The 109,685-nt window shown below is 46.7% G+C and overlaps 2 protein-coding genes and 1 long non-coding RNA gene across 8 annotated transcripts in view; all 3 read right to left on the bottom strand.

Moving 5' to 3' along the window:
* Window positions 1-1,033: 1,033 nt before the first annotated feature.
* On the bottom strand, window positions 1,034-77,156 carry CREG2 (cellular repressor of E1A stimulated genes 2). Of its 6 annotated transcripts, none has more exons than XM_067704132.1 (5): window positions 76,514-77,140; window positions 73,708-73,877; window positions 43,379-43,492; window positions 31,645-31,747; window positions 1,034-1,870 (listed from the first exon to the last, which is right to left on the bottom strand). In XM_067704132.1, the coding sequence occupies exons 1-5, from the start codon at window positions 76,919-76,921 to the stop codon at window positions 1,868-1,870; spliced, it is 798 nt and encodes a 265-aa protein (XP_067560233.1). In that variant the 5' UTR covers window positions 76,922-77,140; the 3' UTR covers window positions 1,034-1,867. The 6 variants fall into 6 exon arrangements, with proteins under 6 accessions (XP_067560233.1, XP_067560236.1, XP_067560234.1 ...); XM_067704135.1 differs by lacking the exon at window positions 1,034-1,870 and adding an exon at window positions 6,754-7,180 and having other exon boundaries at window positions 76,514-77,135; XM_067704133.1 differs by lacking the exons at window positions 1,034-1,870; window positions 31,645-31,747 and adding an exon at window positions 37,449-38,400 and having other exon boundaries at window positions 76,514-77,137.
* A 9,056-nt stretch (window positions 77,157-86,212) lies between these two features.
* Window positions 86,213-92,762, bottom strand: LOC137205859 (uncharacterized). The gene is made up of 3 exons (XR_010934330.1): window positions 92,590-92,762; window positions 89,215-89,309; window positions 86,213-86,332 (listed from the first exon to the last, which is right to left on the bottom strand). It is a non-coding gene; the product is annotated as an uncharacterized lncRNA (long non-coding RNA).
* A 1,876-nt stretch (window positions 92,763-94,638) lies between these two features.
* Window positions 94,639-109,685, bottom strand: part of RFX8 (regulatory factor X8) — a 50,436-nt gene continuing 35,389 nt past the window's right edge. The window contains 6 exon segments of the mRNA XM_067704125.1: window positions 94,639-95,766; window positions 98,986-101,465; window positions 101,736-101,737; window positions 102,072-102,137; window positions 102,140-102,182; window positions 106,194-106,257. Coding sequence (XP_067560226.1) covers window positions 101,379-101,465; window positions 101,736-101,737; window positions 102,072-102,137; window positions 102,140-102,182; window positions 106,194-106,257 — 262 coding nt within the window. The 3' untranslated portion in view covers window positions 94,639-95,766; window positions 98,986-101,378.

Genomic DNA, 109,685 nt, shown 5'->3' with positions numbered 1-109,685 from the left:
CTGAGGAAGCTGTTGCAAGAATTTCCTGGGTCTCACCCTCAAAGACCCTGATTCCAGAGACCAGGTGGGACCCATGGATTCACATTTCTAACAAGCACACAGCTCCTCAGGGACCACTCTTTGTGTAACACTGGTGAGGACGGCTTCAAAGGGTGGAAGAGCCTTAGAACAGCTTCTGTTGTCTGTTCTGCAAAGCTTTCTGAGACAAAGGAAAACCAAGCCCTGGACCTGCTTGAGCTGAGGAGGGTGTGGGGTGATGTGGGCATAGAGAGGAGAACAAACAAACTAGTATTTCAAAATAGATATTGCCAATTTGAAATTATGAAATTAGGCTCTGCGACTAAAGCATCACTTATAGGGGGGGTGGGATGTATTGGGAGATTGGAATTGACATATAGACACTATTGATACTAGGTATAAAATAGATAACTAATGAGAACCTGCTGTAGAGCACAGGGAACTCTACTCAATGCTCTGTGGTGACCTAAATGGGAAGGAAATCCAAAAAAGAGGGGATATATATATACGTATAACTGATTCCCTTTGCTGTACAGTAGACGCTAATACAACATTGTAAAGCAACTGTCCTCCAATAAAAATTAAAAAAAAAAGCATCACTTATCTGATTTCTGTGTGATTATATACATATCGGAATTCTGTTGAGATTCAAAAAAAAAGTTTCTAAAGAAGCTTAAAACCCCTTTTCCTAGACAAAGGGCCTTCTTGACGGCAGGGCTGTGGCTTTTGGATCTGTATACCCAGATAATCATGATGATGGATGAATGAATGAATAAACAATAGCTTGCTAAAAATTTAAAAGACATATTCACTTTGACACAGCCCAAGTATGTCTAAAAAAGGACTTGAATGGCAATCACATAATTGTTAACAGTAGTTGTTTTTGTGGTCGGTACTACTGTAAGTGAATTTTCTGAATTTAGATTGATTTCACTATGATTTTTAAAACTCTGTCCTCTATTTTAGACATTTTCTTTAATGCACTTGCTTGACTTTATTGGTAGTAAAATAAATATTACAAGCTTAAATGAAACCTGGGTTGCCAAGTCTGCAAAGTCTTCCTGGTTCGGTTTGGGGTGTGTAGGAGTGCATTGAGGGAGGAGCACAGGGCTTGACCCCTGGAGGAACAAAGGACAGAGCTTTGCTAGGCTCCCTGGGGCGTGTGTCAAAGGCTCTGCCCGACTGACCCCAGGTGGGTGGTAGAGGCCCTGGAGGCGCCTGCCCCAGGGCGAACTTCTATGGGATGCTACTCAAAGCAGAAAATCCCAGGTGGCTCCTGAGAAGAAGAGATCTCCCTAGGCTCCTCTGAGTCTAAATCTATAAGCCACAGTGGCTCCGGAATGGCTCTCATATGGGTCAGGGGTGCCTTGGGACCTTTCTCCACTTGTCAATCACTATTTGAAATAAGTGATTGAATGAAATGAAAAAGCCCATAAATATGGCACTGAAGCATCAAGGCAGGTAATCGGGCAAAGTTGGTCATTAGGCCACTGACTAGAACATTATCAAACATCCTTTCCAGGGACTGACTCAAATTATAATTGGATCCAGGCCTGGGCATCCTTTATACAGTAGCCTGGTTTGTTTGTTTGTGTTTGTTTTTTAACCTACTAACTACCTCTTCAGTCTTCTGAACGCTGCCAGCATTAAGAGATGATGCATAGGGCTTCCCTGGTGGCGCAGTGGTTGAAGAGTCCGCCTGCCGATGCAGGGGACGCGGGTTCGTGCCCCGGTCCGGGAGGATCCCACATGCCGCGGAGCGGCTGGGCCCGTGAGCCATGGCCGCTGAGCCTGCGCGTCAGGAGCCTGTGCTCCGCAACGGGAAAGGCCACAACAGTGAGAGGCCCGCTTACTGAAAAAAAAAAAAAAAAAAAGAGATGACGGATAAAACCTGACTCCATTCTCCAAAAGATTTCTGTGATGAATTTTCAGGAAGATTTCTGCAGGCATTTCTGGGGTTCTTGCTATCTGTGATGCTAATTTCAGCCTTCTCCCTTTGGAAATGTCAAATTGTCTGTAACACATTAGGTCTTCACTGTCCAGAAAAAAAATTCAGTGTGAGTCACGCATGTAAATTTGAATTTTTTTCGTAGCCACATTTAAAAAGTAGAAAGAAACAGGTGAAATTAATTTTAATAATATATTTTACGCAGCCTAATACACTCACAGTATTTCAACATATATTCAATATTAAAATAACTGAGATTGTTTACATCTTTCTGGTACTAAGTCTTTGGAATACAGTGTGTGTTTTATACTTCTACCCCATCTTAATTAGGACTAGCCACATTTCAAGTGCTCAGTAGCTAAATGTGGCTCGTGGCTATTTTATTGGGCTGTGTAGGACCAGGTAAATACAAATAGATTTCCTGAGACATTGCTATTGTGTCCAGCAAGAACATGGTATTTGGTGCTTGTTGATGGGCTCCAAACACAACTGTGTCTTAATGACTCACACGGGGTCTTAAAAGGTCTTTCCTGACATTTGCTCAATCAAGGTTCTTTCTCAAGTACCAAGGATCTTAGTTCTCAGGAATTTTATGTACCTAGTAGCTCCTGCTTTCAAACTATACTTCAATAAATTTTAAAAAAAGATTCTCTAATAAATATTCCTAAATGGATCAATAGAAACTTTGCCTTACTACCATCTGAAAATTTAGCACCAGTATATGAAACAGTTTACCAGATGATGAAAAATTATGAGGTTGGATATTTACCAAACAATTGTATAAACCTTTTTTATCCTACTGAAAAAAGCAGGCTACAGCATCCCACAAACTTAATAAATACACAGATTTGTAAATGGTTGCTAAAAGCTCATAAACAGGGGTGTGTGTAAGGCTTTGCCTGCTGGTGCAGGCCGTAATTTGTAAGTTCTTAAGTGCATACCTAGTACTGGGTCATCCAGTAATTGCAGCTTGTGTTAGCAGAGCCTGTTATACAATGTCATAGCTCATCATGGTGAGAAAGTCTTCCATTTCCTCAAGTTTGTGGGTTGCACTGCTCTTCTGGAAACAAATAATACATTTGTTCATTTATACTTATATAATGAGGGGTCCTTCTGAGGACATTTAAAAGAAGAGGCAAGGTTCTTCGACTCTCCTTCATTAATCCTATTTAGATAATCACTTGTACGTTTAGAGGGGAACCTAAGAACAAAATAAAGAAATAAAAGAAGGCATATGACAGACTCACTCACCAATATTCAAAATGTTCTATCTCCTTCCTTAATTTTCAGTTTGTCTTTGGAAATATGTATTTTTGGACAGGCAAATAAATATAGCACCATTTTGTTGATAACTGTTATATTTGTCTTTCTAAGAATTTTTCTGTTTCATTTAGCTATCTATGTTGACATATAATTGTTCATAATATTCTCTTATAATTCCTTTTATTTCTGTAAGGTCAGCAATAATGTCCCCTCTCATTCCTGATTTAGTAATTTGAGCTCTTTTGTCAGTCTAACTGAAGGTCTTTCAATTTTGTTTGTCTTTTCAAAAAGCCAATTTTTGGTTGCATTGATTTTCTCTATTATTTTTTCTATTCTCTATCTCATTTATTTCTGCTCTAAGGTCCATTACATACTACTTTCTGCTTGCTTTGGGTTTAGTTTGCTCATTTTTTCTAGTTTCTTAAGGTGAAAGTTTAGGTTATTGCTTTGAGATCATTCTTCTTTTTTAATAAAGGCACTTACAGCTATAAATTTCCCTCTAGGCACTGCTCTACCTGCATCCTGTAAGTTTGAGTATGTTTTATTTTTCATTTTCATTCATTTCAAAGTATTTTCTACTTTTGCCTTGTTTTTTTATTCTTTGACCCATAGGTTATTTAGAAGTGAGTTGCCTAATTTCCACATATTTGTAAATTTCCCAAATTTACTTCTTTTTTTTAAAATTCAAACAACACTTTTTTTAAAATTAATTAATTAATTAATTTTGGCTGTGTTGGGTCTTTGTTGCTGCGCATGGGCTTTCTCGGGTTGTGGCGAGTAGGGGTTACTCTTTGTTGCGGTGCGCGGGCTTCTCATTGTGGTGGCTTCTCTTGTTGTGGAGCATGGGCTCTAGGCACACAGGCTTCAGTAGTTGCAGCACGTGGGCTCAGTAGTTGTGGCTCGCAGGCTCTAGAGCGCAGGCTCAGTAGTTGTGGCACATGGGCTTAGTTGCTCCTCGGCATGTGGGATCTTCCCGGACCAGGGCTTGAACCCATGTACCCTGTGTTGGCAGGCGGATTCTTAACCACTGCGCCACCAGGGAAGCCCCCAAATTTACTTCTGTTACGATTTCTAATTTAATTCCACTGTGTGTGGGGAACATACTTTATATGATTTCAATTAAGTTTAAACTTAAACTTATTGAGAAGTTTAAAACAAAAGTGTTCTTTCATTTCAGTCTAAAGGACCCTCTTCAAATTTCTTGTAAAGCAGGTTTGCTGAAAAATGCATTCTCCTAATTTTTTGTTTGTTTATCTGGGAATGTCTTAATTGCTCCTACATTTTTTTTCCTGACGCGCAGGCTCAGCGGCCATGGCTCACGGGCCCAGCTGCTCCGCGGCATGTGGGATCTTCCCCGACGGGGGCACGAACCCGTGTCCCCTGCATCGGCAGGCGGATTCTCAACCACTGCGCCACCAGGGAAGCCCTGCTCCTACATTTTTCTGAAGTATAGTTTTTCTGAATATGGAATCCTTGGTCTGTTGATGACTGGTCTGAGATTCTCTTAAGTGCCTTGAACCATTAAGTCTCCTAGCTTTGCTAAAGGGCTCTGTGTGCACATCAGGGCATGTTTTCAATGTTCCAGAAGGCCGTTTACAATTCTGCCTTAATTTTCCCTTCTGGGTTGTACAGAGCCTCAAGGTCTCATACGTGAGAGATCAGGGCCTTCTCAGTCTTTCCTGAGCATGCACACGGTTCTGCACAGGCCTATGCCTTTAGATTCCCAAGACTATTTTGGAGGTTTTCAAAGTCCCTATGGACATTTCATTATTCAGCTTTTCAAGTTTCTTGGTCAGCTTCTCATTTGCCCCAGCTATTAGTACTACTTCAGGCAGCTGACAAATTTAAAAATGGCTGGTTATTTTCAATAAATGCCCCTGGGGAAAGGCTATTCTCACTGAACAAGCTCTGAATTAGGTCAAATAAAGATAAACTCTTGTGTTTCCAGGGAACTTCCAGACAGGTCAAATAATGCAGTTCTCTGGGAATGGGGCATTATTGGGGGCTCTGAGCCCATTATGATAGACTGGGTTGGTTGCCAGACTACTGGTTTTCATGGTTAACACAATTGCAAGGCTGTTGGTTTTAAAGGCTGCTGTGGAGCTGGAAAGAGGTGGGTGGAGGAAGGGCAGTTACAACACTGCAAAGCTTGCTGTTCTCACTGAGATTCAGCCATTTTTCTTGAATTAATGCTTCTTGGATTGTTGCAAGCCTTCGCTTAAATTCCAGAGGTCTGAAAAGTTGATTTTGACCATTTTCTGGCGGTGTTTTTATTGCTTTTGTGGAGATGTAGGCTTGCAGAGGTCCTTAATCTGCTAATCCAGAAGTTTTCTTTCTCTGTGTATTATATTTGATATACTTATCTTCATGTTAAGTTGCCAAGGTGAAAGACTCTATATCAAGAAGCAATGAAAAAAATTACAGGAAACTAATACAGATAGATAGGAACTAGCAGGTGACACTAAGGGAAAAGTATTTAGTGCGTCAATAAGATTACTGGTAATGACTTTTAATAGAGAAGAGTAAGACTGCCCAGTGACCAGAGTACTTATTCATTTAAAATATGTATTGGAAGGTACTGTGACCCAGGGCAGTACTACCAGAAGTGTGGTCTGTGGTCTGGTGCCAGTCAGTGAGCTGTTTGTTGATGGTCTGCCACAGGACAAGGGACTTCTTCCAGAGGGTAAATCAATCTACTGTTCCCTTTATCAAAAAAAAGTCTTGGGGGCTTCCCTGGTGGCGCAGTGGTTGAGAGTCCACCTGCCGATGCAGGGGACACGGGTTCGTGCCCCGGTCCGGGAAGATCCCACATGCCACGGAGCGGCTGGGCCCGTGAGCCATGGCCGCTGAGCCTGTGCTTCCGGAGCCTGTGCTCCACAACGGGAGAGGCCACAACAGTGAGAGGCCCGCGTACTGCAGCCAATGCAGGGCATGTGCTCCCACATGTTGCGGAGCAACTAAGCCCGTACACCACAGCTACTGAGCCTGTGTTCTAGATCCCACGAGCCACAACTACTGGATCTTCAAACCACAACTACTGAAGCCCAAGCACCCTAGAGCCCATGCTCAGCAACAAGAGAAGCCTCCGCGATGAGAAGTCCATGCACCACAACGAAGAGTAGCCCTCACTCGTCACGACTAGAGAAAGCTTGCGTGCAGCAATGAAGGTCAACGCAGTCAAAAAAAAAAAAAAAAGTCTTGATATAGAAAGAAAAAATTCAGCTGAACTGAGCAGTGTTCTTAGTGATGGGAACCATACTTTGTATGAGGCACCGTATGGGGAGATGCAAAGATAGGTCAAACATAAGCCTACTTACAATTGAGGAGCAGAGGTAAGCGCACATTTTTCTATGTCTTGTTACTAGGTAAATTGTAATAGGTTCCAGAGAAGCTCCAAACAAGAAGAAAGCTTCCTAATGGAAAAATCTGGCAATGCTTCAAGGAAGCAGTGAATATGAACTAAAATTTGAATGATGGTGAAAAAAATTTTTAGGGAGAAAAATAATTTTTCCAGCTTTATAAGTGACAAGTCAAAACTGATATGCATAAGGTATATAGCATGATGATCCAATATACATTGTGAAATAATTACCATGGTCAAGTCAGAACATCAGTCATCTCACATAAGTACCATTTTATTATTATTTTATGATTTTTAATATAAATTTATTTATTTTTATTTTTGGCTGCATTTGGGTCCTCATTGCTGCACGTGGGCTTTTCTCTAGTTGTGGCGAGCAAGAGCTACTCTTTGTTGTGGTGCACGGGCTTCTCATTGTTGTGGCTTCCCTTGCTGCGGAGCACAGGCTGAAGGTGCACGGGCTTCAGTAGCTGTGGCACGTGGGCTCAGTAGCTGCGGTGCACAGGCTTAGCTGCTCCACGGCACGTGGGATCTTCCCAGACCAGGGCTCGAACCCATGTCCCCAGCGTTGACAGGTGGATTCCTAACCACTGTGCCACCAGGGAAGCCCCAAGTGCCATTTTAAAAGCAATTTTCAAGAATACAATACAGTATTATTAACTATTTTCACCGTGTTGTACATTAGATCCCCAGAACTTATTTACCTTATAACTGAGAGTTTGTACTCTTTGACCAACATCTCCCTATTCCCCCACCCCTCAGCCCCTAGCAACCACCATACTCCTCTCTGCTTGCATGAGATCAACTTTTTTACATTTCAAGTTTAAGTGATACCATATAGTTTGTCTTTCAGTACCTGGTTTATTTTACTTATCATAATGTCCTCCAGCTTCATCTATGTTGTCACAAGTGGCAAGATTTTCTTCTTTTTTAATGGATGAACTACATATATTCTTTATCCATTCACCTATTGACAGACACTTAGGTTGTATCCATATCTTAGTTATTGTGAATAGTGTTGAATGCGATGAAGCTATCTCTTCAAGATATGGATTTCATTTCCTTTGGGTATATAACCAGAAAGGGGATTGCTAGATTGTATGATAGTTCTATTTTCAATTTTTTGAGGAACCTCCATAATATTTTCCATAGTGGCTGTACCAGTTTACATTCCCACCAACAGGGTTCTCTTTTCTCCACATCCTTCCCATCACTTATCTCTTGCCTTTTTTTTTTTTTTTTTTCTGCCTTGCCCTGTGGCACGCAGGATCTTAGTTTCCCCACCAGGGACTGAACGCGTGCCCCCTGCGGTGGAAGTGTGGAGTCCTAACCACTGGACCACCATGGAATTCCCTTGCCTTTTTTTAAAAAAAAAATTATTTTATTTCTTTATTTTTGGCTGTATTGGGTCTTTGTTGCTGCATGAAGGCTTTCTCTAGTTGTGGTGAGCAAGGGCTACTCTTTGTTGCAGTGCGCGGGCTTCTCATTGCTGTGGCTTCTCTTGTTGAGGAGCACAGGCTCTAGGCACATGGGCTTCAGTAGTTGTGGCTCGTGGGCTCTACAGCACAGGCTCAGTAGTTGTGGTGCACGGGCTTCGTTGCTCCACAGCATGTGGGATCTTTCTGGACCAGGGCTCGAACCCACATCCCCCGCATTGGCAGGCAGATTCTTAACCACTGCGCCACCAGGGAAGCCCCTCCCTTCTCTTTTTGATAATAGTAATTCTAACAGGTGTGAGGTAATATTTCACTGTGGTTTTGACTTGCATTTCCCTGATGATTAATCTTTTCACACACCTATTGACCATTTGTATGTCTTCTTGGAAAAATGTCTGTTTGGGTCCTCTGCCATTGTTTAATTGGGTTATGAATGATGATTAAGATTTTGATGGGCTTGATAGGGTAAAACGATAAGACATTTGAGGTAGGACACAGTATAAGCAAAGCTTTGGAGTCCAGTAAGTAGTCAGTTTTGAATGGAAAATAGGGTATAGAAGTTAGAATGAGGTAAGGTCAGAAAGTATTTGAAGCCATATTAGAAAGGACTTGGATTCCATACCATGGAGTTTATCCTTCACTTGGTGGACAATAGGGACCTACTGATATTTTTTGGACCAGGAAGTGACATGATTCTGCCTTGATTTAAAAGATTAACTTCATATCTTTGGAGGAACGGGCGTCTTAAAAGGAAGAGACTAGTCTGGAGCCTGTGCTCCGCAACAAGAGAGGCCATGATAGTGAGAGGCCCACGCACCGCGATGAAGAGTGGCTCCCGCTTGCCACAACTGGAGAAAGCCCTCGCACAGAAACGAAGACCCAACACAGCCAAAATAAATAAATAAATAATTTAAAAAAAAAAAAAAAAGGAAGAGACTAGAGTGAGGGAGACTAGCTAGGATGCTATTTAAATAATGAGACCACTATGATGGACTGAACAACGGTGTTGGCACTGGGATCTGAGAGGAATGACAGCGTATAACAAGTTATGATTGAGGCAGCATTTATAGGTCTTAAAAACTGCTCAAATATGAACACCAAGGGAAAGAAAGGGTGCTTGGAAGGACGACGGTGTCAAACCAAGGTAAAGAAAGCAGCAGGAAGAACTGGTTTGGTGGGACAAGGATGAATTGTCTTGGATTGAGTTGAAGGTGCTTGGCAAGCCATTCAAGTAGAAACGTGCACTGGCGATGTAGGTCAGCAGCTAGAGAGAGAGGTGAGGTCTACCGATCCTAATCTGAGAGGTGACAGCACAGAGATGATTAGGGAGCCATGAGGTTTGAGATGCCCAGCGAAGGAAACTATTTCAAGAGAGAAGGTAGAGAACCTCGGGGGAAGAAGGAGTAGTGGTTGGGAAGGGCAAGAGAATGAGAAACATTGAAAGGAGGAAGACCCCAAGGATACTACTGACTGAAATACTGGGGGCTTGTAAGTATATACCACTTTAAATCATTTGAGGAGAAGCAAGACTGGTAATGCTAAGGAGTAGTAGGATTGAGGGAAGCATTTTCTTTCTTGGGGTGGGGTAGATGGGAATGTTTGTAGACTGAGGAGAAGGAACCAGGGATAAGTATAGATTGAGGATGGAGGTTAGAAGGAGTGGTTGATGGATCAGGTCTGCAAAAAGTCACAAAAAGGATGGGATTGAAGTAGAGGAGGAACCTTAGAAGAAAGGAGGTATATGTCTCTCCTCAACACAGGGGAGAAGGATGAAATGGGAAGTGTGGATACGGAGACATTTTGATGCACACAGGCAGGAAGCTGAAGGCATTCTCAGTGGGCAGCTTACACTTCTCGAGAGAATAGAAAGTGAGGTCACCAGACACCAGGATGGGGCAGGTGTTGCGTTTTGAGAATAAGGGAAAGGATTGAAGTAGCTGCTGGGGAATGAGGTACAGAGTCCACTAGACATGGGTAAATAGATTTCTGAAGACCACTGGGAGCCCAACGGCATCTGAATCCAAGAATGTGTGGTAGAACCAGCTGGCATGATCATCCATGTGGGGGTCCCTGGAGGGCGAAGTAAAGAAAGCAGAGAGTGGGGTCTTCTAGAGATATAATCTAGCCCATTTTCTATGTATTTTACATTATCACTGCAGGTGAAGAGCAGGTTCATGCCTTACTCAGCACTGTAGTCCTAATACCCAGTGCAATTACCATGCTCATACTTCATAAATATTTATTGAACAAATAAGTGCAACAAGATAAAAATTCTTATTAAATGGCTACCACACAGCGGAAGGAGAGAAGCAGTGTTATTTCTAAGGCTGAGTCAGCGCCCTGTCAGCAGCTGTCCTATCTCCACTTGCCAGAGAGAAGACGACAGAACCTCGGCTTCCTTTCCTCTACAGAAACTTCCCACGCCTTCTTATGGCATCACAGAGATCCAGAAAATTCCCTCACCCTCCTTTCTTTTGTCCTCAGGCTTACCTTGCAGTATTGCTCTCTAATTTGGCTTCTCCAGATCTAATAGTTCTAATATCAAGACCACGATCATGGTTTACTACAAATATTTTATCTTCTTTTAACATTAATCAATTAGCATGATGGCTTACAAACCAGTCTTGTGTGAACGCAATGCATGGGAAACATATTAATTCATGGATGAGTTAATAAAACAAGTTCTAAAGCTGCAACGCTGTGCATCAACATCGGCATCAGAGGCAATTTATTGTAATTAAACTTCTTCCAGAAAAAACTTTTTATGCTGCTGAGACTGAAGTCAGGAAATATAGAATTTAGGAGGAGATTGGCTAAGAAGGCAGAGTAGAAAGACCCTGAGCTCACCTCCTCTCACGAGCACAACAAAATCACAACTATCTGCAAAATAACCATCGATGAAATCGACCAGAACCTACCAGAAAAGATCTTCTGCAACTAAAGACATAAAGAAGGAACCACAACCAGATGGGTAAGAGGAGCAGACTTGTGATATAATCAAGTCCCATACCCCCAGGTTGGTGGCCCATAAATGGAGAATAGTTATATTGCAGGGGTTCCCCCACAAGAGTGGGAGCCCTGAGCCCCAGGTCTGGCTCCCCAGCCCAGGGGTCCTGCAATGGGGAAGACGAGCCCCCGGAGCATTCAGCTTTGAAGGCCAGTGGGGCTTAATTTCAGGAGTCCAAAAGCACTGGGGGAAGACTTCACTCCTAAAGGGCGCACACAAAATCCTATACACACTGGGACCCAGGGGAAAAGCAGTAATTTGATAGAAGCCTGGGCCAGACCTACCTGCCGGTCTTGGAGAGTCTCCTGGAGAGGCAAGGAGTGGCTGTGACTCATTCTGGGGACATAGACACTGGTGGAAGCCATATTTGGGAGCTGGTGGCTACCATCTTGGGATCTTCACTCTAGCTCATTAGCCCAAGACCTGGCTCCCCCAACAGGCTACAGTTGCCAGTGCTGGGATACCTCAGGCCAAACAACTAACTGGGTGGGGACACAGCCCCACCCATCAGCAGACACACTGCCCTAAATCTTCCTTAGCCCACAGCCACCTCTAGACATGGCCCTGCCAACTAGAAGGCCAAGGCCCAGCTCCACCCACCAGTGGGCTGGCACCTGCCCTGCCCTCCAGGAAGCCTGCACAAGCCTCCAGGCTAGCCTCACCCACCAGGGGGCAGACACCAGATACAAGAAAACCACAATCCCAGCCTGCGGACCCAGCCAGCCTGCAGCAGGCCAGACCCTACCCTAGGACCAGCTGGGCCCCAGCCCAGTCGCCCAGTTCACTAGGAGGCCAACACAACCTTCAGGACACTCCAGACCCCATGCCCACCTGGGTCAGGAACCGGCCCCCTCACCAAAACTGATACGACACCAGCTCTGAGGTCCCTGAGTCCTGCAGCAAGACTCAGGACTTGGCTCTGCCTGCCAATGGTCCGGCAGTAACCTCAGGTGCCGACTCACCCACCAGGGGGAGGGCAACAGGCCTGGAGTCTTCTGGTCCCTGACTCCGCCCTCCAGGGAGCCAGCACTAGCCCTGGGCCCCAGCTGGGGCTCTGCAGTCATCTGCTTCGTGACCAAGCCCTGCTAAACAGCAGCCAGCAGTGTCTGCACAAGGCAGGGCCTGACAAGCAACTGGGCTAGGGGCAAACCAAGACTACAAGACCACCCACATAGCCAGCCCACCACAACAGAAGGACCCATGCATCCCTCTGAGGGGAGATCCCTAGAGCAAACAGCTTGGGTGATGAGAGGGGAGTGCGATGTTGGGACGCATAGGATGTCTCCTATAGGAGGCCACTTCTCCAAGGATGAGAAGCATTACTAACTCTACTACATACAGAAAAGTACAAATAGCAACTTAGACAAAATGAGGTGGCTGAGGAACATGTTCCAGATAAAGGAACAAGATAAAACCCCAGAAGAAGAACTAAGTGAAGTGGAGATAGGCAATCTACGCAAGAAAGAGTTCAGAGTAATGATTGTAAAGATGATCGAACTGCTTGAGAGAAGAATGGATGCCCAGTGTGAGAAGTTAGACGTTTTTTTTTTTTTTTTTTTTGGGACGTGGGCCTCTCACTGCTGTGGCCTCTCCCATTGCGGAGCACAGGCTCTGGACGCGCAGGCTCAGCGGCCATGGCTCATGGGCCCAGCTGCTCCGCGGCATGTGGGATCTTCCCGGACCGGGGCATGAACCTGTGTCTCCTGCATCGGCAGGTGGACTCTCAACCACTGCGCCACCAGGGAAGCCCAGAAGTTAGAAGTTTTAAACAAAAGCTTAGAAAATATAAAGAACAACCAAACAGAGATGTAGAATACAATAACTGAAATGAAAAATACACTAGAAGGAATAACAGTAGAATAAATGATACAGAACAGATCAGTGAGCTCAAGACAGAGTAGTGGAAATCACTGCTGATGAACAGAAAAAAGAAAAAAGAATGAAAAGAAAGGAGGACAGTTTAAGAAACCTCTGGGACAACGTCAAGCACACCAATATTCACATTTTAGGGGTCCCAGAAGGAGAAGAGGGAGAGAAAGGGGCTGAGAACACATTTTAAGACATAATAGCTGAAAACTTTCCTAACCTGGGAAAGGAAACAGTCACCCAAGTCCAGAAAGCACAGAGAATCCCATACAGGATTAACTCAAAGAGGAACACACAAAGACACATTGTAATTAAAATGACAAAAATTAAAGATAGAGAATATTAAAAGTAGCAGGGGAAAAACAACAAATAACATATAAGGGAACTCCCATAAGTCTGTCAGCTGATTTTTCAGCAGAAACTCTGCAGGCCAGAAGGGAGTGGCACACTATTTTTAAAGTGATGAAAGGGAAAAACCTACAATCAAGAATACTCTACCCAGCAAGGCTCTCCTTCAGATCTGATGGAGTGATGAAAAGCTTTAAAGTAAAGCAAAACTAAAAGAGTTCAGCACCATGAAACTAGCTTTACAACAAATGTTAAAGGAACTTCTCTACGTAAAAGAGAAAAGGCCAGAAATAGAAATAAGAAAATTATGAAATGAAAAAGCTCACCAGAAAAAGCAAACATACCATAAAGGGAGGAAATCATCCACACACAAAACTAATAGGGAGGTTAAAAGACAAAAGTAAAATCACCTATATCCACAATAAGCAGTTAAGGGATACACAAAACAATTAAATGTAAAATGTGATATCAAAAACAGTAATCGTGGGGCTTCCCTGGTAGCTCAGTGGTTGAGAGTCCGCCTGCCGATGCAGAGGACATGGGTTCGTGCCCTGGTCCGGGAAGATCCCACATGCCGCAGAGCGGCTGGGCCTGTGAGCCATGGCCGCTGAGCCTGCACGTCCGGAGCCTGTGCTCCACAACGGGAGAGGTCACAACAGTGAGAGGCCCGCGTAACGCAAAAAAAAAAAAAAAAAAAAGCTTTTGAGAATTGGGAGGCTGATGGTATAAATTGTGGTCTGAGTCCAAAGACCGTGAAAACCACAAACACCAATGTTCAGAAGCAGGGGAAGAGGAATGTCCCAGCTCAAGAAAAGATAGAAATTTCACCCCCTCCCCCTTTTTGTCCTATTCAGACCTCCAGTGGCTTGCAGGATGCCCACTTGCATCCACGAGGGCGCTCTTCTTTACTCAGTCTATGAATTCAAATGCTAATCTCTTCTGGAAACACTGTCACAAACACTCAGAAACAATGCTTACCTAGCTCTCTAGTCACCTTTTAACCCAATCAAGTTGACGCATTAAATTAACCATGACATGCAGGTTTCCTCTTCGTCATTTAACTGATGAGGAGACAAAGGGACTGTCTCAGCGAATTAAGATTTGATTGGGGGGGGCATATCCCTGACTAGGCCACTGAGCCAAGTGTAGTGGACATCTGTTGGGTATGCCTGCCCAGGGCCCATTTTCTGTTCTTCTGCCAGGAGCACCACGATTTTTTTGTGGAACTAGCCTTTTATTCTGGACACAGTCTTGATTGGAATGTCACTGGAGATGCTTCCCCCCTCTCACTCAAGGATTGGTAAGGAATTCAACTTAGTCCAAAAGGGGGCTCTCTTCCAGATCCTGAATTGGAAGAGCACAAAGCTGGAAAGGGTTGGAGAACATTTGTTCAGAGGCCAGGACTCTGAAGAGACCTTCCCTTGGCGCCTGCACCAGACTTCCAGCTGCTCTGTGTCGATCCTTCAGAAGCCAGCAACTTTGACTTCCTTCCAAGTCTGTGGCCACCCCTGAAGCTTACCAACTCTTTCCTTTGCTGAAGTTAAGCAGAAGTGGTTTCCACTGATTCCACTGTATTCTATCTTTCAGGAGATTCCCTTAAAGACAAAATCAGAAAGGGCGGCAAGGAAACACTGAAGTTTATCCCCACACAAGTGGAGCACACCGTTCTCTTTAAAAGCACAGTCGGCCTTCCCTGGTGGTTAAGAATCTGCCTGCCCATAGAGGGAACTTTCCTCAACATAATAAAGGCCATATATGACAAACCCACAGCCAACATCGTCCTCAATGGTGAAAAACTGAAAGCATTTCCACTAAGATCAGGAACAAGACAAGGTTGCCCACTCTCACCACTCTTATTCAACGTAGTTTTGGAAGTTTTAGCCACAGCAATCAGAGAAGAAAAAGAAATAAAAGGAATCCAAATCGGAAAAGAAGAAGTAAAGCTGTCAGTGTTTGCAGATGACATGATACTATACATAGAGAATCCTAAAGATGCTACCAGAAAACTACTAGAGCTAATCAATGAATTTGGTAAAGTAGCAGGATACAAAATTAATGCACAGAAATCTCTGACATTCCTATACACTAATGATGAAAAATCTGAAAGTGAAATCAAGAAAACACTCCCATTTACCACTGCAACAAAAAGAATAAAATATCTAGGAATAAACCTACATAAGGAGACAAAAGACCTGTATGCAGAAAATTATAAGACACTGATAAAAGAAATTAAAGATGATACAAATAGATGGAGAGATATACCATGTTCTTGGATTGGAAGAATCAACATTGAGAAAATGACTCTACTACCCAAAGCAATCTACAGGTTCAATGCAATCCCTATCAAACTACCACTGGCATTTTTCACAGAACTAGAACAAAAAATTTCACAATTTGTATGGAAACACAAAAGACCCCGAATAGCCAAAGCAATCTTGAGAACGAAAAATGGAGCTGGAGGAATTAGGCTTCCTGACCTCAGACTATACTACAAAGCTACAGTAATCAAGACAGTATGGTACTGGCACAAAAACAGAAATATAGATAAATGGAAGAGGATAGAAAGCCCAGAGATAAACCCACGCACATATGGTCACCTTATCTTTGATAAAGGAGGCAGGAATGTACAGTGGAGAAAGGACAGCCTCTTCAATAACTGGTTCTGGGAAAACTGGACAGGTACGTGTAAAAGTATGAGATTAGATCACTCCCTAGCACCATACACAAAAATAAGCTCAAAATGAATTAAAGACCTAAATATAAGGCCAGAAACTATCAAACTCTTAGAGGAAAACATAGGCAGAACACTCTATGACATAAATCACAGAAAGATCCTTTTTGACCCACCTCCCAGAGAAATGAAAATAAAAACAAAAAGAAACAGATGGGAGCTAATGAAACTTCAAAGCTTTTGCACAGCAAAGGAAACCATAAACAAGACGAAAAGACAACCCTCAGAATGGGAGAAAATATTTGCAAGTGAAGCAACTGACAAAGGATTCAGCTCCAAAATTTACAAGCAGCTCATGCAGCTCAATAACAAAAAAACAAACAACCCAATCCAAAAATGGGCAGAAGACCTAAATAGACATTTCTCCAAAGAAGATATACAGATTGCCAACAAACACATGAAAGAATGCTCAACATCATTAATCATTGGAGAAATGCAAATCAAAACTACAATGAGGTATCACCTCACACCAGTCAGAATGGCCATCATCAAAAAATCTAGAAACAATAAATGCTGGAGAGGGTGTGGAGAAAAGGGAACACTCTTGCACTGCTGGTGGGAATGTGAATTGGTACAGCCACTATGGAGAACAGTATGGAGGTTCCTTAAAAAACTACAGATGGAACTACCATATAACCCAGCAATCCCACTACTGGGCATATACCCTGAGAAAACCATAATTCAAAAAGAGTCATGTACCAAAATGTTCACTTCAGCTCTATTTACAATAGCCAGGAGATGGAAACAACCTAAGTGTCCACCATCGGATGAATGGATAAAGAAGATGTGGCACATATATACAATGGAATATTACTCAGCCATAAAAAGAAACGAAATTGAGCTATTTGTAATGAGGTGGATGGACCTAGAGTCTGTCATACAGAGTGAAGTAAGTCAGAAAGAGAAAGACAAATACCGTATGCTAACACATATATATGGAATTTAAGAAAAAAAAATGTCGTGAAGAACCTAGGGGTAAGACAGGAATAAAGACAGAGACCTACTAGAGAATGGACTTGAGGATATGGGGAGGGGGAAGGGTAAGCTGTGACAAAGTGAGAGTGGCGTGGACATATATACACTACCAAACGTAAAATAGATAGCTAGTGGGAAGCAGCTGCATAGCACAGGGAGATCAGCTCGGTGCTTTGTGACCACCTAGAGGGGTGGGATAGGGAGGGTGGGAGGGACGGAGACACAAGAGGGAAGAGATATGGCAACATATGTATATGTATAACTGATTCACTTTGTTATAAAGCAGAAACTAAAACACCATTGTAAAGCAATTATACTCCAATAAAGATGTAAAAAAAACAAAAAAAAAGAATCTGCCTGCCAATGCAGGGGACAAAGGTTCGAGCCCTAGTCCGGGAAGATCCCAAATGTCACGGAGCAACTAAACCCGTGCGCCACAACTACTGAGCCTGCGCTCTAGAGCCCATGAGCCACAACTACTGAGCCCGCGTGCCACAACTACTGAAGCCGGCGTACCTAGACCCTGTGCTCCGCAACAAGAGAAGCCACTGCAATGAGAAGCCCGTGCACCTCAACAAAGAGTAGCCGACGCTCGCTGCAACTAGAGAAAGCCCGCGCACAGCAGCAAAGACCCAACACAGACAAAAATAAAGAAATACATTAAAAAAGTAAAACTAAAACACTTGGCTTCCTTAAAAAAATAAATAAATAAAATAAAAGCACTGTCATTTGGTGTCTCAGTGGAACTTCTCAAGATCTTCCTCTTCTTCCTTATGGGTAAACAGAGTCTGCTCAGTGTTGTGTAATTAGGGAGTGATGGAGTTGGCACCTATATTCGGTTGTCTGACTCAGTAATGTTGTGTTGGGATCTCTCAAATCACTCCTAGGGGCGTTCATCCTGGTCTCAGGTTGTGATTTGGGTGCCACCACTTATACCCTGTGGGATCCGGGAGCGCCTCCTCTGTGCCTCTATTTTCCAAGTCTGTAACATGGAGATTGTTAGGCTGTATATATGTATATATGTTTGCCTAATTATCCACAATGGGAGAAAACTAATCAGACAAGCTCAGAGGCATGTCAATGGAGAAACATTTTAGAGGCTATACATTTTATCAGTTATACCAAATTGTTACACAAACATTGTACATGTGCTTTTAGAAGTAGACTTAAAGCAAGCATTGTTATACAGCAGTTATTCTCAGCGACAAGTTCACTAGAGAATTCTCTTTGTATCCTGAACATTGGGGGCAACAGCACAGTTAGAAGTAAAACAATAATTTTCAATATTGATAGCAAGAAACAGTTCAATTAAGTTAGTAGAATAGGTCTTACAGGTCTGGTCTGGGTTTTTGGGTCAGTTGCTTGCCACTGTTGTCATCTTTTTCTCATCCTGGATGTCATTTGGGGATATATTAAGTAAATATATATACTTAGTATGTATTAAGTCCTTTCTTAATATAAAAGGCAACAGCCAGCCCACAGCTGCAGCTACTACCTTATTGTCTAGCTTCTTTTTTCACTATAATGGCAGCCAACAGCTCCACAACACACTTAGGAGTGTTTATGAGTTCTCTGTACTCTCCTGGTGGCCTCCATGCATCAAGAACAGCCGCCATTGGGGCCCATATATTAATGGATGGCCACCCATGATTCCCCCCGCAACTTCCCATTCCCATCCCTTATTTCCCGATGTCTTGGTGCTCATGGGAGTTTCCTTGGTCTCCTAGCTGGCTTGCCAATTGTTGGGCTGCCCCCTACAGGCCTGCAAGCCCTGTAATTGCCCAGCCTCAAGACTGAAGAAAGGGGGCTTCCCTGGTGGTGCAGTGGTTAAGAATCTACCTGCCAATGTAGGGGACAAGGATTCAAGCCCTGGTCCGGGAAGATCCCACATGCCGCGGAGCAACTAAGCTTGTGTGCCACAACTAATGAGCCTGTGCTGTAGAGCCCGCGAGTCACAACTGCTGAAGCCCGTGCGCCTAGAGCCCATGCTCTGCAACAAGAGAAGCCACCGCAATGAGAAATCCTCGCACCGCAATGAAGAGTAGCCCCCGCTCGCCGCAACTAGAGAAAGCCTGCACGCAGCAACGAAGACCCAACGCAGCAAAAACAAACAAGTAAAATAAATAAATAAAATAAATTAATTTATTAAAAAAAAAGACTGAAGAAAGAGCCTGGAGAGCGACAGAGACAGCAACAGAGAGAGACATCAATGGTTCATTAGATAAGGGATCTTACAAGTCTGAAGCAAGGTCCTGGAGACACCCCGCCATGTACTGTAGACCACAGGCAGGAAACGCAGCAGTCTGCAGTCCCGGGGGGATGGGGGGGTACTGGAGGCTACCAGTTATAGGGGGAATTGACATCAGGTTGGCTCATCAGTTACCAGGGGAAGCAGCGGCTGGGGCAGGGGGCAAGCTTGTAGGCAGTTACTGATTAAGTCCTGTAATTAAGAGGATTGGATAGTCATGTGAGTCGGGTGTAGGCGAAGCAGGGACTCGTAGAGCAGGGGATGGGCGGAGAGCAAGGGAACAGCCATCTTGGGTTGCCTGACCGTACAAAGATGTTGGATTGCCTGACCCTAAGGCTCCTTCCCCACTCTCAAATTCTCTCTCTTTCTGTGTGAAATTGTGGGTAGAAAATAGAATGTAAGAATAACAAACATTTCCTCTGTGTTCACTATGTGCCAGGTCCTATGCTACACACTTCATTTGTATTAACTCATTTAATCCTCACAACAACCAGCCTCTATGACAGAGGCCCCGTTGGGGCACGGGCTTTATTTTATTCACTGTTGTATCCACTCTGGGCTTGGCATAAAGTATATGATCAATAAGTGTTAGAGCAGATGAACAAACAAGTGAAATAAAAAATCCATGAATGAATAGAAAGGGGAGAGAGACCAATTGCCTCCAAATCGAATTCTATGGTCTTCTGACCTTCTTGCAGTTCATTTGGGCTCTCATTACTTCTCAGGTAAGCTCTAGTGTTTTAAGGAAATTCTTGAATTAGTTCCTCTTTTTTTTCAGCTGCTGTGAAGATATGACTTCTGAATCTTTCTTCTTTCACTTTTTCTTCTTTCAAGTAGCACCAATAACTGAGCCCAATGGTGCAAGTACTTAGATGACAATCGGACATCATTTTTAACATTAATTAATTAATGTATTTATGGCTGAGTTGGGTCGTTGTTGCTGCATGCGGGCTTTCTCTAGTTGTGGTGAGCGGGGGCTACTCTTCGTTGCGGTGCGCGGGCTTCTCACTGCGGTGGCTTCTCTTGTTGCGCAGCACGGGCTCTAGGCGCGTGGGCTTCAGTAGTTGTGGCTCACGGGCTCTAGAGCACAGGCTCAGTAGATGTGGCGCACGGGCTTAGTTACTCCACGGCATGCGGGATCTTCCCGGACTAGGGCTCGAACCCGTGTCCCCTACCTTGGCAGGCGGATTCTTAACCACTGCACCACCAGGGAAGCCCGGACATCATTTTCTTGACCCGTACTTAGATAAGAAAGGCTCTAAGGGTTCCAAGATGGTATGTTACTGCCCACATCACTCAGGTTTAATGGGGAGTTTTCTATGACCAGTTCACTGAGGAAAAGCACAAACAAGCTTGGGCTTAGTTGATGGTATGCTGGCATCGCTGAAGGGGACAGCTGCAGCACCGTGGCTTCAACCAGGAGGGTGTCCGAAGGACAACGGGCGAGGAAACTCCTGGGCAGATCCACCTGGATGGAGCGATGGCCAAAGAGGTGGTCTACATTGGTTCATGGACAATAGTTAATGGTTTCCAGGAAAGAAGGTTTCATTCGCTCCTCTGGGAATGAACCTCACCTGAACTGCTAACTGAGATGAAAAGAAACACGAGATGGATAGAGGAAGAAGGAAGTTATGGATATCAACTGTGGCTTTGTGACCCGTGATATAACAGGAGCTACAGAAGTTATTATCTTTTCCTCCCTGCTTGCTGCTCATTTGTTCATCTGCATTAACCCCAAATTTCCCTCTTCCTTTCCTCTATTGTGTTATATGAGGAGTACTGGTGGCGATTAATGTTATAATTTGGTCTTTGGGTTACAGAACATCCAGGCAGGAATTAATATCACCCAGAGTGGGATACAGTGGCTGATGGGACTTTAAATCTCCTCTTTTCAGGGAGAGACTGTGAGTATCTTTATTTGTACAAAGTGGGCTTGCATCTTGTAAGGGCGACGCATGAGGTTTGTTGGTGGTGAATAGATGTTTAAATGTGTATTGAAGTGTGTAGATGTCGAGTAGTGGAAGGGGTGAACTAGGCCAATTATCGACCAATTGTTTCTTAAATCCACAATGTCTCTTTTCTACTTGGTTCTGTCATGTCGAGGCTGGGGATCTGCAAACTCTCTTGGAGTGTGGGATCTGGGGGTCCCGGGCTCTCTTGCTAGATGACTTCCTGTTATCTTCTGCCAGCAAGAGGCACTGATGGGAGATCCTAGGAGAGGAGAAGGAGAGAAACTCTGCTCCTTCAACAGGTGAGATTCCGTAAGTATTCAAGAGTGTTTACACTCAAGTTAATGGAAGAATAAGAAACCATATTGTCAGCTTTTCCAGATATTTGGATCTTATATTTGAAGTTGCTAACTGACTGAAGTATTGCAAGACCAAATTACATTGTATTAAAAAATACAAACATCAGTACGTAATCACTATCGCTAATGTCACTAATGTCACTAACAAATTTACCCTGGAAATTCTGACTGCTCTCTCTTGAAAAGCCTGTGGAACACTATCCTCCGCACAGGTCACTGGGCATTCCTGATTTATTAAAATGTGCAAAGAGAGCATGCATTTTTCTCAGTGGTAACATTAGGAACCCCTTTGATCTCTGTTGACTGTTTAGCTGAAGGGATTTGGATATCTTTGTTGTCATCAGAAAAGACAAAGAGTTGTCACTGTTAATAGCTCTTTGCTCTTTAGCTAAAATGATGGAATCTTTATAGGAATCATGTATGAATACTTGGTGAGTAATTCTGTGTCTTAAAGATATGTGAAAATAAATTAAAAAGTAATTTTTTGGTTGCACAATATTGAGAATGTACTAAATGCCACTGAATTGCACACTTTCAAATGGTTAATTCTGTGATATGTGGATTTTACTTCAATTTTATTTCTCTTAAAGTATCTGTTTTTTGCAGTGAAACACTTCTTTGGCTAAAGTTTTCACCTAGATTCAAGGATGTTTAAAAGATTTCGCATTGCCTGCTTCAGTTTAAACTTATGCTGAGACTCATTTCATAGTTCTTAGGTTTTGGGTAGCTTTGTTTTCAGTGAAGCTCATGAGTTTTAATCATTTCATAGATGAAACATGATGTGGAGGACTTGTTTGCACTGGCCATTTAAACCAACTATTTCAAGAGGATGCAAATACTTGAGAAAAACACAAAGATGTCTCAGGATGCTTTCTTATGCATGCTCAGAAAATTACCAATTTTAAATTTGCATGAAATCATTAAAAAGGAATTTTGGAAAAAAAAACTAAACTGTGCAAGAATTTGTTAAGATAGTTATAATGAAATATTATGACATGAATGCAAATAGTTCTGAAGCTTTTGCTCTTTATTAATTGTATTTTTCAGTTCCTGTCTCTGCGAATAGAAGATTGTTCTTTTTACGAAGTAAAGCCATTTAGAGGCCCCACAGGAACATAATGTCCAACGAAATTAGCATTGTTCTTCTTCATATGTTGTTGAAAATTTTTCTAATGTCAAATTATGAGGACTATCATTGTAAGTTTGTTTGGAAAATTTAAGTTTTATATATTGGCAGAATATACCCTTTGTTTCTTATATTTTTATCTTTAATTTAGATATCAAGTTTCAAAATATATAGCACTTTAAAATAATTAATTAATGAATGTTTGGCTGCGTTGGGTCTTCGTTGCTGCACGCGGGCTTTCTCTAGTTGTGGTGAGCAGGGGGCTACTCTTCTTTGCTGCGCACGGGCTTCTCATTGCGGTGGCTCCTCTTGTTGCGGAGCACGGGCTCTAGAGCGCAGGCTCAGTAGTTGTGGCACGCGGGCTTTAGTAGTTGTGGCGCATGGGCTTAGTTGCTCTGTGGCATGTGGGATCTTCCCGGACCGGGGCACGAACCCGCGTCCCCTGCATTGGCAGGCGGATTCTTAACCCTATAGCACTTTCTTGGCTTTGATCGAAAACCATATTTCCTTAATAGTGATGGCAATTTTTATCAAGAAAAGCTCTTTTTATTGTCTGTGGGAGGGAGGGTCTATATCAGACTTTCTCTCATTTCTCCCCATTTTTACTGCTTAGGTCTCTGACATAAAGAATAAAAATCAATTAACATTATTATTATTATTATTATTTTTTTTTTTTCGGTACGCGGGCCTCTCACTGCTGTGGCCTCTCCCGTTGCGGAGCACAGGCTCCGGACGCGCAGGCTCAGCGGCCATGGCTCACGGGCCCAGCCGCTCCGCGGCATGTGGGATCTTCCCGGACCGGGGCACGAACCCGCGTCCCCTGCTTCGGCAGGCGGACTCTCAACCACTGCGCCACCAGGGAAGCCCCAACATTATTATTTTTAAAAAACTTCCAAGGTCACCTCCTTTAATTGAATGAGCAAGGTCCAAGTCATTCATGTAACTGAGTTTTGTTTTTAACTGTATCCGATTCGTCACATTTTACTAATTTTTCACGGGAGCTAATTTGTCATGAATATGTACTGTATTCGTTTCCTATTACTGCTGTAACAAATTACCACAGATTTACTGGCTTGAAACATCACGTATTATTGTCTTAAAGTTCTGGAGGTTAGAAGACTGACATGGTTCTCAAAAATCAGGGTGTCAGAGGTACGCTCCTCTGTGGAGGCTCTGAGGAGAACAGCAGAGTGGAAACCCTCCTAATTCATGGCACATTGAACAGAGTACTCAGGAGATTATTACCTCAGTAATGGAGTAATTAACTTTCGACTAAAGGCTGTTCCATGTTATCAACTTAAAAAAAAATTGAAAGAATCACAGTTTCTAAATAACTTCATCCCAGAACAAAGCTTAATAATATTTATAGGAATACAAAAATATCTAGCACCCAAGAAGATATAATATTCACTTAAAAATCCCAGTATTCTGGTGGTATTCAATCAAAAATTGCAAAGCATGCAACGGAGCTGGAAAACATGACCCAGAGTGAGGAGAAAAATAAATCAATAGAAACAGACCCAGAGATGACCAGATGATAGAACTAATAGACAAAGCAAACAGCTAATATAACTGTTTAATATGTCCAAGAAGGAGAAGACTGAATCTGTTCCGTAGAGACAAGGAAGATATAAAAAAGACACAAATGGAAATTGTATAGATAAACAATACACTGGATGGAATTAATAGCAGATTAGACACTGCAGGAAAAAAAAAAAAAGGCGTAAGTACAAAGGTGACCACCAGAACAAAAACATGAACCTTCCTAAATACCAAACATATTTAAATAAACAAGAGAAAAGAATGCACATCTTGTAGAAAAAGAAGCACAGCAAATACAATATACATCATTATAAAATATTACAACAGAATTGAGACCAAACATATCAGTTATGTCAATAAATGCGAGTGGGCTTAACTCACTAAAAGAATAAGACTTTGGGTAACAAAACTAGACCCCAAATAATAATTCAGTTTCCCTGGTGCAAACAAGAAACATACTGAAACATATTTTTAGTTTTTCTAAAAAGATAGACAAAGGTACATCAGACTAGTGGAAAAATGAAAGGAAGAGAAACATAGAAGAGATCAAGACCGAGCTTTTTTCTTATACTTACTTATTTTGTGTTAACTGAATTTTTAACTTTTCAAGTTGACCAATGGACATATAAAGTTGCTCTGTATTTGTACATGGCTACACTCCCTTTGTGATGTCCTGATAGACTGTAATAATTAGAGCTATTACTTAAAAAACAGTTATGATACGCCAGGCACAGTGCTAAGAGGGTTTTACTTACGCATCTCGTTTAATCTTCAAAACAATCTTATGGCATTTACGTGTTATTATTCTCAGCTTACTATTGAGAAAATGAAGGGTCAGAGAACTTAGGTTATCCGAGGTCATACACTTGTAAGTGGCGTAGCCTGTCCTCAAGCTCGTCTGTTTGAGTCCATTGCCCTGGCCTCAGTCAGTACACACTGCCTTATCTTTTATTAAGTCCTGATGAGGTGTTTGAAAAATACTGACAGGTTCCTAGAAGGCATGATAAATTTTATGTCACATATAAAAATACCATTTGCTTTAGAAAAGACTTTAAAAGGTCTTTCCTCTTTACCTTTTCTATTTTAAATAAAGAAAACCTATCAGAAGAAAGGGGCTGATTTACATGAACCAACCACTGCAACAGAAGTTACTGTATAAAGTAGAAGGTTACCCCAGGACCCTAAATGAATGACAACACTTTATATATGTATATTTCTCTCTCTATATTTTCCACTTAGTGTTTCTCTGGTCACATAATGAGCAGTTAAGTGATATGTTTCCTAAAATAATTTAATGTTATTATAAACTTGCTCTCCTTTGAACTGAACAAGTTCCATGAGTTGTGGATCCCAACATGAATTGTATTTGTATTCTAGACCTGAGGGGCATGAATACACGGATGTACTAGGACACTGAGGACAACAGCAGTGAAAGCTTTCACAGGGCTGCATTCATATTAACTTAATTTAAATAGATAATATCTCCATTCACATAGGAATAGTAGCAACTTTATTTTTAACTGGATTTAAATTCCCTAAAAATTTTAGCAACATGCATGAGAATTTCTGGCCTCAGAAACTGTGTGAGATAATAAATATTGTGTTAAGCTGCTAAGTTTTGGGAAAATTTGTTACACAGTAACAGATAACTAAAACACTGAGATACAATCTACGTCAGCTGAGTAGACTGTACAGAAATTGCTGGTCACCACGGCAGGACATCCTAAAACTTACCGAGTAGTTCTAATTAAATCAGTAGATAATAAATTGTTGGAGGCAGAATGTCTCATGGCTTATAGAACAGTACCTTGAAATATAGCTTCGACAGTGCTATTAAGCATTTACCCGTCACTGTCTCATAGGGAGAGAACCACTAAATCTGGTTATGGAACCAAGCAGAACCCTCCCCCACTCCCCAAGTACAAAGGCCCCTCCGTGTCGCCTGCTTCTTGTTTATAGAAAAGCTGAGTCTCAAAAGAGCAGGCTGAAGCCACTAATGATTAGGAAAACTGGGTCTCAGTGTCTGATACATGTTCCCGAGTTGTTTTATAGATACTGTAACTGCCACCAGAGGGAGAAGCCAACTGCATGATGACCAGACTGCAGCCGTGACACAAGCTGCTCCACCTTGAGCAGTACTGAGTCTATTGAGCACAATTCCAGGAACCGGCCTTCAGACAATGGGATTAACGCTATTGCTCATAATAATCTCTATCTTGGTGGGCATCAAAATAATTGTCGCTTGTTTTACACATATATGTAAGTGGGCAACTAAAACTGTCAGAAAAGAGATGCTTCAAACTCATTTGATATCTTCCACGCTAAGACCTCGACACTTTCGCAGCATGAAGAAGTTACAGAAGCCAGACCTTCATCCCTAATTCCACGGCAATGGAATAACATCTGATGGGGGAGGGGATCTGTAAGCAGCTCTTTGCCGGAAACTGCCCTCAGCAGGAAAACCCTTTTCTCGTCAATTGAGCGAAGCTATATTGTAACTAACTTTTCACCAGGCACCAGCATGCTCTACTCATCTCCGGCCCTAGCAAATCTTTTGATCACACAATACTTCACCTACTCTGTCGGTTCTTTCCGTCGATCAAAGAAGTAGAAATGACGAATAAGTAATTCACAGATGACCAGATCTCTTCCCTAGCTTCCCCTGCAGTAATCTCATAACAAATTGTGTGAACACGACAGCATCTAAAGAAAGAGCACAAGAAGTCAACAAGCCTACGAGTCTGACCCCCTAACTCGATGATTAACTGAGATGACTTCCCCTTTGCCCTTTAAAATTTTCACGGCTGAGCAGACTCCTGGGAGATGATTTTGGGGGGACTCTGAGTCCACCACCTCGTCAGATCGCCAGCATTCTGATTAAAAGCAGCTTTCGTTTCTACCAAATTCTGCCTCTCTCAGGTATGAATTTTTGAGCAGCAAACAGCCGGATCTGAGTTGGGTAACAGTTACAAGGGAAAGTTGGCTGCATTCTCTGCTGGGGAATAAAGACGATCTTGTTTGCCTGTCTCTGAATTTGGGTGAATAACTCCTTCCAATCCATTCTACTCTTTTGCTCTGTGTGTATGCTCATGAAACAACTCTGAATAATAATTCAGCTTCCCTGGTGGCTGGGAAGGAGGGTGGGGCACCCTGATTGTGCAGTGGAAACATTTGGGCCTGTGGAGGCTGATGTCCTAGTGACACCGAGCAGGGCCCTATGGGCTCCTGGGTACAAAAGCCTTTCCGTGTCCCCCATTTCTGGATTACAGGAAATAGGCTTCATTCAGCCTCCAGGACCTTCCCTGAGTTCCAAGGGCAGGTTCAAACAGTTGCTAATCAGGGAAAGGAGGGGATGCAGAGACCAGGGAGGAGCAGTCAGGAAACAATAGTGCAGCCTTGGGGCAGGGTCCTGGTTCCCCTCAGGGGATGCACATAACGGAAAAGGGGGGTTGGGAGAAATTGGGAGACTGGGTTGACATATATGCACTATTGATACTATATATAAAAGAGATAACGAATGAGAACCTACTGTATAGCACAGGGAATTCTACTCAATGCTCTGTGGTGACCTACATGGGAAGGAAATCCAAAAAAGAGGGGATATAGGTATACGTATGGCTGATTCACTTTGTTGTACAGTAGAAACTAACACAACATTGTGGTACAACTACAACTCCAATAAAAATTAATTATAAAAAAAAGAAAGGGATACACACAACAATATCTTTGAGCCGTTTTGCAGATACTGAAACCCCCTCCAGGTGGGAGAAGTTAACTGTCTGCTGCCCACAAGCACGGAGACCCCAGACCGGTTGGAACCAGAAGGTTGATGATGCGGACTCCCGATGACCTCACCACCAGCCAATCAGAAGAGTGTCCACGAACTGACCACGCCCTGCTCCTTAAACACTATAAGACTCCTCACGACCCCCCTCCAGGGCGGGGCACACAGTCTTGAGGGCATGAGCCCGCTGTGGCCCCCTTTGCCTGGCAAAGCAATACAGCTATTGTTTTCTAGTTCACCCAAAACTCTGTCCCTGAGATTTAATTCAGTGTTGGGGTGCAGAAACCAGATTCAGCTTCACGAGCTCACTCAGCCAAAGGCATGAGGACAAGCGCCAAGTCCAGCAAGGTCAGGTTTATCGGCCCCTGGAAAGGGAGCCTGCATTCCAGCAGAGCCTGGGCATTTCACCAAAGAAAGAAAGAGATAAGGTTATTATGTGATATGGGGGAAGGGAGTTTAGGTAAAATTTTAATGAAGCCATGTTTGGATAGCCTCAAGGCAAACAGGGGTCAGCTTTGGGTCTAAACTGCAAAGTGAACTCAGGGCCCTGTTTCTTGGAAATGACAAGTTAAGATATCAATACAGAGTCTTTTCTAGAAGGTCCTATGTCCGGAGCCTGCTTCTGCTTTGGAAATCGAGGCTGCTTCTCTATGTTAAAGACATAGATCTTCATGGGAATTCCCTGGCGGTCCAGTGGTTAGAACTCCGTGCTTCTACTGCAGGGGGCATGGGTTTGATCCCTGGTCAGGGAACTAAGATCTCATAAGCCTAGCGGCCAAAAAAAAAAAAAGACATAGATCTTTCAGGCAAAGTGGAATATTTCCTTCTTACTGTAAGCAGATAGGGTGGGGGGGGGGGCCGGGCCTGGAGGAAAAGAACCAGATGTAGCCTTTTTACACAAGAGAAGCCATTTTGTGTTCTAAGCCTGGACACAATGCTTGCTCTTGAACAGGTCTCAGTGATAAAGATCTTAAGGGAATAAAAGAACAAACGACTTTTATCAGGCAAGAGAAATAACAATAGCAAAGATAATAACTCAGTTGTAAAGACTCCAAGTTCTGTTTCAATGGTAAAGATTAGCCTGAAGCTCTTTCTTGAGCTGTTTTGCAGAATTTAAACGCTGGAGCCCCCAAGCCATCAGATCAACTGGAATGTAAGAGATGATGATAATGACCTTTTCTGACCCTCTCGACTTCAGTCAACTAAAGCCTGGACTCTGTCGACCTTTGCCCCAGTTCTGTGCTTGAGTTCTCCTCTGCTCAAGCCCCTTCATGAATATGCATGTATCTTAGCTTGAAACTTCCCCAATTTTGCTGTTAGGGGAGACACTGCTTGGGAGAGGTCCCCGGTGTTCTCCTTACTTGTCGCAAGTAATAAATGCTTCCTTCTCCCCATCTTTGGCTCGGTTGTAGCTTTTGGCTCGACACCTACCAAGAGGTGAACCCAGTTTTGGGGTAACGTTACGGATTAGATTTCAAATGTCGAAGTTTCTGACAGCTGCTGGTTCTAGAACACGATTTCTCACTAAGAAATCAGTAAATAAATATTAACCTTTCTGTGTATTAAAAAAAATACAACGTGAGCACATTTTACATTTCATAGTTGCCACATTAAAGAAAAAAAAGTTAAACGAAAGAGATAAATATTCATAGCTACTTTATCTGTAATAGCCCCCAAATAACAATCCCAGTGTCCATCAACAGGTAAATGGATAAAAAAACTATGATAGATTCATATAATGAAATACTACTCAGCAGTGAAAAAGATGAACTCCTGTTATATGCAACAGCGTGAGTGAATCTCACAGTAATTATGCTGAGTGAAGCAGTAAAAAATTATGCATACTACGTGATTCCACTTACATAAAACTCTAGAAAATGCAAACTATTTTATAGAGACAAAATGAACATCAGTCATTATCTTAGGATGGGGGGTGGGAAGGAGGGACAACAAAGGGCGTGAGAAAACCTCTTTGCAGGTGATGGACATGTTCATTATATTGATATAATGATGGTTTCACTGTATATACATTGTCAAAACTTGTCAAATTGGACACGTACTTTAAATACCTGTAGTTGATTGTATGTCAATTATATTTCAATAAAGTGATAGAAATGAGAAAAAAAATCAGAAGTTACTCATAAAGGGGTTTGTTATGATGTTTTTTACAGCTGTAGCATGACGTTGGGAGAAATACTGTTTCCAGTTAACCTTGCAGCTGGCTTTGTCTGTGTCTAGTGTGCCAGCCAGATTCAGGGCAGAGTTTTCCTTTTGCAATATAGTGTCTGGAGAGAGAATTATTTGAGTCTTTATTTAAAAAAAATTATCATCTACTTTGCAGAAGTACACCGTGAGTACAATTTTTATTTTTATTTTTGTTGTACTCACGTACACCATGAGTACAATAAAAACAACTGCTACGTTAAAAAACAAATAAACAAACATCCCTGTTTTATTATTTCCAGACACTTCCAGACACCTTTTTTTTTAGGTCCACTACACAATCCTTTCAAAACTGTCTATAAAACGTGGCATTCATATAAGACAGATCCAGAGCATGGTTTTATTAAAATATTATATGGTGATTTGGGAAATGTGAGATACAGGCTTGATAGAACAAAGGCTTTTTCCTTCCACGAGAAACTAAGAGATCAATGCCACGCACATTTCTTTTATGTTGAAAGGCATGTCAGTCAGCATTCAATCACTTAGGATATTTCAAGTAAAGAGGGGTTTAATGCAGGGACTTAGCTATGAAGAGGCTGGAAGGGCAGCCAAAGACCCAAGAGGAAGTGTGTGAGGTGTGGGGCTGGATGCTGGAAGCTCCTACTGCCTGGCTGGAGGCTGAGAGTCCATGCTTGAGTTATTGTTCTTGGAAGTATTGTATTATTGAATCAAAATAAAAATGTGAATCACAATTTGATACTGAAAAAGACACAAAGAAGCCTGGGTAAGCCTGTTGGGTGGTGGTTCAGAGCATGGACTTGGAAGTCCAGGCTCCCATGGGTGCCACGGCTGACCTAAAACAAAGGTCAGTTATTTCTCCAGCCAAAAAATGGGTTTATTAGGGATCAGCAGAGAATTGCAGTTTGGGGTCTGCAACCCCGGGGAGCCAAGTGCAGCTGCCTGCGTGGCAAGGGAAGGAGAACTCTTTAAAAGAGGGGAGAGGAAGCTGGGAGGGTTAGGGTAAACAAAGAGCCCATGGCTTTCCTTTGGCTCAACTGTTGCCAGGAGAGAAGAATCTGCTACCTGGCACAGCGTGGGAGCGCCCCCTTCTGGTCACCTGACTCTATTCAGCTGAGGGTTCTGTTTATTAATTTTCTTACACCCCCAATTACGCGCTGGGGGACACTGGTCAGGTTTTCTCAGTCGGCAGTTAGAGAGAATTCTCCGCCTCCCAGGGCTGGCACGAGGACTAAACAAGGTACAGCTTGTGAAGAGCAACACAGGGCACTTAGTAAATTCTCCGCTGATTTACAGTCCTTGCACGGGCTGGCAGCTGCGCCTGCCTGAGCCTGAGGCCATGCCAGGGACGGCCACTCACCCGGGACCAAGGACGGAAGGCAGGGAAGAAAAACTACGCAGATCGGACCGCGCTCTCCTCCAGACCCCCAAGCACTGAGAAGAGGGAGAGGAGGGTGGAATCAGACAGACCTGGGTTTAGTACCCACTGGGCCTCCTACCTGGTCCTGGGTCCCAGGAATGCTGGTCCGAGAGCTGCTCGCTGAGCAGACTTCCCACGTGGAAAATTGAAGCCTTTTCTTCCTTGCAGGGCGGATGTAAAAACTAAATGAGATTTTTAAAAAAGTATGTAAAATACCTAGCTTATAGGACGAGTTCAATTACAGTAACTGCTGTAATTAAATAATTATTTAGAAATAACTAAAAATAAATAAATAACAAAATAATTAGTTAAAATATCACTATCAAGATGTCATGAAGTATTTGCGTTTGTCCTGCCATCATGGGCAGGAAAACATTGTATTTTCAAAGCAGAGTGTGTATCTGTGCGTCCACCACAGATACTTTGCTGACGTAGCTGGTGGCTCCGGGGACAAAGTTTCATCCTGGCCTGGATTCTACATTCTGGGTTCTTTCTCGGCTGGAATTTGGTCTGAACAAGGCGAAGGTCCCAGCTACAGCCACCAGGGGGCGCCACGGTTCTTTGCCGAAGCTGTTGGGACAAATCGCCAGGACTGGGAGTTCGTCAGAAGTTCTGGGAGGGTCAGTGGCTTATCTGGAAGTGGTCAGGAGGATGGAAGACCTCAGTGAGGGGCGAGCAGGCCAGGGAGGAGAGTCACGGCCAGAGGAGGAGAAAAGGAAATGTGTCAGTGAAGGGTAGGGGCTCTGGGCTAAAGCCCACAGATCATTTATCCATTTGTCCAGCACTTGCCATGAGCCACAAATGGGCGGTGTGTGAAATCAGCCCCTCACGTAGCTCACAGCCTCGCTGAGGAGGCTGACACATGCGCAGATGACCAACATACACGTGAAAATAACGAGACATATAAGGCCACCATCTCTAACCCTTTCGCTGTGCCAGGCGCTGTAATGACCCCATTTAACACACGAGGAAACTGAGCTTCAAAGGATTCACTAGTTTCCAAAATTCACAAAGCTGAGAAACAGTGGACTCCTGCTATGCCAGTCTGTTTTAAAGGCCACGTTTTAAAAATCATTACTCCTGCGGTAAAGCAAGGAAAACCCAAACAGCTCTGCTCCTTGAAAACTCACAACTTTGGACTTTCGGTGAACTTCAGCGCAAGTTGACAACCAGGATGGCAGGACACTCCCTGGTGCCCCTCCACCCCGGCTGGCATCCCCGTCTCCTGCTCACCCTTCTCTCTCCACGGCGTCACCCAGCCACCATCTTCTGGTCACCTGGCCCTCCACTCCCACCACCACAGGCTGGCCTTTGCCATCACCGATGTTGTTGCTTGCGAGAGTACCTGTCCACACATCTCTGTTCCCAGTGACCCGCCTTCCAGCTTGTGGGCTCAAGTACCCCCACTGGGTCCCCTGATGGTCCAGCTTCTCCTGCCATCTCTTCCCTCCCTCCTTTCCTCCCTCCCTTCCTTCCTTCCTTCACTTCCTTCCCCAGCTTAGTTCCCACCATGCGGCATATCAGCTACTCTTTTTCTTTCTTTGGCCACCTGGCGTGGCTTGCAGGATTTTAGTTCCCCCACCAGGGATGGAACCCAGGCCCTCGGCAATGGAAGCACCAAGTCCTAACCACTGGACAACCAGGGAATTCCCTCAGGTACTCTTAAAAACACCTTAAACTCTCCCTTATCTGACCCTCTTCCGTGGCACTGGCTTCTACCTCCCATAAATGGGATGCTCACGCCTGCATCGGGGCAGACAGAAAAATCATCCAGCAGCAGAGAGTGTCAGGAGAGAAGGACGAACAGAGGAACAGAAAATTCTGTGGTTGAGGGGGTGCTCATTTGGAGGCTTCATGGATCTCCAGTAAGTGTTTTTTTTTTAAGCTGAGCGTGAGGGAATCGAGGGGTGGGCTCCAGGGGCTGAAGACTGTGGACAGTCCTGAAAACAGCTGCTTACGAGAGTGGGAGAGAGCTGGACGGAGAACCATGCTGGGGTCCCCGGGCAGCTAGAGGGCCCAGTTAAGGATGAGGATGCCTGATGTAAGGTGAGACCAATTCTTGTGGTGGTGGCTTTTCTCTGTTACAATTCAGCTGCAGAGATGATCGCGGAATTTATCCAGGGCAGGGTTTGCCCTGTGGTTCCAACAGAAAACAGTGGGGATTCTGAGGATACTGGCTGACGTGATGGAGCAGAATCCACAGACATGACCAGGTCACCTGGCTTCAAAATCTGCTTGTTTACTTATTATTTACAAAACATAAGCTTCCTGAGGGCTGGGCTTTGCTCTCCACTGTAATCCCACCATGTTGTCGCTCACCTGCTTGAACAAGGGAGTCAGATGATGACAGAGAAGCAGCTCAGGGCTCCGGAGCAGGAGAGAGGGCTGGAAGGAGGGAGGTGAGGTTGGAGGTGCCTGAATATTCAAATGCACAGTTTCCAAGGTGGGCCGGATCTGGAGGTGACCTGCTCAGGACCTGGGGCGTGAGGTGGAGTGAAGGTAGGGTGACCAATCCATCTCGATTGGCCCTGGATTTTCTGACTTTACCACTGAAAGTCCTGTGTCCCGGGGACCCTCAGTCCTGGGTCATTTGGGCCGCTTGGTCTCTAAGCCTTGTCTCTAAGATAAGACCATCTCTGAGAAGCCGAAGTGTTGGGGGCGGTCTACGGAAGCTGCAGTATTGATCACTCTTGTGGGCATGCGTCATCTTCTGCCACAGTCTTAAGTGTGACCCTGTGGCATGTTTTCTTATTAGCAAAAGGAGCTTTTTTGTAGACCTGAATTCGAAGAATAACAACTATGCTAAAAATGGCAAATACTTCCAAGAGTGGGAGCACCGAAGTGTGGTTACCTCAGCATTTTCCAGTCTGCAAATTAAGTGCATTGTACTCAGAGCCTTAAAAAATCATATCAACAAGTCACCCAGCTAGTTCTTTTCTTTCTATTGGAAATGTAACTGCTGATTTATTGTAATAGCGTTTATTTTCTTAGAAATCTAATAATGTCAATTTGTAATATTACATGAAAGGACGGTGTAGAAATATTATAAATTTATTTAATCAAGCATGGACATCACAGCAGGAGTGAAATAGTCTTTGGTTAGACAGACATCTAGTTTCGAAAATAGATTTTACACTGCACATGCATTACACAGCGCAAACCACAGCTTCATTACAACTCAAATTTTATAACAATTGACTTGTTATAAACAATCAAATAAGCATCAATAAATTATCCTAGAGAAGGTTTATTTTCAGAACAGCATCTGATGGTTAAATTATTAAATATGAAATACAGACTTTCTGGAAAAACTGTAGAAATACATTTCAACCCCAAACCACTCTTTTATAACGAGTCAGTATATACAAGGCATATTGAAACAAGTCACATCAGAATTCCACTCTCTGTGTCAACACTATGGATGTGTACAATCATGGGAAATAAAAATGTGGAGGTTAGGATATGGCTTATTCATAGATACAAAAGAAGAATTCTTTCCCAGAATATTTAGAGGAGGATTACGGGAAATACTGTTCTTTGCTATGAACATCAGTGGAGAATCACTGTGCACAGACTTGGATACCTATATACACCTGTAGCTTAACACATTTATTTCAGAAACTGAAAGACAGCCTCCTCTTCTAAGTGTCCCACATAAAATCTATACAGGTTTGTTGAATTTTTGTTAATTTGTATTCAGTATTAAATCGAATACATTTTGAAAACTTTCAAGTAAATTTTTTCTCTCTTCCAAAAACGCATATATTAATGGTTAAAGAAAACAAATGTCCATTCTGCTAGGTTTTGGTACGTAGCTCAGCTCTTCATTTCATTAGGGACCAACGAGAGGGCATAAATGCCTTATTTAAGCTAAGCCTTAAATTTTGTTTGTGTTAAACTTTTTACTCTGAGATAATTGTATAATAGATTCTGAGAGAATTGCTGATAATTGTAGATTCACATGCTGTTGTAAGAAGTAATATGGAGGTTCTGTGTGCCTTTTACCCATTTTCCCCCAATGGTAACATCTTGCAAAATGATACAATATCATTACCAGGATTTTGACATTGATACAGACAAGCTAGGGAACATTTCCATCACAATAAAGGATCCCTTTTACAGACACACCCACCTCTCTCCTTCTCCACCCTCCTCCCTGGTGACCCTTAATCTGTTCTCCATTTCTAGAATTTTGCATTTCAAAATGTTATATAAATGGAATTATACAGGACATAACCTTTGGGGATGGGTTTTTTCACTCAGCATAATTCTCTGAGGACTCATCCAAGTTGTGGCTTGTATTGGAAATTATTTTTATTGCTGAGTAGTATTCCATGGCATGGATGTATCACAATTTGTTTCACCAGTCACCCGTTAAAGGACATCTACAACACTGTAAAGCAACTATACTCCAATAAAAATTAATTTAAAAAATAAAGGACATCTGGTTGTTTACAGATCTGGAACATTATGAATAAAGCTGCTATGAACATTTATGTGCAAGTTTTTGTGTGAACATACGTTTTCATCTCCCTGGAATGGATGCCCAGGACTGCAACTGCTGAGTCTTATGCCAGTTGCTTGTTTAGTTTTATAAGAAACTGTCAGTTGGTTCTCCAGAGTGGCTGTTCCATTTTACTTTCCCACCAGCTATAGGTTGATCCCGTTGCTCTGCCAACGGGATTCTTGCCAACATTTGGTGGTGTTACTGTGTTTCAGCAACTTTGGTAGGTGCCTCGTGGCATCTACTGGGGTTTTAATTTGCAGTTCCCTAATGACTGATGACGTTGAGTATCTTTTCACATGCGAATCTGCCCTATCCTCTTCAGAGAAACATTTGTTCATGTTCTCCATTGTCTAATTGTATTTCTTAAAAAACTGTTGAGCTGTAAGAGTTCTCCATCTATTCTAGATGGTAGTCCTTTGTTGGATACGCGGTTGGCAGGTAGTTCCTCCCAGCGTAGCCTGTCTTTTCATCCTCTTAACATGGTCTTTTGAGGAATAAGAGTTTAAAATTTTGATGAAGTCCAATTTATCAAACCTTCCTTTTATGGACTTTAGGTTTTTGGTGTCAAGTCTGGGAAGTCTTTGCTTAGTTTAGCCCTAGGTCCCAAAGATTTTCTATTTTTAAAAAAAGTGTTATGGTTTTATATTTTATGTTTAGCGTTATGATCTATTTTGAGTTAATTTTTATATAAGGTATGGGATTTAGCCTGAGGTTCTTTTTATTTGCCCGTGGATAACTGATTGCTCAGCACGTTTATTGGAAAGACTATCCTCCCTCCAGTGAGTTACTTTTGTACTTAAAAAAAAATCAGTTGCGCATATTTGTATGGGTCTATTTCTGGATTCTCTGTTCTGTCCCATTGATCTTGTGTGTCTATGCCTCCACCAGTACCACACTGTCTTGATTAGTGTAGCTACATAATAAGTCTTTATACTGAGTAGAGTGGTTTCTTCTACTTATGCTTCTTTTACAAGATAGTTTTAGCTATTCCAAGGCCTGTGCCTTAGAACTTTTAGAATAAGCTTGAATATGTCTACAAAAACCTTGCTGGGATTTTGATAGAAACTGCGTTAAAGATATAGATGAATCTGGGGAGAATTGACATTTTTCCTATTTTGTGTCCTCTAATCCATGAACATGGTATGTCTCCTCATTTATTGATGTCTTTGATTTCTTTCATTGGCTTTTAATTTTCAGCATATAGATCCTATACACATTTTTGTTAAACTTACACCTAAGTGTTTTTTTTTTCCTTTTGGAGTGATTGTAAATGGTATTGTGTTTAAAATTTTGGTTTCCACTTTGTTTATTGTTAATATATAGAAATATGATTAAATTTTGTGTGATCTTATATCCTAAGACCTTGCTGAAATCAGTTGTTTTACTTTTTTTTTTTTTAAATAGATTTTTTGGAATTTTCTATGTAGACAGTTACATCATCTGTAAATAGGGATACTTTTATTACTTTTCAATCATATGCATTTTATTTCTTTTTATTGCCTTATTGCCATGTCCAGAACTTCCAATACAGCCTTTAAAATTTTAATCAATGTAAATTTCTAGAGATTTGCTAAAACTTACTGGCCTGAATGGGGTCCATTATTCTCAAACAGATGCCTTTTCTTTTTTTTTTTTTTTGCTTTTTTTGTTTGAATTTTAGAATTTTATTTAATTTATTTTTTATACAGCAGGTTCTTATTAGTTATCTATTTTATAGATATCTATTTTAAATTAGATTCTTTTAAATTAGTCATCACACACACACCCCCACTTTCCTCCCTCGGTGTCCATACGTTTGTTCTCTACATCTGTGTCTCTATTTCTGCCCTGCAAACCGGTTCATCTATATCATTTTTCTAGGTTCCACACATATGCGCTAATATATGACATTTGTTTTTCTCTTTCTGACTTGCTTCACTCTGTATGACAGTCTCTAGATCCATCCACGTCTCTACAAATGACCCAATTTCGTTTCTTTTTATGGCTGAGTAATATTCCATTGTATATATGTACCACATCTTCTTTATCCATTCGTCTGTCGATGGGCATTTAGGTTTCTTCCATGACCTGGCTACTGTAAACAGTGCTGCATTGAACATTGGGGTGCACGTGTCTTTTTGAACTATGGTTTTCTCTGGGTATATGCCCAGTAGTGGGATTGCTGGGTCATATGGTAATTCTATTTTTAGTTTTTTAAGGAACCTCCATACTGTTCTCCATAGTGGCTGTCTCAATTTACATTCCCACCAACAGTGCAAGAGGGTTCCCTTTCAAGCAGATGCCTTTTCAGCACTCTTCTTATCATCCAACCTGTTCAGATTCCATTCCCTGTAATTTGGATAAATAACTGATAACCGTCATCAGTGGTTAAGCTGCAAAGCTCCTCAAGGCAGCTGAGTGAGCTTTAACAAGCTAAGTGAAACCTGATTGTAAAAGCAAAACTAGCATTAGGAAAATTATCTTTCACACGGGACTTGGACACAGAGACGTTCCAGAGAATTACAATTTGAGGTTGGCTTATGGAGTATGTGGTTTCTCCTTCCAGTTTTCCCCTCTTATCTCTAAATGGGGGTAGCAACAATTTTAAACTCTGAAAATATGAAATACCCTCAAAGTTACCTTATTCTTATATATTAGAAATTGCTATTGTTAAGGAACACTCTCGTGATTTGACTTTTGATAAATAAAGAATTCTGTGCCTCTTACTATGCTTTTAGTAACAGGCACTTAAAAATATTTGGACAGCTCAAACTCTCTTCGTGTCTTAATTTTTTAAACAAAAGTGTAACCATTAATAACACTATTATTTATTTTTTAATGTATATTTCCTATATTTTGTGTATTGTAGTTTTATATTTATACAATATACCTAACTGACCAAAGAGGGTTTAGAGCCATATAAAAAGGCAGAAAACTGGGTAGTGCTAGACCCTTTATAAATTTCAATATAAGAGGTCTTGGAAGTATACACATAGGTCCTTGTAGGCCTTAGGTATACACACAGGTACAACGCAGGTGCTCCTGCATACAATTTGTAGAAAATTTAAAATCTGTAATGAGAATCAAATTTCAGAGACTTGTTTTCTTTTTTGGTAGAAAACAGTGGCCCATCTACAGGCAGGTTAGTCATCGCTTTACTGATTTTACTGATTCAATGACTACCAGTAACTCTTTTGTCTTGTTCTTAGAATTGGAAATTGTCTAGGTACCACTCTCTCCATTGCATGCAGTGAGTGGTGGAATCAGACCCTGGGATGTTGACTTAGCCTCTCTGAGCCTCAGTGTTCTTGTCTGTAAGTGGCAGTGATGATTCATCTCATTGGCTGTAAGGCTTCAGTGAGATGACCCCGTCAAGGGCCTGGCCCATGGCTGCGTAGGGAGTGTACCTCCAGTTACTTACTTCTTTCCCTCCTTTTCTTATACGTTGCCTTTGCTTCCTTTCCAGTCTCTCCCTGTCCCCCTCCTCTCTCTCTACCACAGACTGAGTACCACTCCCCATGCCTAAGAGAAGGGGACCCTCTATCCCAGCACTAGCAGAGGGGATCTGGGGAGCCTGCTGCCGAAGCTGCCCCTCCCTTAATGTACCACCATGGCCCGATCACCTAGAATAGGGCTGTGCACCAAACTCGGGGGGTTCCCACATGGTTTGTCATGTTGCAGTGGGAAAAAAGCTTCATGAGTGACCAGTACATTCTAGCAAACGGGGCTCAATAATGCATTTGCCATTCTGCAGCAGGACGGTAACCCACAGACAGAGTCCTGCACCCTCACCCTAAACACAAGACGCCAGTTGTGTGATGCGTATTTAGTTCTTCTGTGGTTGCAATGAGCTCAGAACCAGGACACTGCTTTGGGTACAACAAGCAACGAACATACTCTCACGATACAAAGCAATCACGTTGTACATACAGGCATAGGGTTTTTTGTTGTTCTTGTTGTTTTTTATCTTAAAGAATGGAACAGCAACTGTCTCAACATGTCACTTTGACAACCAACAGTGATCCCACACAGGTGAGTCTGGACTGAACACATGTAAACAGACTCTCTATGTGAAGTCCCTGTGTGATCTGGCCATTTGCAGATGGCCACTCCAATCTCCAGCTAGCACAGGGGTCCCTGGTGACCCACTCTCACTCTGCTGTAAGACTGACAGGGCTGCAATGAACCCTTTCACAACGAGACAGCAGTCAACTGCTGCCTGGCAGCATCGCTCGAAAGGTTTTCATTTTATGCAAACATCAAGGACCTTCTTCTCACTCCATCAGGCCTTTCTTGGAGCTGCTTTGAAATATTCCTCCCTGGGAATGTCAGCTACTCCTCCATACCATTTCTGAAGCCAGATATGTTCTATCTTCATCTTCATAAAGAACCATTCATACTGACGAGGCCACTTCCTCATAACTGGGTGTCTGCAGAAATAAAGACGTCACATTAAAGCCGTCCTCATCAGAGGGTGGGCTCTCCCGAGCACAGTGCCAGATGTATCCTTGGTCAGGTCAAAGGGCCCTCCAGACGCCAGGCCGTGTTTAGGCTGAGACCTGCTCAAACCAGCTAGAGGCAGAAGCCAGGGAGCCAGGGTCAAGGTCTGGGGCAGCCTTAGGAGGGCAGGAAACTGTTGTCACCACAGAGGGGCAGACAGCTCAAGTCTCGAGCCAGGCAACTTTGTTCAAACTCCAGTTCAGCTGCTGGGATGCCTCATGGGCCGTTTGCTCTCTTAAGCCTGCCCGGTCTCCTTCCCAGTCACATGGGGCGAGAGGGATGGTGGTCAGTTCACAGGGCTGTGTGGGCAGCAAATGATGAGACACATACAGCACTTGCATAGAGGACGTGCCCAGGGGACGGGGGCCATCGTTACCAGGGAGCATCATGAAAGGCTCTAAGCATCTCTACGTGAAATGCTGAATTTTAAGTCCGGGAAACAAACGTGTTCACGGGAAGCTTTCCATTCCTGTAGAGGCCTACAACGGTCGCATCAACCTGAGAACCAGCCAGCGTAGACAGGGAACAGCCCTCACATTCCGCCCTCTGTTTCTGACTTCCTTCTCCCTCAGGCGTAGGCCTAAAAACATGCATCCTCCTTGTGGGCAGGGTCTGGCGCTCACTTTTTGAAAACTTCATAAAAATAGAAGTTTTATTTACATCTAAAAATGTTATAAACAAAATTCAAAGACCAAGTGTAAACTGGGAAAAACATTTGCAACAATGCCAGTGCAGTGATAGGTTGATGCCTTTAAAAAAAAATTTTTTTTTTGGAATCATTGCAAATTGACAGAGAGGTTGAAAGTACGGTATAAAGAACTTTTTTTTTTTTTTTTCCTAAACCATTTGAAAGTAAGTTGCTGATCTGAGGCCCAACGCTCCAAACACTCATGCAGCTGAGATGATAACATGATTGTTGTTATTTTAAGCCAACTAGTTTTGTATTTATAACCGGAACAAATTTTGGCCCCTGCAAGGGGAACGTAGGTACAGCAAAGTTTAGTCCGTGAGGCCCTGGCTTGGGGTCCAGGCAGTAGGATGCTGGAAGGACCGTAGGAGACTGACCATGGGCGTTTAAAGAAGGTAAAGACAAGGTGGTCGGATGCGTGTGGTAAAGGGACCCACATTATCCAGTAGTGGAAATTCTGGCAACACTGTTACCTGCGGTAATGTGGAAAATAGGAAACGAACTTAATGAACGCAAATGTCTCCTGCGGCTTTGACTTCATCTCACTGCCCATCATAACGTGGAAGAGGAGAAATTAGAACTAAAGAGTGACAGCTGAGACGCGCACAGGCACACAGACACACGCATCTCCATTTATCTCTCTGTCTGTATATTGAAAACCACAAGTCCGTGTGGATGGATCCAATTCCAGGCTGATCTAGTGTCCTCCTGTGCGTGTTGCTAGCTCTCTTCCATGGCGGTGAGAAACCAGGCTTCCTCTCTCTGTGTTTACTTATTACTACACTAAGTCCCCTACATACGAACCTTCAAGTTGTGAACTTTCAAAGATGCGAACAATTGAATCCAGCAGGGAACCAGACCCTGTGCCGTCAGCGTCGGGCGTGAGTGAAATGGCAGCTCGCCCTCCGTCTCCTGTTGCTGGAGAGCCTTCAGCTCTGCCACCTCCCCCCTCCTCTCCCTCCTCCAGTCCGTAACCCTTCTTGCCTGTTCCCTCGATGCCAGCCCCTGGATGCCAGCTGCTGTACTGGACTACTGTACTTTTCAAGGCACTGTACTGTAAGTGTAAAAATGTTTTCTTTATTCTTTTGTGTGTCTGTTTTTTTATGTATTATTTGTGTGAAAAGTATTATAAACCTATTACAGTACAGTACTGTGGAGCCAATTGTATTAGTTGGGCACCTGGGCTAACCGTGTCGGACTTAACAAACAAATTGGACTTAGGATCGCACTCTCGGAAGGGAACTCGTTCGTATGTCGGGGACTTGCTGTATGTTTACTTATTTCATGATTCCCCTGTATGTACAATCATCCCATCTCCATAGGGAGGCGGATGGCTTGTCTAATTTACCACCTGCTTTCATGTTACTCTCCCACTAACTTAGACAAGTACCAATCTGCCAGCCCACACCCCATGTGGATACCCGCCCCTCCTCACTCCAGCTGTGACCTTCCACCTCAGGCCTCCCCCTGCACAGACCCTCTCCTCACCCATGGAGACAGACTCCAGCACCCCCGCAGGACCACCCTTCTCACTTTTTGCAAATGCTGACCTCCTCCGCCGCTTCCCGGGGTTCCTCTGTCACTCATTTTGACCCTAGCAGCACGCATGCCGATTTCCCGGGATGTCGTTTTAAAATTTTGATTGAGTGTAACCTCCAGGGCATCCAATTCGGGAAGCAGGTGGTGGGGGGCAGCTCGAAAGCTGCATCCTAAGTGGTTCGGCTATAAAAGGGGTGAGGGGCCCACACGAAGGAACACTGCTGTCACTTCTGGCGCCGAGCTCTGCTTAGAGTGGACATTTGCAAATGTCTGCTGTATTGACTGGACCACAAAGCCCCCTTTTTCTCCATTCCAAGGCAGGGCCGTTGTGAAAGGCTGGAAGTAGGCAGGGAACAGTGCCTGCAACCCCAGCATGGGGCGCTCTCCAAAGGCACGGACAGCCCACTGCAAGGTCACATGCGTGGCCTCTGCTGCCCCCTCAGGCGACCAAGACTTTCAGCGTCAGACGGCAGTGTCGCCACCAAAGGACAGCTCAGACCATTACTGTCATCACCTCAGAGGCATCAAATGGCATAGCCCCGACCTCTGCTTCTCACACTGTATGTTTCTGGGCAAACCAATCTTAAAGCAGATACCAACCTTGAAAACATGGCTTGCTTGGCAAATTCCACTTCTTCCGGAGACACCGCGACCATCTGGCCAGTGAGCGTTAACCGGGCACAGCGGGGATCTTCTGGGTCGACGATATTTTTTCTGCATTTGAAGGACATTTTTCAGATATTAAAATGACGATAGAATGACAGCTGGACATACTAAGGATTTTATTAAAAATAGAGGGAGTTCCCTGGAGAGCCAGTGGTTAGGACTCCGCGCTTTCACTGCCGAGGGCCCAGGTTTGATCCCTGGTCGGGGGACTGAGATCCCACAGGTTGCGCACCATGACAAAAAAAAAAAAAGAAAAAAAAGAAAATAGTGATCACGTTGCTGGTTATAGTGTTCAGGTTTTTACATTTTCTGGAATTACCTGAAAATACTTTAGCATATATGATCCTGCAATCCCACTCCTGGGCATATATCCAGACAAAACTCTAATTCATAAAGCGACGTGAACCCCTATATTCATAGCAGTACTATTCACAATAGCCGGGACATGGAAACAATCTAAATGTCCATCGACAGATGAATGGATAAAGAAGATGTGGTACATATATACAATAGAATATTACTCAGCCACAAAAAAGAATGAAATAATGCCATTTGCAGCAACATGGATGGATCTAGAGATTATCATACTAAGTGAAGTAAGTCAGAAAGAGAAAGACAAATACCATGTGATATCCCTTATATGAGGAATCTAAAATATGACACAAATGAACTTATCTACGAAACAGAAACAGACTCAGAGACACAGAGAACAGACTTGTGGTTGCCAAGGGGGAGGGCGGGTGGGGGAGGATGGATTGGGAGTGTGGGATTAGCAGAGGCAAACTAGTATATATAGGCTGGATAAACAACAGGTCCTACTGCAGAGCACAGGGAACAGTATTCAGTATCCTGTGGTAAACCATAATGAAAAAGAATATGAACAAGAATGTATACATATGTGTACCTGAATCACTTTACTGTACAGCAGAAATTAACACAATATTGTAAATCAACTATACTTCAATAAACTATGAAAAAATTAAGATACTTTGGTACAGGCAGTGTGGCAGGTGTGTCTGTGTAGGCTGGACGTCAGTGTGCATCCTCGCGGGTGGCAGACAACCCCGGAAGCACCCTAGTCGAGAGTGCACAGGCCAGGGCAAGGTTCTGCAACACCCCCATAGGGAGCCACTATGCAGAGTCAGGTTGCTGCTCTGCATGACTGTAGGCAGTGCCACTCCCTCGAGATACCATGAATGGCACCCCTGGAGCAACGCAGTGCATCTGCCTGGATCCAGCAGTGGCCACGGTAAAGGCTTTCAGGCATCCCCGTCGTCAGACACAGAGGTCCCTTACTGAACGTAAGGGATGTTAGAAATAACATTGTGTGACAAGCGTTTCCATGGTGGCAGGATTCTTCTATAAACGCTTGCTTTCCTTGTAAGAGTCACCTGGCACTGAAAGTGTGGGAGGGCAACGTAGAGCTCCCACCCACCTCTCATCATGCGCGGCTGCCTATTTCTGGAAGAAGCATTAATGGGAGAATCTGAATCTTCACGTTTCAGATCGTGGCTTCATCTTAAGTCAGGAGAGAAACCTCCCCCAGGTGACAGCTGGTGCCTTAGCATTTCACAATCTCTCCATATGTGCTTGGGAAGGTGGTTCCAGGATGGGGCAACAAGATGTGTCTGTACACTGCCTTGTTTTGCGTGTGCCTGTACATTGCCTCGTTCTGTTTCATCTTCATGACGACCCCAGGAGGTAGGTGTGATGACTGACCTTGTTTTAGAGATCAGGGGAATGCGGCTCAGGTAGGCTAAGTGACTCGTCCTGGGCCGTGGGGCTTGCAGCGCCTGTCGGAGCCCAGGTCCTCTGGCCTCAAGCAGGAAGGCAGCCGCCTGGGAGCCTCGCACTTGTATCTGGGCGTATCCCAGACTGACCATCTCCTTCACCTCCTGCGTCCTCAATGTTTATGGATTCTCTCTCTTATTATCTGATTGTGGACTCTTAGATATCATGTTTAATTACATTTTAATTTTTGGTGAATGCGTTCTCAAAAGCTCAGCTTAGGGGGAAGAAAAAAGTTCACCTTAGGGGTAAAAAAAAAAGTATCACATGACAGAAAAAGAGTGTGTGCAGAGATATCTGTTACAGCATCATTTGTGATGGCAAAAATGGGAAGTAACCAGGCTTCCCTGGTGGCGCAGCGGTTAAGAATCCGCCTGCCAATGCAGGGGACACGGTTTCGAGCCCTGGTCCAGGAAGATCCCACATGCCGCGGAGCAACTAAGCCTGTGCGCCACAACTACTGAGCCTGCGCTCTACAGCCCACGAGCCGCAACTACTGAGCCTATGTTCCACAACTACTGAAGCCTGCACGCCTAGAGCCCATTTTTCACAACAAGAGAAGCCACCGCAATGAGAAGCCCGCGCACCGCAACGAAGAGTAGCCCCTGCTCGCCGCAACTAGGGAAAGCCCACGTGCAGCAACGAAGACCCAACGCAGCCAAAAATAAATAAATAAAATAAATAAAAATTAAAAAAAAACAACAAAAAATGGGAAGTAACCAAAACGCTCAGCAGTGAGAGAACATAAATAAATTGTTTTATCAACAGTATGAAATACAACCTTTAAAAAGAATGAGATAGAGCTATAGGTGGCCATAAGAAAGATATAAGTAAAAAGTTAGCTGAAGACATGCAGTAGGACTCCATTAAAAAAAGAAATCCTAAAACTATGTGTGTGTGTGTGTGTGTGTGTATGTGTCTGTGTATGTATGTATATATATATATATAAAATGTTTATATATGCTTAGAAAAGGTTCTTGGAAGGATATATTCCAAGATATAACTTTGGTTATTTCAAGAAGGGGATTTGAGGGGCTCGAGGTGTATAGGGGGAGAAGCCCCTTTTTATTTTATATATTTCTATATTCTTTGAATATTACATATGTAATGCAGAAAAGTGGTTTCTAGCAGGGGCTGGGGGGCAGATAGGGAGAGTTTGGTAAAAGATGCAGCTATAAGATGAAAAAGTCTGAGAATCTACTGCGTAACATGGTGACTCTTGTTAATAACGCTATATTGTATAGTTGAAATTTTCGAAGAGGAGAGAACTTAAATGTTCTCACACAAAAGGCAACGGGCAAGGAGATGGATGCGTCAATTAACTAGATGGTGGGAATCTTTTCATCATGTATACATATATCAAATTATCATGGTGTGTGCTTTAAATATCTTATAATTTTATTTGCCAATTATACCCCAATAAAGCTGAAAAAAGACAAAAAAATTATGGTCACCTAACACTATCTCCTGGTGGGCAGTCAAGGGGCAACGCAGCAGACCGGGGCTGTCCAAACCCTGCACATTCCAAAGAAAGGCCTGTCTTCAGCAGGACTGGCCCTTGGCTGGCTCCCAGAAGATACCACTGAGCCCTTGAAATGTCCTGCTTCACCAGAGTGTTTTTGCATCTGAGACCCTGGGCCACGCTGGGTCCGCTTAACCTCTTGGGCCCTGAGTCTGCATAGCTAAGATCAATCATGCAGATGCTATCATTGCCATGTGATTGGATTCCAGTAAGAACCCTGGATACCAAGGCTCAGGTGAGCTTCTCTGGTTGGCAATACCTTGCACCTGTGGTCACACATCATTTCTGGGAGAACTCAGTGTGTCCCTGTATGATTCCAGTGGGAAGGGTCTCCTAGAAGCTTGGGCCTGGATGTTCCTGGACGGCGCCCCATGTGCATTTTGCCCTTGATGACTTTGATCTGGAATAGACCATGAGCTCTTGAGTCCTGTGAGTCCTTCCAGCGAATCACGGAGCCTGAGGGTGGTCTTGGGACTCCCACACAGTTGACCAAGCAGACTCTGCACATGCTCTTTTCACAGATGGTGTGTATCACAGAACGGCTGCTTCCAGGAGGCATGACTCATCAGAGCTCATTCCCGTCCATTACAACGTTACAGAAAGGTACATTTGTTAAGCAAAACATATGTTTTGTTATACTTAAGGGACTTGTTTGCACCTGCCTACGAGTTTTTCTTTAGTATACACTCCGTTGAGTCACAATAAGAGAAAGAGTGGACACGCCCACATGCTCAGGTGAAATGCTCCCTGTCAGAACACCGCGTACCATTTGAAACTGTTACAGGCGGCTGAGGGTTTGACGCTGCAAAAATGTACTTGCTGAATTGTGGAGTTTTCAAAGATGAAAGAATGACGGGAGGCGCGCTACACAACTGCAAACACTGAATCAACACTGAATCTTGTAAAAAACCTGAGATGGATTGGAGAAAATAAATAAAAATAGTAAACGGGAACTGAACATACAGATAACCAGACGAGACTGACATCAGTTGTACCCAATTTGTTTGCTATTAAAGCCAATTTTTTTCCCAAAATCGCTCCATCATGAAAGCAATGAAATTAGGATTCATACGTACGTCACGATAGAAGAACACATTACATTTAAGAAGGGAGCAGTTTGCTTCTCCAGTCATGACAGAAGAACACATTACATTTAAGAAGGGAGCAGTTTGCTTCTCCAGGGGTGGAGATTACAAAGGCTAGAAAGAAGATGATGTGTTTAAATAGGTAAACAGAAAGCTTTATCCTTTTGGAGGATAACAGCCCCTCAAAGATGTCCACGTACTAACCTCTGGAACTTGTGACTGTGTTACCTTTCACGGCCAAGGGGAATTAAGGTTGCCAGTCAGCTGGTCTGGATTACGCACCTGGTCTCAATGCGATCATAAAGGTCCTTAAAAGTGGAAGAGGGAGGCAAAAGAGAGTGTTGGGGTGATATGATGGGAAAAAGACTCTCCTGGCCATAGCTGGCTTTGCACAGCGGAGGGGGCTAGAGCCCAGGAGTGCAGGCAGCCTCTAGAAGCAAGAAAAGGCAAGAAAATGGATTTTCCCCTAGAGCCTCCACAAAGGACACCTTGGTTTTAGCCCAGGAAGACCTGTTTGGACTTCTGCCCTCCGAAACTATGACATAATGCATTTGTGTTGTTCTGGGCCACTAAGTTGTGGTGGTTTGGTACAGCAGCATTAGAAAACGAATACACCGGGGCTTCCCTGGTGGCACAGTGGTTAAGAATCCACCTGCCAATGCAGGGGATGAGGGTTCGAGCCCTGGTCCGGGAAGATCCCACATGCCGCGGAGCGACTAGGCCCATGCGCCACAACTACAGAGCCCGCGTGCCGCAACTACTGAAGCCCGCATGCTGGAGCCCGTGCTCCGCAACAAGAGAAGCCACCGCAACGTGCAGCCTGTGCACTGCAACGAAGAGTAGCCCCTGCTCGCCGCAACTAGAGAAAGCCTGTATGCAGCAACGAAGACACAACGCAGCCAAAAATAAATATAAATAAATAAGTTAAAACCCCCCAAAACAAAAAACAAACAAACAAAAAAACTAATACACCATCGGAGGGGAGTTGGACTCCAATCCTATCCTGAGCCATGTGAGTGCAACACACCTGAGGTTACCGCACCTGCTGCTCCCAAATGGCCAGCCAGTGCACAGCAACCAGGTAGGAGGATGCTGTGTACCCCAGGACCCTGATCCACGGCTTTTGATTTCTGAGAGCGTGCTTTGATGAACAGCTGCTGTAGAAGACATTCCCCAATATCTTGTAATCAGCTATAATGAAAAAGAATTGAAAAAAAAGAATATAGATATATACGTATAACTGAATCACTTTGCTGTACACCTGAAACTAACATAATATTGTAAATCAACTATACTTAAAGTAAAAAACAAAAAACATTCCCCCTCCTCTTGGCAATGCACGTAGAATACCGTTTAGGCATCCACTTCTCCCTCACACGGCTTCAGGGAACCCTGTTCCATCCCTAGATCCTGAGAGCTGGGATTGCCCAAGCCAACCAGCAAATTCCATCCTCTGGCCATAGTGACGGACTCAGGGATGGGCACAAGAGCAAGTCTGCTCATTAAAGCTCGAGGAGCTACTTGCTGGGGACTTCTGGAATGGCAACCCCTCCCTCTCCTTTGGAGTCTAACTGGAGAGATGCTCGCTGCTGCTGGACATAAACGGAGCACGTGTACCCGGAAGTGGCTGGCAGCCACAGGGGATCACAGGTGGGGGATGGGCAGGGGTGGGAGGGTGCGGCCCTTAAAATGCAGCAGACACTGGAGAAGGCAGTGAGGAGGGATGGGAAAATCTCATTTGGGCTGACCTTGCAGAGCTCCTAAGAAAAGCCTACCTCTGGACTTTTCAAATATGTCAACTAATCAGCTTCCTTAATTCTCCAAGCACATCTGAGCTTACTTTTCTACTTCTTGCAACTGAGAGGTTCCTCGCTATAGAAGGGCTTCAAGTTTCAGGAACTCTGTCTCTGTTCTTGGCCTGGATCATATGCTTGAGGCATGTCCAGCTAACGTTGGATGGTATTAGTAACAATCCATGAGGAGCAAAGACAGCCTGTTTTTTTTGTTTTTTTTGCCAAGCTGCAGGTGGGATCTTAGTTCCCTGACCAGGATCGAACCTGCACCCACTGCATTGGAAGCCTGGAGTCTTAACCGCTGGACTGCCAGGGAAGTCCTGGCCTGTATTTTTTTAAAATTACTTACTTACTTACTTATTTATTTGTGGCTGCATTGGGTCTTCGTTGCTGCGCGTAAGCTTTCTCTAGTTGCGGCGAGCGGGGGCTACTCTTCGTTGCAGTGCGCGGGCTTCTCATTGTGGTGGCTTCTTTTGTTGTGGAGCACGGGCTCTAGGTGCGTGGGCTTCAGTAGTTGTGGCTCGTGGGCTTAGTTGCTCTGCGGCATGTGGGATCTTCCCAGACCAGGGCTCGAACCCGTGTCCCTTGCATTGGCAGGCGGATTCTTAACCACTGCACCACCAGGGAAGTCCCTGGCCTGTATTTTTAAAATATTTGCACATTTATATATTTCCTTGAGATAAGACTGTATCTACCATGTATTAGGAAGCAGTTTTCCATGGTCTCTCGTGTTTCTGAACGTCTTGTAAGCATAGGACTAGCTCCCTTGGCTCTGAGCTATCTTTTCACAAAGATGTTTACAGAGCCAACAGCTTTGGAAGACAGAGCATCTCCCCACGGGGTGGTGGCCTGTCCAGAGGGGTGCAGAATGGGCTCCCTCTGGGGGCGGCAGGCTTGCCTCCACTGTACAGATTCTGGTTCTCTAGGCTCAGGGTTCCTCTCCTGCAATGCACCCCACCGTGTGTGCAGATGACCCCTGGCCCTCTTCACATCCCCCCGGGGGAACTAGGGCCCGGGGGAAATCCCACTATAAACTGCTAACGCACTGGCTGCTGCCATTGCTGGGGTACCAAAGTCCTTTGCCTCTGACCCAGGAGGCTTGTGTCTTCTGCCGCCATCCGTGAACCACGGCAGGCTGACTCGTTACTTAGAATGAACCAGGTGAGCTTGCTTGCAAATAGGGTAAAACCTTAGAGTCTTCACAGTCTTTGACCCATGTAAAAATATTCAGTTTCTCTGTTTTTGGTTGGAATTGAATCACTTTGGAAACAGCAAGGGAAAAATAATTATAACATGCTGATCAGAAGCTCTGATTTGCATATGTGTATCTTTGAGTATAAAGATGCTGAGGGACTTCCCTGGTGGCTCAGTGGTTAAGAATCCGCCTGCCAATGCAGGGGACACGGGTTTGAGCCCTGGTCTGGGAAGATCCCACATGCCACGGAGCAACTAAGCCCATGTGCCACACCTACTGAGCTTGCACTCTAGAACCCGCGAGCTACAACTGCTGAGCCTGCACTCTAGAGCTCGCGAACCACAACTACTGAGCCTGCGCGCCATAACTACTGAGGCTGCGTGCCTAGAGCCCGTGCTCCACAACAAGAGAAACCACTGCAATGAGAAGCCCGTGCACTGCAATGAAGAGTAGCCCCTGCTCGCTGCAACTAGAGGAAGCCCGCGCGCAGCAACGAAGACCCAACGCAGCCAAAAATAAATACATACATAAATAAATTTATTAAAAAATAAAAAAATAAAGATGGTGAAATAAATTATTTTAAAATGTCATCTGTTCTTCAGACAAAAGTGTTTCATATTACATGGGTTATAGAGTAAGGTAATGAAAGAGCTCTTGCTGGTGCAAAGTCTGGAACCCTGTGTGGCCTTGCTCTCCCTGGACTAGCCCAGGGCCTTTAGGGGCCCATCCGCAGCCTGGGGATGTGAGAAGCCCTGGCACAAAGGAAGCCCCACTCCATCTCCTTGAACCTCCTGAGTCCGTCTGTATTCTTCTTGTTTCCTGTTTAGCATGGGCACAGTCCCCCTAGTCTGAGACACCATCTGCTATTTCCTGGCCTCTGCTTCTAGCTGAACTCCATTCCTTGACTTCTAATGGGGCAAGACAAAAATCACTATTCAGGAAACAATGACAGCAGCTGATTCTGAATTTGTGCATCTCTGTGTGATTGGGGCTGAAGTGGGGATGGTAACGGAGGGAAGCAAATTCATCTCAGGACGGGCTGCTCTTCTGTTTAGGAAAGTGTATTAGTGGGTCTTGATTATCAGGACAAGGCCAGGCCCCCCTCCTCAGGGCACCCAGGCCAGTGTCTGCAGGGAGAGAAAGGGAGCTGATGCCTCCCCGAGGTTACTGCGTTCTGAATTCCGGTTCGGCAGAAGCCACAGAAGGTTTTGTCTTGCTGTGTTTGTTTGGGGAGGTCGCTGAGACTCAGAGAAGAAAAGAAAGGCAGTGGGAGGAGGCCTGGAATTTGGAGGGGATACCCAGCCATGTGGCAGGGGTGTCCTCCATCCTTGTGATGAGGGGTGGCCAGTGATGGTGCAGGGATGCCCCACGATGTGGCTGCTGTCCAGTGCTGTACCTGGAGTTGCCAGACGTAGGAGGTATCAATACAGATGCCCAGTCACCTTTGAATTTTAGATAAACAACAATTTTTTTTTTCAGTATAAGATGTCCCAGACAATATTTGGGACATGCTTATACTAAAAGTGTATTTGTTTATCTGAAATTCACATTTGACTGGGAATCCTGTATTTCACCCGACAACCCTAGTCACCCCTCCCACTATTCCCCCAGACCCTAGTAAAAGTCTGTTATACCCAGTGTCCCTGCATGGCAAAGGAGAGAAGCCACCAGGTGTGGTGATAAGACATCCAGATGTGGCTGAGGAGGGGGCAGGGAGAACAGGGTGGGGCAGCGGTGATGGTCCCCACCTGCGTCATCAGCACCTCTCCGGGTTCCTTGGAAATGTCCGGGCGGGCTTTCTGCCTTCCGCAGTTGGTGAGAATTTGGTGAATTTATCTGTGTGCTGCGGGAAGGGCTGCCCCTCGGGGCTGAGGGCCTTGGGCTGCACTGTTTCCGTTTCTCTTTCAGGTTAGGGGACGTTCTTTTGGGCATCGCTCTCCTTTCCACTTGTCCTCGGGGCCTGCCACCCGCACTCTGCCAGATGGGCAGCTAGTGACCCAAAAGGACTTCTGTCTCAAGGGCAGGACCGGAAAAGCCTGGTCTGCTCAGGTGGTCACCTGGAGAACCCAGAGGATGACTTACCAGCTTGAGGACCCTCTAGAAAGTGGCAGAAGCTGTCTAGGAACTGCCCTCTGCCTGCCCTGGTCCCTGGCTGTGTTCATTACATTGTGCTACTGCTCTGTGTGGCCTCTGCTAGGGGGAATGCTTGCACACCCCAGCCTGGAACTTATTTTTAACCTTTTTATTCTAATTTTTCCTCCAACAGAATCATTGTTTTTGGTTATTATTAATTTATTATTCATACATTGATGGCATGGTTTCCTTTACATTATTGCTAGAGTAATCTTTCTAAAATAAAAAACTGTCACCTTCTAATTTCATGTACTTTTAATACCCCTCTACTTATACAAGCACAACCAAAATCTGAAAATACAGTACAAAATGTTCCTAATGGTCAGGCATCTGTCTTTTTTCCTGGCCTTATCCTTTGCAGCTCTCTGGACATAAATAATTACTTTTACACCAAGATTCAAACCCCCCAGCCTTTCTCACACCATTCTATCTTCCTAGAATGATGAACCCTCCACATGCATGAACACACATATGCATGTTTACGTGTGTGTGCACGCACACACTTACCTATCACTGGTTGCCTAATAAACATATTAAAACTTAGCTCATTCCAAGTAACTTGCTCCACCACTCATATAAACTTGTGCCCTATATATATTTCTATCATAACACATGTAATACTTGTAAAACATTCCACAAGGGATCTAGTTCCTTGACCAGGATCGAACCCGGGCCCCCTGCATTGGGAGCATGGAGTCTTAGCCCCTGGACCACCACGGGGAAGTCCCTCCTCCAACAGAATCTAATATAGAATTTGATAGTTTAAGTCAGGGAACTCAGGGACCAAAAGATAAAGAGTCTGTTTTTTACAGGGAGACGGCTTCACGCCCACAGGCAGAGATCCAAAAGGCAATACTGTGTCAAAGCATGGGCCCATCCATACCCGGGTTCCAGAATGCTATTAAATAGAAAGAACAGTCAGCTCTAGAACCTTGTGGGTAAAAGAGTGGATTAGATGACCCAGGGGCTATAAAGGAAACAATGAGACAGCGGTTGAGCGCTTAAATGACTTCCAATTACGTGAGAAGATTGCTTTCTTTGAGCAATCCTTTAAGATAAGTAATCCTCCTTTTGCTACAGTTTTTTTTATACTCACACTTTTATGAGCTACAATTTTCTAAGAGCTTCACAAGGGATGCATTTTTCTAATAAGTTTACATTCAACCTTCCCAAACACTTTATGTCTTGTTGGTTAGTACGATACATTTAAAGGCCTGTCTTATTTTGATGTATTTGTGTTCAGTGGTAAAGAAAAATGTTAGAGAAAAGCAGACAGTATGTTCTTTTTGGATTTAGGAAGTTAAGCCAATACGCATAGACATATTGGGTGAATGACATTAAAATATTCAACTTTGTTTCAATTCTTTAAAATAGAGAAAAAAAATTTGTTTCATGCAGTCCCCAAGTGACAGGGATACAATGTCAATCACCATCCGATCCACGTACAGTGGTTCTCAGCCAGGAAGTGTTTCTGCCCATAAGGGAAGCTGGGAAATCTGTGGAGCACCTTTGTCCCAGTGACTGGGCTGGGGGCTCTACTTGCATTTACTGGGCAGGGACGGGGAATCCGAAATGTCCTGTGATGCATGGGACTTTCTTGCACAATGAACTGTGCCACCCAAAACACAGCAGAACCCCCATGTAGGCAGCTCTGCAGGAAAGAGCTCTTTGCAGGAGGCCCCTTTTATCTAGTCACGAACCTCAAACCAGGCGCCCCCACGCTCTACTCATCTCCGGCCCTAGCACCCCTTTCAAACCTTTTGATCACACAACGCCTCGCCTAATCTGTTGGCTCTTTCCCTAGGTCAAAGAAGTGGAAATGAAGAAGTAATTAACAGATGACCAGATCTCTTCCCCAGCTTCCCCTGCAGTGATCTCAAAAGCAAACTGTGTGAACGAGATAGCATCTAAAGAAAGAGCCCAGGAAGTCGATGAGCCTGCACACAGTTGGGCGCAGCGCCACTCGGATCCCCCATCTCTATGATTAACTGAGATGACTTCCCTTTTTTCCCTTTAAGAACTTTCATGGCCGAGCAGAATCTTCGGAGATGGTTTTTGGGGGACCCTGAGTCCACCATCTCCCCAGATGGCTGGCGTTCTGCTGAGAAGCAACTTTCCTTTCTACCAACATCTGTCTCTCTCGAGTATTGATTTTCGAGCGCCGAGCAGCCGGACCTGACTTGGGAACACACAGCGATGTGTCGCTTTCTCTTAGTAAGTGAAGGACAGCTGGTGTAGAGCAGTTTCTCACTTTGGTGCTATTGACACTTGAGGCTGAGCAGTTCATCGGGCTGGGGGTGTCCTGTGCATTGTAGAACATTTAGGAGCGTCTCTGGGTTCTACCCACAGGATTGCAGGAGCACCCTCCTTCCCCAAGTTGTAACAACCAAAACCATCTCCAGACATTGCCAAATGTCCCTGGGGAGGGGTCCCCCCACGTCTGTTTGAGACCCACTGGCACAGACACAGGTACATTTACAGACTAGTGGAGGGAGAGGAGAGAGGCTGAGAGGCGTCTGCATTTTGTCAAAGAAACGTGGGTGTCACCTGCAACCCAGAGAGACTGGAGGGGATGAGTAGATTTGGTCCGAAAAACAGGGAGTAGGCGTGAACCTGAGGGTGGGAAAGGAGCCTTGGTGGGAGATGGAGAATCTTCCAGTGATGTTGGAATGCATGGGAGGATTCTGTTCATGAATTTAAAGTGGGAGAGTCAGCCTGGCCATGTGGTTTGTTCCTGTAACTCGGAGCCTCCTGGGTGCAGGAGTAGAGGAGGAGGGATCAGGGTTGAACGGGGTTGGATGTAGCCAGGGGTGCTTCAGAGGGAGAGGGGCAGAGAACTTGCAGGTGGTCTTGGGTGGGGGGTTATAAAGACAGACCATGGAGTCTGAGCTGGGTGAAGGGGAAGGGGAGCCAGGAGGCGCTGACCGTGGTGAGATGAGATGGTGATGGGGCAGAGGACTGCTGGGCTCCATGCGGTGACTCAGGCAAGAAGGGCCCGGGGTAGGATGCTCAGAACGGAGATTCGGACGTGGGGCGTGTGCTACCAGATCTGGATGTGGCCGAGGAAGTGAAAACCTTGCTGGAGAAGCGCGGGTGTAGGATCGACCATCCGCACGATGCTGAAGGTAAGGAGAGGGTGGCAGTGGAGAGGAAACCGCGAGGCCTCTGTGGCTTCCACCCACCTGTTCTGCTCGCGCCTCCAGGGCGACATCAGAACAAACAGAGCTGCCATTTTCTGGCCTGGCCTTTCAGACATCTGCCGAAAGCACTTACCTATTTCTCAAGACTTGTTTCAGTCTGGCTGCTTTTAGACTTGCTGGTTTGTCAATATTCTTGTTAAACTTTAGTATCCAGGATGGACCTCATTGCTCGAGCAGAAGGTTCACGAAGTAGAGGAGTAGGTCACGTCCGCCACTCCCTACTCCATCCTTCCAGGGAAGCGTGTCTATGTCGTGTTGTTATGTTATGTTACTTCATCTAAATTTTTATATTAAATTTGATTTAATTCTAATTTTATGGCATACCAGTATAAAGCCTCACACTGTCCCAGTTAAATCCCCCCCCCCCCAGTTTTCTCCTTCCTTCTTGGCACCATTTTCCTGGCTGTGGCTTCAGCTTCTCCTGACAATTTTTCTGTGTCTCTCCAACACGATTCAGTGTCTCAAGCTCCCACGTGGTTCAACCCAGGACCCTTCCACTGGCTCCCAGGTTCCCACCACTTTCCAGGGGCTGTAAATGGCCAAGGAACCAGAAACATCCTCCCCTCAGCACTCAGATGAAACCCCCTCCTATTAATCAACACCTTCGGGGCTCCCACCAGTCATCCATCCATGCACAGTTTCACATCTTCGTGAAATTAGGTGTAAGAGAAACAAATGTATTACACGCGAGAGAAAGAAGCCTACCCAGCACTACGATCCCTTGTTCGTATTATTCTGTCTTGTCGATAAGAACATCACTCAGGCTTTCTGTCAAGGGCCTCAGGGAAATCCACATACAGTGAGTAGACAATCGTCTTCCTGACTTATCACCCAGCAATAAACCTATCGAAGAAAGGGATGGCCTTTACGTCGTGCCAGCCTCCCCAACTACTACTGCCTGGAGGTGGTTGCTTCTTCTCAGTTTTGGGTGCACAAACATTTAAAAAAATGGTCTGTTCTGGAATAACTATGAAAGTTATTTGGGGTTCATCTGCAGACCCTCCCAGCCTCTGTTTTTTTGAGACTCTGAACAAATTGGTCCATTTTCATGCTGTGTTGATGCCTTTTCCACCCTTCAGTTCAATGCTCTTATCCATGGCTTCTCTGAGTTTCTTGGAATGGAATTTGTGTTATTTGGAAGCCTTGGCCGTATGTCTTTAAAGGACAGAGTGCTACATTTCTGTAAGCATCTTGGGCTAGGATTTTCTCTTATGCAGCATCAAATCTTATGATTCAATAAACCCCAGGCAGTCATACACAAAGGGACAAGACATGCAAAAGGGGGAACTAGGTCCACTTCCAGGCAGGAGAGGAGCGGGGATGCTAAAAACAGTTCACTCTGACAGGTCACGATTAAGCAGACTGCTCAATTTATAACCCTTTTCTCTGCAGTTTTCACCTTTCTCTATCATTTCGCCATGCTAAGAATATATTAAAATTAACATTCGTTGATTGACTATCACATGTGTTTGAGTCATTTTAATATCTATATTTTAAAAGCATGTATATTATAAATAAGAACGATCATGACTCCCCCAAAACACCAATAAGTGCCTTAGCACACGTTAGAATAAATTACCATGTCTCCATCTACACTTGCAAATGCATTGAGACTGGTACATCCATCTGCGGTGCGTTGAATAAGGTCTCCCCACAAAGATGTCCACGTCCTAGTGCCCAGAACGTGTGACTGTTACCTTGTATGGCAACATGGACTTTACAGATATGATTAAGTTAAGGAACTTGATATGGGAAGATTATCCTGGATTATCTGGTGGGCCCAATGAAATCACAAGGGTCCTTAGACAGGGAGGTGGAAAATCAGAGCTGTAGGATCCAGGAAACGGGATCGACAGGTTAGATGATGCAAGGAAGGGGCCAGATGCCAAGAGATGCGGGTGGCCTCTAGGAGCTGAAAACGGCAAGGAAACAAATTCTCCTCTCAGAGCCTCCAGGGGGAACCTGCCCTGCCAACACCTTGATCGTAGCTCCATAAGACTCATTTCAGATTTCTGACCTCCAGGACTGTAAGAGAATAAACCTGTGTGGTTTTGAACCGCAAATTTGAGGCAATTTATCACAGCAGCAATAGAAAACTATACACCATCCCTCAAGGCCTAACTCAAATATTCCATATATTCACCCAGTAAACATTAGTTGAACATAGGCTCATTACGTTCAAGGCTCTGGGGCTGGTGGAGAGTCAGAAGGACACAGTCCTGGCCCTCATGAGAATTACGTTCTAGCAGGAGGGGCAGACGTCAGACAGCCTGCTGTACAATTAATGATTTATTCACTTGCTACTATAACATGGAAACTTGTCTATGTTTCCTGACCCTCAAAACACAGGCAGGCTTCCACGTTATAACATCAACCCAGAAACCTAGGAAATGAGTGGGAATTAGTTAGGTAAAGGCAGGGAAATCAGTGTAGATAGAAGGAAGAGCAAGGGCAAAGGTCCCCAGGCAGAAAAGAGCCATAAGACCACTGGGGCCAGCACAAAGGGGAAGGGTGATGCCACAGACACTGGCACTGCCAGGGGTGGACCACAGAGGCCGCAGAGGCCATGTTAAGATGTTAAAATTTCATCCTAAGAGCAATGGGAAAACATTGAAGAATTTTAAGCAGGGTAATGGAATGATGAGATGTGCTTTTTGAAAAGATCCCTCCAGTTTTAGGATGGAAAGTGGGTTGGAAAGGGGCAAACAGGCATCCAGGGACACTGGTCAGGAGTATTTAAAGAGTCCAGGTGAGCAACAGTAGAGTCTTGGGCCAGGTGGTGGGGAGAAGCAAGCTGAAGAGAAGTAGTCAACTGGGGGAGAGGTCTGGGAGGTAGACCAGTTGGACGCAGCTGACTGGTTGTGTAAGAAGAAGAAGAAGCGAATCGTGGTACCCAAGGGTCTGCTCTGAACAGCCAAATGGATGGGGAGCCCAGGAAGAGGAGCCCTCTGGGGAAGGAGGAAGAGGCTGAGCTCGAGGGGTCCGTGAGATGTCCAAGTGGAGATGTCCAGGAAGCAGCTGGAGTTGGGGTCCGGAACTCAGATGAGAGGTCGCAGATGGGAATATAAGTTTGGGAGTCACTGGCATGTAAGTGCAGTGTTTGGGAGCGGATGGGGTACAGCAGGGAGAGCAGAGAGAGTGAAGACGCCAAGCCTCCTTCATGAGACACTCTCTCCATCAACCATTTCCAGGCCAATGTCTCCTGGAGGATTTACCACGCTCAGCTTGTTCTAGAAGGATTTCCACGTGTGTCTTACAACCTTTTCCTCCTCTCAAAGGTGTGGGGGGTACTATTACCTTTCATCTCTGTGCCTAACACTGCTTAGCACAGTTCACTACACAGTAGATGCTGAAATGGATGTTTCATTGCAACAGACGGGCAGCCTGCACCTGTATGAATTTAAAACAGATTTCACGTCTTGCTTCTATCTCAGTGCAACTCACACAATGGAAGTTATATTTGAACAACTTAAAACAGACAACATTTCTGTATTTTTGTAGATTTTGCAGCTTCTGACTCAGTTCTCTCTGAGAGGTAGGTGGGGAGGTTCCCTGCTTTCAGGCGGCAGCTGCTGTGAGCGGGCAGGGGGTACGGCGGAGCAGCAGGGCTGAGCAGCCCAGGTGTCTGGGATTGAATCTCAGCCCCCATTAGAACTTGGACTGTGGTCCAAGTCCAAGTTCCTCATTCTCTCTGGGCCTCAGTTTCCTCATCTGTAAAAAGGGGCTAACAATAGCACCTCTCTCGTGAGCACCTTGAAAGGGTCACATGGGTTATACGTCTCTGTTGCTTAGAATAGTGCTTGGCACAGAAGAAGTACCAGCTACACGATTGCTCTTATGCCTCTGAGGGATGCAGTGGAGACAGGGCACGGTCAGTGTTCTCCTCCTCTGCCCATCTCTGTCACCCCGACTCCTGCACAGAGGAAACAGCTGCTCATGACGATAGCTACCACTTATTAGTACTGACCACGCGCTGGAAACTTTACGCTCACTGAAACATTGCATTCCCACAGCACACGGGAGTACTGTTGTTCCCATTTTAGGGTTAAGGAAATTGAGGCCTAGATAAGTTAAGTAGGTTGTTCAGGGCAGTCACGTATTTTTATTTATTTATTTATTCATTCATTCATTTATTTGGCTGCGCTGGGTCTCAGTTGCGGCACGCGGGATCTTCGTTGCCACCTGCAGGATCTTTAGTTGAGGCGTGTGGGATCTATAACAGTCCCCTGACCAGGGATCGAACCTGGGGCCCCTGCATTAGGAGCACGGACTCTTAACGGCACGGCACCACCAGGGAAGCACCCAGGTAGGTATTACTTGGTGGGTTTAGGAGTCAAATCGATGAACCTCAAATCAGAAGCTTTCTTCTAATACTGGAGCAATCAAACTTAAGTATGTGTTAAGAATTCCTGAGTGGTTCCGTGAAGATGCAGATTCTAAGCTCCCTTCATCAGAGACAGCTGGAGCCCAGGAGTCTGCATTTTACAAGCAAACCTGGCGTCTCTCCTGGTCTCAGCCTGCTCCCCAAGCATGGCTTAGTTACCCTGCAGCCTGCCAGGCAGTTCCAAATTCAAACCTGGTCCTGTTCCCAGGCCACAGGGTTCCACAACCAAACCTCAGTCATATTCCCAGACCAGAAGTTTCCAGAATCAAATGACAGTCATGTTCCTGGGCCACAGGGTTCCAGAATCAAACCGCAGTCATGATCCCAGGCCAGAGGGTTCCAGAACCAAACCTGGTCACTTTCCCAGGCCAGAGGGTTGCAAGATCAAACCTCAGTCATGTTCCCAGGTCAGTGGGTTCCAGAATCAAACCTCAGTCATGTTCATAGGCCACAGGGTTCCAGCATCAAACCTGGTCAGAATCAACCACTTCCATGATCCAGCCAAGCTCCCTCTGCCATCTGCCGGCTCAGCTGAGACGCCGCCCTGGGCCGGCAGGGCACAGTGCTCAGCTGCGGCCACCTGAGAATCTTAACTCCACCATGGTCCCCCTGGCCTCAGCCTGGATGATGTTGAAATAGCACAGCAGGGAATTCCCCGGTGAGTCACTGGTTAAGACTCTGCACTTCCACTGCTGGGGACATGGATTTGATCCCTGATCCGGGAACTAAGATCCCGCATGCCGTGAGGCACAGCACACCGCCCCCCCCCAAAAAAAGAAAGAAAGAATGAAATAGGACAGCAGCCCCCACAGAGTCAGGAACCCTCAGAGTGCGCTCAGCTTTCTTCCTTATCCTGCATCACGGCACCTCCAGGGGCTGTCTCTCTAGTCTAACGTGTAACACACACATTACCTAGCATCCCCATCCCTGCACTGAAGGTTCAGTTGTTCTTTTCCAAAATCCTATTGTCTACCTTGCTGAGAGGTGTGCAGCAAACGATGAACTAGAAGAGGGGAAGCTGCCTGGTGCTGGACCACTTCATTCACTTGAAAGGAAAGACGGGGTCGACAGGGAGAGCAGAAGCCGGGTGGCAGGGGGTGCTGGGCCAGGAGGAGAGCCAGCTGCAGAGATGGTGTGGTGGAGACAGGGGATGTTATGGAAACTGAATACCATATCATCCATTCGTCTGTCTTCCAGCTTTCAGGCCCTCAGTTTCCTAACCTGGAAAATGAAAGGCAGGAGTGGATGGACAGGGCTCTGCCAGGCTGAAAGCACTTCTAAGTACACTGGAGTCTTGTCCCATTTTCCAGGGAAAGCTTTGCTGCTGCATGAGTCACATGTGCCTGCAGCTCAGTCAACCAGGAGAAAAAGGCGGAAAGGAAGCGAGTGAAGCAGGATCAGCAAGGGGCCGGGAGCGCGTGCAATCACCCCCTGTCCTGGCAGACTAATGGGGCCGAGTGGTCTTCTCGGAGGGAGGGGTCTGGGTCTGGGCCCAGGGACTGAGACCCAGGCAGTCCTCACGAGTGAAAAGAAAGAAAGTCAGACAGAAAATGAAATGCATCCTGGGGAACAATTACTGGGACTAGAAAATTTGAACACAGCCTTAAGATGGGAATAGAGCAGTAAAGAATGGAAGGAACTTTCAGGAGGTTAGTGTCTTACATTTGAAGGCCAAGTCAGGTTGAGTTGCATGAAACGGAAAGGATGGAGAGGTGGATGGACAGACAGGAAGAAAAGATGCTGAGCTGGTGGAAACCACAGGTACAATGTGGAATTCTACTCCTCCCCTGTTGTGGAAGGGCATGGTTTTAACAAAGGGGGGCCCTTTATATATGTGGTCATGTGTTACATCTCACTCTCTGGATTCAAATGACTGATGACAAGTAAGCAGGGAGGAGCCTGTGTCTCTTAGGTCTTACCTATGCACGCCTGGCATTAGTGAAGTGCTCAATGAATATCATTGGAAGGACAAATTCTCATTCTCAATGCCACATTTAGTATGTTCCTTTGTACAAAGGATGCCTAATTCCATTAATGTTCAATTGAATTCATTATCAGTATCTCCTACTTTGTCTTTACATTATTAGAGTATCAGCTTTCCTTCTCAAATCCCTTCGTAAGCCGATTAATTAAAATCTTTTTCTTTCCTTGGTCAGACATTTTCTTAGTATTTCTACACACTAGATAATTTAGGTACACTTCTGTATTATCTCAGGAAAGTTACTTCAATTGTGTGTTTTTCTCATGGGGAAGGCCCAGTTTATAGAAGCAAAAGATACTTCAATTTTAAAAAATCTTTTTTTTTTTTTTTAAAAAAAGCCCAAATTTAAAAGTTAGGGAAAGAAAAAAAAAAAAAGGAAGAAGCAAAAGGACATTGACCAAGAATATGTACAATTGGAATGTCATATTGAATCTTTAGTTTTTCTGTTCCTTCCAATGACAAAAGAAGAGAAAATTAGATTAAAATGCATTAGGAAAATACTTGGAGATTATATGTCTGATAAGGGTCATATCCAGAATGTATAAAGAACTCTTACAATCTAATATAAAAAGACAAATAATCCAATTTAAAAATAGGTAAAGGCTTTGAATAGACAGTTCTCCAAAGAAGATTTACAAATAGCCAATAAACACATAAGAAGACACTCAGCATCATTAGTCATTAGGGAAATGCATAACAAAACCACAGTGCGACACCACTTTGCACCCATTAGGATAGCTATAATAAGAAAGGCAGGCAAGGGCTTCCCTGGTGGCGCAGTGGTTGAGAATCCGCCTGCCGATGCAGGGGACGCAGGTTCATGCCCCGGTCTGGGAGGATCCCACATGCTGCAGAGCGGCTGGGCCCGTGAGCCATGGCTGCTGAGCCTGCGCGTCCGGAGCCTGTGCTCCGCAACGGGAGAGGTCACAACAGTGAGAGGCCTGCGTACCGCAAAAAAAAAAAAAAAAAAAAAAGGCTGACAATAACAAGTGTTGGCGAGAATGTGGACGAGCTGGAGCCCTCATACATTGCTGGTGGGAATATAAAGCGGTGCAGCCACTGAGGAAGACAGTTCTGCAAAACGTTAAATACAGTTACCATGTGATCCAGCAATTCCACACCTAGATACATACCAAAGAGAATGGAAAACATATGTCCATACAAAACTTACACACAAATTCTCACAGCCGCATTCTAACAGCCAAAATGTGGAAACAAATTTCCATCAACTGATGGCTGGATAAAGAAGATGTGGCATATTCGTACAATGGAATAGTATTTGTCTAGAAAAAGGAATGAAGTACTGATACATGTTACAACATAACGAACCCAGAAAACATTGTGCTAAGTGAAAGAAAGTAGTCACAAAACCCACATAATACACACCAATGTTCATAGCAGACTATTTACAATAGCCAGGACACGGAAGTAACTTGTGTCCATCAACAGATGAATGGATAAAGAAGATGTGGTACATATATACAATGAACCATCACTCAGCCGTAAAAAAAGGAATGAAATATTGCCATTTGCAGCAACATGGACGGATCTAGAGATTATCATACTAAGTGAAGTCAAACAGAGAAAGACAAATATTATATGACATCACTTACATGTGGAATCCCCCCCCAAAATACAACTTATTTACAAAACAGAAACAGACTCACAGACGTAGAAAACAAACTTATGGTTACCAAAAAGGAAAGGGAAGGAGAGGGATAAATTAGGAGTATGGTATTAACAGATACACACCACTACATATAAAACAGGTAAGCAACAAGGATTTACTGTACTGCACCCGGAAGTATATTCAGTATCTTAATAATAACCTATAATGGAAAACCTGAAGATGTACACCTGCAACTAACACAATATTGTAAATCAACTATAGTTAAGTTTAAAAAGCCACATATTATATGATTCCATTTATATGAAATGTCCAGGATAGGCAAGTCCACGGAGACAGAAGATAAACTGGTGACTGCCAGAGGCTAGGGGCCTTGTAATAAGATGCTTACATCTACCTTAACAACTCTAAAAGCTTTCTGGCAGGTGTATATGTATGGGACTTACAACCTCATTGTCAATTCATGTCATTTCAGCTCACAGTGGAATCATGTCTAACAGGTAAGTAGAACGTTTGTGAACCGGATGGCAAGAAGTAGCTGGAAGGTGCAGGAAAATGGTAACATAAGGACAGAGAAACTGGAATCATCAGTGGCTTCAGGAAATGGATCCCCTGGGAACCGTGGGGACAAAAATTCATGGAGCTGAAACAAAATAAGGGAGAGAGAAGTGGTTGCAGGTTGCTAGGTGAGCTGGCCAGAGAAATGAGTAGAAGAAGGAAGAGAATACTCAAACATCTGCTCACTAAGCTTTCTCTCTGTGGGGTTCTCTGACTCCTCCCAGACAGCTCTTTTATTTTATTTTATTTTAAATTTTATTTATTTATTTATTTATTTTTGGCTGCATTGGGTCTTTGTTGCTGCACCTGGGCTTTCTCTAGTTGTGGCGAGCAGGGGCTACTCTTCGTTGCAGTGCACGGGCTTCTCATCGCAGTGGCTTCTCTTGTTCCGGAGCACGGGCTCTAGGTGCACGGGCTTCAGTAGTTGTGGCACGTAGGCTCAGTATTTGTGGCACGCAGGCTCAGTAGTTGTGGCTCACAGGCTCTAGAGTGCAGGTTCAGTAGTTGTGGCGCACGGGCTTAGTTGCTCTGGGGCACGTGGGATCTTCCCGGACCAGGGCTCGAACACGCACCGCCAGGGAAGTCCCCAGACAGCTCTTTTAAAAGCTACTTGAGGGCTTCCCTGGTGGCACAGTGGTTAAGAATCCGCCTGCCAATGCAGGGGACACGGGTCCAAGCCCTGGTCCCGGAAGATCCCACATGCCTCGGAGCAACTAAGCCCACGTGCCACAACTACTGAAGCCTGTGTGTCTAGATCCCATGCTCCACGACAGGAGAAGCCACTGCAATGAGAAGCCTGCACACCGCAACAAAGAGTAGCCCCCGCCGCAACTAGAGGAAGCCCGCGCGCAGCAACAAAAACCCAACACAGCCAAAAATAAATAAATAAAATAAAACAAATAAATAAATAAATAAAAGTTACTTGAATTAATGTTAACTTTCTGATTACAGGAATGTGTGGGCATAGGAGAAGAGGTGACATGAATCTGGCCAGAGAGCAATTTATTTAGAAGATTTATATGTTGCCTTCAAGGGGAATGAACACAATTCAGAGAAGAGAACTGGAACTCAGCGTCTTTATCTGATTAGGGCTGGGCCCTGTACTTTGAAATGCTCGTCATGTCCCAGGTGGACGTGAGACACATCTTGGCTATTAGAAGGCAAGCTACTGCAATCACAGGCTTATTCTGTAAGCTCATCTGACGGGGCTCATCTAAAGAACCATGGAAGCGCGCCCTCTCCGCAGTTCTAGGCAGCAACTCGCAGAGCCTGCGTTTGGAATTAGGCTGGGCTGAGGCTTTCAGCTATCATTCAACAATATCTTTTCTTCTGACAAAAACAGTTAAAAACATAGAGATGGCTAACGGGCATTTAGATTTCTGGAATCTCTTTTTATTTTCAGCACAGAAAAAAAGGATTAAACTCAGTGCATACAATTTGGTTGTCTGTGCAAAGTGTTCATCCGGTGCCCACGGCACATAGCGGCACATAAAGGCAGGTCCACCCTCCCACCAACAGCCTCCTCTTACTTATCCTGTTTCACGAAAGCAGTTTCTTCTACTGTCAACATGCCTATAAAATGCAGGACCTGCTCATAGGCTAGGGCAGGAATCTACGCTCAAGCACATTGCCCGAAACTGCATGTGAGCAACCCCTTTTGATGTGTGATTCTGCAGCGCTGAATTGCCTCTGTAATAGGCACCCCTTATGGGTCATCATTCTGAAAGGCTCCCATTCTTGGTCCAATATGCCCACAGGGCTTCAATCTAGTCATGGTCTGGTACCTCTCCTTCAGAAACTAGATAGCTTTAAAAACTAGAATCTTAGCATCTCCTCTGATGCCAAATCACAGAGGCCTGGTCAGTTAGAGCTCTGACCACTGTTTGCGCAGGGATGCTTTCGGCCTGGGACAGGAAAGGGGCTGTGACCCATGGCAATGGCCACGACCACCTGTTGTTAAAAGCCTTTTGGGGAAAAGGAAAAAAAGCGTCTTCAGATCTTCCTTTCTTGATAATCAACTCTGTCTTTCTAGAAACCTAGCATTTGCCCAAACTATCAAATGAAAACATTTTTTCATTTTAGGAAAAGCCTCCGGATTCCATATATTTCCAGATCTTCAACACGAAAGATGAGCCTACGCCAGCAGAATGCGGTTCATTCTGGTCCTGAGGGCTTGCTCTGCTTTGGCTAAGAAGATGCAAAACGTAGGCCTACGGCATTCAGGCCTGCGTGCTCGGTAAGGAAAGACGTTGCAATGGAAGAGAAATTTCTCAAGTGGGCTTTCTTTGTCAAGTCCATTTTTAGTGAATCTCCATCCAACTGGGCCCCCGGTCTGAGAACAAATTCACTGCGTCCCAGGAGCATCTGTACAGGCTGATGTGTTGAAGGGAGAGGAAATGGGAAAGAAGAGGCTGCTGATTGCTGGTGAATTTTGCAAACTGGAATCTTATTCTCAACTTGTCATCTTCACCTGAGCTAGGAAACAGATTCACATCCCTAATTCATCTAATGAATTAAATGAAGAAATCACAGCACAAAGGGGTAAACGGAATAAGTGAATAAAACAAACTGTAAACAAACTAACAATAATTAGGCAAGACATGTTTGTAGGTTCTGGTTTGGATGGATGTAATGAATGATGAGGTGGAAAAGCCACTTCCCTTCCTACCATTCTCAGACTGTAACTTGACTTTGTTTTATAAATGATGTGAGTCATCCGGGGGCTGGACCGCGGTTCTCAGCAGCCTTCACTGGAAACCCAGGAAACGCCTATCAGACCCACCCCACGTCCTAACCAACCTAAAGAAGTGTCAGAACTCACCTCCGAGCTCCTTCAAACTATGAAGCCTCGTCCCCCAAGTGGTTCTCATCTTTGGGCTGGGGGAGGGGCAAGGCTGTCACCCTCACTCTGTCTCCATGGAATGGAAAGTCACTCTACTACTCTAATTTGTGAGAGTTTGCTCTTTTTAGCCTCCCTGTAGCAATCTAGACGCTGTTCTCACTTATTCTGTCTTTTCCACTCTCGGACTATCTTGACTCCAGCTACCCATGAAGCCAGAAGGCCTGCAGATTTCCCCTTCCCTCTCCAGCACAAAGTGAGGTGCTGAATAGGTAAGATACTCCAGAAACTTTCCTTGGTTACTCTGTCCTTTTTCAGTACTGAAAGTCATTCTCTACTTATCATCCTGTCTGATTCATTTTCCAAATTTTCTCCTCTAGGAAGAAGGACAGGGTAATAGCACCTAATTCAATATGTCCTGAGATGGGAGTCAAGACGACTGTGCCCCCCCAAAATGGACAAGTAGATCAATGGAACAGAATCGAGAGCCCAGAAATAAGCCCACACACCTATGGCCAATTAACCTTCGACAAAGAAGGCAAGAACAACAATGGAGGAAAGACAGTCTCTTCAACAAATGGTGTTGGGAAAAGCTGGACAGCTACACATAAATCAATGGAGTTAGAACACCCGCACACACCGTACACAAAACTAAACTCAAAATGGTTTAAAGACCTAAATAAAACTCCTAGAAGAGAACATAGGTAAAGCATTCTCAGACATAAATCATAGGCATATGTTCTTAGATCAGTCTCCAAAGGCAAAAGAAATAAAAGCAAACATAAACAAATGGGACGTAATCAAACTTAAAAGCTTTTGTACAGCAAAGGAAACAATCAACAAAACAAAAAGACAACCTATGGACTGGGAGAAAATATGTGCAAATGATGCGACTGACAAGGGGTTAATATCCAAAATATACAAACAGCTCATACAACTCAATATCAAAAGAATAAACAACCCAATCAAAAACTGGGCAGAAGATCTGAATAGACATTTCTCCAAAGAAGACATACATATGGCCAACAGGTACATGAAAAGATGCTCAACATCGCTAATTACTAGAGAAATGCAAATCAAAACTACAATGAGGTATCGCCTCACACTGGTTAGAATGGCCATCGTCAAAACGTCTACAAGTAATAAATGCTGGAGAGGGTGTGGAGAAAAGGGAACCTTCCTACACTGTTGGTGGGAATGTAAATTGGTATAGCCACTAAAGAGAACAGTATGGATGTTCCTTAAAAAACTAAAAATAGAGCTACCATATGATCCAGCCATCCCACTCCTGGGCATATATCCAGAAAAGATGAAAACTCTAATTCGAAAAGATACATGCACCCCAATGTTCATAGCAGCACTATTTACAATAGCCTAGATGTGGAAACAACCTAAATGTCCATCAACAGATGAATGGATAAAGAAGTTGTGGTACCTATATATACCATTGAATACTACTCAGCCATAAGAAAGGGTGAAATAATGCCATCTGCAATACATGGATGGACTTTGAGGACATTATGCTGAGATAAATCAGACAAAGACAAATACTGCACGATATCCCTTATATGTGGAAACTAAAAAAGCCAGACTCATAGAAACAGAGATTTAATGGTTACCAGGTTACCAGTGTCTGGGGGTTCGGGAACTGGGGAGATGTTGGTCAAAACGCACAAACTCGCAGTTAGAAGACGAATAAGTCCTGGAGATCTGATGCACAACACAGAGAGTATATTGAACAGTACTGTGTTACAGGGACTTCCCTGGTGGCCCAGTGGTAAAGAATCCGCCTTCCAATGCAGAGGACGTGGGTTGGATCCCTGCTCAAGCAACTAAGATCCCACATGCCGCTGGGCAACTAAGCCCGGGTGCCACAGCTATTGAGCTCACGTGCCTCAACTAGAGAAGAGAAAATCCGCACACCACAACTAAAGAGAAGCCCGCGCGCAGCAGCTACGCTCCCGTGTGTCGCAACTGAGACCCAACGCAGCCAAAAAAATAAAATTTAAAACAACAACAACAACAAAACCCAACAAAAAAGCCCCCAATACTGTATTATAAACTTCAAAGTTGCTGAAAGACTAGATCTTAAATGTTCTCACCCCAAAAAAGAAATGATAATTATGTGACGTGACAGAGACGTTGGCTAAGACTTCAGGGATAACCACATTGCAATACACACATGTATCAAATTAACACCATGCACAACGTTATACATCAATTATATCTCAATTTTTTTAAAAAGCATTTCTTAGCTGTATGCCAGACACACACATCAGTTTAGATTACAAGCGTTCAGGTTAAACCTCTCCATTTAATAACACTAGGGTATAGGTCACACACTAAGTCAATCAGCAAAGGATTAGCCACTATTATTTATTCCGAGAGGGAGGCAGGTGTCCTCCAGGCAGGGCCTCCTAGGCCACATTCAGGAGTTTGCTATTTCTCCTAGTGAAAGAGTTTAAGCAGGAGAATCCCAGGGTCTTATATGGGTTTTGAAATATTACTTCAGATATTGGATTGAGGATGAAATCAAGGTGAGAGAGCGTGAACTGGGGAGACCAGTTGGGGGCAACCGTAGTATATGTTCCCAGAACAGATAATAGTTGAGTATGTGAAGACACACACACACATCTATCTATCTATCATCATCCCTCTCTCTCTCTGTCTTGTCCACCCATCTGCTTATTAAACACATACACATTATACATACAATTGTCCTGTACACCCAACGGAGCTCTAAAGTACAGAGGCCCAGCTCAGCCTGCCCTTGCAGTGGAATCAGACTTACATTCGCTTCTGTTTGTTGGACGGCTTCCTTCTCAAGCTATGTCCTGTCGGTGGAGGTCGAGCTCACCAGACTGCCCCAGTCCAGACTCTGCAGGAACCAGGGCTAACCCTGCTGGATGCAGAGGCAGGCCTGCAGCTGAGATGCCCAGTGGACCCTGCAGGAAACGGCTGGGAAGGCACCTCTTTCCTCCTCTCAGAGCATCAGTGGCCACGCTGCTCCCTCTCTGTCCGACCTTGGTTTATGGTTCAGGCTCTAAGGGCTCCTCAGACAAACATGGCCCCCCAGGCCTACAGGAGTCTCAGGAGGCATCGTGTAGACAGGCCGGGTCCTGGCTTTGTCTTCCCGCTTAGGGAAAATCCACCTCCACCCCAGTGCACAGACAGGCAGAGGGACATGAGCGCACAGAATGCACCAGATCTGAGGGTAAAAATGCTGCTGAAAGTTTGCAGTTCACAAGAACACCTGCTTCACGGAACGGAGGCGATTCTCATGCTTTCCAAAGGTCAAAGGATCAGGTGTCCTGGATTTACCGTCATCACCGTGAGAAGTGGGTGCTTTTCTGGCTCTCCCTGCTCCGTGGGAATCTCTGCAGGCCGGGATCAGGCAGGAGGGGCAGCTTCCTGCAGCCTTGCAGGCGGCCCCTTGAACTTCACGCAGGTGCTTGTCAGGGACGTTCTTAGCCACGGACGTTTCCACCTGATGCTTCTTTACGCTCCCGTGGCCCGAGGAGCGCTGTTCAATTCAGGGCTCTGCTCTTTGCCCGCCTTTGACTTGTTAAGTCTCTGCTCAACATTACCAAGATTCTGGAGGCAAAACCTACAGGGTGATGCTGCACTTGGAATGTGAGCTCCACGCAGATGAAGCACACCTGGGCTGAAGCAGGTCCTGGAAAGTAGTGGACCCGGGGGGACAACGAGCCTCATTGTCTGACAATCCCTGCTTCGAGGCGCGATGCTTACTAAGGCCACAGTTAACTGTGTAGATATTTATTTACATTATATTTTAAGACTTCAGAAGCTGGCACAGTGCGAGGGAGTAGAGTTTCACATGAGGGCTTAGACAGAGGGGTACCAGTGGGTGGTGGCTCATCCCTCCTCCTCCAGGCCAGAGTTACAAGGGTCTGGGATACTGGTGCCCTTGGCCCTGGGGGGTGGGGTGGGGCTGGGTGGTCCCCTCCGGCCGTGAGTTGCCTCATCCAGGTACCCTGGTGTGCTGCATGGAGGTACCTGCTGCGAAGAGGGTCCGCACACATGGCCCCAAGCGTGCCCAGCCCCAGCCCCCAGAGAGGGCCTCTCTAAGCTGGATTTCTCATGGCCCCAAGCTCCTGCTGACGGCTGCCTGGGACCTTCCAGGAGACAATTCCCTCCACAACCTGAGCGCTGCGGTACGTCCTCTGCTCTATTCTGTGCCCACCTCCAGGGACAGGTGTGCTCTGGGGTCTGCGATCAACGTGCCCTGCACAATGGCTGCCTTTAGGCTGCCGGAATGAGGAACACCTCAGACGTCTAGAAAGGTACCTGGGAATATACTTCTAGTAACAGCAAGCTTGTTGAGACTATTCCATGAAATAGTCAAGAACAAGGAGACTATTCCATGAAAAGAGGAGGCACTCCTTTTCCTGGCTTCCTGCCATCCCCGATAGGGCACTGGGTCAGCTGAACTGCCTCCACCCTGATGGATGGATCTCCCACCAGCTCCCAGAGGTAAGCGACAGGGTCCTATCCAGGCTGCATTTTATGGTGCATTGTTGCTTTGATTATTACCACTTCCCCTCCTCAAAGAACTGACACATTTGTTTGCTGAATGTGTTTTTCATATTTTGCATAAAGAGTCATAGCATTTTGGAGCTGGGGGTATCTTATCCCAGTTCTAAAAGCATCACTACGTTACAGGTGAAGGGACTTGCCCAAGGTCCCCTGCTGCCTCTGCTGCTACTGCAGGGGTGCCCTCCCACGTGCGTCCCGCCCCCCACCCTCCCCAAGCTCGGCGCAGACACGGCAGTGGCAGGATTGGACCTCAAGCTCCACATTCTGATTTCAGACAAAGGTGTTGGATACAGTGTTCCATTTTTGCCCAACTGTCCTTTCTCTGAGAGAGTTTTTGAGAAAGTGATTTAAGGGACTCTGGGTCTTTATTGCACACACCTCACTGGGGCAGGTAGAAATTAATTTGAAAAACAATAAGTGTATTCTATGCTGCATGTGCCTTGGAGACAAACCACTGGCTCTTCCTTCACTCCCCTCCCCTCCCCTCCCCTCCCCTCCCCTCCCCCCACCCCTCCCCTCCCCTCCCCCCCACCCCTCCCCTCCCCCCCACCCCTCCCCTCCCCTCCCCTCCCCCACCCCCACCTTTGCCGTAACAAAGAGAGCTGCCATTTCTCCATCCAGTGTTGTGCAAGACGCTGCAAATCTTTTCAACTCTCTCCATCACCCTAGGAGGTAGAAACCACTATTCCCATTTTACAGATGAGGAAACGGAGGCTCCCAAAGGTTGAATAACTTGCCCCAAATCACACAGCTTGGTGAGTGGTAGAATTCTATTGATCTGATTCCACGGCTATATATACTCTTTCCACGTGAAAATACATTTCTACAACATACGTTGCCAATGTATCTGGAACACATTGGCTCTAGGCTTTTAATTGTTTGCAATGACTTGTATTCTAAACCAAGATCAGCTTCATATTTAAGTTTTGTATCTTCTGGAGATGTGTCTTAGGAGCCTAAGATATAACTGTGAAAAACCATTTGGAAGCCACATAAGAAGTTAAGATCACTTTATCAGAATAAAGTCGTCATTTCAATAATTTTTTTCAAAGCAAAAAAGAACCTTCAAAACTACCTAGTCCACCACTTAATTTCATAGATGAGGAAAGCAATGTGGAGAACCCAGTGACTTAGCCACAGTCTCGGTGCTGGTGAGACCCAGAGCCAGGCCCAGAACCTGCCCCCTAGCCAAGTGGCAAAGACAATGCTTTGCATCTCAGGGCCCCGTTAAAGCCACAGCCTCGGGCTTCCCTGGTGGCGCAGTGGTTGAGAATCTGTCTGCCGATGCAGGGGACACGGGTTCGAGCCCTGGTCTGGGAAGATCCCACATGCCGCGGAGCAACTGGGCCTGTGAGCCACAATTACTGAGCCTGCGCGTCTGGAGCCTGTGCTCCGCAACGGGAGAGGCCGCGATAGTGAGAGGCCCGCGCACCGCGATGAAGAGGGGCCCCCGCTTGCCACAACTAGAGAAAGCCCTCGCACAGAAACGAAGACCCAACACAGCCAAAAACAAATAAATTAATTAATTAAAAAAAAAAAAAGCCACAGCCTCCCTGCCTCGTGCAGAGCACCTGGATGGGGGAGGCCGGGCCCTTGCCTACCTGCAGAACTCTCCTTCGGATTCCGGCAGCAGGAGGGAGGCCGTGGGGTTCTTCATCAGATCAGCCACCAGGAGGTCCTTGGGTGTCACATAGAAGAAAGGAACCCCCGTGCTGTTGTTGAGGGGGCCGTCACTGACCGGCAGGCAGTTCCCAAACGGCAGTCCTGGGATCTAACAAACACCAAAAATGGCCTTTTCAATGCAGGGTTGTGGATTGACTTGAGCTGGGAGCTCAGTCTGTGTCTCTGACCAGGAAATATAGCATTGGGGGTGCGAGGGCAGCATGGCATCACCGTGGTTTTGACAGGTCATGAATCAAAGCAAAGTGGTTCCCCACCTGCCCACTTCACCCAGTGACGGCTCCAGAATTCCTACAGAGGAGCTTAGCAGTGGCATCTGTAGAGGAGGGATGGTGAGGGGATTATTCTTGAAGCTGCAGGTACACAGCAAACACACTCTATTAAACGGAAAGTTATTTGGGGTAAAGGCAATGAAAATCATGGAAGGGTGGAGGGTCACTAAAACCTTTCTCACAAGCTAGCCCTTGGGAGCCCCACTGCCTTCACCACCTCCCCCATATTTTTGGCAACTTTGGGGATAGAATCTAAGTCTTTTTTTTTTTTTTTTTTTTTTGCGGTACGCGGGCCTCTCACTGTCGTGGTCTCTCCCATTGCGGAGCACAGGCTCCGGACGCTCAGGCCCAGCGGCCATGGCTCATGGGCCCAGCCGCTCCGCGGCATGTGGGATCTTCCCGGATCGGGGCACGAACCCATGTCCCCTGCATCGGCAGGCGGACTCTCAACCACTGCGCCACCAGGGAAGCCCAGAATCTAAGTCTTAACCTAACATCTTACCTGGTCTTTGGACTCCAGGAACTTTCTGGTATTGTTTCCTTTAGGGTCACACCACTTTCTCACTTATTAGTCACATTTTAAAATTGTAATCAATAATATTTTAATAGGATAACTCAGCAACTTATGGGAATTTGGTTTCTTATCCTTCTAGCTTCAAGGAAGACACATAAACATGCTAAACCAATGTTTTGCTCACGATCATCCAGTAGAGCAGATGAAATTCTCAGACACGTACACAAATACTTCTTAGGTTTCTCCCAAGCCCTGCTGGGTCCAGCATCATGACCTTTACCCTTCACAGAGCGTTCCTCATTGTTACTTAGCTCAGAACTCGGGGCTGTCTTTGTCTTTGAAGTGTCGCATGACAACAGTGTGTAGAATTGTGATAAGGGGTGGTTTTAATCTTTTAGAAAACCCAACGTTGAGGAATCCTACAAAATGCTAATATGTCATTCCCAGATCCTGTTTCTCAGCTGGTCACTCACAAACTGAGTAGAGTCATGTCTTGCACACGTGCCAGGCACGTGGTAAATGTTCTCTGAATTTATTGCATTTGGAGTATAGGTCAATACCGGAAAAGGGAACTACTAACAAAGCTAAGAAAAGGGATGTTGAAAGTCATAATACCTTGAATACACTGGCACTAGAGTTTTAATTGCTTGAAGTGATCTGTGTTTTAAACCAAGATCAGCTTCATATTTAAGCTTCATATCTTCCGAAGGTATGTCTTAGGAGTATAAGATATAGCTGTGAAGAACTATTTGGAAGCTGTGAAAGACCTTATGATCATTTCTCATCAAAATAAAGTTGTCGGGCTTCCCTGGTGGTGCAGTGGTTGAGTGTACGCCTGCCGATGCAGGGGACACGGGTTCTTGCCCCGGTCCAGGAAGATCCCACATGCCGCCGAGCGGCTGGGCCCGTGAGCCATGGCCGCTGAGCCTGCGCGTCCGGAGCCTGTGCTCCGCAACGGGAGAGGCCACAACAATGAGAGGCCCGCGTACCGCCAAAAAAAAAAAAAAAAAAAGTTGTCATTTAGATATTTTTTTTTTCAAAGCAAAAAAGGACGTTCAAAACTACCTAGTCCACCACTTAATTTCATAGATGAGGAAAGCAAAGTGGAGAACCCATTGACTTGGCCACAGTCTCTGAGCTGGTGAGACCCAGAGCTGGGCCCAGAACCTTTCCCCTGGCCAATGACTTACACACTCCATAAAACAGTATATTTTTTTTTGCATGAAATAAATAGGAGTTCAAATTACTGCCCTGTAATAAAACCCTTACATCGGTCTTAACAGCCCTAAAAGCTTTCTGGAAGGTGTACACGTATGGATGTTACATCCTCATCATGTATCCACGGCATTTCCACTTCAGGTGGAATCATGTCTAACAGGTGAGTAAAACATCTGTGAAACGAACGATGAAAGCTGCAGCTGACGACAGCGCTGTCACTCCAACATTTACACGCTTTGCACAATAAATCTCCTTTCCAGAACAGTTCTCGAATTCCATTTTTTAAAATGCAAATTTCCGCCAAAGCCCCGGTTCGGGGTCAGTAAGTGATGGGGCAGCTCTGGTCTATGGGCGGGCAGGGGCTGGACGCGCTACTCGGTGATGCCAAAGGTGGCTCAGGCTTCTTTTGTCCAGGTCTCTGGTCGGGCGCTGGTTATTTGCACACCTCTTTGGCCATTTCAAGACTGTGCTTCTCGACTGCGCTTCGGTCCCCATCCACCTGGCAGGAAGCCTGCTTGTCGTCCTCTCCCCCAGCACCAACCCCCACCCCTCCTGCCTTTGCCAGGGTGCCAGGGTAACCGAAGCACAATCTGGCTGCATTAATTACACGCTGTCCACGCCGACCCAGCCTCCAGCGCACGTCTGCTAGACCTGGATCCGAGCGCGGGAGTTGCCCCAGGCTCTCCCTGTTCCCTGCACGCCGCTCCCGGTCGGGTGGCTTACCTTCTCGTGGGCGGACACGGTGGCCAGACAGCCCCAGGCGCTGGCGTGGGCCAGGAAGCGGGCGGTGCCCGGGCGCAGCCTCGCGCTGCCCTCGCGCCGGTAGGAGAACATCCCGGGCGGCGCAGGGGGCGGCCTGGCGCGGGCGGTGCCCTCCGGGGGCGGCAGGTGAGACTCCTCCTCGTGCGCCGAGGCCGGGAAGCTCCGCTGCCAGATGCTGCCCGAGTCTTCCAGCAGCGCGGGCAGCGCCTCCTCGGTGGAGGCGCTGTCTAGCTCCTCGTCCACCTCGTTGGTGACGGCCCAGGACACGGAGCTCACGATCACGTAGCCCGTGGCCGGGGACAGCAGGGCGCTGCAGCACAGTAGCCAGCACAGGCGGGGCCCGGGCTGCCGGCCGCGGCGCCCGCACATCTTGCGGGGCGCGCCCGGCCCCGGGAACCGCGGGCAGCGGCCCCCGACGGCGGACCGGGAGAAGAACCCGCTGCCCCCGCCGCAGGCGCCCGGGGGCGGGGCCCCGGGGCCGCTCTCGCAGCCGTGCGCCGCGTGGGAAGGTGGGGCTCCGCACGCACGGCAGACACGGTGCGCAGTCCTCTCTGCGCGGCTGGGCCGGAGATGCGCCTTTCCCGCTGGATGGAACGGGTTCTGCAGCCAGACAGGGGGGCGTTCAAATCCCGGCTCAGCGCACTCCTCCACTCACCAGCTGTGTGGCCCTGCCGAGTTACGTAAGCTCTCTGTGCCCGGTTCCTTCATTAGGAAACGCATAAAACAGTATTTACATCATGGGAGTGAGGGATGGGAGGATGGAACGGGTTAATATTTGGAGAGGCTTAGAACAGTGTGTGGTGCGGAGTAAGCGTTCTGTGCTGTGAAACAGACACAAGGTAGGGATGGTTATCATTTTATGGCGGAGGAAGCCGAGCGAATGATGAAGATTAGCGCCAAGTCCGTCTGAGGCCAAAGCCCATCCTCTTGCTCTGTAAGGACCGTGACCGTCCTACACTTCGCTGTGACAGGAGGGCATTGCTTCCAGTTCATCTAAAAGCAGAATCAAATTGCTCACTACACATACACTAAAATAAAGGGGAGTCAGCAGTACCCAGCGAGAACGTGGCCAGGATGGTGTGGCAGAGGACTGTATGAACGCACAGCCCTTAAACACATTCTCGTATCGATGGGAAGCTGGCTTGTTTCCAATAATAAAGTTTTATGAACAGTCTTGTGTTCTGATGTGTTGGTATCCTTTATGTTCTGTCTCACTTCTCTGGGCTCCTGTTTTCTCCTGTTGTTGCTGTGGTAACCAACTAATGGTGGTACAGACGGCAGCAGGTTACCTCACCAGTCTGCATGTCCCTTGCTTTCTGCCTCAGGGCCTCTGTGCCAACTGCCACGCGGGACATAAGTAGGGTTCCACTGAGCAATGTGAAAACCCACGAGTGCAGAACATTAACCCCCCATGGCCACGACCCTTGGCGAATGGGTCCAAAAGCCAGAAGATAAATACTCCCCACTCCCAAGTCACAAGTGGATGATTCCGAAGGCCACTCTCCACAATTTCTCGGAGGGTCTCCAACAGGATTGAGCCCCGGTTACTCACAATGGTAACCAGCCCAGTGACGCACCCTTAGCATGGCTTTCCATCCTCCGTGTTCCAGTCATTCTAGTCAGTCCCCCCACTGTGGTTCTGTAGGACTGCATCCCAGAATGACTAGCTAGGGGCAGGTCCTCTTCTCAGACCCAGTTCTCGAGAGGATGCCAAGCTCAGGTACAGGTGCGCACACGCAAGAGCTCTCTCGAGTGTGTACCTTGTAGTGGAGTTGCGGGTTCCGGGGCACGAGTCTGTTTCATTTTATTATATAACACCACACTGATTTCCTCAGTGATGGGACCAATTTATTGCTACCGTCAGTGCGTGGAGGTTCCTGTTGCTCCACATTCTCAGCGACACAGATTATTGCGAGGCTGTCTGTCCCCCCTCCCGGCAATCTAGCGGATGAGTAGTGAGAACTCATTTTTAGTTTAATGGCTCACGTGGTTGATCCCCTTTTCATACAGGTATTGGCCAGCTGGATACCCTCTTTTGTGAAACGCCTGTTAATGTCTTTTGTCCATTTGTATTGGGTTGTCTGTACTTTTTTGTATTGATTTATTAGAATTCATTTTATTTCCTATGTTCCAGGCTTTGGGTGTTCAAATATGTCACAGATTGTCTTTGGCTTGTTTGAATGGTTAATTTCATGTGTTAACTTGACTGGGCTAAGGGATGCCCGGACAGCTGGTAAAACGTTATTTCTGGGCGTGTCTGTGTTTCTGGGAGAGATGAGCATTTGAATCAGACTGAGTAAAGATCACCCTCACCAATGCAGTGGGCGTCATCTGATCCAGTGAAGGCCTGAATAGGACAGAAAGGCAGAGGAAGGACCAATTTGCTTTCTGCCTAAGTGGGACATCCATGTGCTGCTGCCCTTGGACATCGACACTCCTGGTTCTGGAGCCTTTGGACTCACTGCATTGGTCCCCCTGGTTCTCAGGCCTTCGAGATGTCAGGTTTGAGAGCCCTCACCAGAAAATGGATCAGCTGGAACCTTGATCTTGGACTCCTCAGCCTCTAGAACTATGAGAAAATAAATTTCTGCTGTTTAAGCCACCAGATCTGTAGTTTATTGTTATGGCAGCCTAAGCAGATGAATACAATAAACATACTGAAATTAGCTTATCCATTCTCCTAATGATGGTTATTAGTATTGTTTTCAGGTGTTATCTGTTAGGACTGAAATTGCTATAAATATCCTTCTACAAGTCTTTTTGTGAATGTATGTTTTCTTTCCTTTGGGTAAATACCTAGGAATAAAATCACTGGGTCATAGCGTAGGTATATGTTTAATTTTATGCAGAACTTGCTGTTATGGACTGAATGTTTGTGCCCCCCAAATTCATGTGTTGAACTTCTAACCCCTAATGTGACAGTATTTGGAGATGGGGCTCTTGGAAGGTAAGTAAGGTTAGATTAGGTCATGAGGGGATTAATGGCCTTATGAGGAAAGGGAGAGTCCCTGCGCCCCCCTCCCCACTGCGTTTCTGCTCCAAGGAAAGCCCATGTAAGGACACAGCAAGAAGGCAGATGTCTGCAAGAAGGAGGAGAGCGCTCACCAGGAACCCATCACCTGGCACCTTGATCTTGGACTTCTAGCCTCCAGAACCGTGAGGAATAAATGTCTGTTTCTTTAAGCCACCCAGTTTACGATATTTTGTTATGACAGCCCAAGCAGATGAAAACACTGACAAACTGTTTTCCAAAATGATTTTTGACCATTTTATAGTTCTACTAGCAATATATGAGTACTTCAGGAGGTCTCTAAATGATGCATGAGGTGATTTCACAAAGAAGGAGCTATTCTGCATTGGGGCTCAGTTACTTGGCTTGGTAACATTTCCCATAGATCTCAGATTTGTTTATTGTAAGCAATCCTGAACCATCGTGTGTGTGCTGTTATAGAAAAGGACTCCCCCACTGGCAAATACTATGAGGTTTGGCTGCAGGAAATTGGTCCTCGGTATATTTACGAGCAGATCTGACTTGTAATGGGAGAAAACGGACTGCAGACCTGCTGCTTATCTATCACTTCCCATGAACAAATACCTTGTCAAGGACAATAAGAGGCACGTGGTCAAAGGTACCGAAGCACCATTTAAAGTTTGGGGCTGGAAATGTGCAAGAGGAGCCTGGGATGTCTTCTCCAGTCGAAAAAAGCAGCAGCAGCAGCAGCAGCTAGAAAAGACCAATGAAACAGGTCAGAAGAAGCAACTTGAAAGGTCCTCCACTGGGAAAAGATGGAATAATTTAGGCATCAAAAAGGAAAATGATGGCAGTTAAAGAAAGGCCTAAATGTACACTTACCATACTTCCCAGCAATTGCACTCCTGGGCGTTTATCCCCGAGAAATAAAAACATATGTTCCCCACAAAAACCTGTAGACACCGTTGTTCATAGCAGCTTTATTCATAATAGGCCCAAAGTGGAAACAACCCAAATGTCCCTCAATACGTGAATAAACAAACTGCAGTGTATCCATACCACGGAATACCCCTCGGCGCTACAAAGAAACAAACTATTAATAAAGGCAACAACTTGGGTGGATCTTAAGAGTATCCTGCTGAGAAAAAAAAGCTAGTCTCAGAGGTTACCTATTGTATGATTTCATTTATATGACATTCACAAAATGACAAAATTATAGGGGTGGAAGCCGTTAGTTGCTGCTAAGGGTTAGTGATGGTGTGTGGCTATATAAGGCGATAGCATGAGGGAGCTCTCTGTGGTGACCAACAGTTCTGTATCTTGACTGTGGTGGTGGTTACATGAACCCACAGGTGATGGAAAATGCTAGAACTCTACACAGACATTGCATCAATGGAAAATTCCTGCTCTTGATGTTACAATCCAGTTGTTAAGATATAAGTATTAGGGGAAACTGGGTAGAGGGGAAACTGGGTAGAGGGTACACAGGTCTCTCTGAGTGAATAATGATTAGAAACAAAATTAAAAACAAATCCTCATGAGTCATCGCTAGAAGTTGTTAGGACATCCAATTTATTCTGAAAAACATTTTTTTCAGATAATTCTAAACAATTAAAAAAATTTTTATTTTATATTGGAGTAGAGTTGATTTAAAAAGTTGTCTTAGTTTCAGGTGTACAGCACAGTGATTCAGGTACACATATACATATACCTATTCTTTTTCAAATTCTTTTCCCAGTTAGGTTATTACAGAATATTGAGCAGAATTCCCTGTGCTCTACAGTAGGTCCCTGTTGGTTATCTATCTGAAATATAGTCGTGTGTATATGTCAATCCCAAACTCCTAATTTATCCCTCTATCCCACTCCTCGGTGTACCTACCTAAGAGAATTGAAAACATATGTCCACACAAAAACTTGTACACAAATGTTTACAGAGGCATTATTCAAATGGAAACGAACTTATTCATGTTTTCTATTAAGTGAAAACCACCTGGGTGTCCATCAGATGATGAATGGGTAAATAAAATGTGGTATATCCATTCAATGGAATTATCATTTCAATAAAAGGAGTGTTTCTGGGGGCCAGGAAAAAGCGGAAAAGGTAATGAATGTGAATGTGTGTGGGGATTCTCTGAGGTGATGAAAATGTTCTAAAATTAGATCAAGGTCATGGTTGCACAGCTCTCTAGATATGCTAAAATCATTGAATTTGATGAAATGAAATTCACGTTTTATGGCAAGCCAAGAAAATTTAATTATAAAATGTGTCTTTGCCTGTTTGCCTTCTCTATAGTGTATACTGTGTATCTGTGTTAACCAGATCTCCTTAGGAGATAACCTTCCTCCTTAATCTTGTAAGGGGCCAGGATGACCCATGACCAGCTCTTCACTTTGTCCGTGTAGATCTGGATGGTGTAAACTGTCAATAATATGCCATTTGACGTATAACCTTTTGTCTCAAAAACTTATATAACTATGCTTGGACCTCTGACAGGTCAAGGCAGAACTGTTCTCAGAGCTTTCTGAATAATCCTCAGGTTGGCTCAAATAAACATTTTCCTTTCTGAGATGGATTACTGATTAATTTTTTCATCAACAAATTGTACACTTTAAATGAGAAGAATTTAGGGTATGTATATCTCCAAAAAAAAGTTTTTAAAATCTGACCTGGGGCAAGCTCTTGGTTACAATTTCTCAGGACAGCTCTCCCCACCCTGAGATACTCAGCAAGTCTCTTTGTTGTTTCCTGGGTGGGTGGAGGCAGGTAGGAGGGGTCAGGAGTGCAGCCTTACTTCTGACTCACCCCTACCTGCAGTGCAGCCCTTTGCATGTTCTGGTGTGTGAGCTGTGCCACTGGACTCCCCACCCTGGGCGGGTGTGATATTTGATGACTGCCCTCTACTAAGAGGTCATCCAAGTTGTGTGGATTGCAAAACATCGCCTTGGTGTTTATGTTTTTTATTTTTATTGTTTTAAAGGTTTTTTCTTTGATGGGGACCATTTTTAAAGTCTATATTGAATTTGTTACAATACTGCTTTTTTTTTTTTTTTTAATGTTTTGGTTTTTTGGGCCGTTTTTTGGCTGCGGGATCTTAGTTCCCCCACCAGGGATCGAACGCGTACCCCCTGCGGTGGAAGCGAGGGGTCCTAAACACTGGACTGACAGGGAAGTCCCTTGCCCGCTTTTTGATGCTTTAAAGATATTTTATAGTTTTTCTAACAAGTATTGTGTTCACCTGATGAGTTGGTTCAACTGCACTTGCTTGCCATATTCCTGGAAACCAATGAGGATTTTAAATTCCTTAATCATTTTAAACTCACGGCCAATAACATCACGGGGGCCCAGGGGCTACTTCATGTCTCTGATTCACTCTCCCTCCCTTCTGGAAGACTCTCACACCTCTCCTTCTTCCTACTTTCTTTGGATCTCGTTTCAAATTACACCTTGCTTGTGAATCTTGTAAGAAGTAACATTCCCATCCTTGCCTCTCTCTCTCTCTCTCTTTTTCTTTTTTGGCTATTAATGCTTTTCTTTCCTTTTTAATTTTTATTGGAGTATAGTTTTTTACAACATTTTGTTAGTTTCTGCTGTACAGCAAAGTGAATCAGCTGTACGTATACACAGATCCCCTCTTTTTTGGATTTCCTTCCCATGTAGGTCACCACAGAGAACTGAGTAGAGTTCCCTGTGCTACACAGTAATCTGGCCTATTATAATCGTTAAAAGACAATTACTTAATGAAGGTAAAACCATGACTCTTGTACAGATATAAAGTGAATGTGTGTTAAAGATTTCACGGGACTCAATTAATGAGGGAACTAGTAAGATGTTGCAGCTGATTCAAAAGAGAATTCAGGACTTCCCTGGTGGCACAGTGGTTAAGAATCCACCTGCCGATGCAGGGGACACGGGTTTGAGCCCTGGTCCGGGAAGATCCCACATGCCGCGGAGCAACTAAGCCCGTGTGCCACAACTACTGAGCCTGAATGCCACAACTACTGAAGCCCACGTGACTAGAGCCCGTGCTCTGCAACAAGAGAAGCCACTGCAATGAGAAGCCCACGCACCGCAACGAAGCGTAGCCCCAGCTCGCTGCAACTAGAGAAAGCCCAGGTGCAGCAGTGAAAACCCAACGCAGCCGAAAATAAATAAATAAAATTTTTTTTAAAAGAAAGAAGAGAGAATTCAAGACACTAAACATACATACATACGTAGACAACAAAAAACGCCACTGACAGTAATCTACAAACAGACGCCACACAGCTCTGTGCTCAGGGCAGTTATCAACTGATCCCGCTGACGCACTGATTTGCACTGTGTGGAGGAGAATCATCTGCAGTGGTATCTGTCTGCTACAACTTACAAGATTCGTAAAATAACTCAAAAGACCACGGAAGACCAGAAGGGTGTGTTGACCCTTTCTGTCCATTTCAAAGCTTTATACAATATTCACTATTCTCTGCTAGATCTCAGGTGAGAGAACCTGGCTCCACGAGAGGCATGGCCTGGTCTGGAATAAGCCTGACCCACAAACAACTCCTGGCTTGTTTAACTTTGTGAAACCATGGTCCACGTGAAGGGGAAAAACTAGTGGTGTGAATACTCTGACTTCACATGAAGGCCCTAGAAGGCCGAGGGGAAAGCACTGGGAACTGAGGACGCCACCGGCCGCATCAGTAAACAAAGGGTGTTGCAGCCACCAAGCCGTCACATGACAGCCACCCCGAGACCGTGCGCCCTGAGGGAGCTCAGGATCTGGGCGGGTCACATGACAGCCACCCCGAGACCGTGCGCCCTGAGGGAACTCAGGATCCGGGCGGGAGGCCCCCCATCTAGCAGTGAGCTGCTGCAGCCGCCCCCAGCCGTGCACCCTGAGGAGACTTGGGAGGAGAAAACGCAGGATACTGGCCCCAGATAGCCGAGAAGCACATCAAAGGAACGATGCCAGAGAGCCCAGACTCTTGCGTCTTCCCATACGTAGAAAAGTGCTAAGCTCTTTACCTCGAGATGTCCGGTTTTCTTTAATTAACAGTCATCTTTTGATGTTCCGACTACCTGGTCTTTGTTGCAAAAACGGCTCCTATCTACCCCGGCCCCCACCTGGCCTCTTCGGAGCCGTCCCTCGGAGTGATCTGAGATGCTGTGTCCCGGACCTTAGTCCTCGGGTTTGTCCACCGAATAAAACACAACTCTCACCTTTCAGGCTGTGCATTATTTCAGTCGACAGCACTAACCACAGAGCTGGCTTTCCTCCTGTGGCTGCACGTGAACTCTGCGCTGACCTTCATCTGCGGGGACAGCCTCATGACGAATGGGGGTCACATATATGGCTGTGTACAGCCACAACCCTCCAAAGGGCCCCAGTGTTTGCAGAACGGTCTAGAACAGGGCTTGTCTACTCTTCCTGTCCTGTGTACCCGCTGCAAGGGCATCTGGCAGCCCTGGGGCAGGCATTCCTTGCCCTGATAGGTGTGTGAGTTTGTGGGCTGGAGGCTCTGTCTGTCTGTCTGTCCACGGCTGTGTGTCCAGTGCCCAGGAAGGTGCCTGGGACTTTGCAGGGACGCACGACATCTGCTGAAACGACTGATCGCCTCCGTGGGGCTGGGGGGCTCAGTGGTGACTGTCCCTCCCCGCGACTCTCCTGTGCTGTGTCTGTACCACAGCTGTGACAGATGGGACCCCCTGGGCCCAGAAAGACCCTCTACTGGACCAGAAAGTTGGCAAAACAGACACTGTTTTACTCTTTCCACCATCTGCACGCAGTGGGGACTTTATCAAGTCTTATTCCTGAAGGTTAAATCCGGGTGCCCCCGAAGAACCCATTTCTTGGTCCAGCTCAGTCGGGAGATGGAGAAAAAGAGGATGCTTGCCGCTTTGCTCACGATGTCTGAAAACGCACAATTCAAAAGCCCGGGGAGGTTTCCTGCACGTCCAACAACGACGGCAGGGGAGTGACAAAAGACATGTCCACGAATTGAGATACCGGGAAGTCATTCTGGCTCATACATGAGTGAACTTGAGTTTGATGCTAACTAAAATAGCCTGTGTGTGGCCTATCAAAGCTTACACTGTACCTCGGCTTTAATTATTAGAGAGAAGGACACACTGACCGGAAGTAAAAATGTCCATGTTAAAAATAAAGATGAAATGCCTCCCTTCCTGGGACACCGATACTTGTTACTCCTTTGATGGTTAAGTCCCCCTTCCCAGGTGACAAGGCCACTGACTTGCTGGGTACGTGCTGGTCTGTTCTTTTTTTTTTTTTTTTTTAAAAAAAAATAACCTTGAAGAAATGAAACCCTGACTTGTTTAATGTTCTTTGTTTTGACAAGATATAAAACTGTGATGCTCTCCGGAGCAGTTTCTCAGAGTCATCTGGGAAGCTGGCTTCCAGGCTAGTCCTCAGTCTGGCTCACATAAAACCCTTTTCTATTCTTATTTTAGATTGTTTATTGATTATTTTCATTGACAGGAGAGCGAGGTGTGGTCCAGCTGTTTGATGAACTACCATATTGCCATAATAATAAGATTAATATGGTTTTGTGTGTGTGTGGCTCTCTGTGTGTTGTATTTTACATAAAAAGGTGAGAAAAAGACGAGTGGGTTCCACATAGCAATGTGGAAAACGCTTAGGCTGTAATAACATCTGTAAAAGGTAGAATACAAAATGCTGTGCGTTCTCGGACTTACCGAAGCTGTCTCTGTGCCAGAGGGTCATAGCTTTGCTCACGGGCCGTGAGGAGGAAATTCCATCTCAGCTGGAAGCTGGCGGCCAATCTGATAAACTCCGCTTTGCTTCTGCTCGGCTGTGACATTTTAGAGAGAAAAAAATGCTGGGGTTTATGATAAAAATCAAGGCGAGCGTGTTGTCAAATGTACCCACGGGTGGCGCACAGACAGTCTCACGAGGTCAAAGTGGGGCAGGAAGAAGGAAAGCCGAGGTGAGAGGCGGCCCAGGCCTGGGCCAGGTCTTGCACCATCTCCTGTGGGGATGGTCCCAGGCAGAAGCCTTTGAAGTGGGCGGGGAGAAGGCAGGAGGTGGGAGAGCAGCTGCCTCCGAGAGGGTCGGGGGCTAACTTACACGTGGAGAGTCTGACACCGTGAAGAAGGGGCCCAGAGTCCCACAGTGACGGAAGGAAGGGTGCCGACTTTGCAGGCACAAAGCTGGCCGCTGCGCCGCGTGAATTATCTGAGGCCTGGAAGGCCCACCTGTGTGTCCAGCGGAGCCAAGGTCATTGGATGGCCTGAGTGGCACTAAACTGGGTACCGGGGAGATGCCTCCACGTGCAGACTAAGGAACTCCCCACTAGATTGACAGCAGCCTCGGGTGAGTTACAAACCAACAGAGGCGTATGTAATTTCCAGCACAGGTTGGAGTGAACCCCCCGAGTCTCTCCTGACTCTATTGCGTGAGGACCACCCAGACACTCAACCGCAAGTCTCCGAGGAAGAACGGCAGGGACTGGCCAGGAATAAGGAGATGCCCTTTCCTCTCGGTTTCTGTTCAGCTCCCGCTGAGAGCCCCCAAAGGCCCACCCTGGGCTCTGGGTGGGTGTGGACCTGTAACCAAGCGGGACCCTATGGGGCCCTCCCAGGACAGAACCCCCCCCCAATATCCTCTGCTGTAGCTCCTCTCTGAAGTACCTAGATAATAGTATCTCCTGCATATTTCCTGAGAGTTTCAGATGCTAAACCCCCCGCCCCCACCAAATGGAGGAAATTAACGACCTGATGATCATGAGACCTGCTGGGGCCTAAGGACTGATCACCACCAACCAATCAGAGGACTGTGCACGAGCTGATCACACACCCCGGGACCGGCCCCGCCCTTCCCCTGGCCTTTCAAATGGCTTTGTTGAAACCCTTCCGGAAGTCCCGGGGTATTCTGAGCAGGAGCCACCCATCTCCTTCCTCTCTCCTTGCTGGGCCCTGCGATAAACCTTTCTCTGCTCCGAACTCCAGCCGCTCGGTTTGTGTGGCCTCACTGTGCATCGGGCACGTGAACTTGGGTTTGGGAACAGACTCCCCTCGGCAGCGGCATCCTCCCCGCATGGCTTGGGACCACCGGCAACGGGGCTCTCGGGGGGAGACCTGCTGGTGTTCAACACACACAAGGATGCTTCCTAAAACCATCCAGAGAAGGAGCTGTGGGCGATCTCCGCACAAACATTCACAAGTGAACACAGACATTACCCAGCTTTCCTCCTCTTGCCGGCAGCGTGATACCTCAGGTTCCTACATTTAGAAAGGACCCCTGGGCCCAAACTGCACGAGGACCAGGGGAACAAATGAAGCAGGACAGAGCTGAGCATTTCTCTCCTCTGGCTCTGCCAGGTGCTATCAACTTGAGGCCATTAGTCATCGTGGACAAGCCCGTCACATTTTAACAGCCTGAGTATCTCATTGACAACAGTCTGTGGGGGTTTTTTTTGTTTGTTTGTTTTTTTATCAGCCAGGTTGTTTTACAAAAACAAGCCCTTCAAAGGCAGGCAGTTACAAAACCACCATTTTTCGAAGAAGACGCCTCACTCGTGATGCTGCAGGGGTGAGGACGGAAACACCGCGTTACACGGTCTTGCATGCAGGACCGGTACCGACGGTCTCAGGGGGCTCAGCGGGGGTGAAGTGGAGGCTGTGTGAGTGTCTGAAACAAGGACCAGAGGATGGAGAGCTTCATCCTGTCGAATGAATCGCTGTCTCTGCAGCTATGCACCCGCGCACATTACCATTGGTACAAGTGAGCTTTGCCGAGGACCAAGGAGAGGGAACCAAAACCACACAGAATCTGGAAAGACTATATCCAAGGAGCAAAGAATGGAAACAGACACCTGCCAAGGCTTGGAACCAGCTTTCAAGCTCCTTCCTGGGTTTTCTGGGGGAGATGGAGGGGGCAGGAAGACATGTGGCTGGAGGCTTAAGGAGAAAACCCGAGTCACGTTCTGGTCCCAGGCCCTCCAGGTCCTTGCTGCAGAGAGCTGCAGAGATGTCCCCCTTTTCCCTAGACCGGTCCCCCACTTTCCCTACGCCCACCCCTCCCAGTGGAACCCAACTCCCTCGTCAAGGTCTTTTCCTGCTGCCTCGGCCTTCAGAGGATGACGCCTCGAGGGGCGGGAGGCCCCGTGTTTCAGGCCCACTGGGGCCAGGGTGCTGGGGCTTCCCCTGACAGCATCCTCCGCTCTTACAGGGTGACTGTAAGCAGCTTTGGGCAGAAAAGAGCTCTTTGCAGGAGGTCCCTTCGTCTTGTCACTAACCTCAAACCAGGCGCCCCCACGCTCTACTCATCTCTGGCCCTAGCACACCTTTCAAATCTTCTGATCACACGATACTTTGCCTAACTTGTAGGTTCTTTCCATAGATCAAAGAAATAGAAATGATGACCGATCTCTTCCCCAGCTTCCCCTTCAGTAATCTCAAGAACTGTGTGAACACGACAGCATCTAAAGAAAGAGCACAGGAAGTCAACAAGCCTGCACACAGTGGGGCATGGTGACCACTCTGACCCCCCATCTCAGTGATTACCTGAGATGACTTCCCTTTTCCGCTTTAAAAACTTTCTCGGCCGAGCAGAATCTTCGGAGACGGTTTTGGAGAACACCGAGTCCACCGTCTCCCCGGACTGCCAGTATTCTGCTCAAAGGCAGTTTCCCTTCCTGCCGACATCTGCCTCTCTTGAGTATTGGTTTTGTACCTGGAAGACAAATGTTTGGAGGCTTGAAGACAGACAATTCAGGAATACACTGAGGTCTGTTGATGTCCCCAGCAAAGAAATTAAAGTGCTCAAACCTATCAACAGACAAGACAAACCCGATTGTGAGCGGTAGAGCAGAATTTCCCCGTAGGTATTTGTATCCCAGGTGACCTAGGGGATAACATCCCACTGCAGTTCAAAGGAATTCCCCGCGGCCTCGCCCTCATTTTGAACACAAAGGCTGCCTTGGGCTGGGTCTGTCACCCCAGGTCGTCTGGTTCAGAGCTCTGTGGTCTCGCCTTCTAGCAATCCCCTCGGCTACTTGTTGAAATGGGAAGAAATAGTTTGAAATCGTAACTACACCTTGTAATCACACAGAACCGGGCTCCAAGTGAGCTCACTGGAGGGTACAGACGTGACCTCACCCATCCCTGCCATTTTTATAAAGGGGGTAGTTTGTTCAAGTCCTTTAACTGATGGTGGACATCAAAGCCGCTGAGGGATGTTAGGTGAGTTGCCCAGGGCTGCAGACCCTGTCAGTACAGGCCCGAGGGCTGCAGCCCAAGTGCGGGACACTGGGACTTGGGTCCCGCACCGCGCAGGCAGCGCTGAGAGTGGAAGGACAGTGGAAGCGCATCTGTCTGAGTGCCCCCATGTGCCAAGGAGATTTAGATAACGCAGTGGGCTGCCATGGCCCTGGTGCACATTTGGTCAGGCTCCGTCTGGAAGATCTTCCAGGCACATCTCAGGCATTCGTCTGCCAGGGGTCATGCTGTCTCCCTGCCGGCTCTGCGCCCTCCGCAAAGGACATGCAAGGATGCCAACAGGAGCCCCTGGCAGGCTGGCGGGCACCTGGGGGAGAGGCCTCATGCCTCCTGGGTCTCCCTGGGCTTGGGCTGGGGGTGAGAGCAAGGTTTGGGCAGCCAGCTGGGATTGCTGGGGAGGCCAGTGGCCTGGGAGGGGGGCTTCCATTGCCCTGAAGCCTGCTGGGTTAGGTGTTCACCTTTCAGCTGCTGGTCTGGTTGGAGGGGAGTCTCCCAGGGGAGGATCTGGGATTTGGGACAGCCAGGCAGTAGGGACAGGGGATATAATCAAGGGACAGGCAAGCAGTGGGGGGAGGGAGCTACTTAGCAGCAAGTAAGGACCCATTTCACTATTTTAATAACTGGTACAATCCTACCAAGTCAGCCCCCCCCTCAAGGTCAAAGGAAGAGGACAGGATACTTTGCGGTGCTTCTAATGCATCGCTGAATCCACGTAGCCATCTGGTGGTGAAATGCCGAGGTGCCCCGTGTGCAGCCCCGTGTTGGGCGGGCCGTGATGAAGCCCACAGCCCACACCTTGAGGGGGCTTCAGGCACTGGGAGGCAGCTTTATGCATGGCTGACCCCTCCTGGCAGCCCTCAGACCAAAGCCTAGCGACCGGGGGAGGAGGTGGTAACTGGTCTGCAGCCCCTCCTGAAGCAGCTCCCGGCTCCCCCCGAGTGGGGAGCCTCCTGCTGTGGTGACTGTCCCCTCTCAGTGATGTAACCACGCGTAAGCCAGCTCTTCGTGGAACTGTAACTGAGGGAGGACCCTACGGGGCCTTCCCAGAATAGACCTCCACCCGTGTCCCCCGCCTGCCTTTTGTCTGTAGAGAAACTTCAGCCAAAGAAGAAATTTAATCAGAGAAGTGAGAAAATGCAGAAAGAAAGGAAAACAGGCAAGCAAGACAAAATAATAATACTTTAGCCATTAAGCACAGTCAAGGACCTTTAGTTCCTCCTCAAGGACTCTAGAGAATATTCTGAGCCCTGTTCCTTGAGCTGTTTTGCAGATACTGAAACCCCCTCCAGGTGGGCGAAGTTAACTGTCTGCTGCCCACGAGCACGGAGACCCCAGACCGGTTGGAACCAGAAGGTTGATGATGCCGACTCCCGATGACCTCACCACCAGCCAATCAGAGGAGTGTCCACGAGCTGACCACGCCCTGCTCCTTGAACGCTATAAGACTCCTCACGACCCCCTCCAGGGCAGGACACACAGTCTTGAGGGCATGAGCCCGCTGTGGCCCGCTTACCTGGCAAAGCAATAAAGCTATTTCTTTCTACTTCACCCACAACGCTGAGATTTAATCTGGCACCAGCGTACAGAGGCCAGATTTTGGCATCAGAATGGAGGTTTTCTTCCTTAAGATCAACTACAATTGTCAGCTAGTGTCGGGGCCCAGAGTACGCGGCTCCAAAATGTGCCGCAGTGGCATGTTGGTTAATTTGACTGAAAAGTTACTTGAGAAACGGCCAACACAGGAAGGACACTGACCCTCCCCCTCGGTCTCCCTGAAAACAGGAAATAAATCTCCGGTGTGAAAGGTGCCCTTCCGGCACCAGGACGTAAAGAGACACCCTTATCCCCAGAGACAGGGAATTCAGGCTGAGAACAAACCATGTATAAACAAACCATGTTACCTTTTCTTTTTTTTTGGCCGCGCCGCCAAACTTGTAGGATCTTAGTTCCCCGAGCAGGGATTGAACCCAGGCCCTCGGCCATGAAAGCACGGAGTCCTAACCACTGGACAGCCAGGGAAGTCCCAAACCATGTTAGTTCTTTAATTTACTACCCAAGCCCCAATTCTGTTTAGCTTCTTCACTAATTGGGCACCCCAAAACCTAAGTTTCTTTGTCTACCTCTTAGGGCCCATTTCTATAAGACCTCTGTGCACACGATTTAAAATTTGTGTCTTTTTCTCCTGTGAACCTGTCTTGCGCCAGGTTGATTATTAATCCAGCCAGGAGAACTCAAGACGGGTAGAGGGGGAAATTCCCCCTTCCCCGGACAATAGCAAAGGGCACGAATATTCATGGGCTTATATAGCACTTGTTTGTGAAGTAGTGAAATAAGGTCAAAGCACCACCGTTAAACTTCACATTGTTAAAAATAACACTTGGTGCAGGAACTCCCTGGCGGTCCAGTGGTTAGGGCTCTGTCCTCTCACTGCCGTGGGCTTGGGTTCAATCCCTGGTCGGGGAACTAAAATCCCACAAGCTGCGAGGGTGTGTAAACAAACAAACAAACAAACAAAACTACAGTTAGAGCAGAAACTGGCAAGGCAGAGAGCTAGGTCAATCCCACTCAGGCCCAAAGAGGCGATCTGTGCATCTGCAAGAGGGATGCAGGAGGGTTTTCCAAAGGAGACAAGAAATATTGTCCATCAGCAACCACACTCACTCGGCAAATGGACCCCAGGGCAGGGCCTGGAAGAGGGTTCTCGGGGCACTCCTCACCTTCTGCAGGAAGAGGAGTGCGAGCAGGTAAATTATAACGTCAAAGAGGAACGTTCTAATTCTATTAGGAAATCTACAAATCAGTGATGGCCAGAGCAGCCCTGATTATATACCAAACACTGCAACCAAGCAGCTGAGGAAGGAGGAGTACATTTCATCTGTGCATTCCCCTCCAGGTCGTCAGTGCCGCTCAGGTTACTCGTCAGGGCTTGCTGGGAAATATCCAAGGCGCCCTGATGCATGATGGCGTGTAAATCCAACTGCAGGATGCCGACTCTCCTGCTGTTTCTCAGCACCGTTCTCATGGTCTAAAGACAACGGCAAACGCTACACTTGGTGAAATCTTGTCATCTTACTTTGGCCTAATGCCCCCTCTCCAAATTACCCAAACTTTCTTGCTGTCGAAGAGAAAGAAAAGTGGATTTGGGTAGTTTTGCCCGTTAAAACTGAATCCTAGGGCTTCCCTGGTGGCGCAGTGCTTGGGAGTCCGCCTGCCGATGCAGGGGACGCGGGTTCGTGCCCCGTTCCGTGAAGATCCCACATGCCGCGAAGTGGCTGGGCCTGTGAGCCATGGCCGCTGGGCCTGTGCGTCCGGAACCTGTGCTCCGCAACGGGAGAGACCACGACAGTGAGAGGCCCGCGTACCGCAAAAAAAAAAAACCAAAAACAAAACCCTGAATCCTAAATGACAATCAAAATGTTCAAACTGCACACATTCTAGAACTGCCTTTCTGAAAGTCGGCATTTAGGACGCTTCTGCTCACGGGCAGACGTCTCAGGGGCCTGCAGCTCCTCCTCCCAGTTCCCTATTCTCTGCACCCCGAGCAAGGGGCCTAAATTCTCTAGAGAGGGAAACGGTGGGCTCTGCCAGGCAAGTGCGGTTCTGGAGAACAGGGCGGGCGGCCTCTACAGGATGGCTGTGGGGACTCAGAAGCTCTCCTGTCCTTCCTCTGGGGAGCCTGGGGCAGTGAATTGGGCCTCCGCTGTCCAATGGGACAAACCTCTCCCTTACATGTTCGGGGTCTGCAGGACGAGCGGTGAGTCATCCTCACACCAGCCCCAAGAGCAGGCACTACAGCCATGTCTGTTTTACGGAGAGGAAAGGGGCCCTTGAGTATTCAGTAAACTCTCCTGGAACAGTGAGTGTAAAGGTATGGCTCCCAGCAGGCCAGGCTCTGGACTCTGAGCCGGCCGCTCCAGTGGGTAGGGATGGAGGTCGTGTTGCAAGGTCGTTGCCATCGCCCCAGTGGGGAAGGTGAAAGTGCCCAGAACCGGATGGGCCTCTAGCTCAGAAGGAGAAACAACCCTACTGGTGGGGGATGGAGGTGGTCAAAGGGCGGTCCCGGCTGGGCGCCCCCTGGCCGGGGCTGATTTGGGGCAGAGGGCCGGTCCCAGGCTCTGTCCCCATCTGCCGCCGTGGGATTTCAGAACAGATCCTAGAACGTCTCCTTCAGCCCCTCTCTCCCCTCCCCTAACACCCAGGAGTGAGAAGGTCGGAGCCGAGGACCTGGTGCCCCGACACACAGAGTCCGCAGGGCCATATGCACAGGGTGCAGGGTCTGCCTGCCTGTCCGTCTGTCCTAGGCTCTGCTACAATGCCCCTCCACCTCTGACGTTGGCTTGCCCGGGACGCCACCCCTGGGGGGCCTCCCTCTGGAACTTTAGAACCGTGACCTGCTGGCCCTGCGTCCTCTCCTCCGCGGGCAGAGCCTGGAGGCCGGAGGGGAGGAGGGGTGGCTTCCAGCTGAGCACCTGGGGCCCAGCAAGCTGTCCTCTGCCCTCCAGCTGGGTGGGCCGGCCTTCCTGCACGGGGCCTGCTGCCTGCTCTGAGGGACACTGGCAGCCTGCACTTTTCCCTTTGGGAAAGCTGCTTTGTTCCCTCCTGTCTGGTTGCCTGAAACCTACCTTTGCCATGTTGGAAAGGTATGTCTTTCTTCTTAGTCTTTAGACAAACACAGTAACTTCTGTGAAGAACAATACACACACCCATTACTGATGCTGTAACTTCAGGTTTGCACGCAGGAAGGCAGGGACGAGGAGGCGCCTGCAGGCAGCGCACACGGGGGGCGCACCCACCCGCCCAGGAGGGCAGAGCCGTCCACCTGCCCCACCCAGCCAGGCCCCCAGCCTCCCCACTCCCCTGCCCGCTCGCCTCTCCCAAATGGCTCCTAGATCCCGGCAGGGGCGCATTGCCTAAACCGCCCCCCACTCGCGCAATGCCAGGAAAGTGATGTCCTCCAGCATCTGCCGTGTGCTCCGTGAAGTTGAGGATTTTGCCCAGGAACCCTGACTTCCCCCAGCTTCTCATCTCTACATGCTCTCCTCGGGAAACGATCAGAAATGAGAAAACATGAGAGAGGAGGTGCTCTCCTGGATGTACTCATTTATTCATTTATTCACATATTCACTTACCGGGGACACTCGTGCAGCGTCTGCTGGGTGCGGGCTGCACGGGTGGATGAAGGGGAATGACCTCCACCCTCCAGGGGCTCCCCACGAAGGGTAGGTTACCAGGAGCACAAACAGCGTCCCAACAGCAGAGTAAGTGCTCCCGGCAACGTGAGACACAGGAAGGAAGTGAGCAGTTCTAGCGGAAGAAGGTACCAGGGACGGCTTCATCTGGAAGGGGACATTCTGCCTGGGCCTTAACGCGTAGGTAGGAGTTGGCGGGGAGCAATGGTGGGGTGGGGGCGACTAGGCACAGACAGCAGTAGGAATAAGGGCCTCTTGGGGACAACCAGTCTGTGGTGCTGGGGAACGCCAGCAGGTCATGGGGGGCAGGGGTACAGGGTCGGGCCAGAGGCCAAGCAGTGAAGGAGAGAGGACCATCCGGGCAATGGGGGCCGTGGACAGTTGTTAACTGATGGAATCGCTGTTATAGAGCACTTGCTGGGAGGGGAAGGGCGTGTGACCGAGGCGGGGCAAGGCTGCAGGCAGGCCCATCAACTAGGAAGCTACTGAAGATCCTAGAGGGGTTTGGAGAGCCAGAGGGCTGGGATTAGCGCAGGCGGTGAAGGGGCCACCGGAAAACTGGACCCCTTTCACGCCCCTCCTTTCCCAGCAAGTTCCAGACCTCACTTTCTCTCTGCAGGACACTTCCTGCTGCCTTCTTGGCTGGCAATCACACGGGCCCAAGGGCCCAGCCTGGGCACGTGAACTGTTCCAAGTGGGTCAGAAAGGGATCAACACAGCCCGGCGTGCTGGGGATGCCAGGCGTGGGTGAAGATTAGACGTGGCCTGTTCTGCGGACCCTCGGGGGAGACAGCGCACAGGGTGCAAGCGTGGCAGATCTGCAGAGGGGAAGGGAAGGAAGTGGTGAGGGCTTGGCGGGCGGGGAGAGCTAGAGGCAGTGATGGAGAACCTCACAAAGGCAGGAGGGAGAAAACCGGGAATTTCCAGGACCGTAAAACACGCGACCCACACAGTGGGTGTGTGACGGCGTTCACAGGGCCACGGAGCTGGAGGGATACCAAGGGGTCAGATGCAGGGAGGCCGGGGACAGCCAGCAGAGCAGCTCGGGCTCCCAAGAGGAAGCCGTCGCAGGCTTGAGCGGACGAACAGCCTTCTGCGACAGCAGAAGTGTTCAGACACCGCGCCCTGGCAACCGGATGGAGGGGAAAGTCACCAGGGTGACTGGGACCACGTGGGCGGAATTTCTAAGGAGGGCGAGATAATCTCTGAGCCTCGCGGGAGCCCACCCAGAGCACGGAGAGGCAGGAGGATGCTGGGGTCGGAACCCTTGCCGGCCCTGCTTGGGTGGGCAGTGAGCTGAGGACTGCAGCTGCCGCCGGGAGCTGGCTCAAGGGAGGGGAGGCACGGCCCGCCTGCCCCTTGCCCTTTCCCACCTCCCTGTTCCCTTGGCCCCGCTGCGACTCACGAAGGGGAAATGGTAAGAGGGTGTTGATGTATCAGCACAAGCATCCCTTGCGGGCACCACAGGAAAAGCCGGGACAGCCGAAGCGGCCAGGCCTGGTGGACTGCAGTTTAGTGCCTGAGGACAGAGTTAACACAAGAGGGGAGGAGGCCTGCCCCACGTGGAAAGTTCATCTCCTCTCACAGCATTTATGTTGTCCCTCGAAACCTGCCTCTGAGCTTGGAGATCTGTGAGAGGGGCTGGAGAACCTTCCGAAGCAGTGAGCAACTGCAGCTTAAACTTCTTACTAAACAACTGGACAGATTTCAGATGCTGAAGAGAAACACTTTCCAAAAAGTCATGAAGGAGAACGTCCTCAATTCCCTACAACAGAAATGTCAAGACAGGGACCTCCCTGGTGTTCCAGTGATAAAGAATCCGCCTTCTAATGCGGGGGACGCGGGCCTGGTGGACTGCAGTTTAGTGCCTGAGGACAGAGTTAACACAAGAGGGGAGGAGGCCTGCCCCACGTGGAAAGTTCATCTCCTCTCACAGCATTTATGTTGTCCCTCGAAACCTGCCTCTGAGCTTGGAGATCTGTGAGAGGGGCTGGAGAACCTTCCGAAGCAGTGAGCAACTGCAGCTTAAACTTCTTACTAAACAACTGGACAGATTTCAGATGCTGAAGAGAAACACTTTCCAAAAAGTCATGAAGGAGAACGTCCTCAATTCCCTACAACAGAAATGTCAAGACAGGGACCTCCCTGGTGTTCCAGTGATAAAGAATCCGCCTTCTAATGCGGGGGACGCGGGCCTGGTGGACTGCAGTTTAGTGCCTGAGGACAGAGTTAACACAAGAGGGGAGGAGGCCTGCCCCACGTGGAAAGTTCATCTCCTCTCACAGCATTTATGTTGTCCCTCGAAACCTGCCTCTGAGCTTGGAGATCTGTGAGAGGGGCTGGAGAACCTTCCGAAGCAGTGAGCAACTGCAGCTTAAACTTCTTACTAAACAACTGGACAGATTTCAGATGCTGAAGAGAAACACTTTCCAAAAAGTCATGAAGGAGAACGTCCTCAATTCCCTACAACAGAAATGTCAAGACAGGGACCTCCCTGGTGTTCCAGTGATAAAGAATCCGCCTTCTAATGCGGGGGACGCGGGTTCGAAGCCTGGGAACCCTGGTCCGGGAGCTAAGATCCCACACGCCGCGGGGGCAATTAAGTCCGCGCACCGCAACTAAGACATGACGCAGCCTAAAAGAAGTGTCAAGACATGTGACTGCCGGCCGGTGTGGACGGCCTCTGGTTACGAGTGGCCGCAGTTCACGTGAGCCACAGACAGAGAGAGAGAGGCCAGGTCTCCACCTGCCGAGGGCTCCGCTACCGCACAGCCCTGGCCACTGCCCACTGGGCAGAATATCAGGCTGGAGAAGCTGGAATCGGAATTCTTCCCAAGATTTCCAAGTATTGATAACTGATTCAAAACTTTAAACACCCCAAATGCTGGCCAGTACGGGGTGGGGGGCAGGAGGGGAGTTCAAACCAAAATATTTAAGGGCTGGACCCAGCCTCCAGTTTTCAACCTTTGTGGTAAAAATTTAGAAGCCCTGGATTTTTTTTTCCCTAAGAAAATAATAAAATAAAAGGTAAAAGTTCATGACTAGCTTAAGGGGAGCACATTTTCACTGTAGAAATTATATATAATTGACCCCCAAACTACAATAATCACTCCAGAGCTTAAAAAACAAACCCACAAGGCCTGGCAGTTATATATAATGCAAAGCAGCTACTCCAATTACTCCTTTTAAAAAGCTCTCTTTTGGCTGAAATAGCAGAGGAAGAAGTCTGACTCAGTTCAGGGTTCACGGGTCACCGGAGCCACAGGTCACCATGTGCACTGGCTTTTTCTCTACATGAGCTAACTCAGATTCTCAGTGAATTCAGAAAGAAAAGCTGAGTCTTAGGGAAAGATCCAAGGCTCACGGTCCATGGGCCCCACGACTGCCTCCTCGGAAGGTCTGAGGTCCACGGACACCGCCGAGAGTGAGGGCTGCGGGTCTAACCCCAGCATCTGGTACCAATTTCTGGGAAGGATGCAAACCGGCGCCTCGAAGGAGCATCCTCCTACTTTGTACGGCTGCCCGTCGTAGCATTTAAGGAGCTGGCACACGTCAGGCAATGACACGAGCATGACCGTGTCCTGCTGCAGAGATTTCCAGAAGGACGTGAGTGAGTCCTCCACCCGATGTGAAGAACAGAACGTATCTCTGAACGCTCGTTTTGCGCCTGGTGAGGCCTATCCAGCCCACCTGCCCCTGACTCTTCACCAGCCCCAAATGGTAACAGAATGAATTTCATTCCAACCCACGTCAAGCTCTGCCTATTGGCTTTTCCAAGCTGTACCTCAGAAGTGATTCTCCACCCATCAGAGACCACCTGCCAGCTGGGCGGGAGAACGTGGACCACCTTTTCCTGAGGCGTCTTCGGGAAGGAAGGCTGTTTCTGACCACAAGGGGGCTCCTACTGATTACAACAGGATGAGGATCAGGGCCCAGGGGTAAAAACCAGAGTTTAGAATAAATTTTCATTGACTGATTGACCCCCTCAATTATTTTTCAGCTCAGGAAGAAGTGTAACCGTATGGAATCAAAGATACCTCGGGGGCTTCCCTGGTGGCGCAGTGGTTGGGAGTCCACCTGCCGATGCAGGGGACACGGGCTCGTGCCCCGGTCCGGGAAGATCCCACATGCCGCGGAGCGGCTGGGCCTGTGCGCCATGGCCGCTGGGCCTGCGCGTCCGGAGCCTGTGCTCCGCAACGGGAGAGGCCACAACAGTGAGAGGCCCGCGTACCACAAAAAAAAAAAAAAAAAAGATACCTCGGGACTTCCCTGGTGGTCCAGTGGGTAAGACTCCACCTTCCCAACGCACGGGGCCCGGGTTTGATCCCTGGTCAGGGAACTAGATCCTGCATGCGTGCCGTAACTAAGAGCTCGCATGCCACAACTAAGACCCAGTGCAGCCGAAATAAATAAATGAATACTAAAAAAAAAAAAAAAGACTTCCTCCTTGACATCATGTCAGGATTCACCTAAGGACGGAGTAGACCAAAGGGATCTGGTGGGATTCTGTTGCACCAAGGAGCCTTCTTTAAGGACTTCTGTGGACAGCTTCTGTTTTGTTCTCCCCCATGCTGACTTTTCAGAGTCCATCTTTGGTCCAGGTGGCCAACCTGAGTTGTCAGCTCATGAGGACTCTTGCCTTTGGGGATTCCTGCAGCTCAGATATTCTGAGACATCACAATACTGACCCCAGGGCCCTCCAGTGACCCCAGGCAAGAGGCTGTTCCTTCTGTGCAGGCTGTCAAGGGAGTGAGGTCCGACCCTGGACTCATCTGATTTTCAACTCTCTTCTAGAGAAGACGTCTCCCAAGAGACTCATAGATACTTAACGAAAAAGACAAGAGTGGGATGAGCAGGATGTGTTAATCCTTCGACTCCCAGGCTGGAGGCTTTTGGGGCTCGCGGGTCTGGATGAGACAGCACCACCTCCGCTCACTCCCCCAGCACCCATGTCCCAAATCGTCTAATCCCGGTGTGTCTGCTTCAGAAATATTTCTGATTGGTCCCGCTTTCTCTCTGACGTCACTGTCATTGGATCTCCCGATCCAACCCTCCTTCCTTCTCACCTTGACTGCGACAAAACCTCCTCCGCACCCTCTGCTCCAATATGGCCCTTGGATGTCACTGCCAACCCGTCTCCTCAGTAAGTCAGGGTCTTCCAGAGGCCCTTCCTGGCACCGGCCGATTCCCACCTCCCCTCTGGCTTCTCTCCTTTCGAGATAAATCCGGCCACAGCGACCTTCTTGTCCTGTGATGCCGGTGACCATCCTGCTGCCTTCGTCTGCACCACTGATTCCGCCTGGAATCCCTTTTCTACCCCATTTCGAATCTGTTGAACATCTGCTTTTCTAAGAGAGTTCCCAGCAACGTGGCCTCCCCCGGGGAGCCTGCTCCAGCTGTCTCTGTTCCTCTTCCCTTGGGCACCCAGAACAGTCCATCACACTGTGTTCTAGAACTTTCCATACGGTATCATATTCATTGGCGTACATCGTTCCTTTCAGTACCAGACTATAAGCTTCTCCAGCCTCCTGGGGAATACCTTCCTAGTTCCAGAAACGGTGCTGGTCACAGGGTAAGAATTCAGTTAGTACTTGATGAAGCAATGAAGGCAAGAAGGAATAGATTTCTTTTTTTAAAAAAATTTTTGGCCACGCCATACAGCATGTGGGATCTTAGTTCCCTGACCAGGGATCAAACCCACGCCCCCTGCATTGGAAGGGTGGAGTCTTAACCACTGGAGCGCCAGGGAAGTTCCAAGAAGGAATGGATTAGCTGTCCAACGTGCATGGATGTTGATAACACAGCATTAACAGGCCAGGGGCCACTCTGAAGACAGCGTGGTCCCTCCCTCCCTCCGCTGCTTTACACAAAGTACAAAATGCGTTCATGCTGAGTGAATATTATCTCCCAAAGCTGAAGTGCTTAGAACACGGAGGCCTCAGAAAACAACTTTTAAGAGTGCACTTGCTTCCCTGGATTTTCATTTTCTATATAAAAGCCAGAATTCACAATGGTTAAGAGATTTGCTCGTGTCTTCCACAGTCAATTCTAGAATAAAATCCAATCATCACGATACCCGTGTCAGAGCACCCTTCTTGTTCAGTCAGCATGGACCCATGACGGCTCTGAAGCATCCCTGAGGATTCCAGGGTAAGTCGCGTTACCAATACTGTGCTCCAAATCAGCTGGAATTAGGATCTAAAAATAGCTGAATTTTTATTTAAAGTGTAAAGTGATCCGTATGAGCACCTTGCAACCTTTCCAGATGATTAAACTGAATAAAAATACACCTTCAAGAGCTCACTGACTATAAAACAGCTGCATTCTTAGCACTTCAGGCAATGAATTCCCACCAGACATCCCTCCAGGGGTCTTTTCCAGTAGAAAGGTTAAGAACAAGTCATAAATGCTGGTATTTTGCAGCTCAAACCTACTCTTCTCTCTCCAGTTCTTGGTTCCTCACGTTCTGTAAAATGTCTTGACAATAGTTGCAGTATTCGTCAGCGAGAAAGGCCATCTAGGGAGGATATGGAGAATCATTTCAGTTTGCAGCCCACTTCCAGAATGAACTGCTCCTCAAAGACCTTTCTGAGGCCCTGAGATGCTGCATGGGTTGCTATTTGGCTATGACAGCAGCCGGGCTCTTGCCTGGGGCCGCGGGTTTTTTAGCTATGTGGAGTCATGCATCACTTATTGGCCTGAAATTGATGGAGTTCCATTGTTGATGCCATGACTCGTACATTTCCAGGATCTGCACCACCCACTCTAAAGGCCACCGGTCTTTGACCACTGTCTCCCCTAACCCCAATTTCTCCCTCCACATCCCCCAGCCCAGGTTCCAGGAAATGCACATATGTGTTCCCTGCTCTGTCACGGGGAGGCCCTCATTCTAAAAGATGACAACGTGGTCCCACGTGGAGCCTTGCTATAGGACGTGAAGAGAAGTCCTGAGTTTCCTGACCACCATCAAGCCCAGGAGGGAATGCTGGTTCTCCCTGGTCTGGGAGAAAGCAAACATTACTCCATCTGGTACGACTATGGTCACAGGCAAACTAAGAAGCCAGTTACTGCCCCCAGGTGGCCAAGGCGTGAACGTTAAACTCCCCGATGCATGCAGGCCTACTATTCTGTAGGAGAAGCTTGTCTGCCAGTTCCTGCTCCCAGAACGGACTTCTCCCGAACTCCGACAAGGCGACCCAACTGGGCCTGTCTTATTCGGCGAATGACTGTCACCCTAAAAACCACTTACACGTGGATTCTTTCTTTAAGCCAGGTGATAATTACACTGCTGCTGTGGAGTAATCTTTTATCCACACCTCTGGACACACTGTTGATCCCAGCAATTTTCCCTTTTATTTCACTGCAAAAAATAACCTTCCTCTGTAAGTCTACAAACTACAGTCACCAGGGAGGAATTAGGATTTAACATATTGCACTCTTACTGCCGTGTATTACAAACACTGAATAGTGACGTACAATAGAAATATTACCTATGGATAATCTGATGCCATAAGTACATTCTACAACTCTTGTCTATCTCATTGTCCCTCCCTGAACTACAACCATATCCTGTCTGGGTCACCGTGCCTGGATTATACAAATGGTGAGTCATATAGAAAATCTCAGGGCCTAACGGACAAGGAAAATGAGGGGCACAGACTTTCCTTTAGAAGAACAGATTGCAGAACGTAAAACCTTTCCATCAAGGATGGAAAAAGGCAACATGAGGAAAGCGAATTCAATATTCCTGCCTTTTGTCATCCCTGCTGTTCTCCCCGCCTCCCCTCCCCACCCCCTCCTCCCCCAGAGCAAGGGGAGGCACATGCTCCCGGTTTGAATGAAGGACATCAACTGTATTTGAACTGATTTCTTCAGGATTTTCCCAGACGCCTTTTGAATAGCTTCCACTTTAATAGAGTAGGTGAAAGCATCCCTGGGGGTTGGAAGTTAAGCAGCTAAGCCTGCTGGACTGCAGCTGGTGGTGGTGGGGGGGGGGCGGCTGGCTCCCTTTCATTTCCTCCAACCTAATGGCCCGCTGTGTGGCAGCACAGTTCCAAGGTCAGGAGCTCCTCCTGTGCTCTCTCCGTTCTTATGCGCTCAGAGCCTTACCGAGCTACTCGCTTATATCTTGCTAGTAGATCGTTTATGTGGGTTTGCAGTAGGCTCTTGTCTACAAGCCACTGGAGGCCAGAGCGGCCTTCTGAACCGCCAGCCCCTATCCTTAGGGCTAGGAGTGCCCCCAGCTGCGCGCTGCACCCACAGAGAACAGCCACCGCCAGCTTTCTCCTGAGCTGATGCTTCCCTGTTATCAGCCAATATCACATTGAAGTCTGGGGGCGTTTAGGGTCACACTCAACAGTCTCCTGAAGGACTTAAAATCTGTTACTTCTCAACTCTTTTGTGGTCCTGAACCCCTTTGAGCACGTGATGAAAACAAATGACCTTCTCCCCAGAAAAATGCACAGTATGCACTACATGCTGTGAAGATGCCAAGTTAAACTCCCGTTGTTAATATCTTTGGAAGAAAGTAGGGGTGTAAATGTCTAAATAAATAAAGCAGTAGCACAGAAAGGTGATAGATCAAGAGGCATCATTCCATGGGGTGCTGTGTGGTTTCCACTGGGGGCTGTTCCACCCTCATTCCTACCATTAACATTGGCAACATTCAGAGTCCTCTGATGGGTACACTTCCAGGATGTGCGTTGGGGGGACGATGCTCAGGCTGGTCATCAGGAAGGATGGGGCTGTTGCATGGACTTCACTGGCCTGGCCACCAGTGCTTCTACTGGAGAAGAATTGAGGGATCCTCCTTTCCAACCCTGGGCTACTCTCTCCCCTCACACTGCACGATCCTAACCACGTCCACTTTCTCCGCAGCACACATGACCTCCCGGGCTCATCAATGCTCTCCTGACACTGATTCTGCCAGTATCCAAGCTCGTGTTTCTCAAGGGTGGCCCTGAAACCAACTACATCAGGATTCCTGGGGTGCTTGAGGTTCATATCGCTATGAATCACATGAAGCCAGAAATCTCTCGCTTTAAGCAGCTCCCCAGGTGAGCCTTATGCATCGCAAGCTGAGACTGCAGCTCCGGGCAGGCTGTGTCGTCCAACTCTGCAGAAACCCCTACATTAAACACGGCGACTTCTAATTAGAATTCAAAATTCTAATTTCCGATACTTCACAGTTTCACCTGTGCAGAAGAAGTCATCTGAAAACACAGTACTGTCAGAATGGAAAGGGAAGCTACGGCCAAAAATAATAAGAAGTAAATTCAATGCATTCCTGAAGTCAATTCCTTTTGGGCTCTTCCTGTGAAAAGAACTGATCTTTCAGAAAAAAGAAAAAAACCATAAATTGAAATCTTTTCTTCCTAATATAAACAATCAGAAATCTAAAGGGAGCGAGTGTCTGGTGCAGAACTACTAAAGTCTGAATCTCTGCAGGACAAGGCATTCAGGAAAGAATCAGGGGGGATTCCTGTTCTGGAGGAATAATTCAGCAAAATGACAAAGAAAAAAGTGAGAAATTCTATTCAGATTTTTTAGGTGTATTAAATACAGCTTGGGATCTTCAGGAGACCCAAGAAAAGCCATTGGGGTTATCATCATTCATTTATTCTGCCCACCTTTAGTGAGCACGTACTAAGTGTCAGCCCCTGGAGAAACGCTGGAGGACCTTCCTGTCATCACCTGTCCCTTTAGGCACCACCTGCCACCCCTGAGTTACTCTATTGATTCTCTTGATGCCTCCTGTCCTTCCTGCACTCTTGAAGACACTGCTCCCAGAATTATCACCCCCAAAGCAAATGTATCCTGTCATTCTGCTTCTGAAGATGCCTCAGTGGTTTTCCCACCGTCTCCTGGGCGACACCCAAATTCCCCAGCCTGGCACTGACAAGCTGTCCACCACCCGGACCTCGTGTTGAGTCTACTTCTCCCCGACATCCTCACTTCTGGTTCTCACTGCCCGCACACCCCCCAGCATGAACGCAAGCTACATACACCCTCAAGGTCAACACCTCCTAAAAAGAGGACCTCAGCAACTCTGTCCAGGACCAGCTCAAGGGCAGCAAGATAGGTGGAATAACAGCTCCTCGAAAACGCCCACATCCTAGTCCCTGGAACCTTATGTGGCGAAGGGGCTTTGCAGATGTGATTACGGTTAAGGACCCTGAGATGGGGAGATGATCCTGGATCCTCCAGGTGGCCCCAATGTAATCACGAGGGTCCTTAAAAGCACAGAGCCTTTCCCAGCTGCAGAGAGCCAGAGAGATGGTGTCATGAGAAGGACTCAGCCTGCCTTTGCTGGCTGAGGAAGTGGCCACAAGCCAAGGAATGTGGGCAGCCTCTAGAAGCTGGAAAAGGCCGGGAATAGATTCTCCCCTCCAGGTCCCCCAGAAGGAATGTAGCCCTGTCAACCCCTTGCCCTTAGCCTGGTGAGAACTAGTCAGACTCATAACTTCTAGAAATTTTAGATAATAAGCTTGTGTTAAGTCATGAAATTTGTGCTAGTATGTTACAGCAGCAACAGGAAACAAACACAGGCCACCTCTTCCATGAAGCCTTCCCTAATTACTCCTGGCCCACATCCTTCCTCCCTCCCTCCCTGTGGAGTTCCCAATCCCCCTGTAGCAGGCACGGGCCCCTCACAGCACACCCATAGTTTTATGTCTGTCTTAGCTCCCCAGCTACGAAACTGTATTCTATTCAAGTTTAGGGAATATCCTTTTTGTTTCTTTGTTTTTACTTTTCTTTCACACCCCATTCAGCTCTCAAGAGGGTCACAAAACAGGCTTTTCAAAGGGTGTATACTCAACGCCACTTGTCATATCAAAGTGCTATCCTGTCATCCTGGGCAACCAAAGAAAAGTTCACCTCGTGATGTCACAGATTACCTATTCATAGTTCTGGTGTCCTAATTCAAAGAGTTATAAATGTAACTGGAGACACTTTCACACAGATCTGTTGCTAATAACCTATGCTTCTTTTCTAATTATAGCAGAAGAAACACTGTTAAACAGCTGATGAGTAGCTAGGTAGTTTCTTCCTGAGGACAGGGACCTCCTCTGTCCCCTCACGTCGTGTGTACACAGTGGACACGCAACAGTCCTGGCTGGAGGGGTGAGTGGTTGAGGGCTGCCCATAATAAGAATGTGACACACAGGAAAACAGTTGCATCTAATTCAGCAATTTCTGAATATTCCAGGGTCTATCATACAAATCTATTTTATTCAACACTCACTGCTCCTTCTTCTTGGAGAATGCTGTTATAATTAGTAGATTTTTCAAAGGCAACGACGTCTCCACTGTGACATAACAGATAACACAGAAATAATTTCAGTCAGACACCCATTTCTGAGCATAAGCATAGTTTCTTTTCTTTCCTTTTTTTTTTTTTGCGGTACGCGGGCCTCTCACTGCTGTGGCCTCTCCCGTTGCGGAGCACAGTCTCCGGACACGCAGGCTCAGTGGCCATGGCTCACGGGCCCAGCCGCTCCGCGGCATGTGGGATCTTCCCGGACCGGGGCACGAACCCGCGTCCCCTGCATCGGCAGGCGGACTCTCAACCACTGCGCCATCAGGGAAGCCCGCATAAAGTTTCTTTTGCAGTGAGTTATTCGTTGGGGGGTAACTTTGATTTCGAAACCCTCCTCCAAGTTTCTTTCCACAACTGCTGATTATCACCCGCTTAGTTTTTTTTTTAAATCCATTTCTGTAACTGGGACAACCACGTATTTATTTTTATAGGTTTATTCCCTTCAGAAACAAGAATATGATGTCATCATGGGTAGGACTTGCTCCAGTGAGAAAAGAAAAATTATCATGGAAATGAAGTCTTCTATTTTCTGATTTGGGGCTTTGAAAATGACGTGCTCAGAAACGATAACATCCTCTGAGCTGATGGATGAAGCAGGTCAGCTTCCCAGAACAAGGAAACTGAGAATGAATAATAAGATGTAAGTTCCATGCCACCATGTCTCTTGGGTTCACATATCGTACTGGAGACGTTTATTTATATGTCGCAGAGAACAGATTCAGTTCTATCCATGTGGTGTGGGGCATTTCCCCTTTAATTGTGGGCATCGAGAAACTGGGAGCCCAGGGCCCCCCACTTTGCACAGGAAATGTGCATCGTCCAGATGCCGGAGGTGGTGGCTTCTCCACGCCCTGCCCAGAGCTGTGGCTGCGGCTTCCACTCCCGCACATGTCCTCACGCCTGACTGTGTGAATTCTACGTAAATATGCAAAGAGGAAGGTAGCCGGTGAATGCTCTGCTTCTGGAAGCAAGACCATGGTCTTCAAGGCAGGGGTGGCCTGGGGCGGAGTGGGAGTCAGAGGGGAGTGGAGGAAAATGGCTTTCATCTCACACAGGAAGATCCTACATCCCCTCCCAGCCTCTCTACAGCCCTGGGAGCTCTCTTCTGAAGGTTTGGGTCAGTCCATTCTCCATGGAAATCTGGACAAAAAACTTGATACCCACGTGATCAATGTTTCTGCATGATATTCTATTTCAAAACAGGGCAGAGAGATTCAGGGTCTGCCTACATGCCCACTAAAAAGCCACCCTCTTCACTGTTCAGTAGGAGTTGTTATCACAACAGGAAGTGTACTGTGGACTGCTCATTGGCAAGAGGGTTTCAGGACGTGGAATCTGTTCAACCTGGAGGAGATCCAGGATGATGGATTGACGGAGAATCTGAGATGTCTCGGGAGTTCCATCTGTCATGTCTCAATGACATCTTGGGTAGGTGTGGACGACGACGGAGTTTCTCCAGGTAAAATCTGTGAACAGCCCACGGCCACAAAGATCCTGAGACATTCCAGCAACGAAAACAACAAGCGGCAATCACCGCCTGAAAGCATAAAACCTAGAGTGAAGGAAGACAAGGGATGTCAGAAACCAAGGCTCATTGGATAAAGGGCTAATAGCAAAGGAATCCAAGTAGGAACACAGGATCATCAGCCTTTAAGAGATGCTTAAGGATCACTTGTGAGGCTTCCGTCGGCTGAACTGGAGGGAGAGCAGTTTCTCTATGATCCACGGCTGTTCTCCTGCTGCCCCTAATATGTCTTCTTTGGAAAATGAATGTAAGACCGTGAATGTATTCCGCTCCATCCGTCCATTTCTCATTCATGCGTCCGTTATTTACTGCGCACCTACTATGTGCGGGCATCACGCTAGGCCCTGGGGGACACAGCTGTGGTCGTGATGGACAAGGTCTGCCCTCTGAGAGGTTACAGCCCGTGGAGGAGAAAAGCTGTTAACACGAATAATTGCCAAGTCGTTGTTATGACAGCTAAAGTACAGGCTGTCAGGGGAATCTACGTCAGAGGGCCCGTCCTCTTCTCGTATTAGCTCAACAGTTTAGGGGCCTATAAACTGGCAGCTTGATCAGCTCAGGGGAGCCCCCCTGTGACTGGTCAGTGTGCTTTGGTTGGTACTTATCACAGCCCTGCGCTTGGAGGGCGCTTACTGAAGTCTTTGGGTGGTAACAGCCATCTTCCTGGGACATTCCTTTGGGTACTCAGGGATCTGGGAGCCAGAAGGCCTGGTTTCTGACTTAAAGGGAGGACGAGGGAAACCCTCCACCTTATGGCTCACCCCTCCCCCAGCCCTGACTCAGGCAGCTTTGGAGGCTAAGCCACTGAGAGCGATACTCAGTAATTTGGGATTTGTAAGTGAAACTCCCAAGTCTCTGCCATCGGTTCAATGTAGAGTATGAGTTGAACTCAACAGCCTTTGAAAGGAGGGTAGTGTTACAAGGGGACTCCTCGCCATGCAGAAGCCTGTGTGAGGCCGACAAGGGGACGCAATGCTGCTATCCTCACTGGGGAGATATGCAAGTTTTGTAGCACTTAATTGGGGGATTTTATGCACTGAGACAACAATAATGGGAAACAGAAATTTGTCAACCTCACGGAGAGATTCGGTCACCTGTTACAAAGTCCTCATCTCCACGTAGCCAGACGACGATAGCTCTCTTGTGCAAAGGAACGGAGAAGGCTGTCTCTTCCCACCTTTGGAAGGTCCTCATTCAATAAATGGCTCATCACATGGGTCAACATGTAGGTTCAGTAAGATCTTAATTATCTATTTTAAAAACTACCTAGTTGCAGAGGTCCCATGCTAGCCAAGAGGCATTAAACCTGCAGGAGACAGAGGGTGGCAACGTTAGAGCCAGGCTACACAGCAGCTGAGCAGACAACAGCTGCCGGTGACCAGCCCTACTACCAGGGAAGGTCCGTGCAGGGCCAGGTCAAGGGCGTCGGCGCCCACAGCATCTGGCCGAGTGAACACTGCAGTGCTGACTGTGCTCTGATCTTGCAGGTCAGGCTGGGCTAGGCTAGAAGGGGCGACCGTGGCAGCCAGGTGCCCCACCGAGGGGTCTTCCACCCGAGAGCAGGGGCGCTCAGGGTGAAGGGCTGAAGCAGGACTGGAGGGAATACTTTTAGCTCTCAGGGTCCAGCCAGGATGGCCTCGTGTTCTGGAAGGGGGGGCGGTCACTGTCCCTGTGTCATTTCCCGTGTGTGGTTCCGATTCAGTCCTTCGGGCCATTTATTAGGTTGTGATCCAAAGCACAGTCATTGTGAAAACAGGGCTCTAAGAAAACCACAGCAAACACCCAGAGCTGACCTTGCTGGGAAGCAAGTGCTTCCAGCTCAAAAGGACGTCTTCTTCCATCATCCTCTGAGGCCTGAGATGCTTTATTTTAAACATTTTTTAAATTATTTT

The sequence above is a fragment of the Pseudorca crassidens genome, chromosome 14, assembly GCF_039906515.1.
Source record: "Pseudorca crassidens isolate mPseCra1 chromosome 14, mPseCra1.hap1, whole genome shotgun sequence".
NCBI classification, from domain to species: Eukaryota; Metazoa; Chordata; class Mammalia; order Artiodactyla; family Delphinidae; genus Pseudorca; species Pseudorca crassidens.
This window is presented reverse-complemented; position numbering and strand designations above follow the sequence as displayed.

Bases quoted from the DNA above. Each gene is read 5' to 3' on its own strand.
- CREG2 (XM_067704135.1), bottom strand. From the start codon at position 76,921: ATGTGCGGGCGCCGCGGCCGGCAGCCCGGGCCCCGCCTGTGCTGGCTA. The intron at 43,493-73,707 runs GTAGGCAAGGGC...CTTCAAATGCAG, and splicing joins TCCGAAGGAGAGTTCTGCAG to AAAAAATATCGTCGACCCAG. The intron at 31,748-43,378 runs GTTGGTATCTGC...AATCTCATTTAG, and splicing joins AAGCAAGCCATGTTTTCAAG to TTTTTACATCCGCCCTGCAA.